At 38.6% G+C, this 137,315-nt stretch overlaps 1 protein-coding gene and 3 pseudogenes across 3 annotated transcripts; 3 read left to right on the forward strand and 1 right to left on the reverse strand.

Annotated features, from left to right (window-relative positions):
• The first annotated feature begins 2,092 nt into the window (after nucleotides 1–2,092).
• LOC100630662 (small ribosomal subunit protein eS27-like) lies at nucleotides 2,093–2,344 on the forward strand (annotated as a pseudogene).
• Nucleotides 2,345–17,923: 15,579 nt separating this feature from the next.
• On the forward strand, nucleotides 17,924–111,696 carry LOC100052310 (MHC class II DR-beta chain). 3 transcript variants are annotated; one of them, XM_070243964.1, is made up of 7 exons: nucleotides 17,942–18,129; nucleotides 24,739–25,008; nucleotides 27,587–27,868; nucleotides 28,577–28,687; nucleotides 29,168–29,191; nucleotides 29,492–29,509; nucleotides 111,683–111,696. In XM_070243964.1, the coding sequence occupies exons 1-6, from the start codon at nucleotides 18,030–18,032 to the stop codon at nucleotides 29,503–29,505; spliced, it is 801 nt and encodes a 266-aa protein (XP_070100065.1). In that variant the 5' UTR covers nucleotides 17,942–18,029; the 3' UTR covers nucleotides 29,506–29,509; nucleotides 111,683–111,696.
• LOC100146181 (H-2 class II histocompatibility antigen, E-S beta chain-like) lies at nucleotides 77,233–81,097 on the forward strand (annotated as a pseudogene).
• Nucleotides 111,697–125,944: 14,248 nt separating the features above from the next.
• LOC100060663 (HLA class II histocompatibility antigen, DO beta chain-like) lies at nucleotides 125,945–134,553 on the reverse strand (annotated as a pseudogene).
• Nucleotides 134,554–137,315: the final 2,762 nt, after the last annotated feature.

Genomic DNA, 137,315 nt, shown 5'->3' on the forward strand with positions numbered 1-137,315 from the left:
TTGAATCAATGAAGAAATCAAAAGAGAAATCAAAAAATACCTGGAGACAAATGAAAATGAAAAGAAAATCTACCAAAAGTTTTGGGATGCAGCAAAAGCAGTACAAACATGGAAATTTATAGCAATACAGGACTACCTCAACAAACAAGAAAAATCTCAAGTAAACAAGTTTACCTTATACCTAAAAGAACTAGAAATGGATGAATAAATGAAGACCAAAGTAAGTAGAAGTAAGGAAATAATAAAAATCAGAGCAGAAATAAAAGTATTAGAGACTAAAGAAAACAATAGAAAGGATCAATGAAACTAAGAACCAGTTCTTTGAGAACATAAACAAAATTGAGAAGCACTTAGCCAGACTCACTAAGAAGAAAAAGAGAGAAGACTCAAGTAAATAACATTGGAAGTGAAAGAGGAGAAATCACAGCAGACAGAACAGAAATGCAAAGGATTATAAGAGAATACTATGAAAACCTATATGTCAACAAATTGGATAACCTAGAAGAAATAGAGAATTTCCTGGAATCATATGACCTCCCAAAACTGAATCAAGAAGAAATAAAGAATTTGAATAGACCAGTCAAAAGTAAAGAGATTGAAACACTATCAAAAGCCTCCCAAAACACAAAAGCCCAGAACGAGATGGTCTCCCAGTGAATTCAACCAAACATTCAAAGAAGATTTAATACCTATCCTTCTCAAACTATTCTGAAAAATTGAGGACAACAGGATGCTTCCTAAATCATTTTATAAGGCCAACATGACCCTGATTCCAAAACCAGACGGACCACACAAAAAAGGAAAATAATAGGCCAATATCACTGATGAACGTTGATGCAAATATACTCAACAAAATCTTAGCAAATCGAATAAACACTACATTAAAAGGATCATACACCACAACCAAGTGGGATTTATTCCTGGGATGCAGGAATGGTTCGATATCCACAGATCAATCAATGTGATACACCACATTAACAAAATAAATAATAAAAATTATATGATCATCTCAATAGATACAGAGAAAGCATTTGACAAGATCCAACATTCATTTATGATAAAAACTCTCAATAAAATGGGTATAGAAGGAAAGTACCTGAACAAAATAAAGGCCATATATGACCAACCCACAGCTAACATCATACTCAATGGTAAAAAGCTGAAAGCTATTTCTCTGAGAAGAGGAACAAGACAAGGATGCCCAATCTCACCACTCTTATTCAACAAAGGGCTGGAAGTTTTAACAAGAGCCATTAGGCAAGAAAAAGAAAATATACCCAAAGGCACACACCACTTGTGTAAGAAAAAAAGACACTAGGATATTAAAGGGAATCAAATGTAAGCACACACTCATAACATAACTAAACTGTAGGAGGCATACACCAGAATAAGTGCTTGAGGAGCTGAAATGGTGTCAATTTATGCTGGAAACCTGAAGAAGAGTAAATGCATGACATAGAGTCCATGTTCAAAGACTTCACGTAGGCAATAAATGGAAAGAATATAGCTCATTTGACAACCAGTAGAAAAGGCAGCTGTAAGAAAAGTATAATCCAAGTCAATGATGTACATATATGGAGTACTGGGTTACGTAACACAACACCTATTCATGACGAAATGCTCAGAAAAAGAAGAATAGAGGGGAACTTCCTCAACTTGATAAAGAGCATCTAAAAGAACGTTACAGCTAAATAACACCTAGTGATGAAAGACTGAATGTTTTCCCCTCTCTGATTGGAAACATGGCAAGGACTTCCACTCTAACCACTCTCACTCCACATTTTTGGGAGTTCTAGCCAGTGCAATAGGCAAGAAAAGGAAATAAAAAGCATACAGTTTGCAAAGGAAGAAATTAAACTGTTCCCATTTTCAGATGACATGACTGTCTACAAAGAAATTCCAAGGAATCTACATATGAACTACTAGAACTAATAAGTGAGTTCAGCAAGGTTTCAGGATACAAGATAAACATACAAAAATCAATTGTATTTATATGTACTAGCACTGAACACACAAATACAAAAATTTAAAAATACAACACCATTTAAAATCTCTCAAGCCTTTCTGGAAGTGACTATCTCCCTGTGAAAACATGCCTCTTGCAAAGGATCTCCTTCATCCGTCTCCAGAAGAGGAGAAGAGGAGACACAAGAAGAAGTGCCTGGTGGAGAGCCCCACTTCCTACTTCACGGATGTGAAATGCTCAGGATACTATAAACTCACTGCAGTCTTAGTCATGCACAAATTGTGCTTGCGTATTTTGGCTGCTCCACTGTCCTCTGCCTGCATACAGGAAGAAAAGTAAGCTTACAGAAGATGCTCCTTCAGACAGAAGCAGCACTAAAAGCACCCTGAATCAAGATGAGTGGGAAACCATCCCAGTAAACACATTTTGGAGTTTTAAAAGTTGCTCAAAAAAGAAACATTTTGGTATAATTCTAACAAAACGTATGCAAAATTTGAATGCTGAAAACTACACAATACTGAAAAAGAAATCAAAGAATATCTAAATAAATGGAGAGACATACTGCATTCATGGATTGGAAGATTCAATGTAGTAAATATGATGATACTTCCAAATTGATAAACAGGTTCAACTCAATGCCTATCAAAATTGCAGCAAGATTTCTCTTAGATATAGACAAGATAATTCTAAAATTTATATGGAAAGGCAAAGGAACTAAAGCAGGTAAAAACAGTTTTGAAAAAAAAGAATTATATGGGAGAAATCTGTCAACCTTATTTCAAGACTTATGATATAGTTAGAGTAGTCAGGACTGTGTGGTCTTGGCAGAGTTACAGACACATAGATGAATGGAGCAGAACAAAGAACACGGAAATAGTCCCACTCCATATGCACAACTGATTTTTGACAAAGGTGCAAAAGCAATTCAATAAAAGAAAATTAAACTTTCAACAAATACTGCTGGAGGAATAAGGCATCCATAGGCCAAAAAGTATCACACATTATATAAAAATTAACTCAAAATGGATCACAGACTAAAATGTAAAACCTTAAAACTTTTGGGAGAAAATCTTCAGGATCTGGGCTAAGAAAAAAGTTCTTATTGGACATCAAAAACATGATTCATAAAAGGAAAAATTACAATTTAGATTTTATCAAGAGTAAAAACTTTTTCTCTGCAAAAGTCCCTCTTAAGACAATGAAAAGACAAGCTACAAACTGAGAGAACATATTTGTAAATCACATAGCTGAGGAAGGGTTAGTACCTAGAAATATATAAAGAACTCTTGAAACTAAACAGTAAAAAAGCAAACAATCCAACTAGAAAAGGAGCAAAAGACATAAAGTGACATTTCACCAAAAGATATACAGATGCCAAATAAGGATATGAAAAGATGTGTAACATCGTTAGCCATTAGAGAAATGCAAATTAAAACTACAATGAGATATCACTACACCCTATCAGAATGGCTAAAATTAAAAATAGGGACAATACGAAATGCTGGTGAGGTTACAAAGAAACTGGATCTCTGATACATTGCTGGTGGAAAGGAAAATGGTAAAGACACTCAGGAAAACAGTTTGGCAGTTTCTTTAAAACCTAGACATGCAACCACCATACAACCCAGCAGTCACACTCCTGAGCATTTATCGCATGGAAATGTTTTTACACAAAATTCTATACATGAATGTTCATAGCAGCTTTATTTGTAATAGGGACAAACTGGAAACAAACTGTGCTATCTACATATCATGGAATGCTGCTTGGCAATATAAAGAAGAAAACTAGAGATTCACACAACAGCCTAGATGAATCTCCAGGGAATTGTCTGAGTGAAAAAAGCCAATCTCAAAGAGTTATATACTATATGATTCAATTTATACAACACTTTGAAATGACAAAATTATAGAAACGAAGAACAGAAAATGATTGCTGGGGATTAGGAAAAGAGTGGAAATGGGAGGGAAGTGGAATGTGGCTATAAAAGGGCCAGATGATGGAGACTGTAGTGATGGAAATGTTCTGTGTCTTGACTATACCAATGTCAATATCCAGATTGGGATAATTTACTATAGTTTACAGGATAGTATCTTTAGGGGAAACTGGGTATAGAGTGCATGTGAAACTAATTATATCAAAATTAAAAGTATAATTTTAAAAAAGCGTATTAGCAATATTTTCAACAAAAGTGGGTAGCATGGTACCCCATGAGCCTCAAAATACAAGTTGGTTAAGACAAACCACTGATAGTCACACATCTGCCTGAAATAAGTATCTGTGCTGGAGAAGGCAGAGGGAGGCAACCAGGTACTCAACATACCTGAGAATATGATAAATCTCAAACAGCCAACAAGTCCTCATCGAAAACACAGCAGACAAATACAGAACAGGGGACGAAACTAGGAGGGGTCTGCCCAATCTAATAGCAGTTGAGCGCAAGGGGCCTGGGTGACGTTCGTTAGCAGGGGACGGAGGAGTCTCGCCTCTAAGAATTCTCCAAACTAACCATCCAGACTCCCATCCAAGGCAGGGCCCTACACTGAGGAAAAAATAGGAGTAGAATCAAAATGGAGCCAGCCAGAGACAAGGAGATGAAGGAAAAGACCTCAAAGTGAGGAGTAGAAAGAGGATCAGGAACTCTCAAAAAGCAAGCCAACATATTTGTGCGGTATGCCAAAGCAACAGAAGAGGGGGCTGTGTGAAGATAAAAGAAACCATCCTGGAGTATGCCTCCTTCTAAAACACAGGACAATTAATTTCATATAAAATGAGCAGCAGAAAAGGGCTAAAGCTATATTTCTTAGAAAAAGGAGAACATCCTTTCGATGAAAGGACACCAGAAAAATCATACTACCAAAAAATACTAAACTATAACCTATTTCAAAACAAGCTAAAAGTTATTAAGAAAGTGTAGAGGATGTGAAATAACAACATAAATTGGAATTAGAAAATCTCAGACGTATGGTGACAGTACTCAGGAAATAATTAGAGATTAAAAAAAAAATCATTTCAGAAATGAAGACTACACCAGAAGGAACAGAAGAAGAAATAAACATAATGAAGAAGACCTTATAGGAAGAGAAAAGGTGAAAAGATGAACAATTTTTCAAATGAAGAAGAAATGAGAGATCAAAAGGATTCCATAGAAAATGACAAATATTGAAGATAGGCAAAATAATCTAACATGTAAATGACAGGACTTCCTGAAAAAGGAAAATCAAAGGAAATACTAAAAAATATAACTTAATAAAGCATTCCTAAAATGAAAAAGGATTTGAACAACATATTGAAAGAGAATGTAGTTTATCTGGGAAACTCAATCCAAATGACCCAAACCAAAGTGTATTCCAATAAAATTTCTGGACATTAAAGAAAAAGAAAATACCACCTGGGCATCCCACCAAAAAACAGCAAGTGACTTAATAATTAGATTGTCATCAGACTCTTTGATAGCAATGTTACGTGAACATACAGTAACATTATTAAGGTAGTCAAGAGCAGAAAATAGGAACCAAGGTTTTATATTCAGCAAAACTGACTTTCAAACTACAAAGTGCAAGAACTTCCCTAAGAGCTTCCTGAGGAACCAACTAGAGAAAAAGCTTCAAAAAACCACAATTACATCAGCAGTTCACAAACTTTTGGTGTTGTAACGGTCTCTGAACCCGACGCCAATCCAAATAACGAGAACAGTCTTGAGTGGAAGAGGAAAGGTTTTTTACTACGCCAGGCACAGGGAGCAAAGCAAGGATTCATGCCTCAAAAATTGCTAGCTCCCCGATGAGGAATGGGTAGAGATTTTTATTTGGGGTTTTGGGTAGGGGAGGGGGCGCATGTGGCTGTGCAGGCTGGCGTTTTCCCACGGGTTGGGGGGGGGGGGAGATAGGAGGATGGCGGATGGCAGGTGGGCGTCCTTCGCCGTTGTCTCCTCTTGTTTGAGGCGGGTTCGAGCGCCGGGAGTCGAGGAGTTGAGGTCTGGGAAGCCTCCGCTCCTTGATACTCTTGAGACAGCAGCTTTCCTAGCAAACTCAAGGACACGTGATTAGCTAAACTTTAGTGTGCCTCCAACTCCGGGCCACCTGGGCTTTTAACAATTTGTAACTCCCATTTAGTTGTAAAGCTCAAGGAGTCAAAGTTTAAAGAAACAGGTATTTCCATATGAGTGGAGCTAGAGAAGCAGGAAAGGGGGTGGTGGGTTTTAGTTTTAACCCCATATACGCTGGGTTCAATGTGGGGAACTGATATCAGGGCTGATGTTAAGAGCCTGTAACAGTGTTAGGATGTCTTTGCATTCTTATAAATTATTGAGAACTCGGAAGAACTTTAGTTTATGTTGATTATGTCAAGTGAAATTCGCCAGATTAGAAATTAAACGTGAAAAAAATTTAATAGCTGTTTGTTTAAATAACAGCATTGAACTCATTACATGTTAACATGAATAACATACTTATGAAAAGTAGCTATATTTCCCAGCACAGAAAAATAGTGAAGGAAAAGGAATTGTTTTACATTTTTGTTAATCTCTTTAGTGTCTATCTCAATAAAGATAGCTTGGTCATATGTTCTTCTACATTCAATCTGTAACAATATGTTTGGGTTGAAATACATGAAGAAAATGTGGCTTCACTTGTATATGTACTGGTTGAACAGAAGAGAAGCATTTTAATAGCCTTTCAGCTCTTGTGTATGTTCTTCTCTGATAAGACACCAAAACTCAACAAAAGGTAGATTCTTACAGATTAGTTGACTGTGGAATCTAAAATGTTATCAATGAACTTTTCAGTCTGGTAGTTTATGATTCATTGATCTATCTTGCACTTTCAATGGATCCTTTATCCATGATGACTTTGCAATATCATGCACTAACCATTTGGAAAGTATTGATTCACACGATTATGCAGATCTTTAAAGTGTTGACACATTTCACTCAACGATGTTAAAAATCATATTTGTTAATATCACCATCAATCTCATCAGAATAATCTTTAAGTATTGAGAAGCTGTGGCAAACACAAGTTTTCCAAAATTTTAATTTTCTCTTGAAAGTCTAATCTTCACTTTCCTTGAAGAGACAAGCTGCCTTTGTTCACTTTTGAGAAAATATCTACTAAATACCAATGTCCAAATGACCATAGTGTGTCTGTCAGCCATTCTTTCAAGAAAAATTATGGTCCATAAAATCAAAAGAAGGGGCCAGTTTTACTCACAACTTAAGCAGACTTTTCCACAAGACAACTGCCTTTCTATCACTATGCCATATAAATGCTATCCGTCACATTGAGTATTTAAAAGATGTCTATTTGAGAATTGAGATTTAGTAAAACTAATGACTTTTATCACTTCATCAAGGCTATTCTTAAGTGAAACTGGCAATTTTTTTTTCTTAATACAATTTCATGGCAGTGAAGAATACCGTGACTCCCTACACAGTTTGGTGCCACTGCCTTGATTTGTGCTAGGGCACCAACAGTTTTCCCACCATAGATTTTGCACCACCAGTACAAATAACATAATGAAGAGAGAAAATAATATCTTAGTATATTATAAAATTAGTTTTGATCTTGTAGAAACTCCAAAAGGGCCCCAGAGACTCTAGGAGTCCATGGACCACACCTTGAGAACCACTACACTAGAGGGACATTGACATAAGGAATAGTGGTAAGCATTAAACACATTATTACTCATAGAACTAAGATAAAAAGGGAGCACATATTCTACCTAATAGTATATGATCCACTAACATAAATATAGAGTAACCATAAAAAGAAGGGATGAGGAGGAGAACAAAGGCAAAAGAAATATTAACTATTTTCACTAATCATTTTGGTGGTTGTAGCATGAGTATCATTATCCTTAGACTGTAGCCATGTTAATGTGGGAAAAGCAAATGAGTAAGAATGGATGGATATTCTAACTGTGTCTGCCCTGTGTCCTTGAAAACCAGAACTCTTGATATAGAAGAAAAGAGACACAAATGTACAATGGAATAGATTAATATTTTCAATGTACACATATATAAATTTTATATTTATATACATTGAATTTATACATATAAACATAAACATTTATATTTCTGCTGAAAAGGCCTGATACAATGACAAATCCCTAACTCTGCATTATGGTCTTAATTGGCATTTCCCACTCAAAAAAATGCAGAGACTTCTGGAACAAATGCCTGGAACATTGACCTCATGAATGTCCTTTACTTAGTCTGAGACCCAGGCCTCTCCGTACTACTTCAGGCTCCAGGGGAAGAAGCTTCAATTAGGACCCTAGTATGGCTGTGGTGGGGGGGGGGGGGGGGGCAACAACTCTTGAAACCTGGAGGAACAGTCATGAAAGTCTCACGAGGGACCCCCACCCTCCCATTTCAGGGACCCAGCAACAGTGCCACTCAGCCAGAGTCACCCTTACCTCTTATCCCCAAGACATCTTCCACTCACCAAAGGATTGGGAGAATGCTCTGCCACCCAAAGACAAGGAAGAAGACATTACCTCATCACCAGACAACTCAGTCTCCACATATCCTGGAAAGAAAGAGAAGAAGGAAATAGAATGCCCCAATAGGACCAAATGTCATCATTATCCTGAGGGGTGGGGGATGACCTCCAATATTAGAGCTCCATCTCTGCTTATGTGCTGGAATGCTTCTGGCTTCAGAAAAGACTGCTCTAGGTATCCCTGAGAAGTGCAGTCAACCTTTCCTGCCTCACATCTTTAACATTAGGAAACGTGGGAAGTGGAGGAAGCCACAGGGCAGGTGGCAGGGGACTCTTCAGAGGCTGATTACCTTTCTGAGCCCTGAGATAGATGACAGTCCTCAAGAAGAGGAAGATTAGCCCAACAGGGAGGCTGCAACTCCACTTAGCATCTTTCTCCAAGAATATTCAGACTGGGATCCTATGGGAAACAGGTCAGACATTGTGCTAGGTTTCTCCCCGACAAGCTTTCAGAAGCCCAAAGTTATAACTCTCTTTATTATCAAGTCAAAAATTTCCACCCCATATGGAATAATTCAATAGTATTCTTGCCCACAGAAGGTTCATGCTATGCATTCCTTGTGGAATAAAGTGAAGGAGTGATGGAGATGGGGCAAAGAAATGCAGAGTAGGTACATAAAACTTGTGAAATAAGCTCCCCTTCTACCTTCCACTCACTATGGGTTTTCTCCAAGAATTTTCTTTTGGACCTTTTCTTTTGAAGTCTTACTGAAAGACCTCATCCCCTCCATTGGCTCTAGTTAGGTAATGAGCTCATTATCATTGTTTGTATTGGGTAAAATAATATTAATCCATAGCTTGAAGATGCATTTTATCATCATCATCATTGGCACTATACCTATGTGAAAATTAATAAAGGGAAACCTCATTTAAAATGGAATCAGGAGCCAGGTTGAAGAACCCCCACACAGCATCACTCAAGGTCAATTGCAGGAAAAGTAGTAAATTACAGACTCCAACAGAAGTCTTCAACAAGAAAGAATCCTTAATTACAGGAAGAAATATCCATTGCACCCCAAATAGAAATTGACTTCCCCAGCAACTCAGCCAATGACAAACCATCACCACCCTGAACTCTTGCTTTTCTCCAATGGACTTTCCTTAAAAAATAAAAAAAAATTAAAAAAAAACCCTCCCAATTTCCTCCTCTCTCTCTACAATATAACACTCCTCTCCCTTGTTTGTTGGATTTGCCTATGGTCAGTCATAGCATGCATGTCCTGAATTGCAATTCTTTGGCTATTCCCAAAAAAATATCTGGGAATATTGTTTAGCTGATAAAATACCTAGCTGTTTTATTTTTAAGGTCAACATCTACAATTCTGTTAGTTGCATCAATATGTGATGTGTAATATAAGGTTAGCTTGGACGTTTGGGGGGCTTTTATATTAAATGTTACCACTGAAAACAGAATTTAAAAAACCAATTCTGTTGTCTATTATGATTTTCTACTTACAATTACCTTACTAATAATGATAGTGATTAGGTTGAGCTATGTATTATTTTCATACAATGTACCTCATTTTTAATCTGCTCATTTCCTCCAAAGTAATTTTCTTTTCCAATTATTTAGTCAGTCCTCATAGGTAATGAAAAGAATGATTCTTATTTGTAGAGCACACAGTGCGCTATGATCTGATTGAACACACCTCCAAAATTCATATGTTGAAACCTAACGCCAAGTGGTGATGGTATTAGTAAGCCGTGCCTTTGGGAGGTACTTAGGTCATGAAGGTTGAGCCTTCATGTAAGGGATTAGTGCCCTCATCAAAAAGGCTCCAGAGAGATCCCTAACTCCTTTCACCATGTGAGGACACAATGAGAAATTGCCAGATATGAACCAAAAACAAAGCCTTCAGCGGAACACAACCATGCTGGTGCCTTCCAGGTTATAGAACTATGAGAAATAAATTTCTGTTGTTCATAAGCCACACAGCCTGTGGCATTTTGTTACAGCACCCAAATGGACTAAGACAGTGCTATTTATCTTAGATTTGAAGATCTGGAAACTTTCAAGAGACAAACTGATAAATGGCCCTGGGTTAGGTCTCAGGTGATTTGAGTTCTAGTTCTATAACTAGTAGTTTTACATAGAAACAGACACTTTACCCTCCCTGACCTGCTTCCCTTTGATAAAGCACTAAGGTAAAGCTCAAAGCATAGTGTTAAGTGAGAAAAGAAACCAAATGTGATTCAATGCACAATGACATTTATTAAGATATAAAAATACACACAGGAAAACAATGCTAGATATTTTTAAATGCCACCCTCATCGTTGAAGACATACCAGACACATTAGAGGGTATATCTATGGAAGGGAAGGAGTGAGAATGGAGACAAGGGAAGAGAGGAGAGAGTCCTAGTTCTGACAAATGATTACAATGTTCTGTGAATTCATTGGATAAGATCAACTCAATTCTATGCACTTGAGAATAACAGTAATAAAAGGAAATTCAAATGGGTTAACAATGCAGTTTGGTCAGGAAAGATCTCCCTGAAGAAATGGAATTTAAGTTGAGACTTGAAGGATAATTGTCACGGATCTTGAGTTGTAAATTTGCTTTCATTTCTAAGTTCAAAGGTCTCCTCCAGGAACTACTGACTGAGCATAAGGATGGAGCATCCTTCCTGGATCAGCTGTACTGGTCTCTCATCCAGTAGCTGATATCAGATGAAGCTCTAACCTCTAATTCTTTATTCCCTCTTACTGGGAAAATCAGAAAAATAATTATTTTTTACTCAGATCTGTGTCAGATTTAAGATCCGGGTTGATGTTTTTTTCATGTGTGTTGATTAATGGACACTATAAGCTCAGAGAGGTTTCTATTCTCTAAGAACAATGATCTTCTCCCAATCACCCTCCCCCCAGGTTTGTACCTCTTTTGGATTTAATGAGACTTTGACATTCAAAGAGGTTCTGTTTTCAGCGCATTATACTCTGTTATCCGCTGATAAATATGTTTCCATGATGTAATACTGCTTCATGTTTGCGTAGCTTATCTCCTCAGCTAGAAAAGTTACAGCAATAAATACATGACCCAGTAACCTGAGGACAGGGATAATGCGTTCAACTTCTCTTATTTCTCAAAATTTCTTGGTACAATTCAACCATACAATAGGGGTTTCACAAATGCCAAAAGAAGCAACCTTTGTTCCCCATTTCCTCTGTCCACCTGTGCTCCAATTGGAAAAATATAAAAACAATCACAATCATCAAAGCAAACTGGCTGAAGAACAGCCCCTATTCTCAGACTGCCTCTATTTTTCACAGTTCTCCAGACTGATATTGATACAATAAGAACCCTAAGCAAAACAAAATGTTTCCTTTCTTCCTACCTCCCTGTTACTTGAATCTGTAGCTCTGGTAAAGGAAGACCCTTTTCCCAGCAGTTCATTGTGTGTGATAAAGAGGGAAGGAATACTTTTCTGTCAAAGGGAGGAGCACACGCTTTGAAGCCAGAAGCCAGTTCCAGTATGACCTGTAATCTAGATCTATAGGAAAAGGTCTCCATCTCCAATGCCAATTACTATGCACACGTCTGAAAAAGTCACTCTGCTTCTACCTGGAGAGTCTGCCTCGAGTCATGGAGGAAGCCAACCTGATTAGATTCATTAACAGATCCACCACCCTGGGAACTCACCCAGAACCCATTCTGGAAGGAAAAAATGAGATGGTACAGTTGTCAACCTTGTCACAATCAGGCTTGTCCCCACACAACTCAGTCAAAACATATTCATTAAGAATATAGATACCTTTCTAGCCTCCCCAGGGTTGGAAACTCATCACATTGATAACCAATCAGGATAGAGAAATTTTGCATCATTAGGTGCTGGGTAGAATATTTTCATAAAGTTGTGTTATGCCACTCAAGAAGTGGTTACCTGCAGAATCACTGACAGTAGGGTAGGTGTGTGGAATATAGGCTGGCAGAAAAAAAATCCTCTACACAGTATGTGGTCCTAGAAGAAATAGGTAGATGGCATATTCTGTATCCTGCTATGCTCATTTAGCATAGTCCCTGCTCTGTTCTGATCAATAGGTCTCCCTTCCCATGGAGGGGTTGACATGCCAACAAAGAGTGTGCAAATAAAATAGAGAGTAGACAGCATACTAATGCATGTGCCATAAGAGAACTTAGTGAAGGGATTATCAGAGAAGAAGCAGAAGAGATTGAGAATAACCCGGGGAGGATGATTTCCTGTAAACCAAGAGACAGCCACAAAAAGAATGGAAAAAAAGAACGTGGAGAGAGGATTCTCAAAAGAATAAAATGCTGCAAAAATTTTCAAGAGAATAAAATATAAGAAAGTATTATTGTGTTTTATAGTTGGTATGGCACCAATAACCTTCAAGGAACATAGAGTGTTAAAGGTAGAAGCTATATTTCAAAAGAGTGAAGAGTGAATTGGAAACGAGAAAATGAAGGCAGCAGACATATACAGTCCTTCAAGAATTTTGGAAGGGAAAAAATGAGACTCTCACTTCAGAGAAAAGCGACACTAAAGAGGAAAGCTACTTTTAAGACAGGAAAGACCTTAACACGTTCCTGAGTCAAATGGAAGGCAACTGTAGATAGGAGAAATTGAAGATAAAAAGAAGATGTAGGGAAAAATTACTCCCAAAATGCTAAATGGAATCCAAAGAATGAGAGAGATTGTGAGGCTTGGCGGTAAAAAGGAACACTTTTTCAGAAACAAGAATGAATATGGGGGGATGAGGGGAAGGCAAAAGGGGGATTAGGTACACATGTGTGGTGATGGACTATAATTAGTTTTTGGGTGGTAAACATGATGTAATCTACACAGAATTCAAACTATATCACAATGTACATCTGAAAGCTGTATAATGTTATAATACAATGTTACTGCAATGAAAAATAAAAATTTAAAAAAAGAAAAATGAAAAAAAGAAAGAAGATAGGAAGATTTGGAGTGACAAAGAAGGGATTGAGGAAGTTCCAGGTGTATGGCTTCAATGAACTTAGTTTAGAACAAGGCAAGATGTTATGCTTAAAAAGAGATGGAAGAGAGGCTGGCCCCGTGGCCGAGTGGTTAAGTTCGCGTGCTCCGCTGCAGGCAGCCCAGTGTTTCATTGGTTCGAATCCTGGGTGCGGACATGGCACTGCTCATCAAACCACGCTGAGGCAGCGTCCCACATGCCACAACTAGAAGGACCCACAACGAAGAATATACAACTATGTACTGGGGGGCTTTGGGGAGAAAAAGGAAAAAATAAAATCTTTAAAAAAAAAAAAGAGCTGGAAGAAAATATATTTAACTAAGGAGAGCAAGACTCCTTTTTGACCGAAGTGGTCTATTGGTACATTATCATTTATTTAGAATAGAGCCATCCATGCTCAATTTTATGGCCATGCAGTGATGAAACAGACACATTCCTTGTCCTTAAGAAATGTATAACCTAGGTGGAGTGGCAGGGAAACAATCCACTGTAATGATAGGAAGGACAAAATTAACTTTTTAATGTTTGGGCACATAAGAAGAGTAAATTCTAACTTAGTCTAGAAAGAGTCCATGGTGAAGTAGATATTTAATACAAGTGGTAGAATTTGGAAAACCTAGTATGTGAACAACAGAGAGGAGATAAACAGTGAAACAAAAAATTTATCTGAAATCCCTTAAAAATTACTGGTTATCCACAGTAAATAAATATAAGCACACTACCTCATTGAATAGGAGAAGATACAAGATTATATACTTTTTTTTTTTAACTTCTTCCCTTCCCTAGAGGAATGCATGCTTTGATGGGTATGTAAGGTAGGATTATGATGGTAGTTGACCAGAAGACTGAGGAATACTTGAATTATGCTTAACCAAATATGCTGGTGCTGGGATGCCCTCAGGAAAACTCTACCCAAAAACAGTAATAACAAATTTTAAATCAAAGGCTTACTCTATTATTAGGCAGTCAAATTCCTGATACCCTAAAAGAGAGTTTTATGGTAAGCTTCTCTGAAGCATGAGATCCTAAGCAAGGTCTCATATTCCCTCTTAAATCACAATTGAACCAATACCCAACTGTAAATCCTGAAGGATTAAGAGCTTCCAAGTGTGGGGAGAAGAAAGATGATGGGATCACAGGTGGACTATGTTCAAGATGGCAGAAATAGGATTCAGAAAAGAGAGGTGACACGCAACTCTGTAACTTTTTAAGGTACTGTAACTTCCACTCTTAGTAAGTATGCCCTGCATATACATTTGCCTGGTGCTACAGCTTGTCTGATTGCCACCCAGGGGACACCTCTAGATCTCCTATCTCTGGATGCCTGTGCTACTTAATGGTTGCAGCCCCACAGACCTGTATATATTTGCATACTTTAAAAGCCGCTGCCTGAAGCCTGAATCTAAGTGCTGACTGAGATCCCCGCTTTGGGGCACTGACGAATCTTGTCACACCCTCAGCTACTAGGAGATTAAGATTGTGTCTCTTGCTTTCAGTGAATAAGCTCGGCCTAGAGATCACCTGTAGGATTGATGTTTTGGTGACAGTTGCTACATTGTTTCACCTGAACTGTCCTCATATTGAGTTAATTATCAAAGAAAAGTGTGATATATAATGTTTAAGGCAGCACATTTTGGTTTCCCCTAAATGTATACAACATACAGAATTTAGGTCATACACACTGGCCCATTCTTTTTAAAAATAAATTCATATGATTTGTAAATTGTATGTCAAATTTATGTTAAGTTTTGATAGTGTTTTCTTCAGCTGTATTTCAGTATGTTGTTGATATGAATTACTTTTCTTTGCCATTCCTTTCATTCCGTATTCTAAGGTGAACCTTAGCTTGGCTTTCCCAGATTATCACGTCACAACAAGTTAATTCTGTGTAAATTATGATTTTCTGTTTGTCAAATGAAACGTGATATTCTCTTGGTTGCAATTACACAACTTTCAGTACTACTGAATTATTGCTAGGGTCCAGGGACAATGTCTTCTCTAATCCAGGAACAATAGTGACTTCTACTCAACCTCTGCACAGAATTTTGAACTTTCACATTAACAGAAATGTATTTTTCCAAAGTTAATTAGACGCAACTTCAATTCTATTATGAAATGTTCAAACTTGCACTACATTATGCTGAGAAATCTGAAACAATGATTGAGAGCAGTAGACTGGATTTAAGAATTTGGAGGCCGCTGTTCTCTTTAATAAGGAAGGAGACTTGTGTGGGAACTATGGGCATCATTACCTAAGATAAATGAAATTTTGTCATTTCTAGAGAAGAGTAACAATGATGATGAAGGGAATCTTTTATAGGAACTAGAATTGCTACATATTATCTGCCTCGATCTATATAAAATGTTGTTCATTAAAAGGAGTAGTCTCATTGATACACATATCCATGAATTAAAGTGATAAAAATAGTTTTAATGTAAGGGATAAAAACGATTTAATATAAGGAACATTTCAGAAATTGAACGTGAAATGGTATGGTGTAAAGGCTGAGCTTGTAGGGTTGGAATCACATACAACTTGGCTCAATCTGGAGTGTGCCATTTACTAGCTTTGTATCCTTGCAAAATTTATTTAATCGCCATCCATTATTTTATTCTCTCCATCTGTAGGGATGAAAAGGGTGCTTAAATCACTGTGATGATGTGATAGTTAAATAAAAATATGATACATAAAAAAGCCCTTGTATAGTATTATTTACAATAGCCAAGACATGGAAGCAACCTAAGTGCCCATGAACTGATGATTGGATAAAGAAGATATGGTGTATATATATATACAATGGAATACTACTCAGCCATAAGAAAGGATAAAATCATCCCGTTCACATAATCATGGATGGACCTTGAGGGTATTATGGTAAGTGAAATAAGCCAGATATAGAAAGGCAATCTCTGTCTGACTCCACTCATATTTGGAAATTAAACATGTAGACAAAGAGAACAGATTAGTGGTTACCAGGGGGTAAAAAGGGGGTAGGGGGTGGGCACAAAGGGTGAAGTGATACACCTACAACATGACCGACAAACAATAATGTACAACTGAAATTTCACAAGGTTGTAAACTATCATAATCTTAATAAAAAGTTAAAAAAAAAGCCCTTGTATAATTTTGGATACAAACTAAACTGCTGAAAAATTGCTCAACAAATTTTAGTCAATTATATTGCAGTATGGTAAATACTCTGTCACTAGAAATATTAAGTCACATAAAGAATAAGTACACATAAAAACTATGGTGGAGTGTGAATTAATGCAGAACTTTAGATATAGAATTGTCTTTTAAAGTCCATTCAGATCTGAGATATACATTGACATTAAGACAATGTGTAATAAATATCTAAAAGTAGAATTTTATTTTTTAAATTATATGATTACATCAAAGGATGCAAGTCACAGTTTTCCCATAGTGTTGTAGCTCCTGAACAAGTCTTCTTATACCTTCCCTTAGGATAAAGCAAGAGAAGATAGATAATCAAGGGACGTATCCCCAAGAAAACATGGAAATCATAATGGGGACCAGGAGTAAGAAACTGAACACTTTTTCACATAAAATATTAATTAATCTAAAGCAGAGCTCTGCCAAAGGCTGACTTTGAGTCCTTTGTGGATCTCTCAGCCCCCAGCGTACTTTGATTTGGACAGTTGGCCTTATCCCATTGTTAGGTTAAGTGCTATACGAAGGTCCTTTCAAATGTTGTACAAAAGTACTTTCCACGTAGATCGCCTCCTCTAATCCCCTTTCTCTATGTGTAATCTGGAGGTGCCACTAAACTCAGTGACAGCATCAGGAGACAAACCTGAAAAACCATTTCACCCAGGTTATGTTATTGACTTTATTGACTAGCTTTCAATTTTCTTTAGTTTGTCAGATACATCCCTATCTGTAAGGAAGTATAGATTATCCTCTCCAATCAGCAGATAAAATTCTGTCATATAATCAGTTACCAGGGGTTGCTGCTCCTTAAGCTTTCCACAGAATCACGCATTTTTCAGCATTGAAATGCCTGAAAGATCACAGTACTTTCATTTCAACTGTGAGAGGTTAAGTAATTTTCCCAAATCTGCTCACTATATTGTGCAATAAGGACCAGATTAAAGGTTATCTGACTTGCAGTCATCTTCCCTCCACCCCATCAACTCCTGGACACACAAACATACATTCATCAGAATAGCTCTGTCTTCAAGAGAGAGGTGAATGCCCCCAAAAAGCTCAATTTATATACATATCACGGACCAGCACAGAGTCAGTCACCTATTGAGAGCCAATAGGGCCAAAAGGTGCCCAATTAAAATTTTTCAGATACAACAGGATCAAACCTTTAAAGTACCAAATTAAAACAATCCTTCTAAAGAAGGAAATAGAGTTTTCAGAAGACGACCCTCAAACTGAATCTCTGACCAGCAACTGATGATGCTATTCATCCTTGGTTTTGATTGGTTCTCAACACTGAGATTGCCCAATCCAGGAACAAAGAAATGAGGTCCCTGGGTGGTATTATTTGGGATGTGAGTGGAGGAAGGCCCTAGTCTTCATTGAGTGAGACTTGCCTGCTCTTCTGCATCCTGTCTCTCTTGTTCTCCAGCATGGTGTGCCTGTGGTTCCCCAGAGGCTCCTGGATGGCAGCTCTGACAGTGATATTGATGGTGCTGAACCCTCCCCTTGCTTGGGCCAGGGACACCCAACGTAAGTAGATATCTTTAGTGATGAGGCATGGTGGGGTGGGGAGATGAAGGATGCTAGCTTTTTCACTGTGTCCAGGCCATGACCCTTAAAAACTTGTGTCATTTTCTTCAGTGACCTCCTCTCTTTATCATATGTGTCCCTAATTCTTTCCACAACAAAAGGAGCCTGGATACTAGCCCTCTCTATAAGAGTTTCATAAGAAGCCTCCACACATAAGCCTTCGTAACTCTCTTCCAATAAAACCTCTCCAGCCTTGCATCCCATTCCCTCAAGATCTTGAGAAGATTTAGAAATAACGATGTCCAGATAATTCCCCATCCAGTGGTTCCTTCATCATGTTGAGCTATGCCAGGAAAAGGGAAAATTTCTCTGAAAATTTTATGAGAGGCAAAAGAAATTGGAAATATCTCTCCTAGAAGATCCTGTGTTACATCCTTAACAGGATCTGTGATGTTCGTGCTGCTTCCTAATATATGAGGATGTATCAAGAGCCTCGTCCATTATCTCCTTTCTTTTCTCCATGAACACCAGTGTATATAAGGCCTGTATCCCTATCCTGGAGGGTCTCTGACAGAAGTTGGGGCTAGTGCTCTCTACTTCTCCTGTGGAAAGTACCCTGGAGCTGAAGCAGGGATCCTCAGTACTTTGAAATGACTCTATAATGAGAGCATCAATGGGGTGTTCTTTGATGCCTTAAAGAGCTCAAGACATCTTCTGAAAACCTGGCACAGGATAATGATCATTATGAACCTATTTTAAACCTTTCTATACTCTCAGTTTCTCCTACATCTCCCCTTTCTCTGGCCTGAGTCCACAAGAAGGGATTCAACTAATACAGAATAAATCATATGAAATTCTATTTTCATAAACCAAAAATAGTCAAATATTAGAAATTTCATATGGTTCAAAGCATACACCCTGAACAGGATTACGGAAAGAGTATGAAACTTGTTTACATTCCATTGGGCTGAAAGTCAATAAGCTAGTCAAGGGAACTCATTGGCCTCCTGGAGCCTTAGCCCCAAATGTCATAGGTTTGTTCATCACACCCTCTGTTTTCCTTAATTAGCCATGTTTGGTTACTCTACTTCTAGTTCTTTCCTATTCTTTCCCCAGCTGCGTCATCAACATTACTGAAAATCCCCAAAGTTTGCACAGACCCTAGGCACTATAACACACCCATTGAATGATATGAAACAATGAAATTTTTCCTCTCTCTTAAAATCACATTTTCCTTACCTGTGAATGTTTCTTCCAACTAGTGCAAGGAGAACGAGAAAGTTTGTCTGAATTTCTCACAAGAAACTGAAGAGATGTAAGGTGTCATCAGAATAGAAGAGTTTTGGAGCTTGAGCCCCTATTGCCTCCCAGGATCCCCGCAATGATCATTCCAAGAACCCTGGGTTTACTCATTTAAACACAAATATTTTTCTGAGCAACTTTTATATATTAGCCTCTGTTCGAGGCTCAGAGGATTCTATTTTCATAAGATAGAAAAGTCCCATACTATCTTGGAACTTACCTAATGACAAGGTAGAAAGAAAATAACCCCATAAACATTTAGCAAAGAAAAAATTTCAGAGAGCAATAAGTGCTCTGAAAAAAATATGTCAGAGTTATGGAACAGAGAGAATGGATTCGCCTGACTTCAGTTCCAGTGGATATGGAGCTCTCTCTAAGAAAAAGTCACATTGAGTTGAGACGTGAATGGTGAGAAAAGCCAATCATGTGGAGGATCTAAGGGACAAGTGTTCCACGGAGAGGCAACAGGGGAAAGGCTGAAGTGTGGGGAGATGTTTGCTGTGTTTAAGGGACAGAAAGAAGGATAAAGTGGCTGAAGGATAGCAAGCAAGTTGGGAAGTGGCAGACGGTGAGGTTGAAGAAGTCAGGAGCAGAATTATATTAGGCCCCCAAGTAAAGACTGCTGTGAGATCAGGGAGTGAGCTGGACTTAACTATAAGAATAAAACAGCCTGAAGAGAAGCTTCAAGGACATGACAAAAAGAGATGTTCAGTCATCAGCAAGAAAGCATTAGAGTGCCCTGGTATGCAGAGGTGACTGGTTATTCAAAATGCCATTAACTCGTCAAGCTAGCATTTATTAGTAACCTAGAATACATCATTATTGCCGTAGGTGATGAGGATGCAATGATGAATAAAACAAATCTGGTCTCCATCAGCATGGAGCATCATAACATTTTGCAGTTACTATGTGTATCTCAATTTTAGCCTGTAATTCCCATGAATATCCTATCATATCTGTAGCAATTAAATATGTGTGTGTATATATATGTATGGAGTCTAAAATTGAAAGAGTTTAAGTAACTTTCCCATTGTCACATTGTCACATAGATAGTGCTAAAATACAGATTATATAGTCTAAATCCGAGTATACAGAAAGTCCCTCTCTTCCACATCAGCATATTCCTTTTGTATTAGGTTCATGTATACTCCATTATTATACATAAACAAATGTTTCTTCCCTTATGTGTTCAGAACAGTAATTAGTGGTAAAATTAATAGAAAACAATTGCAGGATCATGATGAAGATATTATTTGGTTTAGGAAGTCAAGGAATAGAAAGATCCTGTGAGCCCGCATTCTTAGGAATTATAACATTAAAAGGGTAATATATTTGTTGAGTACTTATTATGTGACCAGCACTAGGAAGCGTCACTGTTTAATTTCACAATTAACAATAATCCTGTGAGGAATAAGTTATTATTACATCCATTTTAGAGATAAAGAAAAAGGTTCATGGATGTTAAAAACTGACCCAAGTGGAAGAGTTTATGTTCAAATTCACACTTTCTGATTCTAGAGCTTGGGCTTCTAACCACCGTTAGTGAATAGTAGCTCAATTGTGTAAAACTGGTAAACTTTCTGATGTGCATATGTACCAGTGTGTGTCTGAGGGTGAGGGAGAGATGCAAGGCCTGTTAGTTCCAATATAGTGGAGAAATTTACATTCATTTTTAATTTATTATTTGAAAAGTCCCATATGGGTTCACACTATGTACAGGCCATAATGGACTTGTGTTGAAGACTACAAAGAAGTATTCAATACAGTCCTACTTCTCAGATTTTGTTAGCAAGTTGGGGTAGGGTTGCCAAAAGAAATTCAGGATACTAGTTAAATCTGAATTTCAGACAAACAACAATAATTTATGTGAAATCCAAACAACTGGGCATACTGTACTTTATTTGCTAAATCTGGCAACCTTAAGTCGGGCAAATGAGCATGAACTAACAGTGCTAACCACACAAGCTACAGGGGACAGCAACATCACACATTTTTATTTTTTAACTTTCTCATGTGTCAAGAAGATACTTAGAGAATTTGTGAACAGTGAGATAGATCTGGTCTGTTCCAGAGTACGTTCCTCTCTGCCATCATTTCTATGGGGCAAGAGCAGCTTTGTGAAAGTCTCTACTCAAAGTCTGGAGACCTGCTCATTTTTTGTAAACTGCCTATATGAGAACATGTTCTCTTTCTCAGTTTCTCCCCTTCTGAGGGGATTTTACTGCAGAAATGAGAATTCTACATCTGTCCAAGGCTGGTAATTTGATGCCTACTGATATTATTGGGAGTAAGAGACTGAAAATTAGAAAATGAATTAGTTGAGACATTGAACAGGAATAAAATGGCTGTGGCTGTGGCTATAGTTTAGTATCATAGACAAGTAGTGGACCAACTGCAGGGAAATTAAGAGAGAAGATGATGTGAAGGATAAATTATATGACTTGATGACTAAAGTGTTCTGCTACGAATTCCAATGTGTAGGAGTTTTATTGAAACCACCAAGCAACTCTCCAACAGCAGCTGGGTGTCTTAGAATTCAACTCAATTCTGACACTATCTACTTGGAGAGAGCATGAGATCCCTCAGGTTAAGGGCTCAGTCCTACACTACAGCCCCGTCCTATTAAGATGTCAATCACAAGTACAAGTTGTCACCTGTGCTTCTGACCAAAGGGCTATAGATTGGAGGTTCCCAAGACCCTGTGCTTGGGTTTGATTAATTTGCTAGAGCAGCTCACAGACCTCAGAGCAACACGTTACTTACTAGATTACCCATTTATTATAAAAGGATATAACTCAGGAACAGACAGATGGAAGAGGTGCACAGGGCAAGGTATTGGGAAAGGGCCCAGAGCTTCTATGCCATCTGAGTACACCATTCTCCCCTAATCTCCACATGTCCACCAACACAGAAGCTCTCTGAACTCCATCTTTTCAAGTTTTTATGGAGGTTTCATTACACAGCCATGATTGATTAAATCATTGGTCATTGGTGATTGAACTCAACCTCCACTCCACCCCACCCCACTCAACCCCCACCTCCCAGAGTCAAGAGAGTGGGACTGAAAGTTCCAACCCTCCAATCACATGGTTGATTCTCCTGGAAAGCTGCCCCCATTCCAAGGTGGGAGCCAAAAGTCACCTCATTAGCATAACAAAAGACAACTTTATTACTCTCATCATTTAGAAATTCCCAGAGTTGTAGGAGCTCTGTGCCAGAAAAGGGGACAAAGATCAAATATATATTTCTTATTATAAATCACGATATCACAGTGATTGATTGGCAAGGCAAAAAAAAATCAAGTAAACTTGAACAAATTTATTTTGCTGGACAAATAGCTCTGCACTGGGACCAGATTCCTAAAAACCATAACTTTCACGTAGGACTAAGATTTTCAACAGATACAATATTGGCAAATTTGTCAATGTAATTCTCAGCTGCTCCATGGTTAACAGTGGCTTCTTCACCACAGTGTTCTCAGATGGTTTACACCAGTGGTTCTCAGTCAGGGACAGCTCACCACCCTCCTCCCTGCTCCTTCTCCCCCCAGGACATTTGACAATATCTGGAGCCATTTTTACTCATCACACTGGGCGTTTCTTCTGACAACTAGTGGGTAGAGGCCAGGGATGCTGGTAGACAGCTTACTATGTACAGAGCAGCCCTCACCAACCCCAACCACAAAGAACCATCTGGTCTAAAATGTCTATGGTGCCGAGGTTGAGAACTCTGCTTTATGCTGTGCAGCTTCTAAAAATTCTAGACTCACACTTTATACATACACTCACCTTCCAGTTCATTTCTTCATGGTTTATTTTAGCTTGTTTAATTACCAAAAAAATAGACTGTTGTACAGATTCACCACTTTCTTGTTGCCTCTATCCAATCAAAGCAAGTTCAAGATTTTCATTTTTATTTTTTGCCTTATGAAGCATTGTTCAAATTCCATGAAAAAGTTCAAAATTTCTTGGTCATTACATCTCTATTACCTTTCTACAACTTGCCTTTTTAGTCATAAATAGTGGTGACTGCCACAAATATTTTTCAGTAAAGTGTCTCAAATTCCTGCAGTAATTCTACTTTCCACACTATTGACCATATCAGAAGCTTCCACTTATTCACTTCACTTTTAACCACAGGGCTATTCTTTAACTCTGTTTGATATTTCATGGTTCACTTAAACATAAAGACAAAAATGTCAACAATATACACATTTATAAGATACATATGTGTATATTGATACATATATGTATGTTTGCACATATGGAAACTACAGAAGCACATGTAACCAATAAAAGCTGTGAGACACATTTGACCCCATACCGCATCAGGTCAGATATGCCAAAAGTGTTTTGGCCTCAAATTAAAAATGAAAAATCTGCTCTTCTGAGCTATCTGAATTTGGAAATGCAGAAAAGAGACTGTAGACCTGTGTTGGGATTATGGTCTTAATCTCTTCAGTAGTTTCCCACTACATTTGGTATAAATTCAAAATCCTAACATCACCTACAAGGCTTGTAAGTCCCCGGCTCTACTTGATTTCTCCAGTCTAATCTTTTATCCTCCTTCCTCTCGCTATCTGTGCTTTAGTGAACTGGTTTCTTCTGGTTTCTTGAGGAAATTCATCAATTCTTTCAAGCTTCTCCACATGGTGTTACCTTTACCTCAAAAGCGCCTCCCTTTTTCCCCAAACATATACACACACCCACTCTTCTCTAGCTCACATCAACTTAACCCTTCCTGTCACATCTTAAATGTCACTCTCAGAAAACTCTTCTCTGGCACCCTGAGGTAATTTAGATCTCCCCTGGAGGAGAGATGTCTGTTTTTCCCTTCTTGGGATTCCCAGGGCACAGCATAGGCCTGGAGAGCAAGGTCATTACTCACCAAGTGATTACAGAATGAACAAGGAGGGGGGGCAGGTTTAAGCAATGGTAAAGAGCTGTGGGATGAGAGGAGGGAGGGGTGAGTGTCCTTCAGGTGGAGGCAGCTAGGAGAAGGTGGTGATGGGAACAAATCCTCCTCCAGCTTCCAGCTCCTGCTTGGAGGTCTGCAGCCAAGCACGCAAGCCCAGTGATTTCGAATGTCTCTGGACTCCAGGGGTCTCCTCCACCAGGCCAGGACTCCCAACGCAGCCTGCGGATGAAAGATGACCCCGTGGGGCGCTGGTAGCTGAGGGTGCCAGAGGACCCAGTCAAGGGTGTGCTAGTGCCCCACCCGCGCCTGGACGCCCCGCCTTGGTGGGCGTCGTCATCGGTCTCTTCTCAGGAGCCCGCTCTGGTGACCTGATCGTTCCTGTCCCCACAGCACATTTCCTGGAGTATAGTACGTCCGAGTGTCATTTCTCCAACGGGACTCAGCGAGTGCGGTTCCTGGACAGATACTTCTCTAACGGGGAGGAGACCGTGCGCTTCGACAGCGACGTGGGGGAGTACCGGGCGGTGACCGAGCTGGGGCGGCCGGACGCCGAGTACTGGAACGGGCAGAAGGACGTCCTGGATGACGCGCGGGCCGCGGTGGACACGTACTGCAGACACAACTACGCCGTCAGCGAGAGCTTCCTGGTGCAGCGGCGAGGTGAGCGCGGGGGGTGGGCGGCCGAGGGGGCGGGGCAGTGTGTGTGTGTGTGTGTGTGAGAGAGAGAGAGAGAGAGAGAGAGAGAGAGATTCAGTCCTGGTGAGTGTAGGATTGTGAGCGAGTACAAGCTACAAGGGACCATGTGAGAGCAGGTTGTGGAGAGAGTGTGTGGTTTGTCAGTGTGTGATTGTGGGGGGACAGAGTGTGTGTGTGAGGGCTGTCCTGTGAGCTGAGGTGGGACACAGAGAATGTGTGTATTGGAGGGGGAGGTGGGACTGGGCCTGGGGTCTGAGAGGACTGGGAGGGGAGTAGATATGGGGTCGGGGGCTCAGGCTGGGGGGCTTCAGGTGGCCTTGGAGGCTACTGTCCGGGAGGAGAAGGGAGGGGGATGGCAGTACAGGGGGCTGGACAGAGAGGAATCCTTGGCTGGGGTGGGTGGTTAGACCTGTGAGGAGAGAAACTGAAGGTGGTGTCTGTGTTTAGGGTAACTTTTAGCAGAGGAAAGATGAGGACTGTAAAAGGTTTGGGAGAATGTGGGGAGACCAGTCACAGACTGATCTTAGCATCCGCCTCTCCTAATCCTGAAACCCCTGGGACAAGTGTGCCTGTGTAGCTGTGCATAAGCATTCCATTGAGAATGACAGTAGTGGGGGAGGCTAATATGGACGGGGGTGGGTGGAGAGGAAGCTCCCAGGCACCTCTGACCTTTCTGAGGCTTCTTTTAGGTCTAAATTTCCTTCTACTTTTTTGTTTTCTGAGTGTATATAATTTTGCATAGTTGAAATGATTGTGAAATTAGCTTTTTAAATAATAGTTTTCTTACTTAATAGTAACATAGTGGATGTTACTATTCTTACAATGCTAATAGTATTGAAGTAGTTACATACTATTCCTTTGTATAGTTCTAACATAATCTACCTCACATTCCCCTTTGTTAGGTTTTGTTTCAATAATGCCACTCAAAATTTTTATCTTTTACTTTTAATTAATATTCTTTTATTTCTAAGGTTCTTCTATTTTTTCATATATTTATTTACCAATTATAATTACTGCTCTAAGCATTATCTATTATCTATTATCTGTCATCTCTGGGTCCTAGTGTTCTTCTCACTGACTTTATGGGCTCTCTATGCAATAGGATTATTAACACTTTGCTGATATTTGATTCAGCATTTGCTCCAGGTTGTAGTTGATATTTGATTCTGTCTATTATTTCCCATGTTAGAATGTAGACATTTTTTCTTCATGAAATATACTGCAAAATTGTTACTAATGATATGCCATCTATCTTAAATTTAATATTTTGTGATATTATAAAAATGTTGCCCTCAAGTTTCCCCTTTGTTTGAAATAATTGTATTTGTTGAGGGCCTGGTAGTGTCGGAGATTGTCTCAGATGTGATGCACACATATTAATGGGTCCCAGACCTGCCTTGACCCCAAAGTCAGTTTGGAAAGAGAGATAATTGTAAAGTTATAACAAGTCCAATAATAGATATGGCTTTTTTGCAAGGAGAGAGATTGATCAGCTGGGCGTAAATATAACTTTTTAAGTGAATGACTTTCCTTGCTCTCTCCCTCTCCTCCAGGACTCAAGCTTTTCCTAGGATTCATCTCACAGATTTAGAGAGTCACCTCTGTCTATCGCTGCCTGGTCCCAGGGTGGAACCATTTCTGTGCTGTTCTAAGGTGTGAGCACATCGAGGTGGCTTCTCACGATTTCATAGCTTATCTCCCTCTGTCCCATCGCTGTTCCCCAATTTCTCCACACTACTTTGAGTCATATTTTCTTTCACAGTAAACAAAACAATAAATAGCTACCATATATTGAAGACATTCAGCCATTGTTTAAGATATTTTAGGTTCATTCATCTTCATATAACCCTAAGAGGTAAGTTAGCATTATTACCCTCCTTTATAGGTGAGAGAGCTAAGTCATAGAGGAATTTAAAAACTCTCTCAGAAACAACCCATAAGAAGAAAAGTCTGTATTTGAAACCAGGCAGCCTAGCTCCAGAAATTATGAGTTTAATTAATACACTCTACGTCTTGCAAAGGTTTGTAAATACTTCAGCTCAGCAATGAATAACTGTTTCAAGATATGAAAAAAAAATCCCACAATTTGCCTCAATATCTCTTGAATCCAAAGGGCCCGTGCTGTAAGGATTAAATTCAAGACTCATGGGGCTGGCCCCATGGCCGAGTGGTTAAGTTCGTGCGCTCTGCTACTGCGGCCTGGGGTTTCTCTGGTTCAGATCCTGGGCACGGACATGGCACCACTCATCAAGCCACGTTGAGGTGGTGTCCCACGTACTACAAACTAGAGGGACCCACAACTAAAATATACAACTATATACTGGGGGGGATTTGGGGAGAAAAAGCAGGGAAAAAAAAGAAGAAGAATATTGGCAACAGTTGTTAGCTCAGGTGGTAATCTTTAAAAAAAAAAAAATTCAAGACTCATGATGCTGGCTCCTGTTCAGCCACACAGCAGGTTTGAAGGAGGCTTGGGTTTGGACAGAGGCAGAAAGGCAGCCAGCCAAGACTTACTCTGTCCTCCTCACTTATTCCCTCTTAGTTGCGCCTACAGTCACTGTGTATCCTGCAAAGACCCAGCCCCTGCAGCACCACAACCTCCTCGTCTGCTCTGTGAATGGTTTCTATCCAGGCCACATCGAAGTCAGGTGGCTCCGGAACAGCCAGGAAGAGGAGGCTGGAGTCATCTCCACAGGCCTGATCCGTAATGGAGACTGGACCTTCCAGACCATGGTGATGCTTGAGACAGTTCCTCAGAGTGGAGAGGTCTACACCTGCCAAGTGGAGCACCCAAGTCTGACGAACCCTGTCACAGTGGAATGGAGTAAGACACTCTCTGACCCCATAAATTCCTCACCCACCAAGGAGGGCACTTTGCTTGTCTCTGAGTGTCGGATTTCTCCTCTCCTCCTTCCATATTTTCCTTTGCTCCATGTTCTCTTCTCCTTCAACACGGATCACTGGAGATAATCCTGTGATAGTTTCTGTAAATACCTATAGCCCCTGGTGAGGCAATTATGCCTGGCAGGCAGAAGAGAGGTTGTCCCTGTTTTAAGCCGTCCCATGATATCACAGGTCATGGTTCCCACCTGACCCTGGGCGCCAGTCCCCTGCTTCAGACTGGGATTGTACCTCTGGCACTGTTGCTCTGAGTTGTTCATAGTGATCTGAGCAGAGGCACATCCACTACAATCTAAGGACCTTCCCGACATGAGGGGAGTCCAATCTCAGCTCTGCCTTTTATTACCTCTGTCCCCCTAGACAAGCTGCTCAACCCCATGGAGTCCCAGGCTCCTCTTTCATCAGATGAACTAGTGGCCTTATGTCAGGGCTGTGATCTTTAAATGAGTTCAATGCCTGAGCCTTGTAGCTACTCAGAGTGATTTTTAAGTCACTTTTCCAGAAATGGCCAATTATTGTAGTTCTTCCAGGGCAGCCTTCTTCCCCCATTCTCAAAGCTCTCAGTCCCAGAGTCTCAATTAGAGAAGTTGTATTTGGGGTAAAAATCACTAAAACTAGCTTCGTTTCTCAGGGGCCCATTCTGAGTCTGCGCAGAGCAAGATGCTGAGTGGAGTCGGGGGCTTCGTGCTGGGGCTGCTCTTCCTTGGGGCGGGGCTGTTCATCCACCGCAGAAACCAGAAAGGTGAGGACCCTGTCTGTGGCTGAGACCCACACAGACTTTTCTGGAGGAAGAAATACGGTGTTGCTCAAGGTAGTTCTCCGTATACCAGTGGCCCTGTACAAAGCCTTTCTTCGCCTAGTTGACCTCAAGTTTCCTGGAAATCCAGAAATCAACAGTCCATGGTTACTATACTGAAACATAAGAGGTTGTGGCCTATAGAGATAAGGAAAAGGTTAACACGTATGGAGAACTTGGGTCGAGATCCTGAGGCAAATGCAAGAAGAGCCACCAAAGCTGAGGAAGTTACATTGGATTTGTGTGACAGGAACTTCATGGGTCACACACTTTCAGTTTCTGCTCTCCTCTCTACCCTGGATCATGTGGTGTGGGTTGTGGTGTTAGAGAACTCTCAGGTGTGGAGTAGGGGGTTGGGGACATTGTATTTGGGGGCAGACTTGCTTCCTTATCTTTTAAGTCTATATCTTCTCTTCTCTTTCCCAGGACATGCTGGGCTTCAGCCAACAGGTAATGCTCTTACTCTCTATTAGGGAGAGGTTTGGTTCTCCTAGAATAGATGGCAGAGATAATAAGACAGGAGAAGAAACAATGGGAATGACTTTGAATTCTGATCAGGCAGTTTGTGGTAAAGCTTCTTCTCTCCACTTAATACAAGCCCTTTGCTCTGAAGTAGCATTGGCTCAGGGTGTCGTTAGAATTTTTTCCTCCTTCTGACTGCAGAGCTCTATCTTGAGGCCCTCAGAGAGGGGAAAGGAAGCTGCTTGTAGAGTTAGGTCTGGAAACAGCACTCTCTTCTGTCTTCTGCAGGACTCCTGAGCTGAAGTGAAGATGGGTGACCTTCAAGGAAGAATCTTATGTCCTTGCTTCCGAGAAGCATGAAAAAGTTTCCTGCCTTGCTGTAATTCCACAAAAAGAGTGCTTTCTCAGGATCTGGTTTGCTCCTGGTTCAGTGATCCTGTAGAAAATGTCCTCCCCAACAGCTTCCTCAGCCCCGGCCCTAGGCCTGGAAGTCCCCACTATTGACTGAAATACCTCATCTTCATTCTTTCCTGGTCCCCTTTATATTCAAACCTTATGGCCTCCCTTGCATCTGGACTCACCTTTTGACCACATTTTTTAATAAAGTTTTTCTCAAATAAACATGGAGAGAAAATAATCTACTTCACATGGCTTTAAGGACAAGAAGTAGAAACAAAAGAGAGAGAATTCCACCACAAAATACTGGTTTTCATTGATTTTCCTGAATTTTTGGTCACCCGTGGATCAGGAAGGTTTCCTCCCTTTCCCAGGGAAGTTTTCCTCCCTTTTTTTTTTCTTGCTTTTTCTGCATTCCGTAATTAGGCATGTTTACCTGAGCTAGGAGAAAGCCTTAACAATCCCATATCATGGCGATGTCTTACATCTTTTCATTCTCAAAGACAAAAACACAAGGTCCTTTACACCATGAGATACAGAGAAGGGACAACAAGTATAAGTGCGGGTAACTTGTAAGGGTAGACCTCAACACTTCAATCTTTTTTTCTGTCTCTTGAATAAAAATCAGTGGCCTGATGATTCTTTGACTTGGGATATACTCTTCCACATAAGTGGACTCAAAGGGCCATCAGGACAAAGTTACAACTTATTGATGCAAATAATCCATAACCAATCTATAGATCAAAATTGGGGTGAGTTTATGACGAGCCAGATCTGAGGACTAGCCAGAGGCCTTTCTTCCCCCGAGGAAGGAAGAGCACCAAAGAAGTGGTGTGTACAGGGTGGTTATATACCATCAAAGAGCATGTTTCAAATATCATTGGAATGTCCCTTTTGCAACAGTCACGAGATTGCCTGGCCAGCACAGCAGTTCACACAGCAGGTAGCAGGTCTATTATCTCAAGCTGGATGGTCACAGGGTGGGCACAGCAATCAATTCCTAGCCTAGGGAGAGATGCTTATCCTTAAGGAAATGCCAGTGTAGGGTTTTCCATCTTTAGGGCATTTGTTCTTGTCTTTGGGAGATGGCAAATGCTTAAAGTAGATACACAATACATGCTCAATGGCTGTGTCAGGTCCTTTTGGAAAAACAAGGTCAGGTCAAATTAGTTTTATGCTAAATGGCTTCCTCATATACTCCAATATCCTATTGCTTGCCATTTATTTATCAAACTCTAGTTGAAAAACAGCATTTCTGAGACTCTCCAGATTGTGTGACAAACTGTACGTGACATAAGAATCCTGTATGCTGCTTACTGTAGCAGAAATTAGAGACAATGCTGGGAAAAGAAGGAGAATGCACTGATGTGCATCTAAACAATGAAATATTCTGCAGCTGGAAGAAAAAATAAGAAGCTCTCTGTACCTTGTTATGGAATAATCTCAAAAATATATTTGTTTCAAGGTACAGGAGAGTATATGTAGTATACAACATGTTTGTTAAAATAGAGGAGAATAAGAATCCATAGCTATACGTATTCTCCTATCCTATTCTAGTCTACTTCCATTTATAAATAGAAAGAATGGAAGGATTTAAAAAGAGTTGCATAAATGACAAGAAAGGGAATGAGTAGTAGCGAACAGAGTTAAAAGCTGGACTTCTCTGAATATGTCTAATTTAACAGTTTTAACATGGTAAACATTCAAATATTTTATGTAATAAAATGTACATGATCAAGTCAAAGGGAAATAATGAACAATTTGACCTCCTTTGCCACCCTTACACCTTTTATTTATTTTTCTTGCCGTTTTCCATTCTCTAACACCTCCAGTACTCCAGAAATCAAGGGGGAAATTTTAAATATTTCACTATTGAGTGTGATGTTGATGTGGATCAGGGCTGCCCCAGGGAGAGAAGCCCAAGGTGTCCTGGCCTACGTGCCGATCTATATGACTCAATTCATATCTAGAGTTACATGACCACACAATAAGCAGACCCCACCTGCACTGATACAATTTTAATGACTTTTTACATCATTTTTCCCTTGGCAAAAATAAGTCACATACTCATGCCTTATAAATTTAGCCCTAACCCTCAACACATTGCAGCTCTTCACTGCCCATGGGTCCTGTGCCCATGCCATTCTCTGAATAAAGGTGCACTACTCCCAGACTTTGAGAGTCCAAGTAATCTTTCTTTCAACTCTTTGGCTGGCCGAGCCCACATCAATGCATGCAGTAGAGTAGCTATCCTTGCCTAGATTGAGAAAATTCCTTTTCACTACTAGTTTTTTTAATAATAGATTTTTTTTAAATTAAGAACAGATGTTGAATTCTGTGAAATGATATTTTATGATTGTATCAGGATGGTTATACAATTTTTCTCCCTCTTTCAGTTAACATAGTAACAGAACTCCCAGGCCCAATAAAGCCAAAAAAGGAAATAAATGGCATGCTATATTGTGAGATCTGAACTTTTAAATGCTGTTATGACATCTTCAAGAATCAAAGGGCCCCAAAGGCCTAACTGTGAGTTCTCCTGCTTTCACTAGATACTTTCCCTCTGCTCAGCAGGAAAGACTCCCCACCCAGCTGCTTCTCCTGTCAGCCTGAGAAGCTGCACTCATGTGATCCTCAGCCTAAGGGCTTCAGTTCCCTGCCAGCGCATGGAGCTAGTCAAACAAACTGGTAACATCCTCCTAGGGAACCAGGGGGGCCTCATTCTTTCTTTAGTACAAAGCCTGTCTCTCACAGCCCCTGTTTGTTCACCCTGTTCCTGAGTGCAACCCCATCTGGCCCCACACGGAATACAGTGTCCCTCTCCCTCCTGCTGTGAGTATATGTGATAAACTGCTATCACTCTCATCTGTCCATTTGGGCTGTTGTGTTTTCAGCCATCTGATACTATTTAGGGTGGGAACCCCTCCTTCATCAACAGGGTGAGTAGGAGTTGGGCAGAACACTTGCAGATCAGAAAGGAAGAAATAAAACTATTCCTATTTTCAGTTGATATGATGATCTACAGAAAAAAATCCCAAGGAGTGCCCCACCCCAGAAAAGCCCCCTACAACTAATAAGGGAGTTCATCAAGATTGCAGAATTCAAGATCAATCAGAATCAATTCGTATTTCTATATACAGTAATGAAGATATCAAACAAAAATTAAGAACACAATACCATCTACAATGTCTCAAAAAAAAAAGAAACACAAGTAAAACTTTAACAGAACACATACAGGACTCATATGCTGACAGGCTAATGAAACAAATCAAAGATCTAAATAAATGGAGAGACTTACCACATTCATCGGCTGAAAAACTCAACACAGTAAAGATGTCAGTTCTCCCACAGAATGATAACTTCATTTAATGTAATTTCAATTTAAACCCAGCAAAATTTTTAATAAGTTGTACAAAAAGTTATTCTAAAATTTATATAAAAAAAGCAAAGGACTTAGTACAGATAAAACAAGTTTGATAGAGAAAAATAAAATTGAGGGATTACTCTAATCAAATTTAAGACTTTTACAAAGCTACAATAATCAAGACTGGTGAGTATTGTGGAGGGATGGGCACATAGATTGATGGAAGAGTATAGAGAATCCATAAATAGACCTACACCAACTCACTTTTGACAAAGGTGCAAAGCAACTGAATTGAAGATGGATAGTTTTTTCAAACAGTGGAGCTGGAGAAAGTGGATATCAATAGACAAGAAAAGAAAAGAATGAACATTAAAGAAATAGAAAATGATACCAATTCTCACATTTTATACAAAAATTCACCAAAATAGAAGATAAATTTAAATGCAAAATATGACACTTCTAGAAGAAAATATAGGTGGACATCTTTGAGACCTAAGGCCTGATGAAGAGTTCTTAGACTTCACAACAAAATCATAATTCATAAAAGAAAAAGATCAATGCATTGGGCTTTATCAAAATTAAAAACTTTTGTTCTGCAAATTTTACATTAAAATAATGAAAAAATATGCTACAGAGAGAAAATATTTGCATACCCCAAATATCACAAAAGACATATATAGAGAGTATGTAAAAGACTCTCAACACTCCATGCTAAAAAAGGGAAAAAAATTAATTACAAAATGGGTGAAAGATGTGAATGGGAATTTTATCAAAGAGGATATCCAGATGGCAAATAAGCACACTGAGGGATGTCCATCACTATCCACTAAGGAAATGCAAATTAAGAACATGATGATAAATCACTGCATACTTAATAAAACAGCTAAAATATAAAATACTGACAATTCAAAATCCTGGTGAGAATGCAGAGAAACTGGATCTCTCATACACTGTAACATGCTACAGCTCACCTGGAAAATAATTCGGCAGTTTCTTAAAAAACTAAACATACACTTACCACATGACCCATAATCATATTTCTGGGTATTACTGCCAGAGAAATGAAAATTTGTGTTCACACAATAACCTTACACAAATATTCATGCCAGTTTTATTTATGATAGTCCCAAACAAGAAACAACCAAAACCCATCAATAGGTGGATAGCCGAACGAACTATCGTACATCTATACCATAGAACACTATTGAGTGATAAAAGAAAAAGAACAAACTGCTGATACACCCAACAACTTGAATGGATCTCAAGGGCATTATGCTGAGTGAAAAATGCCAATTTCAAAAAGTCACATACTGTATGATTCCATTATTTAACATTCTCAAAATGACAAAATTATAGAGATGCAGAACAGTCTAGTGGTTGTCAGGTGTTGGGGCGATGGTATCTGGAGGAAAGTACTTGTGACTATAAAGGGTAGCATCAGGGAGATCTCTGTAGCAATGGAATGGTTCTGTGCTTGATTGTGATGGTAGTTACACAAATCTGCAAAAGTGGCATAACACAGGCATAGAACTATACAAACACCTTGTACCAATATCAATTTCCTGGTTTTGACAAGGTACTATCGTTTCTTAAGATATAGTCATTTGGGGAAAGTAGGTTAAGGGGTACACAGGATCTCTCTGTACTGTCTTTGTAAAGATCTGTGAATCTATACTTATTTCAAAATAAGAACTTTTTAAATATTGGCTTCCAAGTGAGAATAATCTGACCAGAAAAGTTGTCATTCAGAATTGAAGGAGAGGTAAGGAATTTTCCAGATAAGCAAAGTTAAAGGAGTCCATTCCCACTAGACTGGCCTTATAAGAAATGTTAAAGACAACTTCTTTAGGCTGAAAGGAAGGGCACTAACTGGGAACAAGAAAACATATGAAAGTATAAATCTTATTGATAAAAGTAAATAGGTCGTAAATTATTGGAAAAATTACTCATAAACCTAGTAAGAAGGTTAAAAGATAAAAGTAGTAAAGATAACTGTAACTTTAATAATTTTTCAAGGGAGACACAGTATAAAAAATATGTAAATTATGACATCAAAAACATAAAATGAGGGGGAGTAAAATGAAGAGTTTTAGAGTGCATTCAAACTTAAGTTGTTATCAACTTAAAGTAGACTGTTATAAGTTGTTTTATGTAAGCCTCATGGTAACCACAAAGCAAAACCTATAGCAGATAGACAAAAGATAAAGAGAAAAGAATCTAAGCATACCGCTAAAGAAAGTCGTCAAATCAGAAAGGAAGAGAGCAAGAGAAGAAGAAAGTAGAAGAGTAATTACAAAATAGCTAGAAAACAGTTAATAGAATGGCAATAAGTACATATCTATCAATAATTACTTTAAATGTAAATGAACTAAATCATCCAATCAAAAGACATAGAGTGGCTGAATGGCTAAAAAAAAATAAGACTCATCTATGTGCTGTCTACTACAGACTCACTTCAAAGAAAAGGACAAACACAGACTAAAAGGAACAGATGGAAAAATATGTTCCTGCAAATGGAAACCAAAAGAAAGCTGAGATGGCTATACTGATATCAAACAAAATGGAATTTAAGACACAGAAGATAATTGTAATAAGAGGCAAAGAAGGTCATTATATGATAATAAAGAGGAAATCCATTAAGAGAATATAGTGTAGGTAAATATTTATGCACCCAACATAGGACCACCTAAATACACAAAGCAAATATTAACAGACCTTAGGGGAAAAATAGACAGTAATGCAACAGCAGTAGGGACTTCGATACCCTGCTTTCAATGACGGATAGACCATCCAGCCAGAAAATCAATGAAGAAACATTGGTCTTAAACTATACGTTAGAATAGATTAACTTAGACATTTACAGAACATTCCATCCTCAGCAGCAGAATACACACTTCTCAAGCGCACATGAGACATTCTCCAGAAGAGATCATATCTTCAACCACAAAATGGGTCTTAACAAATTTGAGAAGATTGAAAGTATCTTATCCAGCCACAATGGTATAAAACTAGAAATCAATTACTAGAAGAAAACTGGAAAATTTACAAATTTGGGAAGCTTAAACAACATACTACTGAACAACCAATGCATCAAAGAAGAAATCAAAGAAGTAAAATAATATCTTGAGACAAAGGAAAATGGAAACACAACATATCAAAACATATGGGATGTACCAAAAGCAGTTCTAAGAGGGAAGTTCCCAGTGATAAACAGTTACATTAAGAAAAAAGAAAGATCTCAAATAAACAACCTAACATTACACCTCAAGGAACTAGAAAAAGAACAAACAAAGCCCAAGTTAGTAGAAGGAAGGAAATAACAAAGATCAGAAGAGAAATAAATGAAATAGAGATTGCAAAGACAATGTAAAAATCAATGACTCTAAGAACTTATGTTTTGAAAAGATAAATAAAATAAACAAACATTTAGCTAGACTCACTAAGAAAAAAAGAGAAAGAGCTCACATAAAGAAAATCAGAAATGGAAATGGAGATTTTGCAACTAATACCACAGTAATGCAAAGAATTATAAGAGGCTACTATGAAAAATTATGCACCAACAAATTGGACAACCTAGAAGAAATGTAAAAATTCCCAGAAACATTCAACCTACCAAGACTGAATCATGAAGAAATAGAAAATCTGAACAGACTGATTACTAGTAAGGAGATTGAATCAGTAATCAAAACTTCCCAACAAACAAAACTCCAGGACCAGATGGCTTCACTGGTGAATTCTATCAAACATCTAAACAAAATTTAATACCAATCTTTAAGCTCTTCCAAAAAATAGAGGAGGAGGGAATGCTTCCAAATTCATGTTATGAGGCCAGCATTACTCTGATACCAAAACTAGACAAGGACACTACAACAAAAGAAAATTACATGCCAATATCCCAGATCAACATAGATGCCAAAATTCTCCACAAAATATTAGCAAACTTAATTGAACAGTACACTAAAGGGATCATATACCACAATCAAGTGGGATTCATTCCAGGATGTGAGGATGGTTTAATATCACAAATCAATCAATATGATATACCACATTAACTAAATGAAGAATCAAAATCATATAATCATCTCAATAGATGCAGGAAAAGCATTTGACAAAATTCAACATCCATTCGTCATTAGGGAAATGCAAATAAAATCCACAATGAGATATCAAATCACACATGTTAGAAAGGCTATCTTCAATAGCACAAGATAAACATTGGCTAGGATGTGGAGAAAAGGAAACACTTGAGCACTGTTGGTGGTAATGTAAATTGATACAAGCACTATGGAAAACAGCATGTAGGTGTCTCAAAGCATTAAAAATAGAACTACCATAAGATCCCACTTCTAGGTATTTATCCAAAGGAGATGAAATCAGTATCTTGAAGAGATATCTGCACCCCCATGTTTACTGCAGCATTATTCACAATAGCCAAGATTTGCAAACAATCTAATTATTTGTCAAAAGATGAATGGATAAAGAAGACATGGCATACACACACACACACACACAATAGGGTATTACTCAGCCATGAGAAAGAAGCAAACCCTGCCAATTGCAGCAACATGGGTGAACCTTGAGGGCTTTATGCTAAGTGAAACAAATCAGACAGATAAAGACAAATGCTGCATGATGTCTTTTATATATTGACTCTAAAAAAACCAAACTCATAGAAACATAGAGTAGAATGGTGGTTACCAGGGGATAGGGAATGGAGGAAATGGGGAGATGTTGGTCAAAGAGTACAAACTTCCACTTATAAGATGAATAAGTTATGGGGATCTAATGTACAGCATGGTGACTATAGTTAACAATACTGTACTGTATACTTGGAAGATATTAAGAGAGTAATTCTTAAATATTCTTATCATAAAATAGAATGGTAATTATGTGACATGATGAAGGTGTTAGCTAACTCTTTGATGGTAATCACTTTGCAATATATAAGTATCAAATCAACATGTTGTACATCTTAAACTTACACAATGTTGTATGTCAATTATATCTCAATGAAGTTGTAAAAAGACATACCTCAACCTTAGGGTAGATGATGATGATAAAAAATAAAATACATGAAGAGTGGGCAGAGGACCTGAGTAGACATTTTTCCAAAGGAGACATACAGATGGCCAACAGGTACATGAAAATGTGCTCAACATCTCTAATCATCAGAGAAATACAAATCAAAACCACAATGAGATATCATCTCACACCTGTTTCAATAGTTATTATCAAAAAGACAAGGAAGAGATTCTGGGAAGATGGTGGCATAAGGACTTTGAACTCACCTCCTCCCATGAACACAACAAATCTACAATTACCTGTGGAACGATTTCCTCAGAGAGATCTGGAAACTGGATAATAAGAACTCCCACAACAAGGAACAACACTGACAGGGTGGAAGAAGCAAAAATACACCTCTACTGAAGAAAAAAACATCCTAGCCACCATGCTTCACAGCTGGGAGCAATCTTAAAGGCATAAAGCTTTTCCTGGAGGAGCGGGGGGATCTGAGCAGGGGATGTGTGCCACAACGAGCTTCCTAGCCTTTAGATCCAGCACAACTGAGACAAGATCCCATGATGAGTGCTTTGCTGGCTTTGAAAACCTCCTGGGGATACTCCCAGAAAAACTATCAAACTTCAAAGAAAGGAAAACCTGCTCTTAAAGGGCCCACACACAGATTCACCCATTCTGGAAACCAACACAAAAACACAGGAAAGAAATGTGCATAGTCCATTGGTAAAAGAGACTCACTAAACTCTGAACACATCTCAGAGAGGTAAGAAGTGGCTGGGCACACCTCCTCAGGGATTGAGAAATGGGCAGATGCCATTATTGTGACCCAGTTCAGTCGTGCTGAGACAGATGCTGGCAGAAGCCATTTGATTCCTTCCTCTAACCTGTTAGCACAGGAATTTGCCCCACCCACTAGATCACCAATTTAATTGAGCTCAGGAAGCCAATCTGATGGACTGGACTCGCCTATCAGTAAGCCTGCAGTGAACTTGTGTGCTGGTATAGGCAGGGAGTATGGGACTTCTGCAGCAGAGCAAGTGAGTCCACCTTGGCTGGGTGTGCATAGGAAATTGGCCTGCATTGGCAGAGTGTGTGGTTCTTCAGGCTAGGGAGCCTGTCAGCCACAGGAGACTCATTCCACCCACCATCTCAAAAAGCTACACAGGGGATCTGCCACATCTTCCAACACCTGAAGGAATTATGTACTGCCATATCTAGGGCTGGTCCCACCCATCTGCATGCCTGAGAAAGCCAACAGCTGCATGCCACAAGGAGCTGCACCAGAGGCCTGCAGCAATTGTGAGTCCCTGAGCCTAGCAATCAGCCACACTGGGGGCCTGACTCACTTAACAGCAAAACAGTAGTAGTTACACCCAGCTGTACTGGGGCTTGCCCCACCCAATGACCATAGCAGCCACACTCAGCTGAGTCTTATAATCAGCCAGCCTGGGGGCTAACTTAGACTACCCATGCACCCACAGCAAGAGCAACCACACTACAACAGAAGGGCACACGTGGCCCACACAGGGGATACCCATGGAGCATTTGGAACAGGAAATCAGAGGGAAGAAAATTGGTGGATCCCAAAAGGCATCTCTTACATAAGACCACATTTGGGAGATATAGCTAATCTGCCTAATACATAAATATGAGCACAAAGTAGGCAAAATGAAGAGACAAAGAAATATGTTCCAAATAAGAACAGGACTAATCCTCAGAAAAAAGAACTAAACGAAACAAAGGTAAACAATCTAAGTGATAAAAAGTATGAACTAAAGGTCATAAGGATGCTCACTGATCTGGGGAGAAGAATGAACACAGTGAGAACTTCAATAAAGAATTAGAAAATATTTAAAAAGGACCAATCAGAAATGAAGAATGCAATAATGGAAACAAAAAAATCACTAGAGGGAATCAACAGCAGAGTATATAGCACAGAAGAAAAGATCAGTGATCTGGATGAAAGAGTAGAGGAAATCACTCAAGATGAACAGAACAAAGAAAAAGAATTAAAAAGAACAAGGACAGTGTAAGGGACCTCTAGGACAATATCAAGCATACTAACATCCATATTAGTATTAGGTGTTCCAGAGGAGAAGAGAGAGACCAAGGGGCACAGAACCTATTTGAAGAAATAATAGCTGAAAATTTCCATAACCTAAGGAAGCAAACAGACATCCAGGTACAGGAAACAAAGAGAACACCAAATAAAATGAACCCAAGGAGGCCCACACCAAGACATTATAATTAAAATGTCAAATTCAAAATGCTAAAAGGAAAAAATCTACAACGAAGAAAAGTCTATCCTGCAAGATTATCATTCAGAATGGAAGGAGAGATAAAGAGGTTTCCAGACGAGCAAAAACTACAGAAGTTTATCACCACTAGACCTGCCTTACAATAAAAATTAAAGGGACTTATTTAAGTGAAAAATAACATGCCACAAATAGGAATAAAAAAATAACTGGTAGGACCGGCCTGGTGGCATAGCAATTAAGTTTGTGCACTCCTCTTTAGTGACCTGGGCTTCACTGGTTTGGCTTCCAGGCACAGACCTATGCACTGCTTATCAAACCCACAAATAAAATAGAGGAAGATGGGCACGGATGTTACCTCAGGGTCAGTCTTCCTCAGAAAAAAGAGGAAGATGTGCAGCAGATGTTAGCTCAGGGCTAATCATCCTTTAAAAAAAAAAGCTGGTAAAGGCAAATATACAGCAAAGATAGTAGGTCAACCACATACAAAGCTAATATGAAGATCAAAAGACAAAAGTACTAAAAATATCTATCTCCATGAAAAGAGGTTAAGAGATACACAAAATTTAAAAAGGTAAAATATGATATCAAAAATCATAAAACATGAAGGGGCATAAAAGAGTAGGGCTTTTAGTAAAAGGTCAAACTTAAGAGATCATCAACTAATATAGATCACTATTTACATAGATTATTATATATGAACCCCATGGTAACCACAAACCAGAAACCTATAATAAATACATAAAAAATAAAGAGAAAGGGGGGACCGGCCCCGTGGCCGAGTGGTTAAGTTCACGCGCTCTGCTGCAGGCAGCCCAGTGTTTCATCGGTTCAAATCCTTGGCACGGACATGGTACTGCTCATCCAGCCACACTGGGGCGGCGTCCCACATGCCGCAACTAGAAGGACCCACAACTAAGAATATACAACTATGTACCAGGGGGCTTTGGGGAGATAAAGGAAAAAATTTTTTAAAATCTTAAAAAAATAAAGAGAAAGGAATTCACACATAATACTAAAGAAAGGCATGGAATCACGAGGAAAGAAAGCAAGAGAAGAAGAAAGGAACAGAGAAAAACTACTAACACTTAGAAAAAAAACTAACAAAATGACAACAGTACATACTTATCAATAGTTACTTTAAATGTCAATAGACCAAATGCTCCAATCAAAAGACATAGAGTGGCTCAATAGATTAAAAAAACAAGACCCATATATATGCTATATACAAGAGACACACTTCAGACCTAAAGGCACTCACAAACTAAAAGTGAAGGGATGGAAAAAAAATATTCCATGCAAATGTAAATGAAAAGAAAGCTGAGGTAGCAATACTTATATCAAACAAAATAGACTTTAAAACAAAAACTGTAACAAGTGACAAAGAAAGGCACTACATAATGATAAAGGGAATAATCCAAAAAGAGGACATAACACTTGTAAATACCTATCCACACAAAATAGGAGCACAATCAGCAGAAGGAAGTAAATAACAAAAATCCAAACAGAAATAAATGAAGTACATATTTAAAAACAATAGAAAAGATCAATGAAACTAAGAGCTGGTTCTTTGAAAAGATAATCATAATTGACAAACCTTTAGCTGGACTTACCAAGAAAAAAGGTGAGAAGGCTCAAATAAATAAAATCATAAATGAAAGAGGAGAAATTACAATGGATAACACAGATTATAAAATGGTTAGTACCATATTATAAGCTATATGCCAACAAATTGGATAATTTAGAAGAAATAGATAAATTATTAGAATCGTACAACCTTCCAAAACTGAATGAAGAAGAAATAGAGAATCTGAATAGACTGATCACTAGGAAGGAGATTGAAATAGTAATCAAAAATCTCCCAAAAAACAAAAGTCCAGAACCATTCAGTTTCCCTGGTGAAGTCTACCAAATACTCAAAGAATTAGTGCCTATCCTTCTGAAACTCTTCCAAAAAAATTGAAGAGGAGCGAACACTTCCCAATTCATTCTACAAGACCAACATCATGCTGATACCAAAACCAGACAAGGAGGACACAAAAAAGAAAATTACAGGCCAATTTCACTAATGAACATAGATGCAAAAACCTCTACAAAATATTAGCAAATCGAATACAACGATACATTAAAAAGATCAGACATCATGATCAAGTGAGATTTATAGCAGGGATGCAAGAAAGATTCAACATCTGCAAATCAATCAACATGATATACCACATTAACAAAATAAAGAATAAAAATCACATGATCATCTCAACAGATGCAGAGAAAGCATTTGACAAATACAGCATCCATTTATGATAAAAGGACTGAATAAAATCGGTTTAGAAGGAAAGTACTTCAACATAATAAAGACCATAAATGATAAATCGATAGCCAACATAATACTCAATGGTAAAAAACTGAAAGATATCCCTTTAATAATACTAACAAGATAAGACTACTCTTATTTAACATAGTATTGGAAGTCCTAGCCAGAGCAATCAGGCAAGAAAAAGCAATAAAAGGGGTCCAAATTGGAAAGGAAGAAGTAAAACGTCTTCTTATCTGTGGTCACTACTTGCAGATGACATGATTTTGTATATAGAAAACCATAAAGAATCCATGAAAAAACTGTTATAATTAATAAATGAATACAGTAAAGTTGCAAGGGACAAAATCAAAATACAAAAATCCGGTGCATTTCAGTATACTAACAAAGAAACAGCAGAAAGAGAAACTAAGAATACAGTCAAATTTACAACACAACAAAAAGAATAAAATACCTAGGAATAAACTTAACCGAAGAAGTAAAAGACCTAACCACTGAGAACTATAAAACGTTGTTTAAAGAAACTGAAGAAGACAAAAAGAAATGGCAAGATATTCTGTGCTCATGGATTGGAAGAATTAACATAGTTAAAATGCCCATCCTTCCTAAAGCAACCTGTAGATATAATGCAATCTCTATCAAAGTCCCAATGATATTTTTAATGGAAATAGAAGAAAGAATCCTAAAATTCATGTGGAACAACAAAAGACCCTGAATAGCTAAAGCAATCCTGAGAAAAAAGAACAAAGCTGGAGGTATCCCACCCCTTATTCAAAATATACCCCAAAACTGTACTAATTGAAACAGTATGATACAGGCACAAAAACACACAGATCAATGGAATAGAATCAAGAGTCCAGATATAAAACCACTCATCTGTGGACTGCTAATTTTTAACAAGGGAGCCAAGAACACACAATGGAGAAAGGAAAGTCTCTTCAATAAATCGTGTTGGGAAAACTGGACAGCCACATGCAAAAGAATGAAAGTAGACCATTAACTTAGACCATACACAAAAAACTAACTCAAAATAAATTAAAGACTTGAATGTAAGACCTGAAACCGTAAAACTTCTAGAAAAATCATAGTCAGTATGCTCTTTGAGATCAGTCTTAGCAGTATCTTTTTGAATATTTTGTCTCCTCAGGCAAGGGGAACAAAGGAAAAAATAAATAAATGGAACTGTATCAAACTAAAAAGCTTCTGCACAGCAAAGGAAACCATTAACAAAACAAAAAGACAACCTAACAATTGGGAGAAGATAGTTTCAAGTCATATATCTGATAAAGGGTTAATAACTAAAATATATAAAGAACTCACACAACTCAACAACAACAAAAAAACCAATTAAAAAATTGGCAGGGGCCGGCTCCATGGCTGAGTGGTTAAGTTCACGCACTCTGCTGTGGCAGCCCAGGGTTCAGATCCTGGGCGTGGACACGGTACCGCTCGTCAGGCCACGTTGAGGTGGCGTCCCACATCCCACAACTAGAAGGACCTGCAACTAAGATATACAGCTGTGTACAGAGGAGCGGTTTGGGGAGATAAAGCAGAAAAGGAAAAAGAAAAAAAGATTGGCAACAGTTGTTAGTCCAGGTGCCAATCCTTAAAAAAAAAAAATTGGCAGAGGATTTGAACAGGCATTTTCCAAAGAAGATATACACATGGGCAACAGGCACATGGAAAGATGTTCAGCATCACAAATTATTAGGAAAATGCAAATAAAAACCACAATGAGGTATCACCTCATGCCCATCAGACTGGCTGTAATTAACAAGACAAGAAATAACAAGTGATGGAGAAGATGTGGAGAAAAGGGAACCCTCATAAACTGCTGGTGGGAATGTAAACTAGTACAGCCACTATGGAAAACATTATGGAGATTCCTTAAAAAGTTAAGACTAAAACTACCATATGATCCAGCTATTCCATCTCTGGGTATGTATCCAAAGAACATGAAAACACTGTCAAAAAGATATTTGAATGCCTATGTTAATTGCAGCACTATTCATAATAGTCAAGACTTGGAAACAACCTAAGTGCCCATCGATGGATGAATGGATAAAGATGTGGTATTTATGCATAATGAATAACTACTCAGCCATAAAAAAAAGATGAAATCATGCTATTTGTGACCACATGGGTAGACCTTGAGGATATTATGCTAAGGAAAATAAGTGAAACAGAGAAAGTCTATTACAGCATGATTTCACTCATAAGTGGAGTTTAAAAAGAACAGCAGAAACAACAACAAACAAACATGGATACAAAGATTATATTGGTGGTCACCAGAGGAGAACAGGGGAGGGAGGCAGGTATAAGGGGTAATAGGGCACATGTGTACTGTCACTGATAGTAATTAGTCTTCGGGTAGTGAACAAGATGTAGTCTACACAGGAATCAAAATATAATGATGTACTCCTGAAATTTATGTAATATTATAAGCCAATGTCACTTCAATTAAAAACAAATAAATAAATAATTTTTTTAAAAAACAAGAAATAACAAGTGTTGGCAAGGATGAGGAGAAAGAACACTTATGTGCTGTTGGTGAGAATGTAAATTAGTGCCACCGCTATAGACATCAATATGGAGTTTCCTCAAAAGATTAAAAATAGAACTACCACATGATCCAGTAATTCCACTTCTGGGTATATGCCCAAAGGAAATGAAAACTCTAACTCAAAAATATATCTGCACTTCCATGTTCATTGCAGCATTATTTACAAAAGCCAAGACTGGGAAGTAACCCTAGAATTCACTGATGGATGAATGGATAAAGAAAATGTGGTATATATATATGTGCAATGAAGTCAAAAAATTCAGTCATAAAAAAAAAGAAAGAAATCCTGATATTTGCAACAACATAGATGAAACTTGAGGGCATTATGCTAAGGAAAATAAGTCAGACAGAGAAAGACAAATATCATATGATCTCACTTATATGTGGAACCTAAAAAAAGAAACCACTGAACTCATAGATGCAGAGAACAGATTAGTAGTTGCCAGAGTTGGGGTCTGGGGGAGGGTGAAACGAGTGAAGGTGGTCAAAATGTACAAATTTCCAGTTATAAGTAAATAACTACCGGGGATGTAATGTACAGCATAGTGACATAATGACTGTAGTTAATAATACTGCTTTATATATTTGAAAGTTGCTAAGAGAGTGGATCTTAAAAGTTCTCCTCACAAGAAAATAAAAATTTGAAACTATCTGTGGTGATGTATGTTAAGTAGACTTACTGTGGTGATCATTTCACAATATATACATATATTGAATCAATATGCTGTACACCAGAGACAAATATAATTTCATATGTCAATTATATCTCAAGAAAAAGAAACGAAATAGTTTCTGACCAAATAAACTTGTATGGACATAAATTTCAAATGCTACAAGTACAATGATATCCCTAATTTTGGCAACTGTATTTTTCCTGATGATCCCCTCAAAAGTAGACAGTAGTGCATGTATATTGGGGAGGTATGTGTGACAAATGCTATATTACATAACTCCAGTACATATTGCATGTGTTTCCCAGTAACTTCCCTTCTTTTCCTTCTGGTAAGAGATTACATCCCTGTGAATACAGCAGTGGGCAACTGACCTTCACCTAACCTATCAAATACCTTAACAATGAATTGATTCAGGGCTGAGTATGTGGCCCAGTGTGGTCAATAATTATCCATCCCTGGAATTTTTCTACGTGGAGTCATTACAAAAGCCCCCTTGATTCAAGGATAATGTAACTGAAAGGATGTGAAGATCCACGATGTTGAGCAAAAAGTAAGAGAAAATAAGGCCAACACACTGGGAGAAATAAAACTGAGAGATGGAGAGAGAGAACAGATAAACAAGGATATGACCCTAAAACCAATCGATTTCTCTCAGTTGCGTGCTTTCTTTCTCCTTTAACATATTGTTTGATGTGGTTTCCTATAGATTGCAACTGAAACAACCTTGATTAACACTAAAACAAATACCCGGAATTTGGTTTTGACATATAGAAGAAGCTAAGACATACAACCACCTGAGTTTTGATGGAAATGTGTCCTTTATGTCAGAAATAGCAATTGGTATTAGGTGGGAACATACCAGCTGAATGAGATATCTCCTATCCTCAGACCATGAGCCTACTAAAGTCCTAATGTCAAAAATACAGTTATATAATTGATAAAATACAACAAGAAAGAATCAAATTTCTCTTCAAGCCAATTCATCCAAAAGCATAAATACTAAATAAATTTAGTTAGGTTTGTTATGTCAACCTAACTAAAGAGGTAAACTGAGTCTAGCTCAAAATTGTCAAAAAGATGAGTTTATTTGGGAATAGCAGAGGAATTGCAATACAGGACAGGACATGCAAACTCTAGCAGGCTACGGGGGAGTCCATTGAGGGTTTGAGGTAGGCTTTATTTATTGGCAGGAAATGTAAAGAGGTGAGAGTTCAGTTAGAGTCTGTTAAAATCAAAAACACATGGAGACCAGCTTTGAAAAGTCCCCAAGCATCCAGTCATACAAACAAATCTCAATTCATCTTATTTTGCAAGACCAACCCAACCTGGGTCATTTCTTGTTCATGCCTCTGGACACCATAAGCAAAATTTCCGAAGGTTGGTATGAGGCAACCCCTGACCAATTCCCTACCATTGAAGAAAATTGCATTATTATCAGTTTTCTGTAAATCAGGTGTTTATGAGAAATCAGTTTCTCAATCCTTACATTTTGTTTTTCTGAGGGCACATGCATGAGATTTTCCATTTTATGTCCTCCAGTTCCATTTTAGATTGAAATTCTTTCACAGTTAAGAGGCATTCTTTCTGCCCATGGCCCCAAATCCAAGGTAACTGAGAGTCAAATGGTCGTGCACCACAGGGAACCAGTGAAAATGGAATTATCTGCTCCACAAAGACATTGTTGGAAGTAAAGTTAGACAAAAAGGGAACACACAAAATGAGAAATGACTGATACCCAGAAAGAGTCAGGGAAATATTTGTGTGGGGGCATAGAATGATCATTTAGGAGCCTTTCAAATGTAATGTAATTCTTTCCTGGTAAAGGTACAAATGCCTCCCACTTAAAAAGCTATTTACTGGCATATGACCTGGGAAAATGGGCCAGAGAAGTCTGTCTCTTTGTCACCCTTTTCTGCCCATCCACAGAGGAAGGAAATAGGTAAACTGAAGACCTGTGACTATGATTGGGACACCTAAACCTGTAGTAAAGAAAGAAGCTACAAGAATTGAGACCACATTGAAGGATCTTGGCTCAACAAGAATTTAGTTTTAGTTGCTACCTAACACATTCCTCATTAGGGTGAAAAATACATTTCATGAAGAATTTAGAATTGCACAATGCCTAAGGTATTCCTCAATATCCAATGTGCCCCACACCCACACCCAGACCCCATTAAACACATCAAAATGAAAAACGCTACTAAATCGTGTGACACACAGAAGAATCCTATCCTGTGCCACCTCACAGAAGTGGCCACGTAGGATGAGGGACAACATAGACTCTCCTTGGGTCCAGAGCCAAGGTCTAGCCAAACTGTGTGACCAACCTCACTCCTCTGCTATCTCACTGAGCAGGGCATGCTCTGTACCTTTTCTCCCTTTGCTGGTTATAGTTTTATTGTGGTTACATTATCATTTCCTCCTGTATTGAAGGGAGCTGAATTTATCATTTCACCATTGTTTGTAGAGCCAATAAGAGCCACATCCAAAGCAGAAAAAGAAATTCATATCATCAGAGATCCTGGATGTGGAGGTCAATGTGACATGGTATTTTCTCCCTTTAGAATGGGACAAGTGAAGCTGGGTTGTGTACAGACTACACAAATTCTACTTAGAGGGAGAATCTTCTGAATTTCTTGAACAGAAATAAAAAACAGGAAAAGAGAAAGCTATATCAGAGCTTTGTATAATGGATTATGATAATTATGGTTGTTATTATTATTATCATTATTATTATTACCATCCCATTCCCTATCTGGTCTTTCATTTTTCTGTCCTTGTTTTGGGGGGGTAGATGTCTCCATCTGTGACACCGAAGTGGATTCAAATCCAAAGTCTGGCCAATCAGAGTCCAACATTCCCATGGCTGAAATGGTTGGTTGAAAAATTGGAGTGTCACTCAAGCTGGGCTTTCTGCACATTGTTAAATTGGAGGTGACATAATGGTCTTTTGCTGTTCAGGTGATGGGCTGAAAATATGAGATGACCATTTTCCTAGCCATGTGGAAAATGCTTGACTCTCATCAGAGAAAATAAGGAAATACACAGGGAAAAGCAGAAATCAGACACAGAGAGCACAAGCAAGTGAAAGAAATAAACACAAAGAGAAATGGAGAAGGAGAGAGAGAGAGATAAATAACATAAAGAGAGAATATAGACAAAAGTAAAGACAGGAGACAGAATGACAAGAGAGAGAGAAAATGACAGTAAGGCACATAGTCCAATGGACTGAGAAACAAAGAGGTAGGCAGAAAGACATTCTGAGAGACAGACACAGTAAATTAGGAGATAGATGTGACAAAGAGTCACAGCAAGAGAAAAGGGAGAGAAAAAGACAGAGAAAGAGAAAAATTCATAAACAGAGATATGGATATAAAGAGAAACGCAGAGACAGAGACAGAAAGACAGAAAAGCCATCTAATGGATTAACAGAGAGAGAAATATTCAGACAGACAGAGAAGGCAAAAGAGATATGGAGAGAAAGACAAAGAGAAGCAAACAGACAGACAGAGTAGAAAGAGAAAGAAATACACTGAGAATAGGGAGTGAGGACAGAAGGAGGAAAGAGGAGACAGGAAGCTAAAAGAGAAGGTAAATAGAGGTCTCATTTGAGTCCTGTGATGTAGGAAATTTTCTGAAGCAAAATTTGCATATGAACTTTCCAATTGCATGAACCCCCAAAATTAATTTTTCCCTTAAGGTCGTATTAGGAGAGTTTTCATCATATGCAAACGAAAAACTACTTTCTAATAAAACTTCCATTGCTAATTATGTATTTGGGTAGGTCGGATTTAATTAATAATCATTGTCTTTTCCTCCAGTGTACACAGTGCACTTGACAGGAAATATTCGTGCTGTCAGTGCGGTTCATGAAAACATAGGCATTAGGTACCACAACTAGCACAAAATAAAATTAGACCAAGTATGAGGACTCATGATTTTTTAGTATCTTTGCCTGGATAGTACCTTCTTTGTGGCATAAGTGAACTTAAGTTCTGAGAATCTGACCTTATCTTTGCTCAGTGTTTCTTCACCACCACCATCATACTCAATGAGAATTGGGAACACAGTTGATTCCTAAATCTATTTAATCTTGAAAAAATTTATTGAAAGAGCATGATATTTAGTTCATGGGCAGTCTTCAGAAGAGAACAAGATCAGAAATGCCTGCTGAGAGTACTGTGGTTCAAACAGATACAGCAGGCAGCACAGAGAGCAGCCCCTCCAGCACAGGGTGGAAAGCAAAGTCACAGGAAGAAAGACAAGAACACAAAAAGAACCTGGCAGCTGCTTCTCAGTCTCTTTGGGAGCCAGATCTCGATGGGTGACAGAGCTGGCAGAGCTGGCATGTTGACAGGCCTGACAGAAGGGAGGCTGGGAAGCCTGGACAAAGTTGATGACAGGACAAGACCAAAGGAAAAAGGTGACAGATCCCAGGGAGAAGGTTTGGGGTCAGGGCACAAGCCCTGGAGGAAAGAGAAGAAAGAGTCACACCAATCCCTGGGGAAAACTCACCCCTGCCCTCCCTCGGGGCCTGTCTGCAGATCAGGACATTAAACCTGATGCCGTATCAACACCCGCTCCTCATTACCTCCCTTGCTAATGAGTAAAGATGATACTCTGCTAAAGTGAACACAAAACTTCAGCTTGAACAGGCACGTGGAAGGCAGAAGAGCAGAACTAAACACTTTGTGAAGCACAAGTCATGGAGGAACTGGACAGGTAAGAACTGTAATTCCTGTCATCTCACCTACCAGCAAGTTCAGCAAGACTTTCTGTAATACTGGAACCTGGGGGCATCATCAAAGCCTTATTGAATGACTGATACCAAAGGTCGGATCTTATTCTGGAGAACAATCTCTGAAATTCCCTGCAGAAACTATGCAGAATGTTCCAGGCTCTTCCCCTGCCTCAACTCACAGGTTACGAATGTGGCAAGAAGTAAGGACAAAATAACAAAAGCACGTTAGAGTGTCCAGACAAGCACACTCAACTCCTTTTCCATCTTACGTGTGTCACATTTCTGAGCAAGAAGAGTTGGAATAATACCTGTGAGTGGACCTGAGGGTATGCTGCCATCAGCAAGAATGAAAAGAGAGAGGAAGGAAAAACTCACTAACCTGGGTAGTGGAAAAATTGCATTTCTCAATCTTGATCTCACCCTCCAAAAGGAAATGAGTGAGCAGCTCCAGACCATTATTTCCTCCACTCCCACCCATGTACAATAAGGCTTCAAGTGCCATAAAGTGAGATCACCCCAAGGTCACTTCTGCTCATCAAAAGATATCATGAAGAGAGTTAAAAAGCCACAAAGTACAAACAAGTCTTCGCAAAGCATGTACTGACAATGGACTTGATTCAGAATCTATTTTTGAATCTTTTAAAAATAAAATAAGAGAAAGATAATATGATAGAAAATCTCTAAATAGGTACTTCGAGAAAGAGTAAATACCAATGAACAAAAAACATATGCAGAACTGCCCATCCTTATTAATAATCAGAGAAATACAAGTTAGACATACAGTGAAATATCACTACATACCCACCAGATAAGGAAACATTAAAAAGTCTAAAGTACCAAAAGCTGCCAAGAATTGGGTTCTTTTATAAACTGCTGGTGAGAGGGCACACAGGACAATCAATATGAATGATAGTCTGACATTCTCTCATAAAGCTGAAGATGCGCACACCCTCTTGACCCATCAATTCCGATCTAAGTATATACTCTAGTCCATGCTGCAGGATACATGGGAAAGAAAGGGAAGCAACCCAAATGTCCATCCACGTTAGAATGGGTATGTACACCATTGTACCTACATGATGGAATCTACTACACAACAACGAAAATGAATGGACTACTCTTACGTGAAAGATCTATGGCAAATCTTCTCAAACATAATATTGAGCAAAAGAAGCAAGAAGAAATACGACATTAATAGAACATTTGAGGGGGAAATACTAATCCATAATGTTTGAGGATGTATTCATATATGTTAAAATTGTATAAATTAGGATTATAAGAGTCACAATAGTGCTTACTTCTGGGAAGTAGAAGTCAGTGTAATTAAGAAGAGGTATATGACAGTCTTTAGGGGTGCTGGTAATATTCACCCATTTTTGACCTGGTTACTGGTTATTTGGTTATTTCTTTGTAACTTTTGTTAAATTTCACGTGTACATTTTATATAATGTCTGTGTTATACTATATATCAAAATAACTAATGTAAATAAATTGTGGGGTAATAATACTTACCCCAAAGTCATCAGTGTGTGTGCATATGTGTGTGTGTGTGTGTGTTGTGTCTTTTAGAAAGATTAAGTGAGGTGGTTTGTGTAATGGTATTACTACAGAATTTGAGAATTATTTAGTGCAAAATAAATAGTAATTTCCATGGTTTTTTCACTATTCTCGTAACCCTATTCACCATTAATACTGACTCAAGTTTGTACATAAACTCAGAATTAGTGACACTTACTGCCTGTCCTCATCCCATTTTTTTCTCTCAGACCCAAAACGTTATCTTTGTGAAAGTGTTGCTTACACTCAAGGAATGGGCAATTGTGTCTTCAGACAGTGAAGCTACAGAGACCATGGCTGTCTTGAATTTCTCCAACCCTGAGTCCAACAGTACATGACGTCACCTGGCCCATAAAGTCCCTCAGGTGGCAAATCCTCTTCACTTACTCTCTGAGGTTTCTTAATGTTTCTCAAGCAGTATCATATGCTTTTTGTCCTGCATCTGGTATGGAAATGTACTTTCTCTTTTTCTTCCAACTCTGAGATCCCAAAGTCTTTTCCCTGAGAGAAACTACCCTCCCTCCAACTGAAGAGGTTAAAGAAAGGAATCTAGCAAAATTTTCTTTCCTGAAGTGGAGAAATCTGGACTGTGATAGGAGCCCTTCCAAATTCTACCTAGGATTTGGTCAGAGTGCAACACACCCGACCCTATGTCCCAGCGCCCCCAAGACATTAATTCCCAGATCTGAAATGTCTGGAGATAGCTGTCCAGCACTTACTTGGAGCACCTCTGTGGTGAACCATGGGAGTCCTCAGCACCATGAGAACAACCATCACAATTCCAACTGTGCTCCAAGGGTTCCTGGGGATTGTCACAGTCATCTTTCCAGACTTGAAACAGAAAACAGCTCACCAAAAGCATTGGCAGTCAGCACAGCTGCCACCAGTTAACCTGATGTTTCACTTTGCAGAGGATGAAAACAAGGAAAACTTCTATGACTTTTAGGATTGGACAATTTCTAGGAAAAAAAGTCAATCAACTCAATAACTTAAGTTCTCATCTGTGTCTGGGTAAACACTTTTAATGAAAATTCTCGATCAAAAATTATTCATGGGCCATCTACTTGATGCCCAGCACTGGGTTGGCATCAAATTTCAATAAACTTTGTGATAGGCTAAATATATGTAGGGAGGTTCAAGAACAAAAAGAAGAAATTTATTTGGAGTATTTCTTCCTTGGGCATTTATTTAAGTTCTCTGGTTTTTATATTTAGGATTTGACAGTGAGGAGGTGGAAGGAAATGGAATGATATTCCCAGGAAGAGAAGATAATTGTCTAAAAGGTCTTCATTTTCTTCCTTGACTTAGCTTTATGAGACACTATGAGATATAATGTAAAAGGCAACAGATTTTGAGGAAAATGTATTTGTATCACAGAGAATTTGTAAGCTTTGTGATCTTCAACAAATTACATTATCTCTATCAGCCTCTATCGTCTTAACTTTAAAGTGTAGACAGTATCCACTTGGTAGGGTTACTATTTAGATGAAATAAAATTGTGTGTATGACATGTTAATTGCAGATCCTGATAGACAGCTAGAACTGAAGACATGGTAGTTCATTTCCCCAGAAGCAAGCTCTGTTGTGTGCTTTTAGAGGGGACAAAATGGAGGCTGTGATTAATAGATAGTTGAGTAAAGCTCGCTGAGTTATTTAACTAGCTATCTGCATTCTCAACACATACATCTTACACAAACAAAATTCGGAGGATTCTTTCCAGAAAAAAATTAGTTTTCCGGGATGTCTTGGTACTTCTGAGGCTATTGATAACCCCAGGTATCAATAGCAACAAGGAGGTAAAAAGGTTAAAATTAAGGTTAATAAGAGCTCTTGGAAATATGAATCTAACCCAGAGAAGGACAGACATATAATTATTGTTATAATTATGAATATTATTATTTGTATTGGTATAACAATAATAGCTATCATTTTAGACCCGGTATTTGTCGTAAACTGCACTATACATTAACATATATTACTTTATGTAATCTTATTGACAATTTATGAGGTAGTAATGATTATCCAAATTTTTGGATAAGAAAACCATCCTTCAGTTTGAGTAACTTGCCCAAAATCACAGCTTAAAATTTGTTTTAATGATATACCTTTGATAATCAGTCTTGAACTATACATGATATTTCAGTCATTTATACTAATAAGAGAAGTTTGAGCAAAATATTGAAAAAAACAAAATGTCATAATTTCAAGTAATACAGCTTTTGGACTCTCTATTAAATACATAATGAAGAGCAAGACTGAGGGTTGTCAATTGAATCAGAAGAGGGATCATAATGCTCCCTCACTATTGTCTTGCAAATTGATACAAAATGTTCATTTATATCGCACATTAACATTAAATTAACAAGGATATACATCAACTGGTTTCACATGTGCTTTTAAATACATATGATGCTTTAAAATTAGGCAAATCCCAGAGCTTCTTTAAGGCAAGGGAAAACAGGATTGAAACAAAAAAACAGCTCACTAATTGGGAAAAAATATTTACAAGCCACTTATCCGACAAAGGGTTAATCTCCATAATATACAAAGAACTCACACGGCTTAACAAAAAAAAAACAAACAACCCGATCAAAAAATGGGCAGAGGACATGAACAGACATTTCTCAAAAGAAGATATGAATATGGCCAATAGACACATGAAAAGATGTTCATCATCGCTAATCATCAGGGAAATGCAAATCAAAACTACACTAAGATATCACCTTACACCCGTTAGATTGGCAAAAACATCCAAAACCAAGAGTGACAAATGTTGGAGAGGTTGTGGAGAAAAAGGAACCCTCATACACTGTTGGTGGGAATGCAAACTGGTAGAGCCACTATGGAAAACAGTATGGAGATTTCTCAAAAAGTTAAAAATAGAAATACCCTATGACCCAGCCATCTCATTACTGGGTATCTATCCTAAGAACCTGAAATCAGAAATCCCAAGAGTCCCTTGCACCCCTATGTTCATCGCAGCATTATTTACAATAGCCAAGACGTGGAACCAACCTACATGTCCAGAAACTGATGATTGGATAAAGAAGATGTGGTATATATACACAATGGAATACTACTAAGCCATAAAAAAAGACAAAATTGGCCCATTCACAGCAACGTGGATGGACCGCGAGGGTATTATGTTAAGCGAAATAAGCCAGTCAGAGAAAGATGAACTCTATATGACTCCACTCATAGGTGGAAGTTAGTATATTGACAAGGAGATCTGATCGTTGGTTACCAAGGAAAAGGGGGAGTGGGGGGAGGGCACAAAGGGGGAAGTAGTGTACCCACAACATGACTAACAAAAATGTACAACTGAAATCTCACAAGGTTGTAATCTATCATAACATTAATAAAAAAAAAAAAATTAGGCAAATCCCCAGCTGCTCCTCTCCTAATAAATTACTGAGAAAATTCTTTAATTTTTATTGAGGAAACAGAATCTCAGGTAAATCTTACAGTAATTTTCAGATATATCCTTGAAGTAATTAATGCTGATGATTAGCAAATAAACACCCATTATGTTTCATATATCATATACAATTAACTATGAAGTTCTGAAGTCAATTGAGAATGGAGGCCCTGCAATGATCAGACTTGTCCCTCATACCACTGTTGTTAAGTATCCAGATAACTTTGCGATTCCTTATACACACAGAAAAATGTTTTTATTAGGAAAATCTTTCTATAGTGTCTATCTTTGTCTTTTGTGCCCTTCCTATTACCCATAGCTTTCTGGTTTTTCAAGAATAAAAAAAGTTGAAAGAAGACGAATGTGAAGAATGTAATATGCACTCAACAAATGTTTACTGAATGCTTAAATGTGCTGTTCTACATGTTGAGGATATAGATAAAATACCTGCCTTCAGGGTGCTTACATTCTACTGGGAGAAACATACTAATGTCTTTAATCAACAAACATTTTAGCACCCATTATATATTGGTCACCATATTAGATGCTAGGGATATAATACAGAAGAAAAATGGATGTGGTCCCTGTCTCATGGGGCTTAGATGCCAATAGATACAACAAATATTCCCTTTTGTTTTTTTATCATGTTAAGATCTGGAGGAAGAGCATTCTAGACAAGAGAGAGTGCAAAGTCCCTGAGGAGGGTATGCGTTTGGAGCATTTAAAGAACAAGAAGGTCAGTATGGCTGGAACAAGACTAGAGAGTTTATAGAGAAAAGATCACATGAGACATGGCAGACAGTTTTGATTTTATCCTAATGGTAATCAGAGCAAACATCTCCACCCTAATATTTGACTGTTACATTTTATAAAGACAAATACAGACGTGATGTCAGCCAGTAATTTTTCCCTGCTTTTTTTCCCTAAAGAAATCTGTATTTTCAAAAATAAACCCAGATAATAGAGTATTATTCAGCACTAAATAGAAATGAACTATCAAGCAGTGAAAAGACATGCAGGAAATGCATATTACTAAGGGAAAGAAGCCAATCTGAAAAGGCCACAAACTATATGATTCCAACTCTATGACATTTTGGAAGATTTAAAACTATGGAGACACTAAAAAAACAAAAATCAGTGATTGCCAGGGGCTGGGGAGAGAGAGGGATGAATAGACAGAGCACAGAGGATTTTTAGGGCAGTGAAAATACTCTGTATGATACTATAATGGTAGATACACGTCATTATACACTTGTCAAAACTCACCACCAAGAGAACGCCACCAAGAGTAGACCCTAATGCAAACTATGAACTTGGGGTGATAATGCTGTTTCTATGTAGAATCATCAAATTGTAACAAATGTACCACTCTGGTGGGGAACATGATAGTGGGGGAGGCTGGGCATGTATGGGGACAGAGTGTATGTGGGAAACTCTCTGTATTTTCCGTTCAATTTTGCTGTGAACCTAGAATTGCTACAAAAAATAAAGTCTATTCAAAAGAATAAATAAATAGATAATAAAGAGATAGCACCCAAGAGTAGAACCTAAGGAGAAGTAAATCAGGAAGGAAGAAAGAGCTAGTAGTCCTCATTGGCAGTAAGAACAGGAATTAAGTATTCCCACCTTGAAAGAATGAGGAAAGAACTTATGTTTTTGTGTTACTAGAGGGGAAATATAAAGCTGTCACTGGGCTTCCACCAGCAGTGAGCTGATGATGAACAGTGTCCCCTCAGAATGCAAATGTGTTCTCTGGAAGCTCATAGGAGAGATACCTACCCAGGCTGTGCAGGGGGTATGAGTTAGTAGAAGTACTTCAAGAAAGAATTTTTTTTGAGGGAACACGAAGTATGAGTCCTAGTATGCATCACACAGTCCTCATCTAACCCCCATCCACATGACCACCTCCTCTCACCCCATTCCCCACTGAGAAAGCAGAGGCATTGCCGTGCTTCCTGTCCTTGAGAACCATAAAAACTTCAGTTCTGCTTGGCTTTATATCAAGTGAACTTCTTCAGTCCTTGGAATTTCCTGATCTCAGGGCAACTTCGTACAGACTCTAAGTGACAAGAGAATTTAGAGCTCAGAGGTCTTTTAGGAGTGGCTAAAACCTAATCTGACAGGATCAGCTAGTCCACCTGACTCCAGCCCTCTCTAGATTTCTTTTTGACATTGTCCTAATCTCTGCTGTATTATTAAAGAAACCCACTGCTGAGGAATGTCTGAGATGAAGGGGACACAGGAAAATATCTTGATTCTGGGTAAAGTCCTTCTAATCATCCTATATGGCGGTGAGCATAGTGTAGACAGACGTGGGGTGGAAGTGGGAGACAGAACAGGAGGAGCAATGAATATGGGTTGCGGGATTGGGGAACAGTTAGGAGACAGTTCCTTGGTGAACGCTATCTGTGTAAACTCAGATTCCCTCAGTTTTGGATGATCCTTGGGGACAAATGCCAAGAAGATACCAACTTCTTTGCCAACATCTCAGAATCTAGGCTCTATGGGTAGAACTCATTGTCAGCATCAGAATCTTCCTCTACTATGAGAGGACCCAAGATCTTATTTTGTATCTAATTTGGAAATCAAGAAATATTTATAAAATTATTTGTAGTTTTATTTCTACCAACCTCAGTAATCTTAAATATTCTCCAGCCCACCGTTTCCTGCATCAGCAATTACTAATGAATCACTCAATTGCTCTGCAATGTTTTTGAGACTTATATATTTTTAACCCATAACATCTTTGGACAACCAGTTGTATCAATTGCTTGTGTGTCATTTAAAGCACTCCTTTTCTCTCAAATTTTTTCTTTCAAATAATAAAGTAAGAATAAAAGGTGTATCCTCTTTCTCATTTTGGGGAAACTAATGAAAAAACTAAATTAGTAGATGCACCGTGTTTCCACATTTGTAAAAATGTTATACACCCCAGAGGCCTGTTGTTATGAACAGCAATAGACAGGCTTTGCAATAGAGAGCTGCACATATTACTTTCTATTAGAAAGGGTATGGTTTACGATTTTTTAAATGTCTAACAAAAAGATAGACATTTAAACAAAAAGATTTCTTAAATGTCTAACAAAAAGAGAAATGTGTTTCTTTTTTTACTAATAGAGACTTTAATCTCATAATGAACTGTGAGTTCCTGATACTTCTCTTTAAACTCAGGCACATCTAACCGTTTTACATCATGCCTCTGTGTCCTGCCCAGTCATGCACATCTCCCTATACCGGTGTGTCCCCACAGGGGACCTGACTTACAAGCCCACATGCACATATACACAGTTCTGTTCTTGGAACAGATGTCCGAAAAGCAGAGGCACAAAAAAGAGTCCATGTCTGAGAGCTCAGGAGAGAGAGCTGTTTACTATCTCCTGCTCAGAACAGACTACACACTCAGAGACCATTTTGGCTTTTGTCCTATTATCATTCTTCTCTAATAGCCTCAAGCTGATTTAATTTATTAATGTAAAATATATTGATACATCTATATTAAATACATGTATATTTATATTATACTACGCAATGTGTGTAGTGTTATAAAATTTTAATATTTAATAGATATCTAACACTACTGAGTGCCAGGCGTTGTTCTATGCACTTAAGAAATAATAATCCTCATAAAAATCATGTAGGATCACATACTATTATCATTCTCATTTTACAGATGTAGTAATTGAGGCATAGAGATGTCAAACAACGTGTCTGTGTTCACATAATCATTACATGTCAGGGCTGGCATTTAAACTCAGACATTGTGGCTCCAGAGCGTGTGCTCTAAACAACTATGGTAGGCTATCTCTTGATAGAAACATGATAGATGACAGACCCAGAGAGAGATGATAGATAAATGATAGATGATGACGATGATGAACATGATAGATAGACAGATAGTCAGAAAATAGATAGATTGATGAAGGGAGGGAGGGAGAGAGAGGAAGGAAAGGTTATGTATTGTGGCATCTCTGCTTCTCTGTTATCACACAAAAACAACACAAATGTTTGCTATGCATCAACAGCCAAAACTCACTTTGTAGCCCAGCATGTGTGTGGGCTCACAGAGGAGGGCAGTCTTCCTCCAGAGAAGGTGGAAGTGAGTGTGTAAGACAGTGATGATTAATGCTGCTGTGCACAGGGTCTCAATGCGTGAGTTAAGGATTCACTGGAGAAGTGGAAAACTTTTAAGGCCAGAGGTCAACCACAGAGGAAAAGCACAGGCACCACCCTCCCCCTTACAACAGATGGGGGATCTGAGCCTGGACACTCATCGAGCATCTATTCCAGGGTTAGGACCTCACCTCCTTATTGCTCCCCCTTTTATAGGGCACATGTGAGAAGGTGGCCTTGACAGTGGGAATATTCAGATTACTCTGGTGCCAAGAAGAGAGGATTTTGGCACAGTAATTTACAAGAGTTGTCTGGGAACACCCACTGCCAGTATCTGGGGACCTTCAGCCCATGGGAAGTTGTAATTCCTCTAGTATGAGGGGAAGTTGAAGGTTGGTCTCAGCTCAGCCCCTGAGCTGGCAGAAGAGGTTCCCTGGGCCAGCTAGTTCACGGTCCAGGCAATCCCAGTGAGCACCTGAGTGGCTTTTAGCCATTCTTCTCTTGCATGGCAGTGAGTTAGGGTGGAGACCAGTGTGGCTGCTCTGTGTAAGACATCGTGGTCAGGAAACGAAGAAACGAATGGTGGCTTCAAATATGAGCCCTGAATTTCAAAAACATACTGTCTGAATCACAGAATTGCAGAAGTTGGTTTGCAGTCAAGTTGTAATTCATATGAAGAAGTCTTGTAGTATATTCTAGGGTAAATAAGGACAGAAATTTTAAAGCCTCTCAAGAAACACCATAGAGTGATTGTGTATGTGTGTATCTATCTATGCATATGTATGTATCTATATATACATGTGTGCATATGTAAGCAAATATTCATATTCATCAGGTATAAATGCTAACAAAAATATTCATCTAGGGAAGAAGATAGAAAAGGTAAGAGAGGACTCTAGTGAATGTGGTCAAAATGAAAGAAAGAAAATAATACATACCATTTAGATACTTCTGACAGAAAGAAAATCTTTCCATTTCTCTGGTGACTAAATTGCTTAGGAGGGGATGAAGATTTTCACTCAATAATTAGGACTAAAAGACTCAAAATAGAAATATTGTTGGTATTATGTAAATTAATTAAATGAGCACCAAACTGAAAGTCAAAAAACCTGAGTTCTAGAACTTGCTCTGCCACTCACAAGCTGTACGACACAAGAGAAGCTCTTTAGACCAGTATGGCCTGAATTTTCCTACTTCATTTTTTCATTGAACTAATATTTATTGCTTGGCACTGTTCCGGGCACTGGACATCATGGGGGGGAGGGAGTGGAAGGCAGCATTCCTGGCCTCCTGGAGCCCAGTTCTAGTTGCACTACATTATACTCAGCAAAATGCTGAGACTGAACTAGATCATCTCTATAGTCCCTTTTATGCCTTCGACCATGTGGTTAGGTCCCTGGGGACATCTCAGGGTGATGGGAAGCTGGCCAGTGTCCTGAGGTCACAGAATAGCCAATTTGCCAGATGGGCTTGCTTCTTGTAAATCTTAAGTTCTAATTGACCAGATTTTCTTTTGTATACATAAGACCATTTTACAGAATATTAAACTAATTTGTCTTTGGCCTACGTCCCTATTGCTACAGCTGGAGACTTAAGCGATGAGGGGGCAAGTGGTGTAATTAAGAACAGCAGCCTAAGGAGGGAGGGGGTTGAGGGAAAGGAGACGGGCAGTGACAGACAAAAGCAGGAGGGCTTCCCTGCTGGTCTTGAAAGCTTCCACCACCTCTTCTCCCTTCCCAGAATTTCCTTATTGCCCACCCCTCCTTTCATAGCCTGGCAGACGGAGGTAATGTGAGAGGAAGTAGACGCGAAGGCTACGTGGGGAAAGCCCCTTAGAAAACGCCAGGTTTCCACGGGGATTTCCGCCACGGGAGAAGCTGAGAAAATCATCTTACATTTCGATCTCGACCGCCATCTGGTGGTCAAAGAGCACATCACATTCTCGGAGCCGAGACTCTGATCTTTGCATAACAAAACCAGACTCAAATATGAGATTGTTAAATTTCTGAACTTTTTCCAACTAGAATTTTCTTTAAAGGCTAATCTAGCATCGTGATGGTGTCTCTCACTTTGACATGAAATCTCAGTCTTCTCTCAGCTCCTCTTTGGTTTATTGAGGATGCTTTAGTTGAGGAGACCTTTCTGACAGGAAAATCCCACCCACAGAAGACCTGTGACTGCTTCTCCCACCTTACCCTCCCCCTCTGACAGCACATTCTGGGGCCCAACTCCAAGAGGCCATCACACCTCCCTGGGACAATGGTGAAAACGAAGAAGGCTTCCTGATGGAGCAAGATGGCAGAGGTGCAGATTGAGGTCAAATTCTGGGCAAAACTTTGCTGCCAGGGACACTCCACAGATTCCTACTCTCTTAGAAATCACATAGGCACAATCAATCAACAATGAAAAGCATAAAAGATGATCATTTTTTGACACAGAGGGGAAATCAGGAACCCTCCCACTGACAATCTGTCAAACCTTGTGTCTTCAAATTGAGGACAAAACACTTAAAGAATATCAGAGACTAGTAAGATTGGTGTGATCAAGATAAATCAGCGTTGGCATGATCAAGACAAATCAGAACATAATGGACATGGAGATTCCATGACCATGAGAACCACAAAAAGCTAAAATCTGCAATCAGAGTAGGTAGAGAGGAGGATGGGGACAAGGTCTGAAATGGTAAAGCCTTGTCCCAGGTGTAAGAGGTTCAGAAACTTAGTCTTTGTTATTGCCCTGAGGGTGTGATGTGGCAACAGGGAAAAGAACTGGAGAGATCTTTTTTAGTTGGTGGAAGTTGGTATCAAACAAGGCAGGAGCAATGAAGTACAGTCATTCATTGTGTGATGGACAGTCAGCTGAGCTCTGGAGATATAAAAATAAAGAAATAAGATGTGTATCCCTGCTTACCATCTAGAAAACATGCAAACGGACGATGGGCTCAGCAGAGGGAAGTCTAAAATACTCTGGAGTCACAAGGATTAGGAAACTTTCTAGTGGAGAAGACATTTGAGCTGACCCACAAGAACATGGAGAATGGCTTCCAAGTCTAATGATGCTCAAGACGCATGAAGACACAGAGGGTCAGAGACATGTGAAGAAGCAGATGCAGGATAATCTCCTTCTGTCAGTTGTATATGGGAGAGAGGAGAAGGGGAAGAGTAGAAGATGCTTGAGAGAACAGGATGGTGGTGATCCCAGTCACCAAGGAAAACAGGACAGATGGAGAGAGAGTTTAAGAAAAAAGAGAATATTTTCCATTTTAGATATTTGCCGTTTACTATGGGTCATTCAGATGAAACTTTGCCATGTACAGTAGGGAGGATAATGCCCCATCCCCAAGATTTCCACATTCGAATCCCTGGAGCCTGTGAATATGTTACCTTATGTGGCAAAAGGAACTTTGCATTTGTGACTAAGGATCTTGAGATGGTGAGATTACCCCAGATTATCTAAGTGGGCCCAAAATAATCACAAGGGTCCTTGTAATGGAAAAAGGGAGGCAGGAGAATCAAAGAAGGAGATGTGATGACAGAAGCCAAGATTAGAGTGAAGTGATTGCTGGAAAGGCCACAAGCCAAGGAGTGCAGGTGGCCACTAGAAGCCAGAAAAGGCAAGAAATAGATTCTCCTTAGAGCCTCCAGAAGGAACACAACCTGCTGGCACTTGATTTGCTCCGTATGACCCACTGAAGGCTTCCAACCTCCAGGACTGTCAGAGAATAAATTTGTGTTGTTTTAAGTAGGTAAATTTGTGGCACTTTGTTACAGCAGAAATAGGAAACTGATATGTCTTATAATTGAGAAGCAATACAGCTCAGAGCTCAGGCTCTGAGGTCAAAAGGATTTGAGTTCTTATCACAGCTCCATCACTTTCAATCAAGTGAACTTTGGTGTGTTAATTAACCTCTCTAAGCCTCTATTTTCTCCCCTGGAAAATGGGGCTACCTAACAGAGTTTGTGTCTGGAAAAAGAAAAAGAGGAGGCAGTGAAGTCTGCTGTTTTCTATTACAAACCTTATAGAAATACCTGATATTTTAAACCATGTCCGTGTATAATTTTGTTTAAAAGGTAAAATGATTCTAAAATATAAAATAGGGAAGTAAAAGGAGAAAAATGACTTTCTTTCTATTTTCTAAGATGGAAACTCTGATACATTTCATTTTTAATCCCCTTCAAAAAAAAAGGTAACTACCATATTTGTGAGATTTGTGGAAAGTTCAGTACAGTTAATACTAAATACATTCCTATATCAGATCTGTTTAATATAAATTCAATTAACTATATTAGGTTAAAATGTTAATATTCTGCTAAATTATCACTGCGCTTGTCTAATTTAAGAAGGCTTAGAAAATTGTCAGCAGAGGAAGCAGAACTTGCTCTTCTTGCACAACAGCAAACAAAGTGAGATATACAAGATGCTGGGTGTTCATTACACTGTTAAATCAAAAAAAATTCTAGTGCAGCAGCTCAATCTGTCCACTACTGAGTGCAGTAGCCCTGCCCACACAAGAATAATCTGCCTGCCAAGCACAGAGGCCTAGCCTGTGTTGTGTGACCCACTGATGGAGCACAGAGGCTGCATCCACATGAGCAAAACCTGCTTATTGGCTGTGGCCAGCTCACACAAAAACAGAGCAGCTCCACCAAAACAACTACAGGAAGATGAGGCAAGATCAGAAAACATCTCCAGCCACCACCCAGCAGTGGCAGGTTGAATCTGAGACCTGATAATGCCACAAATGCAGCAGCGAAGGATAAATTCATTAAACATCATGAAGAACTACAGTCACACTTCAGAGAAGAAGGAAAATGACGTCTCCAGAAACTAATCCTGAAGACACAGAAGTTTACAATCTAAATGACAGAGAATTCAAAATAGTTGTCATAAAGAAACTCAAAGAGTTACAAGAAAACTCAGAAAGACAGTTCAATGAACTCAAGAATAAAATTAATGAGCAGAAGGAATACTTCACCAAAGAGATTGAAGCTCTGAAAAACAACAGAACAGAAATTCTGGATATGAAGAACACAATTAATGAGACAAAAAATAATTTAGAAACCATAAAAAATAGAGCTGACTTTATGGAGGACAGAATTAGTGATTTAGAGAACAGAAATATAGAAATGCTTCAGGTGGAGGAGGAGAGATACCATGGATACAGATACAATGGAGAAATGAAAGCTTTCCCACATGAAAAAAAATCTTGAGGGAGTTCATTGCCACTAGACCTGCCTTGCAGGAAATCATGAAAGAAGCTCTCCTACCTGAAACAAAAAAGCAATGATTTACAAAAAGTTAAGCAAGTAGATAAATAGGCAAAATCAGAAAATTGCACCTCTCTATCAGAACAGTTTACCAAACACTTAATTATAACATAAAAGATACAGGGAAGGAGGGGCTGGCCCAGCGGCATAGTGGTTAAGTTCTCATTCTCTGCTTTGGCAGCCTGGTGTTTACAGATTCAGACCCCATGAGCAGAGCTAACACCGCTCATCAAGCCGCACTGTGGCATCATCCCACATAAAATAGAGGAAGATTGGCACAGATGTTAGTGCATCAGCAATCTTCCTCAAGCAAAAATAGCAAGATTGGCAACAGATGTTAGAGCAGGGCCAATCTTCCTCACAAAAAGAAAATGTAAAAAAAAAAAGATAAAGGGAAGGAAAGCATCAAAAACAACTATAAACACTTCAATTTAGTCACAAACTCACAACACAAAAAAAAGAATAATTTGGGACAATAATAACTGAGAAAGGGAAGAGGAGAGGGTTGGAAACTCCTTAGGTTAACGGAGATAAGAAGCTATCAGAAAATTGACCATCTAATCTATGAGATCTTTTATACAAACTTTGTGATAACCACTAACAAAAATCAGAGCAGAGCCAAAAATCATAAATAAGAAGAAAACTAAGAAAATCATCACAGAAAACCAACAACTAAAATGGCAGTCAGAAATACAAGGAAAAAGAAACAATGGAAATATAGAACAACCAGAAAACAGGAGATAAAATGGCAGTGCTAAGCCCTCACATATCAATAATCACTCTAAATGTAAATGGATTGAGTTTTCCAATCAAAAGACACAGAGTGGATGAATGGATTAAAAAAAACAAGACCCAACAATATGCAGTCCAGGAAACACACTTCAGCTCTAAAGACACACATAGGCTCAGAGTGAAGTGATAGAGTATGATACTCCAAGAAAATGGCAAGCAAAAGAAAGTGGTATTGCCATACTTAGATCAGACAAAGCAGACTTCAAGATGAAAAAGACAATGAGAGACAGAGAGGAGAAGTATGTAATGATAAATGGGATATTCCACTAAGAGGAAATAACACTTATGAATATATATGCACCTAACACAAGAGTACCAATGTATATTAAGGAATTACTAACAGATCTAAAGGGAGAAATTGACTGCAACACAATAATAGTAGGGGACCTCAACACCTAACTTACATTAATGGATATATTACCCAGACAAGAAAGTCAACAAGGAAACAGGGGTCTCAAATGAAATGCTAGACCACATGGACATAATAGATATATGGAGGGAGAACATTCCATCCAAAAACAGCAGAATATGCATCCTTCTCCAGTGCACATGGAATATTCTCAAAGATAGGCCACATGTTGGTGAAAAAAGGCAAGTCTCAATAAATTTAAGAAAGTTGAATCATATTAAGCATCTTTTCGAACCACAGTGCTATGAAACTAGGAATCAATTGCAAGAAAAAAAAACTGGGAAAGGCATGAATACGTGGATTAAACAACATGCTACTAAACAACCATTGGATCAATGAAGAGATCAAAGGAGAAATCAAAAAATATCTGGAGGCAAATGAAAATGAAAATACAACATACCAACTCTTATGGGATGCAGCAAAAGCAGTACTGAGAGGGAAATTTATAGCAATACAAGCCTATGTCAACAAACAAGAAAAATCTCAAACAAGTAATATTAAACTACACCTAACAGAATTAGAAAAAGAACTAACAAAGCCCAAAGTCAGCAGAAGGAGGGAAATAATAAAAATTCAAGTAGAAATAAAATAAATAGAGACTAAAAACAGAATAGAAAGGATCAGTAAAACTAAGAGCTGGTTCTTTGAGAAGATAAAGAAAATTGACAAACCCTTAGCCAGACTCACTAAGGAAAAAAGAGAGAAGGGACAAATAAATACAGTTAAAAATGAAAGAGGAGAAATTACAATGGATGCCACAGAAATTCAAAGGATTATAAGAGAATTCTATGAAAAACTATATGCCAACAAATTGGGCAATCTATAAGAAATGGATAAATTCTTAGTCTGATACAACCACCCAAAACCGAATCAAGAAGAAATAGAGAATCTGAATAGACCAATCACAAGTAAATAGATAAATGCAGCAATAAAGAAAAGCCCTCCCATAAAACAAAAGTCGGACCAGATGACTTCTCTGGAGAATTCTACCAAAGATACAAAGAAGAGTTAGAACCTACCCTTCTTAAATATTCCAAAAAATTGAAGAAGATGGAATGCTTCCTAACTCATTGTTATGAGGTCAACATGACCCTGATACCAAAACCAGACAAGGACAATACAAAGAAGGAAAATTACAGGCCAAAACTATTGATGAACATAGATGCAAAAATCCTCAACAAAATATTGGCAAATTGAATACAGTAATACATTAAAAGAATCATACACCATGACCGAGTGAAATTTATACCAGAGATGCAAGGATGGCTCAATATCCACAAATCAATCAATGTGATACACCACATTAACAAAATAAGGAATAAAAATCACACGATCATCTCAATAGATGCAGAGGAAGCATTTGACAAGATCCAACATCCATTTTAGAGAAAAACTCTCAATAAAATGGGTATAGAAGGAAAGTACCTCAACATAATAAAGGCTATATATGACAAATCCACAGCCACATCATACTTAATGGTGAAAAACTGAAAGCCATCCCTCTGAGAACAGGGATAAGACAAGGGTGCCCACTCTCACCACTCCTATTCAACATAGTACTTGAGGTTTTGGTCAGAGCAAGTAGGAAAGAAAAAGAAATAAAATATATCCAAATTTGAAAGAAAGAATTAAAACTCTCGCTGTTTGCAGATGATGTGATTCTATATATAGAAAACCCTAAAACATCCATTAGAAAACTATTAGAAATAATCAACAACTACATCAAAGTTGCAGAGTACAAAATCAACCTACAAAAGTCATTTGCATTTCTATACACTAAAAATAAGCTAGCAGAAAGAGAAGTCAAGAGTACAATCCCATTTGCAATCAAGAATAAAATATACAGGAATAAATTGAACCACACAGGTGAAAGACATATACACTGAAAACTATAAGACATTATTGAAAGAAATTGAAGAAGACATAAAGAAAAGGAAAGATATTCCATGCTCATGGATTAGCAGAATAAACATAGTTAAAATGTCCATATAACCTAAGGCAATCTGCAGTGCAATCCCAATCATAATCCCAATGACATTCTTCACAGAAATAGACCAAAGAATCCTAAAATTTATATGGAACACAAAAAGCCCCAAATAGCCAAAGCAATTCTGAGAAAAAAGAACAAAGCTGCAGACATCACAATCCTTGACTTCAAAATATACTACAAAGCTATGGTAGTCAAAACAGCATGGTACTGACAAAAAAAGAGACAGCACAGATCAATGGAGCAGAATTAAAAGCCCAGAACTAAAACCACACATCTATGGACAGCAATTTTCAATAAAGGAATCAAAAACATACAATGGAGAAAGGAAAGTCTCTTCAATAAATGATACTGGGAAAACTGGACAGCCACTTGCAAAAGAATGAAAGTAGACCAGTATTTTATACCATACACAAAAAAAATCAACTCAAAGTCGATTGAAGACTTGAATGTAAGACCTGAAACCATAAAACTCCTAAGAGAAAATATAGGCAGTACATTCTTTGACATTGGTCTTAGCAGCATCTTTTCAAATGCCATGACTACTCATGCAAGGGAAACAAAATAAAAAATAAACAAATGGGGCTACATCAGCCTAAAAAGCTTCTGCAAGGCAAAGGAAGCCATAAACAAAGCAAAAAGACAACCCACCAACTGGGAGAAAATATTGCAAATCATATATTCCACAGGGGGTTAATTTCCAAAATATATTAAAAAACCCATACAACTCAACAACAACAACAAAAAACGACCTGATCAAAAAATGGGCAGAGGATACAAATGGACATTTTTCCAAAGAAGATACACAGATGGCTAACAGGTACATGAAAAGATGTTCAACATCACTAATTATTAAGGAAATGCAAATCAAAACTACAATGAGATATCACCATACACAAGTCAGAATGGCTATAACTAACAAGACAAAAAATAACAAATGTTGGAGAGGATGTGGAGAAAAGGGAGCCCTCATACACTGCTGGTGGGAAAGCAAACTGGTGCAGTCACTGTGGAAAATGGTATGGAGATTTCTCAAAAAATTGAAAAAAGAAATACTGTATAATCAAGCTATCCCACTGCTGGGTATTTACCCAAAAAACATGAAATCAATAGTACAAAGAAATGTATGCACCCTTATGTTATTGCAGCATTATTCACAATAGCCAAGATGTGGAAGCAACCCAAGTGCCCATCAACTGACAAATGGATAAAGAAGATGTGGTATACATATACAGTGGAATACTACTTAGGCATAAAAAAGACAAAATCATCCCATTTGAAACAACACGGATGGACCTTGAGGATATCATGTTAAGCAAGATATGCCAGGCAAAGAAAGACAAACACTGTATGATTTCACTCATATGTGGAAGGTAAACACATGGATAAGGAGAACAGATTAATGGTTACCAGAGGGGAAGGGAGTGGGGATGTGAGCAAAAGGGGTAAAGGGGCATATACGTATGGGGACTGATAAAAACGAGACTATCAGTGGTGAGCATGATGTATTCTATACAGAAAGTAATAAACAGTAACATACACCTGAAATTACACAACATTATAAACTAATATGACCTCAATAAAATAATTCAAAACAAATAGGGACAATATCAAATGCTGATGAGGTTGCAGAGAAACTAGATCACTCATTCATTGTTGGTGTAAATGAATATGGTAGTCACTCTGGAAAACAGTTTGGCAGTTTCTTTAATTCCTAAACATGCAACCACCATACAACCCAGCAGTTGCACTCCTGAGAATTTAACCCTGGGAAATGTTTTCACACAAAAGTCTACACATGAATGTTTTTAGCAGCTTTATTCCTAGTAGCCAAAAACTGGAAACAAACTGTGGTACATACATATCATGGTATACTACTCAACAACAAAAAGGAACAAACTAGAGATGTGCACAACAACCTGGATGAACCTCCAGGGCATTAGTCTGAGTGAAAAAAGCCAACCTCAAAAGGTTAGATACTGTATGATCCTGTTTATATAACATTTTTGAAATGACAAAATTATAGAAATGAAAAACAGATTAATGGTTGCCAGGGATTAAGGAAGGAGCAGAAATGGGAGAGAAGTGGACATGGGTCTAAAAGGACCAGATGAAGGAGACTGTGTGATGGAAAGGTTCTGTATCTCGACTATATCAAAGCCAATATCCAGATTGGGTAATTTACTATACTTTACAAGACACCATCTTTAGGGGAAACTGGCAAAAGTGTGCATGAGATTGGTGTTCTAGTTCAATAAGTGCATGTGAACCTACAATTATATCAAAATTAAAAGGTTAGTTTTAAAAAATATGTTAATATTTTCAACAAAACAAGGTGACAAGTTACCACGCGAAGTTCATATATAAGTTGTTGGAGATAAACCAGTAATCATCCCAAGATCTACCTGGAATAGTGTCTGTGCTGGAGAAGGCAGAGGGAAGGAACCAGGGATTCGGCATGTCTGAAAATATGATAAATCTCAAACAGCCAGCAGATACACATTGAAAAGCACAACAGACCAATTTTGCAATAAAAAATGTTTCACAAGCAGTGAAAAGGAAACAGTGACTGAGTATTTTTCTTCTGAAGACTGTGGAGGCTGCAGCCGGAAGAGAGAAAGACAGGATAACTACTTACAGGGTTAGGGCTGGACCATAGAAAAGCAAATAGTTTGCGACTGAAAGGAGTCAGGTCTTGGGGGAATTTCTGAACGCTGTCATTGGAAATGGCATATAGAAGTAGGAGGAAGGAGGGTAGAAAACTGACAGATGCGTGATCTCAGAACACAAACTCTGGAATCAGTCAGGACTCCTCCCAGCCCTCATGGAAAAGAATCACTTGGGAACATTGACTTCATAAATGTCCTTTACTTAGTCTGGGGCCAGGCCACTCAGTACCACTTCAGGCTCCAGGGGAAGAAGCTTCAATTAGGACCTTAGTATGGCTGTGGTGGGAGAACAGCTCTTGAGACCTGCAGGGACGGTGATAACAGTCTCATGAGTGACCACCACCCTCCCATTTCAGAGACTTGGCAGACAGTGCCACTCAGCCACAGCCATCCTTACATCTTATCTCCACGATATCTCCCTTTGGCCAAAGGATTGGGAGATGACTTGCCATCCAAAGAGAAGGAAGAAGACATTACTTCCTCACCAGACAACTCAGTCTCCTCATATTCTGGAATGAAACAGAGGAAAGAAATAGAATGCCCCAATTAGGAGCAAATGTTATCATTATCCTGAGGGGTGGAGGATGACCTGCAATATCATTCCCCCTGTTTTCCTTAATTAACCGTGTTTGGTTACCTCTACTTCCAGGTCTTCCCTATTCTTTCCCCAGCCATGTCATCACCATTACTGAAAATCCCCAAAGTTTACACAGACCCTCAGCACTATGACAGACCCATCAGATGAGGTGAAACAGTGAAACTTTTCCTCTTTCTTAAAGTCACCTTTTCCTTACCAGTGAATGTTTCTTGCAACTAGTAGGCAGAGAAAGAGTAAATTTGTCTGAATTTCTCATGGGATGTGGAAGGGATATAAGGTGTCATCAGAATAAAGAGTGTTGGAGCTTGAGCCCCTTCTCACAATGATCAATTTCCAGAATTCTGGGTTTATTTATTAAGACACAAATATTTTTCTGAGCAATTACTATATACCAGGCTCTGACGTAGGCTCAGAGAATTCTATTTCAATAAGATAGAAAAGTCCCCTACTATCATGGAACCTACTTAATGACAGCAGAGAAAGACAATAAACCAATAAACACTTAACAAAGAAAAAAATTTCAGAAAGCAATAAGTGCTCTGAAAAAAATACATCATAGTTATGGAACAGAGAGAATGGATTCACCTGACTTTGGTTCTGGTGGCTAGGGAGCACTTCCTGGGAAAGTCACATTTAATTGAGACGTGACTGATGATAAGAAGCCAGTTATGTGGAAGATCTAATGGACAAGTGTTCCAGGGAGAAGGAACAGGGGAAAGGATGAAGTATACGAAGAGGTTTGCTATGTTTAAGGGACAGAAAGAAGGATAGAGAGGCTGAAGCGTAGCGAGCAAGTGGGGAAGTGGCAGAAGATGAGATTGGAGAAGTCAAAAGCCAGATCATGTTAGGCCCTGATGGCCGGGGTAAAAAATTTGAATTTTATTTAAAGAGATTTGCTAAGCTACTGAAGGGTTACAAGGAAAATCAATTTATATTTATTTTTTAAAAATAATTCTAGCTACCATATGGAGATTGCATTGTAGAGATTCACAAGTGGAGTCAGGGAGACCATTTAGGAGCATGGTAGAATTCTCCAGGAAAAACAAGCTTGTGCCTTCATTTAGTGTGGTAGTAACAAAGTTGGTGGTCAAGACAAATAAAAATTTTTGGGATAGATTTTTGTATGACTTGTTAACAAATTAACAGTGGCGGTGGAGGAGGGGCTGGCCTGGTGGCATAGTGGTTGAGTTTGCACACTCTGCTTCAGCAGCCTGAGGTTTGCAGTTCAGATCCTGGGCATGGACTTAGCACCACTCTTCAAGCCATGCTGTGGTGGCATCCCACATAAAATAGAGCAAGACTGGCACGGATTTTAGCTCAGGGCCAATCTTCATCACAAAAAAAAAGTGGAGGTGGGGGGATAGAAAAATTAATTTTATCCCTGAGGATTTTGTCTTTATAGTAACCCAGTGGATGGTTGTGCTGTTTATTGAGGTAGAGAAGATGTGGAAGGAAATAATTTGAAGTGGGTCATTAGGAATAAAGGCTTTGCTTAAATTAACTTTGAGATAATTTTTGACTTTTTTCTGGAGCTGTCAAGAAGTCAGTTGAATATATGAGACTAGAGTGCAAAGGGAGACAAGAGCTGGAGGTATATATACATTGGTGTCACTGACACACGTGCTGTTTTAAATTCCAGGAAAGTAGAGGAGGTTGCATAGAGACAGTGTGTCTGTGTAGAAGACAAGAAGATGGCCAAGGGCCAATGAGTCAGCAAAGGGGAATGAGATAGGGGTAAACAGTGAGGTTGAGGAAAAGCAAGAGAATGTGATGCATGGAAGTGAAGGAAAGTAGGTTCTTTTCAAGGAGGAGTGAGTGGCCAGTGGTAGTGAGTACCACTAAGAGGTGGGTGAAGCGAGAACACGATGGAGAAGTTGGGCACATGAGCATGAACCAACAGTACTACCCATACAAGCTACAGCGAGCAGCAACTTCACACATTTTTATTTTTAAACTTTTTCATGTGTCAAGAAGGTACTTAGAGAATTTCTGAACAGTGGAATAGACCTGGCCTGGGCCAGAATGCGCTCCTCTCTGCCACCATTTCTGTGGGGCAAAAGAAGCTTTGTGAAGGTTTCTACTCAAAGTTTGGAGACCTGCTCATTTTTCGTAAACTGTCTATGTGAGAATGTCATGTCTTTCTCGGTTTCTCCCCTTCTGAGGCGACTTGGCTACAGAAGTGAGAGTTCTACATCTGGCCAAGGCTGCTAATTTGATGCCTGCTCGTATTGTTGGGAGTAGGAGACTGAAAGTTAGAAAATGAATTAGTTGGGACATTGAACAGGAATAAAATGGCTGTGGCTATAGTTTAGTACCATAGATAAGTAGTGGACCAGCTACAGAGAAATTATTAAAGAAGATGATGTGAAGGATAAATTATATGACTTAGTGGCTAAAGTGCTCTGGTACCAATTCCAATGTGTAGGTTTTTCCACACCACAAAACAATTCTCCAACACGAGCTGATGTCCTACAATTCAACTCAATTCTGACACTAGCTACATGGAGATAGCATCAGATCCCATAGATTATGGGCTCAGTCCTACAGGACAGGCCCCTTCCACTTCAGATGCCAATGACAAGCACAAATTGTCACCAGTGCTTCTGACCAAAGGGCTATAGATTGGAGATTCCTATGACCCCCTCCTTGGGTTTGATTAATTTCCTAGAGTGGCTCACAGACCTCAGAGAAACATTTTACTTACTAGATTACTGGTTTATTATAAAAGGATATAACTCAGGAACAGCCAGATGGAAGAGATGCATAGGGCAAGGTATGGGGAAGGGACGCAGAGCTTCCACACTCCCTGAGTGCACTGTTCTCCCCCAAATCTCCACATGATCATGAATCCAGGAGGTCTCTGAACAAATCTTTTGGGGGTTTTATTATATAGTCATGATTAGTTAAACCATTAATCATTGGTGATTGAATCCAATCTCCATCCCCCCTCCCCTCCCTGGAGGTCAAGGGGGTGGGACTGAAAGTTCCAACCCTCCAATCAGATTCTCCTGGCACCCAGCCACCATCCCAAGGTGGAATCCAAAATTCTTCTCATTAACATAACAAAAGACACCTTTATTGCTCTCATCACTTAGAAATTCCCGGAGATTTAGGAGTTCTGTGCCAGAAAAGGGGAAAAAGACAAAAAATATATATATTTCTTATTGTAAATTAGAGTATCAGAGTGATTGATAGACCCAGCAAAGAATTTAGTAAACTTTGGTCCTGAACAAATTTATTTTGTTGGAAAAATAGCTCTGCCCTAGGACCAGATTCCTAAAAAATATAAGTTTCATGTAGGACCAAGATTTTCAACAGATATAATATTGGCAAATTTGTCAATGTAATTCTCAGCTGCTCTACTATTAACAGTGGCTTCTTCACCACAGTTTTTTTTGGTGGTTTACAACAGTGGTTCTCAGCCAGAGACAGCTCACCCCCCTCCTCCCTGCTCCTTCTCCCCCACAGAACATTTGACAATATCTGGAGCCATTTTTGGTTGTCACACTGGGCGTTTCTTCTGACAGCTAGTGGGTAGAGGCCAAGGATGCTGGTAGACAGCTTACTATGTACAGAACAGCCCTCACCACCCCCAACCACAAAGAAATATCTGTTCAAAAATGTCTATAGACCATGGTTGAAAACTCTGCTTTACACTGTGCTGCTTCTAAAAATTCTAGACTCACACTTTATATGCACACTCTCTTTCCAATTCAATTCTTCACAGTTTATTTTAGCTTGTTTCACTACCAAAAACACTAGACAGTTGCACAAATTCACCACTTTCTTGTTGAATTCATTCAATCAAGGAAAGTTCAAGATCTTCATTTTTATTTTTTACCTTATGCAACATTTTTCAAAATTTCATGAAAAATTTAAAAATTTCTTGGTCATTACATCTCTATTAACTTTCAACATCTTGCCTTTTTAAGTCATAAATAGTGGTGACTGCCACAAATATTTTTCAGTAAATGTCTCAAATTTCTGCAGTAATTCTACTTCCCATACTGTTGATATCAAAAGCTTCCATTTATTCATCTCACTTTTAACCACAGGGTTATTCTTTAACTCTTTTTGATCACAGTTTAATTAAACATAAAGACAACATCATAAATATATACAATTATATGATATATATGTATATACTTATACATATATGTAAGTTTGCATATATTGAAACTACAGAAGCACGTGTAACTAATAAGAGCTGAGAGACACATTTGACCCCATACTTCACAGGTCAGATACACCAAATGAACTTTGGCAGCAAAACTTTTTTTAAACCTGATTTTCTGAGCTTTCTTGATTTGGAAATCTACAAAAGGGATTGCGGACTTGTATTGGGATTACGGTTTTAACCTTTTTAAAACTCTTCAGTAGTTTCCTCAGTATACATTTAGTATAATTTCAAACTCCTGGCATCACCTACAAGGCTTTTATGTCCCCAGCTCCACTTGATTTCTCCAGTCTAGCCTTTTACCCTTCTTCCTCCCTCTCTGCTTCAGTGAACTAGTTTCTTCTGGTTTCTTGAGGAAATTCATCAGTTCTTTCAACATTCTCCACATGGTCTTATCTTTACCTGAAATGTGCCACCCTTTCTCCCCAAACATACACACACACCTTTCTCTAGCTCACATCAACTTAACCTTCTATGTCATATCTTAAATGTCACTCTTCAGAGACCACTTCTCTGGCACTCTGAGGTGACTGAGATCATCCTGTTATTCTCTGTTCTAGAACTCCACACTTATCTTTTGACACTTCTCACTCCTGTATAACTTCTTGTGTAGTTGATTCTTGTCCATTACTTTCACTAAATTTTAAGCTCTGGGAGTGGAGGGGAGATGTCTATGTTTCCCTTCTTTGGATTCCCAGGAGACAGTATGGCCTGGCACCAGGTCAGCAGTAATGAAGTATTTACAGAATGAAGAAGGTGGGCCATATTTAAGGAATGAATAAAGAGCTGAGGGGTTGTTACCACATAAAATTAGAGTTCTCTTGCCCAATGCATACTTTTAAAAACTCAATTATTACAGCATCAGCTTTTGGAAGAAGAAAACAGCTTTATTGGGAGATAGATCTGCAAGGAGACAGGAGGCATATGCACTCAGATCTGTCTTCCCAATCCAGGGCTTGGGGAAAAATTTATGGGATGAAACGGAGGGCAGTCTGAAATGTGGAGATGTTACCAAACCAGGTTAGTTTTCACTGGTTGCCCAGAAAGCCCATCACCCAGATGACAAGACTGCAGCAGAGAGAGGGTCTTAATTACAAGACAAACAAGTGAGGAAAGAGGAGAATGAGTCTCAAATCCACCTCCTCAAAAATAATGACTCAGGGATATTTATGGGGTAGGGAGGCAAGGTGGTCTGAAATGTGGAGATAGATGATTGGAGGCGAGGAGAAGTAAGGTAATTGATGATCTGTACAAGCGCAGTAAAACTTCTTGCCTCTTCATAGAATGCATGTTCACAAATTGGTGGCATTGGTAGGATTTGAGGGTGGAGTTTCCAGCCCCTTGACTGGGTCACTTGTCCAGCACTTGTGCAGGCCCAGTTGATGTGGTGGTTATCTTAATTGGCCTGAACTGGACAAGGGGAGACTCTCAGTTCCTGAAAGACAACTCCTAAGTACTCTGTTGATAAGATGGGGTCAGTTGAACCAGTCCCAGTAGTCCAAGGTTACAGAATAAGAGGAGGGAACAGTGAGTGTCTTTCAGGTGGAGGTTTCTAAGCCGAGGTAGTGATGGGAAGAAATCCTCCTCCAGCTCCAGCTCCTGCTTGGAGGTCTCCAGCCAAGCACCTAAGCCAAGTGGATCCTGAACGTCTCCCGATCAGAGGAGTCTCCTCCGCCCAACATCCCCCCACCCCACGCAACCTCCGCAGCCCCCAGATGAAAGATGACCCCATGGGGTGCTGGTAGTTGGGTGCCCATGGAGCCAGTCGGGGGAGTCCTAGTGCCCCCACCTACGTCCAGGTGCCCCCAGTTGGTGGGCGTCGTCATCAATCTCTTCTCAGGAGCCCGCCCAGGTGACCCGATGAGTCCTGTCCCTACAGCAAGTTTCCTGAAGATGGTTAAACAGGAGTGTCATTTCCCCAACTGGACAGAGTGGGTGCGGTATGTTTATAGAAAATCTATAACCAGGAGTTCCTGTGCTTTGACAGCGATGTGGAGGAGTACCGGGCAGTGACCGAGATGGGGGTGCTGGACACAGAGGTCTGGAACCAGCAGAAGGACGACCTGGAGCAGATGCGGGCGTACGTGGACACCTTCTGCAGACACAACTATGGGGTTGATGAGAGCTTCACCACGCAGCGGCGAGGTGAGTGGGGAGGGTGGGTGGCCCGGGGACAGTGTGTGTGTGTGTGTGTGTGTGTGTGTGTGTGTGTGTATGAGAGAGAGCGAGAGAAAGAGACAGAGACAGACAGACGCAGTGCTGGGATGAGCATGTAGTATTGTGAGCAGGTAAAAGTCATAAGGGTCCCTGTGAGAGGGGGTTGTGGAGAGACTGTGGTTTTGTCAGTGTGTGATTGTGGGGGGACAGTGTATTTGTGAGGGGTGTATTGTGAGCTGAGGTGGGAGAAAGAGAATATGTGTGTGTGGTGGGGGGAGTGGGCCTGGGGTCTGAGAGGACAGGCAGCTGGGGTATGTGTGGGGTGTGGGGTGCAGGAGGCGAGGTTTCAGGAGGCCTTGGTGGCCACCGTGGGGAAGTGGTGCTGGGGGGCAGTGGCAGTGCAGGGGGCTGGAGAGGGAGGAAACATTGGCTGGGGTGGGTGGTAAGACATGTGGGGAGGGACATTTAAGGTGGAGTGTGTGTTTGGGGTCAAGTTTTAAGGGAGGAGAGATGAGGACTGTAAAAGTTTTGAGAGAATGTGAGGAGGCCAGTTGCAGACTGATCTTACCATCCACCAGTCCTAATCCTGAAATAACGGTGCCTGTCTTGCTGCACATACGCATTTCATTGAGAATGAGATTTGTGGGGAACACTAATATGGAGGGAGAAATTGTGGAGGAACCACCCAGGCACCTCTGACCTTTTTGAGGCTTCTTTTAGGTCTCAATTTCCTGCTACTTTTTTGTTTTCTTAGTGTATACATTTCTACACAGTTGAAATGATTGTGAAACTAGTTTTTTGAATTATATTTTGTTACTTAATATTAACATACTGATGTGACGATTTTCATAATGCAAATAATATTTAAGTAGTTATATATTATTTCATTGTATAGATGACACAATTTACCTCACATTCCCTTTTGTTAGGTTTTTTTCAATATTGCCACTTAATTGGAAATTTATATCTTTTTATTTTTAATTTTTATTTCTTTTATTTCTAAGGTTCTTCTATTTCTTCACATATTTATTTGCTAGTTGTAATTACTGCTCAAAGCATTACCTATTATTTATCATCATTGGGGTCCTAGTGTTCTTCTCAGTGATTTTATGGGAGCTCTATGCAGTAGGATTATTAACACCTTGCTGATATTTGATTCAGCATTTTCTCCAGTTTCTGGTTTATATTTCATTCTGTTTATTATTTTTCACGTTAAGAATTGAAACATTTTTACTTAATGAAATATACTGCAAAATCATTACTAATGATATGCCATCTATCTTAAATTTAATATTGTGTGGTATTGTAAAAATGGTGTCCCCCAAGTTTCTCCTTTCTTTAAAATAATTGTATTTGTTGAGGGTCTGATCGTGTCAGATGTTAAGCACATGTATCAGTGGGTCCAGACTCTGCCCTGACCTCAAATGTCAGTTTAGAAGAAGAGATAATTATAACAATTCCAATAATAGATATGGTTTTTTTGCAAAGAAGAGAGATTGGTCAGCTGAGTGTAAATATAAAAGATTTTTAAATAAAGGACTTTCCTTGCTCTTCTTCCTCCTCTTCAGGGCTGATGCTTTTCTTGAGATTTAACTCAGATTTAGAGAGTCACTTTTGTGTGTTCCTGCTTGGTCCCAGGGTAGGACCATTTCTGTGGTGATCTAAGTTATGAGTGCATTTAGGTGCTTTCTCATGATTTCATACCTTATCTCCATCTGTCCCACTGCTGTTCCTCAACTTATCCTACTACTTTGAATTATATTTTCTTTCCTTGGAAACAAAGACAATAAAAAGCTAACATTTATTGAATGTGAAGTTCCAGCAATTGTTCTACATATTTTAGGTCCATTAATCCTCATATAACCATAAGAGATAAGTTAGCATTATTACTCCTCTTTATAGGTGAGAGAACTAAGGCATAGAGGAATTTAAAAACTCTCCCAGGATCCACCCATAAGAAGAATAGCCTGGATTTGAACCCAGGCAGCCCGGCTCCAGAGACCACACTTTGAATTAATATACTCTACGTCTTGCAGAGATTTGTAAATACTTCAATTGAACAATGAATAACTGTTTCCAGATATGAAAAAGTCCCACAGATTTCCTCAAAATCTCTCAAAGCCAACGGGCCCATGCTGTAAGGATTAATTCCACACTTAAGACTCTAACTCCTGTTGGGCCACATGGCCATCTTTGAGGGAGGCCTGCCCGAGACTAGATCCTGGGACTGGAGACTGGTGGCAGAAAGGCGGCCACCAAGGAGACTTACTCTGTTTTCCTCACTTATTCCCTCCACATTTTCCCTCCTAGTTGCACCTACAGTCACTGTGTATCCTGCAAAGACCCAGCCCCTGCAGCACCACAACCTCCTCGTCTGCTCTGTGAATGGTTTCTATCCAGGCCACATCGAAGTCAGATGGTTCCAGAATGGCCAGGAAGAGGAGGCTGGAGTCATCTCCACAGGCCTGATCCGTAATGGAGACTGGACCTTCCAGACCCTGGTGATGCTTGAGACAGTTCCTCAGAGTGGAGAGGTCTACACCTGCCAAGTGGAGCACCCAAGTCTGACGAGCCCTGTCACAGTGGAATGGAGTGAGAAGCTCCCTGACCTCATAAATTCCTCGCCCACCATAAGGGCACTTTGCTTGTCTCTGAGTGTCAGATTTCTCCTCTCCTGACACCATATTTTCATTTGCTCCATGTTCTCTTCTCCTTCAACACAGGTCACTGGGGATAATCCTGTGATAGTTTCTGTAAATACCTATAGCCCCTGGTGAGGCAATTATGCCTGGCAGGCAGAAGAGAGGTCGTCCTTGTTTTGAGCCATCCCGTGATATCACAGGTCATGGTACCCCCTGGCCCTGGGTACCATTCCTTTCCTTGGGCTGGGCTTGTACCCTAGCACGGTTGGTCTGAGTTGTTCATTGTGATCTGAGCAGAGACACATCCTCTACAATGTAGGGACCTTCCTATCACAAGGTAGTCCAATCTCAGCTCTGCCTTTTGTTACCTCTGTCTCCCTATACAAGCTACACAACCTCATGGAGTCCCAGCCTCATCTTCCATCAGACGTTGAACTAGTGGCCTTATGTCAGGACTCTGATCTTTAAATGAGTTCAATGCCTGAAACTTGTAGCTAATTGGTGTGATTTTTAAATCTCTTTTCCAGAAATGCCAAATTATTGTAGTTCTTCCAGGGCAGCCTTCTTCCCCCATTCTCAAAGCTCTCAATCCCAGAGTCTCAATTAAAGAAGTTGGATTTGGGGTAAAAATCACTAAAACTGGCTTCTTTTCTCAGGGGCATTCTCAATCTGCAAAGAGCAAGATGCTGAGTGGAATCAGGGGCTTTGTTCTGGGTCTGCTCATCCTTGGGGTGGGGCTGTTCATCCACTGCAGGAACCAGAAATGTGAGGACCCTGTCAAAAACTGAGACCCACACAGACTTTTTGGGGGAAGAAACATGGCTTTGCTTAGGTTTGTTCTCTGTATAACAGTGGCCTTGTACAAAACCTTTCTTTCTTCAATTGACCTCAAATTTCCTGGAAATCCAGAAGTCAATAGTCCATGGTTACTATGTTGAAGAGGTTATGGCCTGTAGACACAAGAGACGGGTTAACATGTATGGAGATTGTGGGTCCAGATCTTGGGGCAAAAACAGGAAGGGCCATTAAGGCTGATGAAATTACACTGGATTTGTGTGGCAGAAACTCCACGGGTCACACACTCTCCGTTTCTGCTCTCCTCTCTGCTCTGGTGTTGTGCGTTGTGAGTTGTGGTGGTAAGGAAATCTCAGGTGAGGGGTCTGGGGCTGGGGACATTCTGTTTGGGGGAAGATCTGCCTCTATATCCTTTAATTATATATCTTCCCCTCTTTTTCCCAGGAAACACTGGACTTCAGCCAACAGGTAATGGTCTTATTCTCTTTTAGAGATAGGTTTGGTTCTCCTAGAACAGGTGAGAGAGATGACAAGACAGGAAGAAGACTTTGAATTCTGATCAGGCAATTTGAAGTAAAGCTTCTTTTCTCCACTTAAAGAAGGCCTGCTCTCTAAAGCAGCTAAGGGTGATGTTAGATTTTTTTCTCCTTCTTACTGCAGAGCTTTATCATGAGGCCCTGAGAAAAGGGGAGAGGAAGCTGCTTGTAGAGTTAGATCTGGAAACAAGACTTTCTTCTGTCTCCTGCAGGACTCCTGAGCTGAAGTTAAGATGATGACCCTCAAGAAAGAACCTTCTGTCCCAGCTTCTTCACAACATGAAAAGGTTTCCTGCTTGGCTTTTATTCCAACAAGAGAGTGCTTTCTCAGGATCTGGTTTTCTCCTGGTTCAGTGACCCTGCAGAAAATGTTCACATTGATGGCTTCTTCAGTTAGGCCTGGAAGTCCCCAGGATTGCCTGAAGTACCTTATCTTCCTTCTTTCCCAGTCTGTTTTGTAGTCAAACCTAATGGCCCCTTGTGCATCTGAACTCACCTTTTGCTCATATTTCTTTATGAAGTTTTTCTTAGATAAACATGGTGTGAAAATCCTCTGCTTCACATTGCTTCAGGGACAAGAAGTAGAAAGACAAGAGAAAGGCAAAATTCCAACACAATACAATAATGGCTTTCATTTATATTCCTGAATTTTGGTCACTTGTTGATCAGGAAGGTTTCTTGATTCCTTCCTCAGTTTTTCTTGTGTATTCTGAACCCTATAATTAGGCATATTTACCTGAGCTGGGATAAAGCCCTAATGACCGCATATCATGGTGGTCTCCTACAAACAACACAAGGTCCTTCAACAAACAACACAAGGTCCTACAACAACAAAACAAACACACAAAGTCCTTCATGCCAAGGGATACAGAGAGGGTAAAATGAGTATAAGACTAGCAGATAACTTGTAAGGATTTAATGCCTTCTAGATTTTTATAATCATGTTCTTTGGTCTCTTTTTCCATGATTTTTTTTAAAAGTAATTATCTAATCCTGGGTCTTCTTGAACTGCCCTTACATCAGTTAAGGATAGGTTTCAACACTTGAATTATTTTCTATCTCTTAAATGAAAATCAGCGGTCTTGGGATGTACTCTTCTCCATAAGTGGACTCAGAAGGCCATCAGGGCAAAGTTACAACTCTAGTGGAAAAGATGCATTTCTGAGACTCTCTGGATTGTGTGACAAACTGTCTGTCACAGGAGAATCTTGTACGGATCTCACCTTAGCAGAAATCAGAGACAATGCTGGGAAACAAAGGAGAATGTATGAATGCACTGATGTGCATCCAAACAACGAAATACTCTGCAGCTGGAAGAAAGAAATGAGAAACTCTCTGTACCCTGCTATGGAACGATCTCTAAAATATATTCAGTGCAAGGTACAGGAGAGTGTGTGTTATACAACATTTTGTTTAATAAAATAGAGGAAGAGAATAAGAATATATAGTTTACCCATTATATTCTATTGTACTTATATTTGTACATAGAAATGATGGAAAGATTTTTTAAATGGCTATCTAAAGGGCAAAAGAGGGAATGAGTAACAGGGAACAGAGTTGAAAGCTGGACTTTTCTGAATATATCTTATTTAATAGTTTTAACTTGGAAAATATTTAAATATTTTATGTAATAAAATGTACATGATCATGTCAAAAGTAAATAATGACAATTTAACCTGCTTTGCTACCTCTACACCTTTTATTTATTTTTCTTGCCATTTTTCATTCTCTAACACTTCCAGTACTCCAGAAATCAAGGGGAAATTTTTAAATATTTCACCATTGAATCTGATATGGGCAGTAGGGTAGCTATCCTTTCTTAGATTGAGAAAATCCCTTTTTAATACTGGTCTTTTTTAATACTAGAGTTTTTAAAAATTAAGAACAGGTGTTGAATTCTGTCAAATGATATTTTATGGTTCCATCAAGATGGTCATATGGCTTTCTCCTTCTTTCAGTTAACGTAGTAACAGAAGTTCTAGCCAGCACAATAAAACCAGAAAAGGAAATAAATGGCATGCTATATGGTGAGAGCTGAAATTTCAAATGCTTCCATAACATCTTGAAAGCTCAAAGGGCCCCCAAAGACTTAACTATGAGTTCTTTTGCTTTCACCAGATATGTTCCTCTAACCCAGCAGGAAAGCCTCCCCACCTGGCTACTTCTCCTATTAGCCCGAACAGCTGCACTCCACCTGATCTTCAGCCTAAGGGCTTCAGTTCTCTGCCAGGGCATGGAATGATTCAAAAAAATCAATAACATTCTCCTGTTGGAACCAAGGGGACCTCATGCACTCATTACTACAAATCCTGCCTCTCATAACCCCTCCTGGTTCACTCTATCCCTGAGGGAAGCCCCCATGGGGCCCTACATGGAATGCAGTGTCCTCCTCCACAGGCTGTGAGTCTATGTAATGAACTGTTGTCACTCTCATCTGTCCATTTTGAGTGCTGTGTGTTCAGGAATCTCATACTATTTAGGGTGGAGGACCCCTCCTACATCAACAGGGTGAAAAGAAGGTAGTCAGAGCACATGCAGATCATTAAAGAAGAAATTAAACTCTTCCAATCCTCAGTTGATATGATGGTCTACATAAGAAATCCCCAGGAATGCCTCCCCCTCTCCAAAAAAAAACCCTCCTAGAGCTACTAACGAAGTTCATCAAGATTGCAGAATTCATGATCAATCAAAAATATCAGTTTGTATTTCTATATATGGCAACAAAGACATAAAACAAAAATTAAAAATAAGTACCATTTACAATCACTCAAAAAAAAAAGAAACACTTAAGTAAAACTCTAACAGAACATATACAGGACTTGTAAGCTGACATGCTGATGAAAGAAATCAAAAATCTAAATAAATGGAGCTATGGAAAACAGTATATAAATCCCTCAAAAAGTTAAGAATAGAACTACCATATGGTCCAGCTATTCCACTGTGGTTATTTATCCAAAGAACAGGAAAACACAAATGTGAAAAGATATTTGCACCCCTTCATTCATTGTGGCTTTATTCACAGTAGCCCAGACTTGAAAACAACCTAAGTACCCATCAATGAATGAATGAATAAAGAAGATGTGATATATATACACAATGGAATACTAGTCAGTCATAAAAAGGTGAAATCTTGCCAATTGTGACAACATGGTTGGACCTTGAGGGTATTATTCTAAGCAAAAGAAGTCAGAGAAATTCAAATACCCATGATTTTATCCATAAGTGGAAAAAACAACAACAACAAAAACAAACAAACACATAGATACAGAGATTAGATTGATGTATACCAGAGGGGAAGGGGGAAGGGAGAAGGGCAAAAGGGGTAATAGGGCACATGTGTACAGTGCCAGATGGTAATTAGACTTTAGGTAGTGAACATGATGTAGTCTCCACAGAAATCGAAATATAATGATGTATACCTGAAATTTATATGTTACAAATCAATGTTACCTTGATAAAAAATAAATAAATGGAGAGACTTACCATATTCATCAGCTGAAAAACTCAACAGAGTAAAGATGTCAGTTCTCCCTCAAATTGATATCACAGTTTAATGCAATTCCAATACAAATCCCAGCAAGATTTTTAATAGTTGCAGACAAAGTTATTCTAAAATTTTATTAGAAAGAAAAATACTTAGGATAGATAAATTTTATAAAGAAAAATATAGTTGAGAAATTACTCTAACCAAATTTAAGTCATTTATATAGTTACAGTACTCAAGACTGATGGATATTGTGGATGGATGGACACGTAGATTAGGGAAACAGTATAGAGGATCCAGAAATAGACCCACATTCACTCACTTTTGACAAAGCAATTGAATGGAGGATAGCTTTCTCAAACAATGGTGATGGAGCAAGTGGAAATCCATAGGCAAAAAAAGGAAAATGAGAAAAATAAAAAACACACTACACCAATTCTCACATTTTATACAAAAATTTACTCAAAATAGATCATAAGTTTAACGTAAAATGTAAAAGTTTTAGAAGAACATATAGGTGGAAATCTTTGGGACCAAGGGCCTGGTGAAGAGTTCTTAGATATGATAGCAAAAGCACAATCCATGAAAGAAAAACAGCAACAAATTTGGCTTTATCAAAATTTAAAACTTTTGTTCTGCAAAATATTCTGTTAGAATGAAAACATAAGCTACAGAGAGAAAATATTTACACACCTCAAATATCACAAAAGCCATGTATCTATAACACATAAAAGACCCTCAAAACTCCACAATAAAAAAAGAAAAAAATTTACTACAAAATGGACCGAAGATGTAAGGGACATTTTATCAAAAAGGATATCCAGATGGCAAATAAGCACACTGAGTGATGTTCAGCGTCACTATCCACTAAGGAAATGCAAATTAAGAATATGGTGATATATCACTGCATATTTATTAAAACAGCTAAAATATAAAATACTGACAATGCAAAATGCTAAGAATGCAGAGAAACTAGATTTCTCATAGACTGTAAAATGCTACTGCCTCTCTGGAATAAAGTTTGGCAGTTTCTTTAAAAACTAAGCATGTACTTACAACATGATCCAGTAATCACATTTCTGGGCATTACTACCAGAGAAATGAAAAACTCATGTTGACACAATAACCTTACAAATGTTTATGGCAGCTTTATTTGTAATAGTCTAGAGCTAGAAACAACCAAAATGCCCTTCAATAGGTGAATAGTTGAATAAATTTTAGTACATCCACACCATAGACTACTACTCAGCAATAAAGAAAAAGAACAAACTGCTGATACACACAATGATCTGGATGGATCTCAAGGGCATTATGCTGAGTGAAAAATTCCAATTTCAAAACGTATGATTCCATTATTCCATACGGTATGATTCCATTTATTTAACATTCTTGAAATGACTAAATTACAGAGATGGAGAACAGATTACTGATTGTCAGGTGTTAGGGTGATGATGTCTAAAGGGAAATGGTTATGACTATACAGGGTAGCATGACAGAGATCTCTGGAGTGGAATGGTTCTGTGCTTGATTGCAGTGATGGTTACACAAATCTACAAATGTGATAAAATTTAGGCATAGAACTATACACTCACATTGTACCAATATCAGTTCACTGGTTAGGATATTGTATTATAGTTCCTTAAGATATAACCACTTGGGGAAACTAGGTGAAGAGGTACACAGGATTTCTCTGTATGATCTTTGCAAAGATCTATGAATATATAATTGTTTCAAAATGAAAAGATTTCAAATACTGGCTGCCATCCAAGAATAATCTGATCAGCAATGTTGTCATTCAGAAGTAAAGGAGAGACAAAGAGTTTTCCTGACAAGCAAAAGCTAAAGGAGCTCGCCACCACTAAACTGGCCTTGTAAGAAATGTAAAAGGACTTCTTTAGGCTGAAACCAAGGGCACTAATTAGGAACAGGAAAACATATGAAAGTATAAGTCTTACTGATAAAAGCAAATATGTAGTAAAAGTAGTGGAATAATCACTCATAAAACTAGTATGAAGGTTAAAAGACAAAAGTAGTAAAGGTAAATAAAACTACAATAATTTTTTTAGATACAAAACATTTAAAAATGTGTAAATTGAGACATCAAAAAAGTAAAATTTGGAGGAAGAGAGTAAAATAAAGAGCTTTAGAATGCATTCAAATTTAAGTTGCTATCAACTTAAAATGTGCTGTTATATAAGTTTTTATGTAAGCTTCATAGTAACCACAAAGCAAAAGCCTATAGTAGGTACACAAAAGGGAAAGAGCAAAGAATCTAAGCATACACTAAAGAAAATCATCAAATAACACAGCAAGAGAGCAATAGAAGAAGAAAGAAAGAAAGAAATTATAAAACAGACAGAAAAAATTTCATAAGAGCAATAGGTACATAGCTATCAATAATTACTTTAAAGCTAAATGGCCTAAATTCTCCAATCAAATCACATAGAGTGGCTGAACGCGTTAAAAATAAGACTCATCTATATGCTTCCTATAGGAGACTCACATTAGAAGTAAGGACACACAGAGACTAAAAGTGAAGGGATGGAAAAAGATATTCCATGCAAGTGGAAACTGAAAGTCAGCTGAGGTAGTTATACTGATATCAGACAAAATAGACTTTAAGACAAAGAGTGTCATAAGAGACAAATTCATTTAATAATGATAAAGGGGAAATCTGCCAAGAGAATGTAACATTTACAAATATTTATTCACCCAACATAGAAGCAACTAAATATATAAAGCAAATATTAACAGACCTAAAGGGGAAAATAGCAATAGAATAACAGCAGGAGACTTTAATACCCTGCTTTCAAGAATGAATAGATCATGCAGACAGATAATCAATAAGAAACCACTGGCCTTAAACTACACATTAGACCAGACATTTACAGAATATTCTATCCTCAGCAACATAATACACATGAGTCTCAAGCGCACATAAAACAGTCTCCAGAACATATCATACGTTAGACCACAACTTAGGGGATGCAGCAAAAGCAGTTCTAAGAGGGAACTTCTTAGTGATAAACAACTACATTAAGAAACAAGACAGATCTCAAATAAACAGCCTAACTTTACACCTCAAGGATCTATAAAAAGAACAAACAAAGCCCAAAGTTAGTAGAAGGAAGGAAATAACAAATTTCAGAGCAGAGAGTGATGTTGGCATCATGGTTGAGTGAATTGTTCCCCTTGCCTCTCCCCTCTAAGTTACAACTAAATGGACACTCATTCACCAGCAGAGGATTTCCTGCACAACCCAACAGGAAGTGGGAGAGATCCATGAAGCCACACATCTGAAGGTGTTTGGACTGCATCCCTGGGAGGCAGTGGAACTAGGTGAGTGCATCCCTCCCCCATCCCAGTGGCAGAGAGCCAGGTCAATGGATCCTCACACACTAGCCAGCATGAATATAAGAAGAGGCAGGGGCAGCCTGGCCCAAATGAGCACTTTCAGAGTTGTAGCCTGGCCTGCAAGAGCACCCATCAAGGTGCAGCGGCCCCATCAGTGGGAACACTCTACACTGAGAGGCAGTAGGTCAGCCCCAGCAAAGCACACACCCATCAAGTGCAGTGCAGGTGAGAAGGTGTCCTGCCTGCTCTAAAAGCACCTGGCCTGTGAAGAACAGCAGCCCACAGCATGGCTCGGCCCCTGTGTAAGCACCCATCCCACCTAGCACAAGAGATCAGCCAGTCCCCTGCCAAGAGCAGTGGCCCCGCCTATGTAGGAGTGACCTGTCCATGGAGCACAGAGGCCTTGCCTATGGTGTGCTACCCACTAGCTCAGTGCAGGGACCCTGGCCACGTGAGCACAACCTATAGAACAGCTGCAGCTAGCCCATGCAAATGCACAGCAGCCCTGTCCAAACAATTTCCAGCAGATGGGGCAGAATCATGAAACAACTTCTGGCCCCCCCAGCAGTAGCAAGTGGAAACTGACACCTGATATTACCACAAATGTACCAGACAGGGATCAATTCATTAAAAACCATGAAGAACTACAGTAACACTTCAGAGCAGAAGGAAAATGCCAAGTCTTCAGAAACTGATCCTGAAGTCAAAGAAATTTACAATCTAAATGACAGAGAATGCAAAATGGTTATGATAAAGAAATTCAACATGCTACAAGAAAACTCAGAAAGACAGTTCAATGAGATAAGGGAAAAAATTAATGAGCAGAAGGAACACTTCACCAAGGAGGTTAAAACTCTAAAAAAAAAAAAAAAAAAAAAACAGAAATTCTGGAGAGGAAGAACACAACTAATGAGACAAAAAGAAAATCTAGAATCCTTAAAAAATAGAGCTGACATTATGGAGGTCAGAATTAGTGATTTAAAGGCTAGAAATGTAGAAATCCTTCACACGGAGGAAAAGAGAAAACTAAGATGTTTAAAAAAATGAAGAAATTCTTTGAGAAAGAGCTGACCTAATTAGGAAATGCAACATAAGGATTATAGGCATTCCAGAGGGGGCAGTGAGCAAGAAAGAAGCAGAGGGCTTGTTCAAAGAAATAAAGCTGGTAAATTGCCAAGTCTGGGGAAGAAACTGGATGTACAAGTGCATGAAGCCAATAGAACTGCTAATTAAATCATTGCAAAAAGACCTTCTCCAAGGTGTATAATAGTGATACTGGCAAAAGTCAAGGACAGAAAAAATATTAAGGGCAGAAAGGCAGGAGAAAATAACTACAAAGAAACCCCTGTCAGGTTTTCACCAGATTTCTCTGCTGAAACCTTACATGTTAGGAAAGAATGGAATGATACATTCAAAATACTGAAAGACAAAATCTTTCAGCCAAGAATAGTCTATTCAGCAAAACTATCCTTCAGATATGATGAAGAAATAAAAGCTTTCCCAGATAAACAAAAGCTGAGAGAGTTCATTGCCACTAGACCTCCCTTAGAAGAAATGATGAAGGAAGCCCTCCTACCTGCAATGAAAAGGCAAATGTTTGCAAAACTTTAAGCAAGGATATAAATAGAGAAAATCAGAAAGTTGCAGCTCTCTATCAAAACAGCTTAGCAAATACTTAATTATAACATAAAATATAAAGGGAAGGAAAGCATCAAAAATAACTATAAACAATTCAATTTAGTTACAAACTCACAACACAAAAAAAGAATAATTTGTGACAACAATAACTCAGAAGGGGAAGAGAAAAGGGATAGAACCTACTTAGGCTAATGGAGATAAGAGGCTATCAGAAAATGGACTATCTCATCTATGAGACCTTTTGTACACACTTCACGATACCCACTAAACAAAAAATCAGAGCAGAGCCACAAATCATAAGTAAAGAGAAAACTGAGAAAATCATCACAGAAAACCACCAAACTGAAGTGGCATTCAGAAATGCGAGGAAAAGAAACAATAAAAATATAGTACAACCAGAAAACAAGAGATACAATGGTAGTATTAAGCCGTCATAGATCAATAATCACTCTAAATGTAAATGGATTGAATTCTCCAATCAAAAGGCACAGAGTGACTGGAAGGATTAAAAAACAAGACCCAACAATATGCTGCCTCCAGGAGACACATCTCAGCTCTAAAGACAAACAAACATAGGCTCAGAGTGAAGGGACGGAAGATGATACTTCAAGCAAATGGCAAGCAGAAGAAAGCAAGTGTTGCCATACTTATATCAGACAAAGCAGACTTCAAGAAAAAAAAGACAATGAGAGACAAAGAGGGGCAGAATATAATGAGAAAGGAACATTCCACCAAGCAGACATAATATGAATATATATGCCTTTAACACAGGAACAAAATATATAAAGCAACAATAACAGACCTAGAGGGAGAAATTAACAGGAACACAACAATGGTAGGCAGCCTCAACACCTCACTTACATCAATGAATAATCATCCAGACAAAAAGTCAACAAGGAAACAGGGTCTTTAAATGAAACACTAGACCAGATGGACTTAAGAGAGATGTGTAGAACATTCCATCCAAAAACAGCAGAATACACATTCTTCTCCAGTGCACATGGAATATTCTCAAAGATAGAAACATGTTTGGAAACGAGGCAAGCCTCAATAAATTTAAGAAGATTGAAATCATATCAAGCATCTCTTCTGACAACAATACTGTGAAACTAGAAATTGACTACAAGAAAAAAGTTGGGAAAGGCATAAATATATGGAGATTAAACAGCATGCTACTGAACATTGGATCAATGAAGAAATCAAAGGGGAAAGCAAAAAATACCTGGAAAGAAATGAAAATAAAAATACAACAAAGCAACTCTTTTGGGATGCAGCAAAAGCAGTGCTAAGATGGAAATTTATAGCAGTACAGCCTGCCTCAACAAACGAGAAAAATCTCAAATAAATAATCTTAAGCTACACCTAATAAAACTAGAGTAAGAAAAACAGTCAAAGCCCAAAAGGAGCAGAACAGAAATAGTAAAAATTACAGCAGAAATAAATGAAATAGAGACTAAAAACAGAATAGAAAGGATCAAAAAAACTACGAGCTGGTTCTTTGAGAAGATAAACAAAATTGACAAACCCTTAGCCAGACTCACTAAGAAAGGAAGAGAGAAGGCACAAACCAATAAAATTTAAAATGAAAGAGGAGAAACTACAATGGATTTCACAGAAATTCAAAGAATTATAAGAGAATACTACAAAAACTATATGCTGACAAATTGGATAACCTAGAAGACATGGATAAATTCTTAGACTCATAAACCTCCCAAACTTAATCAAAAAGAAATAGAGAATCTCGGGAGGATCTCATCAAGATAGTGGCATAGTTGGACTCTGAACTCACCTCCTCCCATGAACACAACCAGGTTAGAACTATTCTTGGAAAAATTACCCCAAAGAAAGAACTGAAAACTGGATAAAAAGAATCCCCACAACAAGGGACAGTCCTCACTGAAGCAGAAGAGACAGAAATTCCTTCTGGAGAGAAAAAGGCAAACTTCGCAAGCCACGGAGCTCCACAGCCGAGTGGGAGCAACCCTAAGGCATGCAGCCTTCCCTGGAGGAGCAAGGACCTGAGCAGGGGCATGTTACTGCTATAAGCATCCTTTGGACTAAGCACAACTGAGATGAGTCTTATAATATGTGCCCTCATTGGGTAGTAACTACAATGGGGAATACTCCTAGAAAAGCTATCAGACATAAGTGGGAAAACCCAACTCTTAAAGGGCCCAGGCACAAATTCATCCATCTCAGAAAGCAACCTAAAATCACCAGGAAGAAAGGTGCACAGTCCTTTGGTGAAGAGACTCACCTGGTAGTCTCTGGGTGTTCTGGTGAGGGGGAGACCTCTCTGGAGACTGAGACATTGGCAGAAGCCATTGTTGTGACCTAGTACAGGCACACTGACACAGGCGCTGGCAGCTGCCATTGGAGTTCTTCCCCTGGCCTGTGAGCCCAGTGGTTTGCCACACCCACTGGAGCACAAATTTAACCCATCTCAGCCAGGACAGGCAGACTGCCCTAGGGACTGGCCTTACCCAACAGCAACCCCTCAGGTTACTTGTTGGCCTGCATAGACTGGGTGCCTTGATCCTCTGCAGGCAGGTGAGTATGTCCACCTCTGTGGGACAGGGCCAGCATGAGGAGCAGATGAAGTGTGGGGGTTGTTGGTGGAGATAGTGGGGCCTCTGCAGTAGAGTGACTAGGTACACTCCAGGGGGGTCGGGAAATGTGCACAGGCCAGGACTGTGTTGATGGTGTGTGTGGACCTGTGGAGGTGGGGCTTATCCGCAGCAGAAGATCTGTGCTTCACAAACAGCCACAAGGAGGATTGTCCCCACATTCCAAAGCATGAAACAATTGGGTGTCCCTTGCCTGGAGCCAGCCCTACTCAGCTGCAAGCCTAAGAGAGCTGACAAGAGCCATGCAGGAATGAGGCCTACAGCCTTTGTAAGCCCCTGAGCCTGGAAACCAGCCATGCTGGGTGCCTACTCACTTAACAGAAATACTGCAACATGAGTATGCTACTAGACCTTGAAGTCAACTGTGTTGGAGCTCCCCAAACCTGATTTACAAACAGCTGGCCAGGGGAGAAAGCCTGGACTCCCTGGATACCTGCCGTAAGAGCAACCCTGCCACAGCAGAAGGACACACATAGTCCACACAGGGGAACATTTGCACTACCAATGAGAGGGAAGCACACTGCTGGGAATCAAAAGGTATATCTTACATAAGCCCACTTCTCCAAGATCAGGAGACATAGCTGATTCACCTAATACAGAGATATAAGCACAGAGAAAGAGGCAAAATGAGGAGGCAAAGGAATACATTCCAAGCAAGGGAAAAGGACAAAACCCCAGAAAAAGAACTAAATGAAACAGAAATAAGCAATCTACCTGAAATTACAATGGACACCTCATAAATACAAAAGATTGTAAGAGAATACTATGAAAAGCTATATACCAACAAATTGGGTAATCTAGAATAAATGGATAAATTCTTAGAATCATACAACCTCCCAAAATTTGAATCAAGAAGAAACAGAGAATTTGAATAGACCAATAACTAGTAAGGAGATTGAAACAGCAATCAAAAACCTCCCAAAAAATAAAAGTCCAGGACAAGATGGCTTCCCTGGTGCATTCTACCAAACATTCAAAGAAGACTTAATACCTGTCCTTCTCAAACTCTTCCAAAAAATTGAAGAGGAGGGGAAGCTTCCTAACTCATGCTGTGAAGTCAACATTATCCTGACACCAAAACCAGACAAGGACAACACAAAAAAAGAAAATTATAGGCAAATATCACAGATGAACGTGGACGCAAAAATCCTCAACAAAATACTAGCAAATTGAATACAACAATACATTGAAAAGATCATACACCATGATCAAGTAGGTTTTATTCCAGGGATTCAGGGATGGTTCAACATCCACAAATCAATCAACGTGATAAAGCACAATAACAAAATGAAGAATAAAAATCACATGGTCATCTCAATAGATACAGAGAAAGCATTTGACAAGATACAGCATCCATTTATGATAGAAACTCTAAATAAAATGGGCATAGAAGGAAAATACCTCAACATAATAAAAGCCATATGTAACAAACCCACAGCTAATATCATTCTCAATGAAGAAAAATTGAAAGCTATCCCTATAAGAACAGGAACCAGACAAGGATGCCCACTTTCATGACTCTTATTTAACACAGTATTGGATGTTCTAGTCAAAGAAATCAGCCAAGAAAAAGAAATAAAAGGGATCCAGATTGGAAAGGAAGAAGTAAAACTATCACTATTTGCAGGTGACATGATTTTATATAGAGAAAACCCTAAAGAATCCACCAGAAAGCTTTTAGAAATAATAAATGAATACAGTCAAGTTACAGGATACAAAATCAACATACAAAAATCAGTTGCGTTTCCATACACTAACAACAAAGTACCACAAAGAGAAATTAAGAATGCAGTCTCATTTACAATGGCAACAAAAAGAATAAAATACCTAGGAATAAACTTAACCAAAGAGGTGAAAGAACTGTACACTGAAAACTATAAAACATTGTTGAAAGAAATTGAAGAAGACAAAAAGAAATGGCAAGATGTTGCATGTTCTTGGATTGGAAGAATTAGCATAGTTAAAATTTCCATACTTCCTAAAGCAATCTATAGATTCAATGCAATCCCTATCAAAGTTCCAAAAACGTTTTTCACAGAAATGGAACAAAGAACCCTAACATTTACATGGAACAACAGAAGATCCTAAATAGCCAAAGGAATCCTGAGAAAAAAGAACAAAGCTAGAGGTATCACACTTGACATTTATCCAAAGAACTTGAAATCAACAATTCGAGGAGTTTTAGGCACCCTTATGTTCATTGCAGCATTATTCACAATATCCAAGATGTGGAAGCAACCCAAGTCCAATTAACTGACAAATGGATAAAGAAGATGTGGCATATATATATACAATGGAACACTACTCAGCCATTAAAAATGAAAAAATCATCCCATTTGCAGCAACTTGGATGGATCTTGAGGGTTTTATGTTAAGCAAAATAGGCCAGACAGAGAAAGACAAATACCATATGATTTCACTCATATATGGGAGATAAATAAACACAGGGATAAAGACAACAGATTAGTGGTTACCAGAGGGGAAGAGTTTGGGTGTGGGCAAAAGGGGTAAAGGGGAACATATATATGGTGATAGATAAAATCTAGACTATTGGTGATAAGCACAATGTAGTCTGTACAGAAACTGATACATAACAATGTACACCTGAAATTACACAATGTTATAAACCATTATGACCTCGATAAAATAACTTTCTAAAGCATTTCAGAGCAGAAAGAAATAAAATAGAGACTAAATACATGATAGAAAAGATAAGTGAAACTAAGAAATGATATTTTAAAAAGATAAACAAAACAGACTAATATTTAACTGGACTCACCAAGAAAAAGAGACAGAGGGCTCACATAAATAAAATCAGAAATGAAAGAGGAGATGTTACAACTAATACCACAGGAATACAAAGGATCATAAGAGACTACTGTGAACAATTATGCAACAACAGATTGGACTACCTGGAAGAAAAGTATAAATTCCCAGAAATATACAGCATTCCAAGACTGAATCACAAATAAATAGAAAATTTGAACAGATTGATTACTAGTAAAGAGATTGAATCAGTATTCAAAAACCCACCAACAAGCAAAAATGTATGATTAGACAGCTTCACTGGAGAATTCTACCAAATTTCTAAAGAAAAATTAATACAAATCCTTAAACTCTTCCAAAATACAGAAAAGGAAGGAACACTTCCAAACTCACTAATGGGCCCAATATTATCCCCATACCAAAACCACACAAGGACACTATGAGAAAAGAAAATTTCAGGTCAATATCCCTGATGAACATAGAAGCAAAATTCTCAACAAGATATGAGCAAATTTAATTGAACAGTACATTTAAAAGATCACACACTATGATCAAGTGGGATTTATTCCAGGAATGCAAGGATGGTTTAACATCACAAATCAATCACTGTGATATACCACATTAACAAATGAAGGATAAAAATCATATCATCATCTCAACAGACACAGAAAAAGCATTTGACAAAATTCAACATCCACTCATGATAAAAACTCTCAACAAACTGAATATAAAGAGAACATATCTAAGCATAATAAAGGCTATATATGACAAGCCCATGGCTAACATCATACTCAATGGTAAAAAGTTGAAAGCTTTTCCTCTAAGATCAGGAATAAGACAAGGATGCCCACTCTTACCACTTTTATTCAAATAGTGTTTGAAGTCCTAGCCAGAGCTATTAGGCAAGAAAAAGAAATAAAAGGCATCCAATCAGAAAGGAAGATGTAAAACTATCTCCATTTGCAGATAACATGAACTTATATGTAGAAAACTCTAAAGACTCCACAAAAAAAAAACTATTGGACCTAATAAACAAATGCAATAAAGTTGCAGGGTACAAAATCAACATACAAAAATCAGTTGCATTTCTATACACTAACAATGACCTAGCAGAAAGAGAAAACAATACCATTTACAATCACACCAAAAAGAATAAAATACATAGGAATAAGTTTAACCAAGGAGGTGAAAGACTTGTACACTGAAAACTGTAAAACATTGTTAAAAGAAACTGAAAAAGACACAAAGAAAGGGAAAGATATTCTGTGCTCATGAATTGGAAGAATTACCACAGTCAAAATTACCATATTACCTAAAGCAACCTACAGATTCAATGAAATCTCTATCAAAATCCCAATGACACTTTTCATGGAAATAGAACAAAGAATCCTAAAATTTGTATGGATCAACAAAAGACCCTGAATAGCCACAGCAATCCTGAGAAAAAAAATGACAAGCCTGGAGGTATCACACTCCCTCATTTCAAAGTATACTACAAAGCTATGGTAATCAGAATAGCATGATATTGGCAGAAAAACAGACTCACAGATCAATGGAACAGAACTGAAAGCCCAGAAATGAACCCACACATATATTGGCAGTTAATTGTCAACAAAGGAGCCAAGAACATGCAAGGGAGAAAGGAAAGTCTCTTCAATAAATGGTACTGGGAAAACTGGACAATTACATGCAAAAGAATGAAAGTAGCCCACTATCCTACACCATACACAAAATTAACTCAAAATGAATTATTAAAGACTTGAACATAAGACCTCAAGCCATAAAACTCCTAGAAGAAAACATAGGTGGTAAGCAGCATTGGTCTTGGCAATGATTTTTTTGGATGTGACACAAATAGCAAAGGTCAGCAAAAGCAAAAATAAAGAAATGGGACTACTCAGAACTTAAAAGCTTCTGCACAGCCGTGGAAACCATCAAGGAAATGAAGAGGTATCCTACCAAAAAGGAGAAAATACTTGTAAATCATATATCTTATAAGCGGTTAACGTCCAAAATGTATAAAGAACTCATGCACCTCAATAGCTAAAACATGAACAATCTGATTTAAAAATGGGCAGTATATATAGGAAGAACTTTTACAACTCGATAGCAGAAAAAAAAAACAATTAAAGAATGTGCAGAGGAACTGAAAAGAGAGTTTTCCAAAGAAGACAAACAATGGCCAACTTGAACATGAAAGGTGCTAGACATCATTCATCACCAGGGAAATGCAAATCAAAACCACAATGAGATATCAAGTGACACCTATTAGAGTGGCTATTGTCAATAACATGAGTTAAATGTTGGCTAAAATGTGGAGAAAACAGGAACCGTTATGCACTTTTGGTGGGATGTAAATGGTGCAAACACTGTAGAAAACAGCATGCAGGTGTCTCAAAACATTAAAAATAGAACTACCATATGATTACACTTCTGGGTATGCATCCAAAGGAAATGAACTCAGTATCTCAAAGAGATATCTGCCCCACAATGTTTATTGCAACATTGTTCACGATAGCCAAGGTATGGAAACAACCTTATTGTCCATCAATTGATGAATCCATAAAGAAGATGTAGTATATATATACAATGGAATATTATTCACCCATGGGAAATAAGTAATCCTGCCATTTGTAACAACATAAATGGTACTTGAGGGCATTATGCTAAGTGAAATAATTCAGACAGAGAAAGACAAATACTGCATGATTTCTCTTACATGTGGAATCTAAAAAATCCAAGCTCATCAAAACAGAAAGTAGAACGGTAGTTACCAGAGAGGAGGGGATGGTGGAAATGGGGAGATGTGGGCCAAAGGAATCTTAAACGTTCTCACCACAAAAAAAGAATGGTAATTATTGACGTGATGGAGGTGTTGGCTAACTCTATGGTGGCAATCTCATTGCAATATATAAGTGTATCAACCCAACATGTTGTACATCTTAAACTTATGCAATGTTATGTGTCAATTACGTCTCAATAAAGTTGAAAAAATACACCAACCTTAGGGTAAATGATGATGATAAAAAATGAATTTAGGGACTGGTCCCTTGGCAGAGTGGTTAAGTTCGGAGTGCTCCACTTCAACAGCATGGGTTGACAGTTCAGATCCTGGGCACAGACTTACACCACTCATCAGCCATGATGTGGTGGTGAACCATATACAAAAGAGAGGAAAATTGGCACAGATGTTAGCTCAGGGTGAATCTTCCTCAGCAATAAATAAATAAACAAATAAACAAAAAATAAACTAAAAAAAAAAAATAAGAAATGGGTGAAGGGCCTGAATAGACAGTTTTACAAAGAAGACATACAGGTGGCCAACAGGTACATGAAAGGGTGTTCAACATAACTAATCATCAGAGAAATGTAAGTTGAAACCACAATGAAATGTCACCTTATACCTGATAGAATAGCTATTATGGAAAAGACAAGAAATAACAAGTGCTGGTGAGTATGTGGAGAAAAGGGAACATTTGTGTACTGTGGGTGAGAATGAAAATTGGTGCAGCCACTATAGAAATCAGTATGGAGGTCCCTCAGGAGATTAAAAATAGAACTACCACATGATCCAGTAATTCCTCTTCTGAGTATTTATCCAAAGGAAATGAAAACTCTAACTCAAAAAGATATCTGTACCCCCATGTTCGTTTAAATAGCCAAGACAGAGAAACGACTCAAGAATCCATCATTGATGGAGGAATGGATTTAAAAAAAATGTGACAGATATATATATATATATTATGTTATGTTATATATATATATATATATATTAAAAAATATTATTCAGCCATTAAAAAGAAGGAAACCCTGACATTTGCAACAAAATGGATGGAACTTGAGGGCATTATACTCACTGAAATAAGTCAGACAGCGAAAGACAAATATCGTATGATCTCACTTATATGCGGAACCCCCAGCCAAAGAATCCTGAACTCATAGATACAGAGAACAGACCGGTGGTTGCCAGAGGTGGGAGGTAGGGTATGGGTGAAATGAGTGAAGATCATCAAAATGTACAAACTTCCAGTTATAAGTAAATAATTTCTGGTGATGTAAGGTATAGCATAGTGGCTATAGTTAATAATACTGTACAATATATTTTAACATTGCAAAGAGAGTAGCTCTTAAAAGTTCTCTTCACAAGAAAATAAAAATTTATAACTATCTGTGTGATGGATGTTAACTAGACTTATTGTGGTGATCATTTCACAATACATACATATATCAAATCATTATGTTGGACACCTGAAGCTAACATAATGTTATATGGCAATTCTATCTCAAGAAAAAGAAATAGTTTATAACCAGATAGGCTCATATGAACACAACAAATCTCAAAGGATATCAGTACAATGATGCCCCTAACTTTGGCAACTGTGTTTTTCCCCTCAGAAGTAGACAGCAGTAGCATGTATATTGGGGAGGTGCATGCGAGAAATGCTCTAGTATGTAACTCCAATAAGTATTGCATATCTTTCCCAGTAACTTCCCTCCTTTTCCTTCTCATAAGAGATTACATCCCCATGAATACAGCAGTGGGCAACTGACCTCCACCTAGCCTATCAAATACCTTAACAATGAAGACAATGCTTGATTCAAGGATGAGTGCGTGGCCCGGTGTGGTCAATATTATCCTTCCCTGGAATTTTCTACCTGGAGTTATTACAAAAGCCCCCTTGATTCAGGGATAATATAACTGGAAGATGTGACACATCCACAATGTTGAGCAAAAAGTAAGAGAAAATAAGGCCAACTCATTGGGAGAAACAAAGCTAAGAAATGGAGACATGGAACAGAGAAACAAGTGTGTGATCTGATACGAAAACCAATGTTTCTCTCAATCACACACTCGCTCTTCCTCGCTCGCTCTCTCTTTTCTCTCTCTTCACTTTTGTTGTTTGAGGAAGTTTCCTAATGATTATAACAGAAAGACTCTTGATTAACACTAAAACTACTACCTGAAATTTGGTTTTAACATATGGCAGAAACTAAGACATACAACCACTTGAGTTTAGATGGAAATGTGTCCTTTATGTCAGGAATAGCAATTCGTATTATGTGGGGACATATCAGCTGAATAAAATATCTCCTGTACTAAGATCATGAGGCTACTAAGATTCTAACATCAAAAATATTAGTGTTGGGGCCAGCCCGGTGGCGCAGCAGTTAAGTGTGCACATTCTGCTTCAGCGGCCCGGGGTTCTCTGGGTCGGATCCCAGGTTCGGACATGGTACCGCTTGGCAAGCCATGCTGTGGTAGGAGTCCCACATATAAAATAGTGGAAGATGGTCACAGATATTAGCTCAGGGCCAGTCTTCCTCAGCAAAAAGAAGAAGATTGGCAGCAAATGTTAGCTCAGAGCTAATCTTCCTCAAAAAAAAAAAATGGTGTAATTCAACAAGAAAGAATCAAATTTCTCTTCAAGCCAATTCATCCAAAAGCATAAATACTAATCGTATTTCTTATGTCAACCTAAATAAAGAGGTAAACTGAGGCAAGCTCAAAATTGTCAAAAAGATGAATTAATTCAGGAATACCAGAAATTGCAATTCAGGACATGCAAACTGTAGCAGGCTACAGGTGAGTCCCTTGAGGGTTTGAGGTAGGCTGTATGTATGGGCAGGGAATGTAAAGAGGAGTGAGTTCAGTTAGAATCTGTTGCAATAAAAAACAAATGGAGACCAGCTCTGAAAATTCCCCAAGCAGACCAAACTTCTCTGGTCATACAAACAAAGCTCAATTTAGCTTATTTTGTGAGACCAATCCAACCTGGGTCATTTCTTGTTCAGGCCTCTGGAAACCCTAAGCAAAATTTCTCAAGGTTGATATGAGGCAATCTCTGACAAATCCCCTATCATTTAAGAAAATTCCAATATTATCAGTTTTCTGTAAATCAAGCATTTACAGGAAATCAGTTTCTCAGTCCTTCAGTTTTGTTTTTCTGAGGGTACATGCCTGAGATTTTCTGTTTTATATCCTTCGGTTCCATTATTAGACTGAAATTCTTTCACATTTAGGAGCCATGTTTTCTGCTCATGGCCTAAAATCCAAGATAAATGAGAGTCAAATGGTTGTGCACCACAGGGAACCAGTGACAATGGAACTGTCTGCCCCATAAAGACATTGTTGGAAGTAAATTTAGACAAAAAGGTGACACACAAAATGAGAAATAATTGATACCCAGAAAAAGTCACAAAAATATTTGTGTAAGGGTACATAGAATGATCATCTAAGAACCTTCCAAATGTAATATGATTCTTTCCTGATAAAGGTACAAATGCCTCCCATTTAAAAAGTTGTTTGCTGGAAAGTGACCTGGGAAGATGGATCTGGACAGTCAGTCTCCTTGTCACCCTTTTCTGCCCGTTCACAGGAGAAGGAAACAGGTAAACTTAAGAGCTGCAACTATGCTTGGGACACCTAAACCTGTAAGAAAGAGAGAAACTACAAGAATTGAGGCTACATTTAAGGATCTTGACTCAACAAGAATTTAGTTTTAGTTGCTACCTAACAGATTCCCCATTAGGGTGAAAAAAATATTTCATGAGGAATTTAGGATTGCGCAATGCCTAAGGTATTCCTCAGTATCCAATGTGCCCCACACCCACCCCAAGACCCCATGAAACACACCAAAATGAAGAGGATGACTAAATTGTGCAATGCACAGAATAGTCCTGCCCTGTGCCACCTCACAGAGGTGAGGAATGGAGGATGAGGAACAGTGTAGACCCTCCTCTGGAGTGGAGCCAAGGTCCAGCTGGGTTGTGTGGCCAACCTCACTCTTCTGCCATCTCTCTAAGCAGGACATGACCTTTTCCTCCTTTGCCGATTATAGTTTTCTTGTGGTTATGCTATCATTTCTTCCTGTATTGAAAGGAGATGAATTTATCATTTCATGGTTGTTTCTAGAGCCAATAAGAGCCACATTCAAATCAGAAAAGAAATTCATGTCACCAGAGAGCCTGGACTTGAGGGTCAATATGATTTGGTATTTTCTCCCTTTAGAATGGGACAAGGGAAGCTTTGGTCATATACAGACTACATAAACTCTGCTGAGAGTGAGAATCTTCTGAATTTTCTTACGAGAAATAAGAAAGAGAAAGGCAGAAAGAGAGAAAGAGAAACTTACATATCAGAACTATATAAAGAATTATAATAATTGCTGTTGTTGTGTTATTATTACCACTACTGTAACCTATCCAATCTTGTTATTTGCCCATCCTCATTTGGGGAAAAAAGAAGACTCCATCCATGAGACAGAAGTAGATTCAAATCCAAAGCCTGGCCAATCAGAGTCTGACATCCCTGTGGCTAAAGTGCTTGGTTGAAAACTTGGACTGTCACTCAAGCTGGGCTTTCCATAAACTGATAAATTGGAGCTGACATAACGGTCTGTTGCGATTCAAGTGATGGGCTGAAAATATGAGATAACCATTTTCCTAGCAATGTGGAAAATGCTTGACTCTCATAGGTGAAAATAGAGAAATGAATAGGGAAAAGCAGAACTCAGACACACACAGAGAGTACAAGCAAGAGAAAGCAAACACACACAAAGAGGAACAGAGACAGAGAGGCAGAGAGATAAACAACTTAAGGAGGGAAGATAGACAAAGGTAAAGACAAGGAACAGACAGAATGACAGAGAGAGAGAAAATGACAGTAAGGCACATAGGCCAATAGATTGAGAAGCAAAGAGGGGGACAGAAAGATGTTCTGAAAGATAGAGACAGTAAATTAAGATATGTGTGTGAGAAAGAGTCATAGAGAGAGAATAAAGGAGAGAAACAGTCACAGAGAAATTCATAAACAGAGGTATGGATATAAGGAGAAATGCAGAGACAGAGACAGAAAGACAGAAAAGTTATCTAATAGATTGACAGAGAAAGAAATCTCATTCAGACAGACAGAGACGGCAAAAGAGATAAGGAGAGAAAGCCGAAGAGAAGCAAAGAGACAGGCAGAGAGATAGAGTAGAAAGAGAAAGAAGTGTACTGAGAGTAAGGAGTGAGGACAGAAGGAGAGAGGTGACAGGGAGCTAAGAAAGAAGGGAGGATGGAGATCTCATTTGAGTCTTGGGATATTGGCAGTTTCCTGAAGCCAAATTCACATATGAATTTTTAAGTTGCATGAACACAAAAAAATAATTTTTTCCCTTAAGGTGGTATTAGGAGGATTTTCATCATATCCAACGAAAAAGCACTTTCCAATAAAACTTCCATTGCTAACTATACATATGAGTACATCAGATTTAATTAACAATCATTGTTTTTTGCCCCAGTGTACACAGTGCACCTGACAGAAGATATTTGTGCTGTAAGTTCGGTTCACTACAACATGAGGCATTAAGTGCCGCAACTGGCACAAAATAATTCCACTTGCACAAATTCTGCGTCAGACTGTAGTAGAAGCCAGAAATACTGCTGCACACAAGCCCAGCTTCCAGGTCCCGTGGAAGATGGAAAACTGAATTTATTTCATACCTCATTTCACACTCTTATGTGGTACTAAATTATACCAAATATGGGGACACGTCACTTTTTAGAATCCTTGCCTGGACAGTCCCCTCTTTGTGGTATAACTGAACTTGAGTTCTGAGAATCTGAGCTTTTCTTTGCTCAGTGTTTCCTCACCACCACCATCATACTCAATCAGAAATGGAAACCCAACTGATTCACAAATCTATTAATCTTGAAAAAAATTATTGAAAGAGTGTGACAATTAATTCTTGGGCAATCTTCAGAAAGAGAACAAGATCAGAAATGCCCACTGAGAGTACTGCGGTTCAGACACAGCAGGCAGCACAGAGAGCAGCGCCTCCAGCACAGGGTGGAAAGCAGAGTCACAGGCAGATATTCAGGAAAGACAAAAACAAAAAGAGGTCTTTGCAAATGCTTCTCAGTCTCTGTGGGAGCCAGACCGTGAGGGTTGACAGAGTTGGCAGATGTGGCTTGCTCACAGGCCTGATAGAAGGGAAGCTGAGAACTGTGGACAAGAGTAACAGCAGGACAAGACCAGGGGAAAAGTGACAGATGCCAGGAAGAAGAATGTTTGGGGTCAGTGCATGAATTCTGGAAGAAAGAGAAGGAAGAGTCATAAATTACACCAATCCCTGAAGAAAACTCACCCCTGCCCTCCCTCGGGGTCTGTCTGCCGATCAGGACACTAAGGTTGATACTGTATCAACACCCGCTCCTCATTACCTCTCTTGCTAATGAGTAAAGATGATACTCTGCTAAAATGAACACAAAACTTCAGCATGAAGGGGCATGTGGAAGGCCGAAGAGCATTAACTAAATGCTTTGGTGAAGCACGGGTCGTGGACGAACTGGACAGGTAAGAATTGTAATTCCTGTCACGTCACCTACCAGCAAGATTAGCACAACTTTCCATAATACTGGAATCTGGGGGCATCATCCAAGCTTCATTGAATGGCTGAGACCAAAGGTTGGATCTTATTCTGGGAAACGATCTCTGAAGTTTCCTGCAGAAACTATGCAGAATGTTCCAGACTTTTCCCCTGTTCCAACTCACAGGTTACAAATGTGCCAAGAATTAAGGACAAAATAGCAAAAGCGCGTTAGATTGCCCAGACAAGCCCACTCGACTCCTTTTCCATCCCACGTGTGTCACATTTCTGAGCAAGAATAGTTGGAATAATACCTGTGAGTGGACCTCAAGGTATGCTGTCATCAGCAAGAAAGAAAAGAGAAAAGAAAAAAAAAACTCACTAACCTGGGTAGTGGGAAAATTGCATTTCTCAATCTTGATCTCACCCTCCAAAAGGAAATGAGTGAGCAGCTCCAGACCATTATTTCCTCCACTCCCACCCATGTACAGTAAGGCTTCAACTGCCATAAAGGGAGATCGCCCCAAGGTCACTTCTGCTTATCTAAGGATATCATAAAGAGAGTTAAAAAGATAAGTCACAAAGTACAAACAAGTCTTTGCAAAGCATGTACTGACAGCAGACTTGATTCAGAATATATTTTTGAATCTTTTAAAAATAAAATAAGAAAAATACAGATAATATCATAGGAAAAAAATAAGAAAATCTCCCAATAGGTACTTCAAAAAAGAGTAAATACCAGTGGATAAGAAAAATCACTAGTAATCAGAGAAATGCAAGTTAAAAATACAATGAAATACCGGTATATACCCATCAGATAAGGGAACTTTTAAAAAGTCTAAAATACCAAACCTACCAAGAATTGGGTTCTTTTATAAACTACTTTTAAGAGTGCACAAAGGACCATCAATTTGAATGACAGACATTCTCTTGTAAAGTTGAAGATGCACATGCCCTCTTGACCCATCAATTCCAATCTGACTATATACTCTGGTCTATGATCCAGATACAAGTAAAAACATATGAAAGCAACCCATATGTCCATCAACATTAGAATGGGTAAGTACACTGTTGTACCCTCACAAAATGGAATCTACTACGTGACAATGAAAATAGATGGACTGCTGTGATATGAAAGATCTATGGTAGACCTTCTCAAACATAATACTGAACAAAAGAAGCAAGACAAAATACAACATTTATAGAACATTTAAAGGGTAAAATACTAATCTATATTGTTTAAGGATACATTCACATATGTTAAAAACTATATAAATTAGGATTACAAGAGTCATAATAGTGCTTACCTCAGGGAGATAGAAGTACGGTGTAATTAGGAAGAGGCACGTGGGAGTCTTTTAGAATGCTGGTAATATTCAGGCTTTTTTACCTGGTTATTGGTTATTTGGTTATTTCTTTGAAACTTTTATTAATATAATGTCTATGCTATCTTATACATCAAAATAACTAATGTAAATAAAATGAGGGATAATAATACTTACCCTAGAGTAATCACTCTGTGTGTGTGTGTGTGTGTGTGTGTGTGTGTGTGTGTGTGTGTGTGCTGTGACTTCTGGGAAGATTAAGTGAGGTAGTTTGTCTAATGGTACTGTTATAGGATTTGAGATTTAGTGGGTGAAAATAAATATTAATTCCCTTGTTTTCTCACCACTCTCATAGCCTTATTCACCATCAATACTGACTCGTTTGTACATAAACTCAGAATTAATGACAGTCACTGCCTGTCCTCATCCCGTTTTCCCTCTCAGACCCTACAACACTATCTCTGTGAACCCACTGCTTACACTCAAGGAATGGGCAACTGTGCTCTTCAGATAGTGAAGCTACGAAGACCAGTGCTGTTTTTAATTTCTCCAACCCAGAGTCCAATAGTACATGAACACTACTTGGCCCAGAAAGTCCCTTGGGTGGCAAATCCTTTTCATTTACTCTCTGAGCTTTCTTAATGCTTCTCAAGTGGTCTCATATGCTTTTTGTCCTGCATCTGGTATGGAAATGTACTTTCTCTTGTTCTTCCAATTCTGAGATCCCAGTCTTTTCTCTGAGAGAAACTATCCTCCCTCCACTGCAGAGGTTGAAAGAAGGAATCTAATAAAATTCTCTTTCCTGAGGAGGAGAAATCTGGACCGTGATAAGAGCCTTTCCAAATTCTACCTGTGATTTGGTCTGAGTGCAACACGCCGAACCCTAAGCCCCAGTGCCTCCAAGACATTAATTCCAAGATCTGGGATCACTGGAGGTATCAGTCCAGCCCTTACTTGGAGCAACTCTGTGGTAGGCTGTGGGAGTCCTCAGCACCATAACAACCATCACAATTCCAACTAGGGTCCAAGGGTTCCTGAGGGTTGTCATAGTCTTTTTTCCAGACTTGAAACAGAAACAATTTAACAAAAGCATTGGCAGTCAGCACAGCTGCCACCAATTAACCTGATGTTTCACTTTTCAGAAAGTGAAAACTAGGAGACCTTCTATGAATTTTAGGATTGGACAGTTCCTAGGAAAAAAGCCGGTCAACCCAACAACTTAAGTTCTCATTGTCTCTGAGTAAACATTATTTTTTCTGAGGAAGATTAGTCCTGAGCTAACATCTGTGCCAATCTTCCTCTACTTTATATGTGGGTTGCCACCACTGCATGACTGATGAGTAGGTTTGTGCCCGGGATCTGAATCCACAAACCTGGGTTGCCAAAGCGGAGCACACTGAACTTAACCATTAAGCCACAGAACCAGCCCTGGGTAAATATCTCTAATGAAAGTTCACATTTCAAAAGTTATTCACAGACTATCTACTTGCTGTTCAGCACTAGGTCATCACTAAATATCACTGAACTTGGTGATATGCTGAAGGTGTGCATGGAGTTTCAGGAACCAGAAGAAGAAAGTGATTTGGAGTATTTCTTCCTGGGACATTTATTTAAATTCTCCAGTTCTTATATTTAGGGTTTGGCAATGGCAAGGTGGAATATTTCTTCCCCAAAATAATGATATTCCCTGGGAGAGAAGATAACTGTCAAAAAGATCCTCATTTTCTTCCTTGACTCAGCATTATAAGACTCCACGGGATATAATGTAAATGATGACAGATTTTGAGAAAATGTATTCGTATCACAGTTAGAGAATTTATAAACTTTCTGACCTTCAACAAATTACATAATCTCTATTACCCTCAGGCTTCTTCACTTTGAAGTCTAGACAGTAACTACTTGGTAGGGTTATTAAGATGAAAAAAAATGGTGTATATGACATGTTAATTGCAGATCCTGAGAGAAACCTATAACTGAAGACATAGTAGTTCATTTTCCCCAGAAACAAACTCTGTTGTGTGCTCTTAGAGGGGACAAAATAGAGGTCATGATGAGTAGACAGTTGAGTAAAGCTCATCGAGTTATTTAATCAGTTATCTGCATTCTTAACTCGTGTCTTAATCAAAATTCAGAGCATGCTCTCCAGAAAAAATTAGTTTCTGAGGGATGTCTTGCTACCTCTGAGGCTATTGACAAACCCAGTTACTAAAGTAGAAATGGGAAGTAAAACAGGAGGCAAATGATTTAAAATGAAGGTTTATAGGAGCTCTTGGAAATACGAATACAGCCCAGAGAAAAACAGACACATAACTACTACTATAATTATCAATATTATTATTTCTTGTGGTATAACAACGATAGCTATCATATTTAGATCCAGTGGATGCCAGACACTGTACTGTACATTAAGATATATTACTTCATGTAATCTTATTAACAAATTATAAGGCAATTATTATTATTTAAATTTTCAGAGAAGAAAACCATCCTTTAGTTTGAGTAACTTGCCTCAAATCACAGCCTATATATTTTTTTAATGATGTACATTTGATAATCAGTCGAACTATACATTGATACTTCAGTCATTTATACTAACAAGAGTATCATTTGAGCAAAATATTTAAAAAACAAAATCACATAGTTTCAAATAATACAACTTTTGTACACTCTATTAAATACATAGCCAAGAATATGCCTGAGGGCTGTCAATTGAATCAGAAGAGTGATACTGATCATAATTCTCCCTCACAATTGTCTTGCAAATTGATACAAAGCATGTATCTATATTGCATATTAATATTAAATATGAGCTTATTTAATGATATACATTAACTGATTTTATATATTATAAATGTTATGTTAGTAAATAGATACATATATATATGAACCCCAGTTACACCTCTCCTAATAAATTATAAAAATCCCTTTAATTTTTATTGAGGAAATAGAATCTCACATAAATCATTCAAGTAATTTTTCAACAAATCCTTGAATTAATGAATGCTGATGACTAGCAAATAAACACTCATTATGTTTCATATATCATATACAATTAAGGATAAAGTCCTGGAATCACTTGAGAATAGAGACCCCACATTGATCAGACATGTCCCTTGTACCCCTGTTATAAGTATCCGGATAACTTTGAGGTTCATTATAGACATAGAAAAAATATTTTTACAAGGAGAGTCTTTCTATAGTGTTTGACTTTGGCTCACACTATTACCCATAATCTTCTGGGTTTTCAAATTTTAAAAAAAAGTTCAAAGAAGATCAATCTGAAGAATGTAATATGCATTCGACAAATGTCTGTTGAATACCTAAGATATGCTTTCTACAAGCTAAGGATACAGATAAAATAGCCACCTTCATGGTGCATACATTCTGCTTGGAGAAACATACTAAATGTTTTTAATCAATAAATATTTTAGCACTCTTTCTGTATCAGTCACTGTACTAGGCACTAGGGATAAAATATAGAAGAACCAGTCTTTGAAAAAAAAATTATTTTCTTTGAGAGAATATGAAATATGAGTCCTAGAATGCATCACACAGTCCTCACCTAACCCCCATCCACATGCCTGCCTCCTCTCACCCCATGGCCCACTGAGAAAGCAGAGGCATTGGCATGTTTCCTGTCCTCGGGAACCATAGATACTTCAGTTCTGCTTGGCTTTGTCACCTGGACTTCTTCAATACTTGGAATTTCCTATTCTCAGAGGCAACTTTACATAGTCTCTTTAAGTGATAACAGAATTTACAGCTCAGATGTCTTGTAGGAATGGCTGAAACCTGATCTGACAGGGCCAGCTGGTTCCTGCTCCAGTCCTCTCTAGCTTTCTTCTTGACGTGGCCCTCATCTCTGCTCTGTTATTAAAGGCACCCACTGCTGAGAAATGTCTGAGAGTAAGGGGACCCAGGAAAATATCTTGATTCTAGGTAAAGTCCTTCTAATCACCCTATTTGGCAATAAGCATAGTGTAGACAGATGTGGAGGTGGAAGGAGGAGGCAGACAAGGATAAGCAGGGAATATGGATTGAGGGAGTGGGGAACAGTCCAGAGAGACTTCCCTGGTGAACACCATCTGTGTAAATCCAGATTCTCTCAGCTTTGGAAGATTCTCAGGGACAAATGCCAAGAAGATGCCAACTTCTTTTATCAGGAACTCTCAGAATCTAGGCTCTGTGGATAGAGTTCAATGTTTACATCAGAACTTTCCCCTACTACCAGAGGACCCAAGGTCTTATTTTATATCTCATTTGGAAATCAAGAAATATATGATGAAATTACTCTGTAGTTTTATTTCTACCAACCTCAGTAATCTTAAATAGTCTGCAACATACTGTTTCCTTAATTAGCAATTATTAATTAATCACTCAATTGCTTTGTAATGTTTTTGAGGCTTATACATTTTAACCCATGCCATCTTTGTACACCAGTTTCATTAATTACTTATGTATCATTTAACTACACTTTTTGCCACAAATTTTCTCTTTCAAATTACACAGTGAAAATGAAAGGAGTATTTTCTTTCTCATTTTGTGGAAACTAATGAGCAACCTATATTACTAGATGCACCATGTTTCCACATTTGAAAAAATATATACACCCCAGAGGCCTATTGTTATCAAGAGCAATAGACAGACTTTGCAATAAGAAGCTTTACATGTTACTTTGAAGTAGAATGAGTATGGCTTCAATTTTTTATATGACTATCAAAAAGAGAAATGTGTTTCTTTTATCTAATCTAGAGTTTATCACATAATGAACTGTGAGCTCCTGATACCTCTCTTTAAACTCAGGCACATCTAACCATTTCAAATCATTCCTCTATGTCCTGCCTGGTCAGTCCCCATCTGCCTATACCCGTGTCTCCACAGGGGTCCTGACATAACAAGTCCACATGCACATATACACAGCTCTGTTCTTGGAACAGGGTTCCCAAAACCAGAGGCACAAAAAAGAGTCTGTATCTGAAAGCTCAGGAGAGACAGCTGTTTACCATCTCACACTCAGAACAAACTACACACTGAGAGACCGTTTTGGCTTTTGTCCTATTATGGTTCTTCGCTCGTATGCTCAAGCTGATTTAATTTATTAATGTAATATACATTGACATGTCTATATTAAATACATGTATCTTTATGTCATAATACACAATATGTGTAGTGTAATAAAATTTTATTTTGTTTAATAGATATTTAACATTTCTGAGTGCCAGGCATTGTTCTATGCAATTAAGAAATAATAATCCTCATAAAAACCATATAGAATCAAATACTATCATTCTCATTTTATAGATATAGCAATTTAGGCATGTCAAAAAACGTGTCTATGTTCACATAATCATTACATGGCAGGCCTGGCATTTAACCTCAGATATTGTGGGTCCAGAGTCTGTGCTCTAAACCAATATCGTAGACCATCTCTCGATAAAAAGATGATAGGAGACAGACAGATAAATAGTTACAGAGATAGATAAAAGATTGATAAATGATAGATGACGAAGATTATAGATAGATACAGAGATACAGAGATAGATACAGAGATAGATGATGATATACAATAGATGATGATGATGATGAAGATGATAGCTAGATAGATTTATGAAGGGAGGGAGGGAGGAAGAAAGAGGAGGGAAAGTTTATGTATTTTCTTGTCTCGGCTTCTCTGTTACCACACAAAAGTAGCACAAAGGTTTGTTATGCATCAATAGCCAAAACTCATTTTGTAGGCCCAGCATGGGTGTGGGCTCACAGAGGAGGGCAGTATTCCTCCAGAAAAGATGGAAGTGAGTGTGGAACACAGTGATGATTGCTGCTATACACAGGGTCTCCACGCATGAGTTAAGGATTCACGGGAGAAGTGGGAAACTTTTAAGGCCAAGGGTCAACCACGGAGGAAAGGCACAGTCACCACCCTCCCCCTTCCCACAGAGAGGGCATCTGAGCCTGGACAAACATTGAGCATCTATTCCAGGGCAAGTATCTCACCTCCTCATTGCTCCACCTTTTATAGGGCACGTGCAAGAAGCTGGCCCTGTCAGGAGGATACTCAGATTATTCTGGGTCAAGAAGAGAGGATTTTGGCACAGTAATTTACAAGAGTTGTCTGGGAACACCCAATGCCAGTATCTTGGGAACTTCAGCCCATGGGAAGTTGTAAATCCTCTGGTATGACGGGACGTTGAAAGTTTGTCTCATATCAGCCCCTTGGGCTGGCAGAAGAGTCCCCTGGGCCAGATAGCTCACCACCCAGGCAATCCAAGTGAGCACCTGGCTGGCTTTTAGCCGCTCTTCTCATTGCACGGCAGTGAGTTAGAGTGGAGACCCGTGTGGCTGCTCTGTGCAAAACATCATGGTCAGGAAACAAACAAACAAATGATGGCTTCAAATATGAGCCACTAATTTGAGAAAAATACTAAGTATGAATTGCAGAGTTGCAGAAATTGGTTTGCAGTCAAGTTGTAATTCACATGAAGAATTCATGTAGCATATTGTAGAGTAAACAAGGGCAGAAATGTTAATGTCTCTCAAGAAACACCATAGAATGATGATTGTGTATGTGTATATTTATCTATCTATGCATATGTATGTACATGTATATACATGTGTGCATATTTATATAAATATTCATATTCAGATAAGGTATAAATGCTAACAAATCTATTCATTGGTGGGGGGGGAGATAGGAAAGGAAAGAGAGGACTCTAATGAACATGGTCAAGATGGAAGAAAGAAAAGGATATATATCCTTTAGATCCTTATGAGAGAAGGAAATCTTTCCAGTTCTCTGGTGACTAAACTGCCTTAAGAGGGGATGAAGACTTTCATTCAAAAATTGGGACTAAAAGACTCAGAATAGAAATATTGTTGGTATCCTACAAATTAGTGAAAGGAGCACCAGCCTGAAAGTCAGAAAACCTGAGTTCTAGAACTGGCCTTGCCACTCACAGGTTATATGACCCTAGATAAGCTCTTTAGGCCAGTATGGCCCGGATGTTTCTACTTCATTCTTCCATTAACAAGTATTTATTTCATGGGACTGTTCTAGACACCGGAACATGAATGAAAAAAGAAAAGCCCTCCTGGAGCTCAGTTCTAGTGGGACTACATTATATTCAGCAAAATGCATGGGTTGACCTGCATCATCTCCATTACCTCTTCTATGCCTTAGAACCTGTGTTTAGGTCCCTGGGGACATCTCAGGGTGATTGGGAGGCTGGCCAGTGCCCTGAGGTCACAGAATAGCCAATTTGTCATATGGACTTGCTTTTTGTAACTCTTAAGTTTTAATTAACCAGATTTTGTTTTGTATCCATGCGACCATTTTATGGAACATTAAATCAGTTTGTCTTTGACCCAGGCCCCTATTGCTACAGCTGGAGACTTCAGCGATGAGGGGTGAGTGGGGTAATTAAGAACAGCAGCCTAAGGAGGGAGCGTGTTGAGGGAAAGGAGACGGGCAGTGACAGACAAAAACTGGAGGGCTTGCCTGCTGGTCTGGAAACTTCTTACCGCCTCTTCTCCCTCCTCTCAATTTCAGTATCCCCCATCGCTCCTTTTAGAGCCTAGAAGATTGAGGTAACATGTGAAAGGAAGGAGACGCGAAGGCTACGTGGGGAAAGTCCCTTAGAAAACATCAGGTTTCCACGGGGATTCCCACCACAGAGGAACTTGGGAAAATCAATTTACATTTCAGTCTCGATCACCTCTGGTGGTCAATGTGCACATCACATCCTAGCAGCAATGACTGACTTTTGCGTAACAAAACCAGGCTGGAGTTTGAGATTAAATTTCTGAACTTTTTCTGACTGGAATTTTATTTGAAGGTTAATCTAGCATCATGGTGATATCCCTGACTTGAACATGAAACTCCGGTCTTCTTTCAGCTCATCCCTGGTTTATTGAGGTTGTTAGAGATGAGGACATCTTTCTGCCCCAAAAATCCTACCCACAGAAGACCTGTGACTGTCTCTCCCCCCCTTACTTGTCCCCTCCCACAGCATATTCTAAGATACAACTCTAAGAGGTCACCACACTTCCCTGGGACAACGATGAAACAGAAGAAGGCTTCCTGATGGAGCAAGGTGGCAGAAGTGCAGATTCAGGTCAAATGCTGGGCAAAATCTTTGCTGCCAAAGACACTCCATTGAATCTTACTCTCTCAGAAATTACATATGAAAAGCAGAAAAGATGATGGTTTTTGAACATGGAGGGGAAACCAGAACCCCTCCCACTGAGAATCCATCAAAAGTTGTGTCTTCAAATTAAGGACAAAACACTTAAAGAACAACAGAGACAAGTAGGATTGGCGTGATCAGGATAAATCAATGCTGGCATGATCAAGACGAGTCAGAACATAAGAGACATGGAGCCTCCATGACCGAGAGCCACAAAAATTAGAATCTGCAATCAGAGCAGATAGGGAGGAGGATGGGGACAAGATCTGAAATGGTAAAGGATTGCCCCAGGTGGAAGAGGTTTAGAAACTTAACAAACTTTGTTATTTCCCTGAGGATGTGATGTGGCAACAGGGACAAGAACTGAATTGTTTTTATTGGTGGAAGTTGATAACAAACAAGGCAGGAGCAATGAAGTATAATCATTCATTACTAAGCACTTGTGTGATGGACACTCAGCTAAACTCTGAAGACATAAAAATAGATAAATAAATAAGATGCTTAACATCCAGAAAACACAAGAACAGACAAGGGGGCTCAGTGGAATAAATCTAAAATACTCTAGATTCACAAGGATTAGGAAACTTTCTAGTGGAAAAGACACTCAAGCTGACCCAGAAGGACATGGAGAATGGCTTCCAAGTCTAATGATGCTCGAGAGGCGTGGAGACAGGGAAAGACATGGGTTTTGAGGGAGGTGAGTGTAGTTTGGGATTGGTAAAGCGGGGGGGGGACACATGATGCTAAAGGGTTGTCTCATACATCAGACTAAGGACTTAGGATGTTATTCTGCAGACAGAAGGGGCCATTACACAGGTTGATAATAAGGAAAGTACCATGAGCAGTTCCACATTTTGGAGAGAATACTCTGGTGGGAAGGATTGGTTAGAAGGACACAGGGAAAGCGTTAGATGGTATTAGAGCAAAATAGGCCAGACATGATAGAGCCAAAACTAAAGTAAGGTCAGGGCGATACAGAGGGTCAAAGAGGTGTGAAGAAGCAGATGAAAGATGATGTGCTTCTGTCTGATGTATTTGGGAGAGAGGAGAAGGGGAAGGGTAGAAGATGCTTGAAGAACAGGAGGGGAGATTCCAATCACTAAGGATGGCAAGACAGATAGAGAGAGAGTTTAAGGAGAAAGGAATATTTCCATTTTAGGTATTTTGCATTTACTATGGGTCATTCAGATGAAACTCTTGCCAGTATGGTAAGCAGAGTAGTGCCATTTCCACATCTGAATCCCTGGAGGCTGTGAATATGTTACCTTACGTGACAAAAGGGACTTTGTATTTGTGATTAAGGATCTTGAATTGGGAAGATTATCCAGGATTATCTGGGTGGACCCAAAATAATCACAAGAGTCCTTGTAATTGAAAGAGGAAGACAGGAGAATCAAAGAAGGAGATGTGATGACTGAAGCAGAGATCAGAGCGAAGTGAGTGCCAGAAGGACCACAAGCCAAGGAGCGCAGGTGGCCACTAGAAACTGGAAAGGTAAGAAATAGATTCTCCTCAGAGCCTCCAGAAGGGACACAAACCTTCAAACACTTGATTTGCCCCACGTGCCCCACTGAAGGCTTATAACCTCCAAGACTGTCAGAGAATAAATTTGTGTTGTTTTATGGCCCTAAATTTGTGGTAATTTGTTATGACAGAAATAGGAAATGCGTACATCTTGTAATTGAGAAGCAGTACAGCTCAGAGCACTGGCTCTGGGGTCAAAAAGATTTGAGATCTTATCACAGCTCCATCACGTCCTGCCCACGTGAACTTAGGTGTGTTAATTAACCTCTCTAAGCCTCTATTTTTGTCCTTGGAAAATGGGGCTACCCAATAGAGTTTGTGTCTGGAAAGATACAAAGAGGAGGCAGTGAGGTCTGCTGCCTTCTATTACAAACCTTATAGAAATACCTGATATTTTAAACTATGTCCACGTATGACTTTGTTTAAAAGGTAAAATGATTCTAAAATATTAAAATCTTCAGGGAAACAAAAGGAGAAAAAGACCTTCATTGCTATCTTCTAAGGTGAAAACTTTGATACATTTCATATTTAATCCCCTTTGAGAAAAAAATATCTACCATGCTTCTGAGATTTATAAAAATTTTGTATAGTTAATAGTGAATATACTCCTAATCAATACAAATTGAATTGATATTATATCAATTCAATATCAAAGTATATTATGATAAAACATTAACAATATTCTGCTAAATTATCAATGCAATTGTCTGACTCAAGAAGGCTTAGAAGTTTGTCAGCAGAGGAAGCAGAACTTGCTCTTCTTGCACAACAGCAAAGAAAATGAAATATGCAAGATGCTGGGTGTTCATTACACGGTAAACTCCAAGCAGTTCTAATGTCCTTTGATAGAGAGGAAATACTAGGAAACTGAGACAGCCAAATCACTCTACCTAGCAGTAAACTAGATAAGCTAAGAGAAAAAGCTTCAAGCTCTGACAGCAAAAGAAACTTTCCAAGTATAGAAATACACTCTGATAGGTGATTTGAGAAGCAGAATATTTGGGAAATAAGTCATGATTCTGTTTATGGGTAATTCTTAAAGAATAACACAATTATGGCTTTTGAATGTTTCATTAATGAAGACTGTGTCAGCCTGAAAAACCTTAAATGCAGACCTGGCCCTCAAATAACATGGAGGGTTTGTGTTAGAGGAAACACACAGCACAACAGGCCTCTCCAGGAACAGATGCTGCAGCACAGGAAGAGATGGTAACAGAGAATGTATAAATATTGTGAGTTCAAGTACATGCACCACTTGTGTAAGAGAAAAAAGGCACTAGGAGTATAAAAGGGAACTAAATGCAAGTACACTCTCATAACAAAACTAAACTCTGTGACGCATAGACCAGATAAGTACGTAAGTAGCTTAAATGGTATAATTTATGTTGGAACCTGGAAACGAAGGAAATAGATGCTGTAGAGTCCATGTTCAAAGACTTTATGTAGACAATAAATGGAAAGAATATAGCTCATTTGACAACCAGTAGAAAACACAGCTGTAAGAAAAATATCATCCAAGTCAATGATGTACATATATGGAGTACTACATTACATAATTCAACACCTATTCATGATAAAATGCTCAAAAAAAGAAGAATGGAGAGGAACTTCTTCAGCTTAATAAAGAGCATCTACAAAAAGTAACCTTACAGCTAAATAATACTTAGTGGTATAGGAGTGAAAAGAGATATACTGCATTCATGGATTTGAAGATTCAACATAGTAAAGATGATGATTCTTCCAAATTGATAAGCAGATTCAACTCAATTCCTATCAAAATCCCAGCAAGATTTTTTTTCAATACAGACAAGACTATTCTAAAATTTATATGGTTGGGCAAAGGAACCTCAGGAGGTAAAATCACTTTTGAAAAGGAAAAATAATACAGAAGAAATCCATCTGCCTTGTTTCAAGACTTATTATATAGTTAGAGTAACCAAGACTGCGTGGTATTTGTGGAGGTCCAGACACATAGATAAAGGGAATAGAATAAAGAACCCAGAAATAAACCCATACCATATGCACAACAGATTTTTGACAAGGGTACAAAAGGAATTCAGTAAAGGAAAAGTAAACTTTTCTATAAAGGCTGCTGGAGCAATTAGGCATCCACAAGCAAAACGTATAACACATTATATAAAAATTAACTTTAAATGGATCATAGACTAACAAGTAAAATGTAAAACTATTAAACTTTTAGGAAAAAATCTTCAGAATATAAGGCTAAGCAAAAAGTTCTTAGACTGAACCCCAGAAAGATGATTCATAAAAGGAAAAATTAAAAATTGGATTTCACCAAAAGTAAAAACATTTTCTCTGCAAAAGACCCTCTTAAGACAATGAAAAGACAAGCTACAAACTGGGAAAAAATATTTGCAAATTACATAACTGAGAAAGGGCTAATACCCAGATATATAAAGAATTCTTGAAATTCAACAGTAAAAAAACAAACAATCCAATTAGAAAATGAGCAAAAAACATAAAGTGACACTTCACTGAAGGATATACAGATACCAAATAAGGATATGAAAAGATGTGCAAAATCATTAGCCATTAGAGAAATGCAAATTAAAATCACAGTCAGATATCACCACACCCTATCAGAATGTCTAAAATTAAAAATAGGGACAATACCAAGTGCTGATGAGGTTGCAGAGAAACTGGATCACTCATTCATTGCTGGTGGAAATTAATATGGTTAAGTTACACTGGAAAACAGTTTGGCAGTTTCTTTAAAACCTAGACATGCAACCACCATACAGCCCAGCAGGTACAGTCCTGAGCACTTATCCCAGAGAAATGTGTTCACACAGAAATCCATACGTGAATGTTTATAGCAGCTTTATTCATAATAGCCAAAAACTGGAAACTAAAAGTAGTACAAACATATCATGAAATAATGCTCAGCAATAAAAAGGAAAAAATTGGAGATACACACAACAACTTAGATGAATTTCCAGAGAATTAGTCTGAGTGAAAAAATCCAATCTCAAAAGGTTATATACTGTATGATTTCATTTATGTAACATTTTTGAAATGACAAAATTATAGAAATGAAAAACAGATTAATGGTTGCCAGGGATTAAGGAAGGATTGGAAATGGGAGAGAAATGCATGTGGCTATAAAAGGGCCAGATGAGGGAGATTATGGTGATGGAAATGTTCTGTATCTTGATTATATCAATGTCAATATCCAAACTGGGATAGATTACTAGAGTTTACAAAATACTATATTTAGGGGAAACTGGATAAAGAGTGTATGGGATCTCCACACTATTTCATATAAGTACATGTGAATCTAATATATTAAAATTAAAAGTTTAATTTTGAAAAGCATATTAGCAATATTTTCAACAAAAGTAGATGACAAGATACCCCATGAATCTCAAAATACAAGTTGGTGAAGATCTTAGTCACACAATCTGCCTGGAATAAGTGTCTGTGCTGGAGAAGGCAGAGGGAAGCCACCAGGCATTTGGCGTATTTGAGAATATGATAAGTCTCAGAAAGACAACAGGTACTCATTGAAAAACACAGCAGACCAATACAAGAACAGCGGAGGAAACTAGGAGGGGTCTTCCCAATCCAAGAGCAGTTGAACACAAGGGGCCTGGGTAGGGTTAGAAGGTGACAAAGGAGTCTCACCTCTAAAAATTCTCTAAACTAACCATCTCTAGGAACTTTTCCAAGGCAGGACCATACATTGAGGAAAAGTTGGGGGTAGAATCAAAACTGAGCCAGATTGGGCCAGGGAGATAAAGAAAAAAAAGTTCAAAGTGAGGGGTGGAAACAGAATCTGGAACTCTCAAAAAGCAAGCTGCCATACTTTTAAGCACTATGCCGAAGCAACAGAAGAAGGGGCTTTGTGAAGTTAAAGGAAACCATCCTGGAGTATGCCTTCTTCTAAAATAAAGGACAATTAATTTCACATAAAATGAGCAACAGAAAATGGCTAAAGCTATATTTCACAGGAAAAAGGGAATATGGAACAAAATGAAATCCTTACAATGAAAGCACAGCAGAAAAATCATACTACCAAAAAGACTAAACTATAACCTATTTCAAAACAAGCTACAAGTCATTAAGAAAGTGTTGGAAGAGTTAAATAACAACAGAAATTGGAATTAGAAAATCTCAGAAATATGACGACAGTATTCAGGAAATAATTAAAAATAAAAGAAAAACCACTTCAGAAATGAAGATTAAGCTAGAAGGAACAGAAGAACAAATAAACACAATGAAGGAGGCCTCAACAGGAAGAGAGAAGGTGAAAAGACGAACAATTTTTTAAATGAAAAAGAAATGAGAGATGAAGATTCAAGAGAAAAAGACGAATATTGAAGATATGCCAAAAAAATCTGACATGTAGATGATAAGACTTTCTGAAAAAGAAAAATCAAAGGAAATACTAAAAAATATAACTCAATGTAGCATTCCTAAATAAGAAAATATTTGAACAACATGTTGAATGAGAGTATAGTTTATCTGAGAAACCTCAACCCAAATGACCAAAACCAAGGTGCATTCTAATAAAATTTCTGGACATTAAAGAAAAAAACATCTGGGCATCCCAGCAGAAATAGTAAGTGACTTAATAATTAGATTGTCATCAGACTGTTTGATGTCAATGTCACATGAAAATGTATTAACACTATTCAGGTACTCAAGACTAGAAAATATGAGCTAAGGTTTTATGTCCAGTAAAACTGACTTTCAAACTGTAAAATGCAAGAACTTCCCTAAGTGTTTCCTGAGGAACAGACTAGAGAAAGAGCTTCAAACAATCACAATTACGTCAGAGTTCACAAACTTTTGATATCTGGATCTCTTTGTATTCTTACAAATTATTGAGAGTTCCAACGAGCTTCAGTTTAGGTGGATTATGTCAAGTGAAATTCACCACATTAGAAATTAAAAATGAAAAGACATTAATATTTATTTGTTGGTTGGTTTAAGCAACAACAATGACCCCAATACATGTTAACATAAATGACATACATATGAAAAGTAGCTACATTTCCCAGCACAGAAAAACAGTGAAGGAAATGGAATAGTTTTACGTTTTTTAACCTCTTTAATGTCTAGCTTAATAAAGATAGCTTAGTCACATTCTCTTCTACATTCAGTCTGTAAGAATATGTTGTTTGGGTTGAAATACCTGAAGAAAATGTGGCCTCACTCAGATATGTACTAGTTGAAAAGAGAAAAACAATTTTGATTGCCTTTCAGCTCTTGTCTGTATTCTTCTCTCAGAAGACACCAAAACTCAACAAATGGTAGATCCCTATAGATTAGTTGTAATGTGGAATCTGAAATCTTATCAGGAACTTTTCATAGTCTGGTATGTTAAAATTCATTGGTGCACTTTGAGTGGATCTTTTATCCATGATGACTTTGCAATATCATGCACTGATCATTTGGGAAGTATTGGTTTACACAATTAGACAGATCTTTGAAATGTTGACGCACTTCACTAAATAATATCAAAAATCATATTTGTTATTATCACCTTCAATCTCATCAGAAAAGATTTAAGTATTGGTAAGCTGTGGCAAACACAAGTTTTCCAAAATTTTAATTTTCTCTTGAAAGTATAATTTTCACTTTCAAAATTATTTTCCTTGAAGTGACAGGCTTCTTTTGTTCACTTTTGATAAAATGTCTACCAAATACCCAAGTCCAAATAACCAGAGCATGTCTGTCAGTCATTCTTTCAAGAAAAATGATGGTCCATTATTAAAAAAAAAAAAAAGAAGTGGGGCGGGTCCTGTGGCATAATGGTTAAGTTTGCACTCTCTGCTTCGGTGGCCTGGGGTTCACAGGTTCGGATCCTGGGTGCAGACCTAGCATGGGTCATTAGGCCACTCTGTGGTGGCATCCCACATAAAGTAAAAGAAGATTGACACAAATGTTAGCTCAGTGACAGTCTTCGTCAAGCAAAAAGTGGAGGATTGACAACAGATGTTAGTTCAGGGCCAATCTTCCTCACAAAAAAAAAAGGAGATGCAGCAGCAGCAGTGGCTAATTGTACTCACAGCTCAAACAAGCTTTTCCACGGCAAAACTGTCCTTCAATTGCTATGCCATAGAAATGTTATCTGCTTTGTCACATTGAATATTTAAAAGATGTCTACTTGAGATTTAAGATTTATAAAGCTAATGATTTTTATCACTTCATCAAGGCTATTCTTAAGTGAAACTAACATTTTTTTTTCTTACTTCAAGTGCATGGCAGTGAAGAATACCCTGACTACCTGTATAGTTTGGTGTCACTGCCTTGATTTGTCCTAAGTCACCAACAGTTTTACCCACCATAGATTTTGCACCACCACTACAAATAACATAGTGAAAAGAGAAAAAATATCTTAGTATTATTATAAAAATAGATTTGACCTTGCAGACCCTCCAAAAGTGTCCCAGGGACCTCCAGGAGGCCATGCACCATACCTGGAGAACCACTGCACTAGAGGGACATTGACTTGAGGAGTCATGGTGAGCATTAAACATATTAGTTGCAGAACTAAGACAAAAAAGTAACCCCATATTCTACATGATGGTATATGATCCATTAATATAGATATAGAACAACCATAAAAAGGAAGAGTGAGGAGGAGAACAAAGGCAAAAGGAATATTAACTGTTTTCACTAATCATTTTGGTGGTTGTGGTATGAGTATCATTATTCTTAGACTGCTGTGTATGTTAATGTGGGAAAAGCAGATAAGTAAGTATGGGTGAATATTCTAATTGTGTCTGCCTTGTCTCCTTGAAAACCAAAATTCTTGATATAGAAGAAAAGATATACAAATGCAATATAGAAGAGACTAATATTTTAAATACATACATAAATAAATTTTATGTTTATATAAATATGAATATATATATAAACATAAACATTTCTATGTCCACTGAAAAGGACTGGTACAATGACCAGTCCCTAACTCTGGATTATGGTCTTAATTGGCATTTCTCATTAAAAAAAGCAAGGCTTTCTGGGAAAATGGTTGATTTCAGGGCTTAGCAGGAAATGTACAGGATGAACCTGCAACATTTTGTCATACCAGATAACAAAGAAACTTTCAAAAGACTTGTATCAAAGGAACTCAGGAGCCACATGAAGAAGTTTCCATTCACGAAAGATGAAATATTTGAATTTCAACATGGATAAAACTTGCAATGAGTTAAAATCCATCAAATACTTTGAAATGCTTCAGTTTATAATGATACAAAAAAGATAAAGAGTAGAAGCTAATTGCTCACCTTTGGATAATACTAGGAAACAAATTCATTAACTTGAAAACTAGTAAATAAGAGGAAAGAATTAAACAGTGATCCTTTCTTTCCACTGTACCACCCAGCAACCTACTAGTAAATGAAGGGTGGTGTCTCCTTATAGAAGCAATTAACTGTATAAATGAAGCAATGATAGGATTAGAATATCCTCATTCTGGAATGAATTAAAGGACCTAGGCCATGAGCATCAATGGTTACTAACATCATAAAAAGAGAGACAACTGGACATCGCCTCATGGTGAAAGATCACAACACCACCTACAGACTTTCCAAAGGAACAAAAGCTGAATCTAATCCAGCCTCTGCATCCAGATGCCAATTTACAGGAAAGGCAGAGCACAGAGGCACATGTTAAACTGCACTGTGTGTGCAATCAGAAAAATTCAGATTGTGGAAAACCCTGTAGGTCAAATGGCTCAGGCTTTTCAACATATTACTCATAAGGAAAAGAACGGAGAAAACCTGTAAAGATAAGAGCCGTAAAAGACAACTAAGCTCTAGTGTCTGGGAATTCACACTTGAGTGACTAGACTATGAAGAAATACAAAAAAGCGGTTACTATGAAAGTCAGGCCATGATTGCTTTTGAGGGAGGGGGGGTTTTGATTTGCCTGAGGCATATGGAGAGTTTGCAGTGGCTGCGACATTGTATTTATATACCTGAGTGGTGATAACAGGAGTTTTGCCTTAAATAATTCACTAAATTATACATTTTGTGTAGATATTGGTATCTCAGGGGTTTTTTGGGTTTACTTAAGAATGAATTTTTTTGTTACTTTTTATCATTCTATTGAGGTCACACTGGTTTATAACATTGTGTAAATTTCAGGTGCACATCATTATATTTCAGCTTTTATATAGGCTGCATCATGTTCACCACCAAAAGTCTAATTTCCATCCATCGTCATACATAATGTGGCCCTTGATCCCTTTTGCCCTTCCTCAAACCCATTCTCCTCTGGTAATCACCAATCTACTCTCCTTACCTATGTGTTTGTTTGTTTATCTTCCACATCTGAATGAAATCACACGATATTCGTGTTTTCTGTCTGACATTTCGCTTAGGATAATACCTGCAAAGTCCATCCATGTTGTCACAAATGGCACAATTTCTTGTTTTTTATGGCTGAGTAGTATTCCATTGTGTGTATATACCACTTCTTTATACATTCATCTGTCAATGGGAGCTTAGGTTGTTTCCAAGTCTTGGCTATTGTGCATATTGCTGCAATGAACATAGGGGTGCATATATCTTTTCGAATTAGTGTTTTCATGTTTTTTGGGTAAACAACTGGAAGTGGAATAGCTGGATCATATGGTATTTCTGCTTTTAATCTTTTGAGACACCTGCATACTCTTTTGCATAGGGGCTGCACAATTTTACATCCTCACCAGCCATGTACTGGGGTTCCCTTTTCTCTACATCCTCTCCAATGATTGTCATTTCTTGTCTTTTTAATAATAGCCATTCTGATGGGCATAAGGTGATATCTCAGTGGAGTTTTGATTTGCATAACCCTAATAATTATTGATCTTGAATATCTTTTCATGTCCTATTGGCCATCTGTAAATCTCCTTTTGAAAAATGCCCACTTATTAATTAGGTTGTTTGGTTTTTTATTGAATTGTATGAGTTCTTTATATATTTTGTAAATTAACCCCCTATCAGATATGTGATTTGGAAATATTTTTCCCTAGATGGTGGGTTGTCTTTCTGTTTTGTTGATGGTTTCCTTTGCTATGCAGAATCTTTTTAGTTTGATGTAGTCCCATTTGTTTATTTTCTCTTTTGTTTCCCTTGCCTGAGGAGACATCACATTTGAAAAAATACCGCTAATACCAATGTCAAAGAGCATACTGCCCATGTTTTCTTCTGAGAGTTTTATGGTTTCAGGTCTTACACTCAAGTCTTCAATAGATTTTGAGTTATTTTTTGTGAAAGGTATAGATAATGGTCGACTTTCATTCTAATGCTTGTGGTGGTTGTGTTTTCACAACACCATTTATTTAGAGGCTATCCTTTCTCTGATGCAATCACAATCAGAATCCCAGGGACATTTTTCACAGAAATAGAACAAAGAATCCTGAAATTTATATGGAACAACAAAAGACCCTGAATAGCCAAAGCAATCCTGAGAAAAAAGAACAAAGCTGAAGGTATCACACTCCCTGAATTCAAAATGTACTACAAAGCTATAGTAGTCAAAACAGCATTGTACTAGCAGAAAGACACACAGATCCATGGAACAGAATTGAGAGCCCAGAATTAAAACCACGCATCTATGAACAGCTAATAACTGAGAAAGGAGCCAAGAAGACACTATGTTTCTCAGTTTTATTTTTCAATAAAAAAGGTTTTGAAAAAAGAGTGAAAAGAAAACAGACTGAGCATTTGTCTTCTGAAGACTGTGGAAACTACGGATGGAAGAGTGTAAGATGGGATAACTACCTACAGTGTTAGGACTGGACCATAGAAAACTAAGTAGTTTGGGACTGGAGGAAGTCAGGTTGTGGAGGAATTTCTGGACACTGTCCTTGGAAATGGGGACTAATGACATATACAAGTAGGAGGAAGAAGGCCAGAAGAGTGACAAATGCATGATCTCAGAACACAAACTCTAGAATCAGTCAGGATTCCTCCAAGACTTCACGGGAAAGAGTCACTCAAGAACATTGACTTCATGGATGTCCTTTACTTAGTCTGGGGCCCAGGCCCCTTGGTAGTACTTCAGGCTCTGGTGAGGGAAGCTTCAATCAGGACGTTAATATGGCTGTGGGGGAAGAACAGCTTGTGAGACCTGCACGGACAGTGAGAAAAGACTCATGAGAGACCCTCATGCTCCCATTTTAGGGACTCGGCAGGCAGTGCCACTCAGCCAGAGCCACTCTTACATCTTATCCCCGAGATGACTCCCTCTGGCCAAAGGATTACGAGAACGATCTGACACCCAAAGAGAAGGAAGAAGATACATACCTCCTCACCAGACCACTGAGTCTCCACATATCCTGGAATGAAGGAGAGGAAAGAGATAGAATGACCCAATAGGACAAAATGTTGTCATTATCCTGAGGGCTGGAGGATGACCTGCACTATCAGAGTCCCATCTCCATTTACCTCCTAGAATGTTTCTGGCTTCAGAAAAGACCAATCCAGGCATCACTGAGGAGTTAATCAGCCTTCCCTGTATCACATCTTTAACGTTAGGAAAAGCGGGAAGTGGGGGAAGCCACAGGGCAGGTGGCAGGGACTCCTCAGAGGCTCACTACATTTCCAAGCCCTGAGGTGGATGATGATCCCCACCAGGAGGAAGATTAACCCAAGTAGGAAGGCTGCAACTCCACTTAGCATCTTATTCCAAGAATATTCATACTGAGCTCCTATAGGAAACAAGTCTTCAAGTTAGCCAAAAGCTCCCAATATTTGGTGTACTTTCCCAAAATCCCACAGCCTGGACTGGACAATAAATCCAATGCTATCTACAGAGTGAATAAATTTAGAAATGGTTTGTTTAGGCCGAGGTTTGCAATCATGCAGTTTCTGTTACAGATTCTTGTAGCCCATAAGAATTCCCCCTAAAATCTAAGAGCAAATTATTAGAGGACACTAGTTCCCAAAGTTGGAAGGAAGTGAAGAGGTGATTAGACCTCCTTATTTCCTGGAAGATACAAGGATAGATGTCTGCCATGTTTTCTCCCACCTTAAACCAAGGACTCCAATTTCTATGACTCCCTCAGATTAAGAGAAAGAAAAATTAGTGTTGTGACCAAGGTGAATGCAGAGATAACACAAGCCCCCTTGAGTCGATATGATCCTGAGTCGAGCCCAGAGAATGTAAGAAGGTGATTCTCACTCCATTCTATACAAACAGGGCTCAGCAGGCTGGGATGATCAACAAGACAGGTGCAGACATTTCCATGTTCAGGAGTCATTTCCAGGATCACCATTGTCTGAAAGGTCCAGTCTCCATTCCTGATAAGGCCAGTGGACATGACCCCTGCTCTCTCCTCCAGCCCATTCCGGTACCACCTGATCTTGGTGTTCCCTGGATAGAAACCTGTCACAGAGCAGAGCAGGAGATAGTGGTGCAGCAGGGAAGGAGTCGTCTCTGGATGCACCGTCACCTCTAATTGCACTAGGAAGGGAGAGAAAAATGAGACATTGTAAAGGAAAAGCACCAGGCCAAGAGAGGAGTTTCTTTAGGGACTAAATCTGCCCTAATTGCTTTTCCAGATCACCCAAGTGGAAACTGGAAATGTGGCAAAATATCAGCCCCCAAGACTCAGAAAGTGGATATGTCGGTGTCCCCAAGGATGATTCAGACCTTATCAGACACTCCCACAATTACCCCTTCTATCTGAGAGCCCACTGGACCACAAAGTCCCTGAGAACCTTGGAAGTCTGGGACCAAGACCACAGTGACCAAATTTGTGAGGATATAGGGTGAGTCACAGTTGGGGACAGAAAACACACACAGACTCCCCTGCTCTGAAACCGTTGATCCTGAAGCAGGAAATTCCCTATCATAAGGAAGAAGAGCCATGGCCAGGTTCACACATTGGAGATTCCTAAACCCCACCAGACCTCACATTCCACCTCACCTTTTCTCCCCACAGTGAAGGGTGCACTCAGCTTGTAGTTGTGTCTGCAGAGCACATCCACAGAAGCTCTGTTCCTCTCCAACATATCCAACTGATTGTTCCACAGCTCAGCTCAGGCTGCCCCCACTCCATCAATGCCACAAACATTCCCACATCACTGTGGAAACTGTATACTCCTCCAATTTAAAGATGAATCTGACCACAAACTGAACCTTTTCTATACCATTGGTGAAGTAACAGTCAGGCTTTGCCTGAATCACAAAATTTCTGGAAAACCAAATAAGACTGAAAACTAGCCCGCATCTTTAGAAAACCCATACCTGGTAAATTATGCCAGATCACATGGATTTGAGAAGAGGCCTTTTGAACTCAGGAAATAGGCAAAAGTAGCCTCTTCTAACATAGGCCTCCCTCTGGTTCCTCACATCACAGTGGAAAGAAGCCTGAGGCCCATCCTACCAAGCAGACCAAGGAGACAGGTAACCCAAATAAGCAAGCCAAATAGAGTCCCAAGAGTCATAAATGTTCATTCAACAATATTTATTCATTCATTCATTCGACAAATATTATTGACTGTTTGTGTTTTGCCAGACACTGTGCGAGGTTTCTCCAAACCAAGGTTCCAGAAGCCCAAGGTTTAATTCTCTTTATTATTAAGTCAAAAATATCCATCTCCATGTGGAATAATTCAATAATACCCTTGCCCTTAGCAAGTTCATTCTACTCATTCCTTCTGGTGTAAAGTGAAGGAGTGATGGAGGTGGGGCAAAGAGTAGGTACATATTAGTTGTGAAATAAAGTCCCCTTCTACCTTCCACTCACTATGGTTTTTCTCCAGTAATTTTCTTTTGAACCTTTTCCTTTGCAGTCTTACTGAGAGACCTCATCCCCTCCATTGGCTCTAGTGAGGTATTGAGCTCGTGATCTCTGTTGGTGTTGGTTAAAATAATATTAATCCATTGCTTAAAGATGCCTTTTATCATCATCATCGTCATCATCATCATCCTTATCATTGACAATATACGTATGTGAAAATTAATAAAGGGAAACCTCATCTAAAATGGAGTCTGGAGTCCAGAAGGAGGACATATCATGCCTCATATAACTGGCACCACCCGAGGCCAATTACAGGAAATATAGTCAATTACAGACCCCTACAGAAGTCCTCAAGTGGAACGAATCCTTTATTATAGGAAGAAATATACATTGCATCTCAAACAGATATTGACTATGCCAGCAATAAACCAATGAGAAACCATCACTATTCTGAACTTGTGCTTTTCTCCAATGGGCTTTCCTTAAAAAAAAAAAACTCTCCCAATTTCCTCCTTTTTCTCTGTAAAATAATGTTCCTTTACCTTGTTTGTTGGATTTGCTTATGGTCTGTCATAGCATGCACATCCTGGATTGCAATTCTTTGGCTATTCCCGAATAAATTTGCCTTGCTGGTAACACAACTGGCTGTTTTATTCTTAGGGTCAACACCTACAATTCTAATACTTGCAACAATATGGTGATGTGGAATATAAGGTTAGATTTAACCTTCTTTGGGGGCTTTTCTATAAAACGTTGCCATTGAAAATGGAATAAAAAAATCCAACTCCATTGTCCCTTATGATTTTCTGCTTACAAAGTACCTTACTAATATTGAGAGTTATTAGTTTGAGCTATATATTATGTTCATACAATGTACCTCAAAGCTCAAGGCATAGGGTTAAGTGAAATAAGGAACAGAATGTGATTCAATGCACAATGACATTTGTTAAAATTTAAGATATACAAGGGCCAGCCTGGTATACAAGGGCACAGTAGTTAAATTTGCACTTTCCACTTCAGCAGCCCAAGGTTCGCCAGTTCAGATCCCGAGTGCGGGCCTTCACATTGCTTGTCAAGCCATGCTGTGGCAGGCGTCCCAGATATAAAGTAGAGTAAGATGGGCAAGGATGTTAGCTCAGGGCCAGTCTTCTTCAGCAAAAAGAGGAGGATTGGTAGCAGATGTTATCTCAGGGCTAATCTTCCAAGAAAAAAAAAAGAAAGAAAAGAAAAATTTAAGATATACAGAGAAAAACAATGCTACGTATTTTTAATGTCCATCCTAATACTTAAAGACATACCAGATACATTAGAATGTGTATCTATGGAAAGGAAGGAGCGAGAATGGAGATAAGGGAAGAGATGACAGAGTCTTTGTTCAGACAAAAGATTACAATGTGCTGTGAACTCATTGGGTAAGATTAACTTGATTCTATGCACTTGAGAACAACAATAACAAAAGAACAATTAAAATGGACTAATAATGCGGGTTGGTCAGGCAAGGTCTTCCTGAAGAAATGACATTTAATTTGAGACTTGAAGGATAATTGTCACTGATCTTGGGTTGTAAATTTGTTTTCATTTCTAAGTTCAGAGGCCTCCTCCAGGAACTATTGACTAAGCATAAGGGTGGTAGCATCTTTCCTGGGTCAGCTATACTTGTCTCTCAGTCAGTAGCTGATTTCAGATGCAGCTCTAACCTACGATTCTCTATTTCCTGCTACTGTCTAAATCAGAAAAATAATCATTTTTTGTTCAGATCTGTGTCAGATTTAAGATCTGGGTTGATGTTTTTTTCATGTGTGTTGATTAAAGGAGACTATAAGCTCAGAGAGGTTTCTATTCTCTAAGAACAATGATCTTCTCCCACTAACCCTCCCCCCAGGTCTGTTCCTCTTTTGTAATTAACGAGACTTTGACGTTCAAACAGGTTCTGTTTTTAGCACATTATATCCTGTTTTCTGCTGGTAAATATGTTTTTTATGGTGCAGTATTGCTTCATGTTTCCATAGCCTATCTCCTCAGCTAGAAAAATAGAAGCAATAAATACATGACCCAGTACCCTGAGGATGTGGACAATGCATTCAAATTCTCTAATTTCTCAAAATTTCTTGGTACAATTCTGATCATATGGTAGGGGCGTAAGAAATGCCAAAAGAAGTAACCCTTGTTCTCAATTTCTTTTGTTCACATATACCCCAATTGGATAAATATAGAAACAGTCACAATCATCAGAGCAAATTCTGGCTGAACAACGGCAGCTATTCTCAGACTGCCTCCATTTTTTAAAGTTCTTCAGACTGAAATTGATACAATAAGAACCATATGCAAGACGAAGTATTTCCCTTTTTCCTGCCTCCCTCTTCCTTGAATGTGTGTCTCTAGTACATGAAGTCCTTTTTCCCAGCAGGCCATTGTGTGTCATGAAGAAGGAAGGAATACTTTTCTGTCAAAGGCAAGAACATTCCCTTTGAAGCCAGAAACCAGTTCCAGCTTGTTCTGTAGTCTAGATATAAAGAAAGAGGCCTCCCTCCCCCATGCCAATTCTTGCATACATACCTGAAAAAAAAATTGCTCCCCTCTTACCTGGAGAGTCTCTGCCTAGAGTCATCGAGGAATGAAGCCTGATTAGATTCACTAACAGAGCCACCACCCAGCGACCCAACCAGAACCCATTCTGGAAGAAAAAAAATGATACAGTAAAATCATCAGCCTCTTCAGAATGGGGCTTGCCCCTATACAACTCATTCAAAAAATATTCATTAAGAATATAGATATCTTTCTTGCATCCTCAAAACTGGAAAAACTGGAAACTCGTCACATTAATAACAAATCAGGATAGAGGAGTTTTGCATCTTCAGGTGTTGGGTAGAATATTTTCATAAAGTTGTGTTATACCATTCAAAAACTGTTTAACTGCAGAATCCCTGACAGTATTTTAGGTATGTAGAAAATGCTCTGGGAGAAAAAATATATTCTACGTAGTGAGTGATCCTAGAAGAACTAGGCAGATTATTTATTAGGTATCTTGCTATCCTGATTTGGCACTGTCTTTGGTTTAGTCTGACCAGTAGGTCTCCCTTCCTATGGAGTGGTTCACATTGCCAACAGAGAGTGTGTAAATAAAAAAAGAAAGTCAGTATTCTAAAGCATATGCCATAAGAGGAATTAGTAAAGGGTTATCAGAGAAGAAATCAAAGAGATTGAGAATAACCTAGAGAGTATGATTTCCTGTAAACCAAGAGAGGGCCAAAAAAGAGAACAAATGGAGAGAGGGTTCTCAGAAGAATAAAATGCTGTAAAAATGTTCCAGAGGATAAAATATAAGAAAGCATTATTGTGTTTTATAGTTAGTGGGGCACAAATAACCTTCAATGGGACATAGAGTGTTAAAGCCAGAAGCTATATTTCCAAAGAGTAAAGAGCAGATTGTAATGAGGAAATGAAGGGAGCAGATGTAAACAGTCCTTCAAGAATTTTGGAAGTGAAAACAAGGGAAAAGATGAGACTCGCACTTGAAAGAAGAGCGACGGTAAGGCAAAGTTACTTATCACATGGGAGAGCCCTTAACAAGATTCTGAGTCAAGTGGAAGCCATCTGCACATGGGAGAGATTGAAGATAAAAAGGAGAAGAAAGGAAAAATTATCCTCAAAATGCTGAATGGAATCCAAAGAATGAGAGAGATTGTCAGGCTTGGCAATAAAAAGGAACACTTCTTCAGATACAAGAATAAAGACAGGAAGATTTGGGGTGAGAAAGAGGGGATTGAGGAATTTCCAGGTGCGTGGCTTCAATGAACTCAGTTCAGAACAAGGCAAGATCTTATGCTTAAAAAGAGCTGGAACAAAATATATTTGATAGCTAAGGAGAACAAGGCTCCTTTTTCACCCAAGTGGTCTATAAGTTCCTTATCTTTTATTTAGAATAGAGCCTTCCATGCTCATTATTATGGGCCATGCAATGATGAAACAGACATATTCCTTGTCCTCAAATAATGTATAACCTAGATGGAGTGACAGGGAAACAATCCACCATAATGTCAGGAAGAATGAAATTAACCAAAAATTAACTGTAACATAAGAAGACTAAATTCTAACTTAGTCTAGAAAGAGTTCATTATGAAGTTGATATTTGATATAAGTGGCCTCACAAACACAGAATTTTAGAATTTGGAATACCCAGTATTTGTGGACAACAGAATAGAAATAAACAGGAAACAAAAAGTTTATCTAGAATCCCTTAAAAATTACTGATTATCCACAATAAATAAATATGTGCAAACTACTTTATTAAATAGGAGAAGATACAATAGAATTTTTTCTTCTTCGTCACTTCCCTAAAGAAACACATTCTGGGGCCGGCCCAGTGGCACAGCAGTTAAGTTCTCACGTTCTGCTTCTCGGCGGCCTGGGTTCACTTGTTCGGATCCAGGGTGCGGACATGGCACCACTTGGCACGCCATGCTGTGGTAGGCGTCCCACATATAAAGTAGAAGAAGATGGGCATGGATGTTAGCTCAGGGCCAGGCTTCCTCAGCAAAAAGAGGAGGATTGGCGGTAGTTAGCTCAGGGCTTATTTCCTCAAAAAAAAAAAAAAAAAAACGAGAAACACATGCTTTGATGGGTATGTTAGGCAAGATTCTGATGGTAGTTAACCAGAAGACACAGGAATACTTGAGTTATGCCTTATGAAATATACTGGGATGCCCTCAGGAAAGCTCTACCCATAGATAGTGATAGAAAATTGTAAATAAAAGGCTTACTCTGTTTTAAGTGGTCAAATCCCCGATACTTCAATAGAGAGTTATATGGTTAGCTTCTCTGAAGTATGAGACTCCAAGCACGGTCTCATGTTCCCTCTTAAACCCCACTTGTACCGTTAGCTGGTTGTAAATCCTGATAGATTCCAAGTATATGAGTAATAGTGTGGGAAGAAGAAAGATAATTGTGTCACAAAGGGACTCTGTTCAAGATGGCAGAAATAGGATTCAGAAAACAGGGGCAAAATGCAACTATGTAACCTTTTGAGGTACTGTGATCCCCCTCTATTGGTAAACATGCTCTGCCCGAGAATCTGTCCAATCAGAATAGTAATTTCTTCTCCTGGGAGATCATGACAGATAAGGTAAAGAAAACATTGGGAGGTATACAAGATGACACTACTGTTCACCAACTTCCTCACTTCCTGGACACATGGAAAAATATACCTCCTAGTCTCCTGGGACAATGTGATGAGTTCTAGCCAATGGTTAGTGAACAAAAGGTTCTTGGCCAGTGGCCAGCCCAGTGGCATATTGGTTAAGTTCACCCACTCTGCTTTGGCGGCCCAGGGTTCACAAGTTTGGATCCCAGGCATGGACCTAGCACCTCTCGTCAAGCCATGCAGAGGCAGCATCCCACATAAAATGGAGGAAGATTGGCACAGATGTTAGCTCAGGGCCAATCCTCCTCACAAAAAACAAGGTTCTGTCCAAAGAATTTAACTACCATCCCATGACTCTTCTCCTCTTCCCCTACCAAGCCAACCAAGACACCCTTGTGTTGAAATGGTGGAATCAAAATATTAGCAAGTTGAATACAATACATTAAAAGGATTGTATGTCATTATCAAGTGGGATTTGTTCCAGGGATGCAAGAATGGTTCAACATCTGCAACTCTATCAATATGATACAACACATTAACAAAATGAAGATTAAAAACTACGTGATTATCTCAATAGATGCAGAGAAAGCATTTGACAAGATTCAACATCCATTTATGGTTAAAACTCTTAATAAAATGGGCATAGAAGGAAAGTCCCTCAACATAATAAAAGCCATATATGACAAAGCCACAACTAACGTCATACTCATTAGTGAAAAACTGAAAGCTATTTCTCCAAAAAGAGGAACAAGACAAGGATGGCTATTCCCCCTCTCTTATTCAACATAATATTGGAGTCCTAGTCAGAACAATTAGGCAAGAAAAAGAAATAAAAGATACCCAGATGAGAAAAAAGAAGTAAAACTGTCACTACTTGTGGATGACATGATTCTAAACATAGAAAATCCCAAAGAATCCACCAAAAAACTACTGGAAATAATTAACAAGTACAGTAAAGTTTCAGGGTACAAAATCAACATACAAAAATCAGTCGCTATGATACACTAACAACAAACTAACAAAGACAGAAATCAAGAATACAATCCCATGTACAATCATGACAAAAAGAATAAAACGCCTAGGAATAAATTTAACCAAGGAGGTGAAAGACCTATACACTGAAAACTATAAGACATTATTGAAAGAAATTGAAGAAGACATTTGAAAAATGGGAAGAAATTCCCTTTCACTCCCTGAGAAAATTAATTAGCTCCCAGATGACTGGGAAGCCATTTGGGCACATTTTCCCTACCACAGCCCTATTTCCCTCTTACCCACTAGTACACCGTGGAACCTTTCCGTTGACCAGAAGCTGTGAGAATCAGATGCTCACCAATGGGTCTGGAGTCATTCATTTTCATTGATTAAAGACAACATCAGGGAAACAGCGGGGTTATAAATGATGTTCATTTTACTCTGCTGTTCATTTGAACCCTTCACATGAGAACTATTTCCTGGGTTTCCCAAGAAGGAAACACATTAAGCTGCTGACATTTATATTCATTAGTTTCTTGCAATGCCTGTTAGTGCTGGGCCACCCCTGATTTAAGATCTATGACCTGATTGTGACTTGGAGCTCTGAAGTGGTATCTGTCCCATCATCCTACTTATCCCACCACCTCCCTGTGAGATTAGGGTAATCTTGTAGAGGCAAGGGCAGGGCACCCTGGAAGATACACACATGTACAACGTGGCTTCTTACAACTGTTTCCCTTAACCAAAAGTCTGACATTTAAACCTAACATTCAAATGAAGACATTGACCTCAAAGAGACTGTACAGAGCTGTTTTCAAGGGTATAATGGTTTCCTCTCCAGCCAATGAGGAGTAGATGTGAGGCAGCATCACTTATCTCTAGCAGACTAAGTCACTGAGAAGACCAATGAGAGCTGCAATTAGGGAGAAACACAGCATAAAATAAACATAGCAAGAAATGTGTAGAATCATTAGGAATTACAAACATCTATGCAGTCAAATAGTAAAAGAGTTAATGAAAAGAGATCTCATATTCTATGATTTAAAGTAATCAAAATCTATTAGATTTTAGAGAGTTGACTATGTGAATTTAAAGGACTATCAGGAGGATAGAGGGGCAAGAATAACCACTACACTTGCCTTTTCTGTCAATATACTTATCTGTTCATTTTATAATTAACTTTCTACTATACTTTATTTTATTTTTCTCTGATTATGCCTTTTATCATAGAATATTTTCTTGCTATGTGGAGGCAATTGTTGCACAAATACTTCAGAACTTTCTAAATATATAGTTTGGGAATATAACAGAGCTATTTTCCAGCAACAAGATCATGGCAACAATGGAAAGAGGGTCATTCAAGTACAATGGAATGTTCTAGCTCACACTCCTGACCTCTGATACAACAGAATCTCAGCAGCCACAACATTGATGACAAAGAGCTCTTCTACAAGTAGGGGACAGCATCACCTGCCTCTGGAATATCAAATACTAAGAAGGCATACAAGAAAAATATATTTACATAAAATTTTGCATTCATAACAGAAGTAAAAAGTAAAATAGCAAGAAATGAAATCAAATATGCAAGTAGAATCATGAAAAAATTCGGAAATGTAATAGAGCTCCCTAAGAATATATAGATAAACGTAGCAATATACCCTGTTCTTACGTGGGTTTCTATACAAAATTTTTTTACAGCATTATTGTTATATAATTGACATACAACAAACTGCTCATATTTAAAGTGTATAATTTCATGAGTTTTGACATATGTATGCACCCATAAGGCCATCACCACAATCAAGACAGTGAACACAGTATCATTCCTAAAACTTCTCTGTGACCCTTTGTAAACCACCCTCAACCCCTAATCCCCAATCAATCACTAAACTGCTTTCTGTCCATCAGTTAATATTTTCTAAAATTGTATACAAAATTAGTTTTTGTGTTCTATAATTTTATATAAATGGGTTCATACAAGAACTCTTTTTTCTTTCTTTCGTTCAGAATTATTTTTTCCAATTTTGTTTATTTATTTTTTTAATTGCAGTAACATTGGGTTATAACATTATATAGATTTTGGATGCACATCATGATATATTTCGAATTCTGTGTAGATTACATCATGTTCACCACACAAAAACTAATTGTAGTCCATCACCACACGTGAGCTTAATCCCCCTTTTTGCCTTCCCCTCTCTCCCCTTCTCCTATGGTAACCACCAACCCAATCTCCAATGCTATGTGTTTGTTTGCCATTGTTTTTATCCTCTACTTATGAGTGAGATGATAGGGTATTTGACTTTCTCCCTCTGACTTATTCCACTCAGCATACTAACCTCAAGGTCCATCCATGTTGTCACAAATGGCCAGATTTCATCATTTCTTACGGCTGAGGAGTATTCCATTATATATAAATACCGCATCTTCTTTATCCATTCATCCCTTGATGGGCACCTAGGTTGCTTCCAAGTCTTGGCTATTGTGTATAATACTGCAAGTGAAAGGATGGAAAAAGATATTCCATGCAAATGACAAAGAAAAGAAAGCGGGGGTAGCAATACTTATATCAGAGAAAATAGACTTTAAAACAAAAACTGTAA

This window comes from Equus caballus, chromosome 20 (assembly GCF_041296265.1).
Source record: "Equus caballus isolate H_3958 breed thoroughbred chromosome 20, TB-T2T, whole genome shotgun sequence".
Taxonomy (NCBI): domain Eukaryota; kingdom Metazoa; phylum Chordata; class Mammalia; order Perissodactyla; family Equidae; genus Equus; species Equus caballus.

Excerpts from the sequence above, each read along its gene's own strand:
- LOC100052310 (XM_070243964.1), top strand. The coding sequence starts at position 18,030 with ATGGTGTGCCTGTGGTTCCCCAGAGGCTCCTGGATGGCAGCTCTGACA. Across the intron at positions 18,130-24,738 it reads TTGGGCCAGGGACACCCAAC|CACATTTCCTGGAGTATAGT; the intron begins GTAAGTAGATAT and ends CTGTCCCCACAG. Across the intron at positions 28,688-29,167 it reads CCACCGCAGAAACCAGAAAG|GACATGCTGGGCTTCAGCCA; the intron begins GTGAGGACCCTG and ends TCTCTTTCCCAG.